Consider the following 131,954-nt stretch of genomic DNA (forward strand, 5'->3'; position numbering starts at 1 on the left):
GCGACGGGGCCCGGGGGCGCACGGCGGGGCCGGCTCCGCCGGGGCGGCGGCCGCGGAGATGCTCCGGAAGGGCCCCGGGATGGCCCCGGTGGTCTCCGGCTCGGAGATGCTCTGCAGCGGTCCTGTCCCGGAATGTTCTGCACCGGTCCGAGGATGCTCCGGAATGCTCTGTAGCACCTCGAGGATGGTCGGTACCGGTCTGAGGATGCTCTGTAGCACCTCGAGGATGATCGGTACCGGTCTGAGGATGCTCCGGGATGCTCTGTACCGTCTCGGGGATGCTCCACACCAACACGGGGATGTTCGGCGCCGGCTCGAGGATGTTCCGGGATGCTCTGTAGCGGCTCGGGGATGCTGCACGCCGTGAGGGCTCCGCCCCGGGGTTGCTCCGCTCCCCGCCGCCCCGGTGATGCCTCCCCGCTTAAGTCGGCAGATGCTTCGGTCGGGAACAGTGTAGGGTGGTTGCGGCGGGTCCAGGTGCGGGTCGGGGGTGCGCGGGGGCGGTGCGGGCAGCCCGGGAGCCGCACGCCCCCCGGTGCCGCTCTTATAGACACGGCCGCCCCGCCCCCGCCGCCCCCGGTAAACACCGCCGCGCCGGGTCTGTCAATGGAGGGCCCCGCCCCCCGCCGCCCATTGGCCGCGAGGCGGGGGGGCAGATCCCGCTCAGCCAATGGGCGCCCGCCGAGAGGGGTTGCTGGAGAGAATGGCAGCGCGGCACGCCCCGGTACCCCCGGTACCGCCCGGCTACCCGGCACGCCCCGGTACCCCGGTACTCCCCCGCTAGACACGGCACGCCCCGCTACCCCCTGGTAACCCGGCACACCGATCCCCCGATACCGCCCCCACTGCAACCCGGCAGCCCCCCGTACCCCGACCGAGCAGCACAGAACCCCCGGTGACACCCGGTACCTTCAGACAAGCATCCCGGTACGCCGGTACCTCTCTGTGCCCTCAGGCACCCACCCGAGGATGCTCCAGCTCCTGCCAGTAGCCCGCTGCTCCCCCGGTCTAGGTACCCCGATGTCCCCGGTGACCCTGACATCCGCACCCTCGGGAGCACCCACACCCCTCGCGGTTCGCCGGGAGCCTGTGCGCGGGTGTGGCCGGCCGGAACACCGAGTATCACCCCGGAATGCTGTGCTTGAACCCTGCTATGCTGGCCCACCGGCCTCCCGGGACACCCACTGCTCCCGGTCGTCCGGGCAGAACCTCGGCCCGGAACAGTCCCCGGGCCGCTCGCTAGGGCTTGCACCGCTCGGCGCCACGCGTTGTGGGAACACCGACGCCTTCGTGAACACGTCCCCGCCGCCCATTCCAGCGGTGTCTCCCCGTGGGTCGGCCCCCGGCGGTGACGGGAGCGCCGGGTGGGGAACGCGCAGCGCACGAGGCGGACACGCGGCTCCCCGGTGCCGCGGGTGGGGCCACGCCCCTCCCGGTCAGGTCCCGCCCCCTCCGCTGGGCGGCACCAATGGGGCAGCGGCGGCGGCGCTGTTGCCCCGGAGACCGCGGGCTGCCCGCCGGGGGCCGCGCCCATTGGCTGTCACTGCCGCGCGCGGGCCCGCCGGGGGCCGCGCCCATTGGCTGCGCCGCCGCCGCCAGTTGCTGTGGTGACAGGGGAGCGCGCGGGGCCGCGCCCGACCCGCCCGGGCACCGCCACTGACCGGGCACCGCCACTGACCCGGCACTGCCACTGACAGGGCACCGTCACTCACCGGGCACCACCCCTCACCGGGCACCGCCACTGACCGGGCACCGTCACTCACCGGGCACCGCCGCTCACCGGGCACTGCCGCTCACCGGGCACTGCCACTGACAGGGCACCGCCGCTCACCGGGCACCGCGAGCTATCCCCGTCCTGCGGTCTGAGCGGGCACTGTGGCCTGTCCCTACCCTGCCGGCTGCCCCGACATTGCGGCCAGCCGGGACACCGGGGCCTGCCCTCCCGCCGGCCCGGCCCGTAGCCCCGGGCTCTGCCCACGCCGTCCCGGAGCCGCGCTGCGCGGGGAGCACCGCGCAGTTCTCCACCGCGGCTTTGCGGACGGCGGACCCGCTCGCTGTAGCCGGAGGTCCTGCCCGGCACGGGTCATCCGCACGGCCCTGGCCCGGGGCACCTGCTCGGCCGCTCCCACACACCTCCGGTCCTCCTGCCACCGCGCCGGCAGGAGCGGCTGGGTGCGCATTGGCACGGAACGCCCGTGCCGTCGAGCACGTCGTGCCGTCTGCGGGGCCGGAGGCGGCTGCCCATCCCCGTTGGTCCCGTGCACCGGGCCCGCCTCTACCCGGGCTTCCCGTTCCTCTGCTCCCTCCCGGCCCCGGCCGCCCTTCAGGCAATCCGGGGCCAGTCCCATCGGGCTGCTCGGGCTGCCGCAGCCGCTTCCAGTCCCGGACAAGCCGACCCCGCCCGGTGGATCCCGTGCCGGTGATCCTGTCCCGGTGCGGTGCCGGGGCGGAGCCGGCAGGGGGCGTCCCTTCCGCCCGTTCCCGTGAGCCCGGCCCCGCCCGGCCCCGGCCCAGCCGCTGTGGCTCCGGTAACGGGGATACGGGGCATCCCCAGAGGCCTCAGCGAAGCGGCGTTCCCGGAGGGCGATGGGGCCCGGGTGTCCCCGGGGGGCAGAGGGTGGTGAGGATCACTGGGATGTAGGGGTGTCCCAGCAGGCACAGCAGCTGCCAAATGGACAAAAGAGCGAGCCCGGTCAGGTTCCCCATAGACCAGCAGCGTTGTCACCCCTGCAACAGCCTACTAAATCCATTCCTCCATACTGTCCCTGGCTCCAGCTGGCTGCTGGAGCACCACTCTGCTTTGCAGAGCCATTCCTGTGTGGAGTGGCACCAGGCACGGTGACAGATTCCTCCGTGCTGCCAGTGCAAGCAGCAGTGCCTGAGGGTGAGGTCAGGCTTGGTGCAAGGGGACATTTCCCAGCTCTAAGGAATCAGCAGTGACTGTATTTCTCCCTGTGCAGAGGATGAAGGCAGTGGTGCAGACCTGCTGTCAGAACCGGCTGGACACAGTGAGGGCAGAAGTCCAGGAAATAGCAAAAACAATGGAAAATAATCTGGGAAGCTAGTTGCTCACATCACTGTGAAATGAGTCTATAGTCATGTTACCTTTGCTTTCCATCCTCGGCTAAAGACACTGTGTTGATCTTATAAATGTCAAACAATTCCATTTCTGAAAATGAATCCCATTTGCTCTGTGGGGATGATCTTCCCACCAGCCTGCCAGGAGGCAGAGAGCCCTGTGACACATGGCAACCTGTGCTCAGGGGGGGTCTGCTCATGGGATCATTCCTTCCTGGTGTATCCCAGCTCCTGCTCCCCGGTGCACACAGGTTTATTTTTCATGAAAATCTCACCCTGTTGGGTAGACATTTACCCCGCAGATCAGCAGTGGTATGGTGTCAAGGGGGGCTGGATCTCCTGCACCAGGGTCTGGGTTTTAGCTAGAAGACAGGTATGGCTGTAGCTATGGAGGCTGAAGCTGAAGGAGGAGAAAAGCCTGGAACATGTCAGGAGAGAGGAGGCGAGTGGCTGCGTGATAGATTAGTGGAACTTCATTTTTTTTCTGTTTAAAAAAAAAGAAAATGATAAAAAGGGGAATTAATTAGCCTCAGCAGCTGGTGGGGCTGGGGTTACTGAGGGTGGATGGGAGAAAAGTTAAAAATAGCAGGAAGGCCCAAGTGGAAAGTTTCTGTAACATCACAAGTCAGGCATTTGGTGCTTACCCGCCCTGACAGGCGGGAGCCTGTGCCAGAGCCCTCTCCACCATCCTCAGCCCTTTCCCACTGACCTCCCTGCAACTTTTCACACGACATCACCAGCCCTTCGTTTTGCTAATTAACCCTTTGCTTCCAGACACTGGACTTGCATCTTGAAGGAGCAAATTCAGCCACAAGTTGCTCATCCTGGGAATGTGAGGGTGCAGAGGAGCACAGTGATTGTGCTGGCCCTCCTTAGGTCCCTGCATGTCGCTGGCAGCGTGTGGAGCCCAGAAGAGCTGTAACCCCCTTGTATCCATTCCCATCTGCATTTCAGCTTCCCCTCCTTAAAAATCCTCCTGTTTCCAGAGGCCCTGGGTGGATTTTGCCAGTAGGTCTGAGCCCTACGCTGGGACACTCTGGATGCACAGTTTGTCCTCAGCTGAGACGGAGATGGATGAGGCAGCTCTGAGCAAGCCCAGCTTGCTGCACTTGTCCCCGCTGCGAGAAAGCAGATGTACCTGGCTGCTCCAACAGGCTTTCTCTGCTTCTGTTTGTCTTTCAGGATTGACAATAAGAGCAGCTGAATTCATTCCTTCTCCCTCTCAGAGGCCCAGGAGCTGTATCTGGCTCTGCTGCTCTGGGAAGGCTGGCAAGAGCTGAACCTGCCATACAGAGAGTGGTCTGAGGGTGGTGGAGCAGGGCTTGGGCTGGAACTGATTTTGGTGGTTGGCAGAGTGGTCAGTGACTGTGGCAGACCATGAGGTGTGAGAAAATACTGTGGGATTGACTGGGGGTCAGGTTTGGCTCTGGTTTACACTGAACAGGAGTTGGGCACTACCCTCACCTTGTTTAAAAGGGTTCCCCTCTTCCCCTAGGTGCTTGCATGGTCCTGGGTCCCAGAACAAGCATCTGGGCTGACCCCACTGAAAGCCAGTGCAGGACCTGGGGACATGGTGAGGGTGGCACAGCTGACACAAGGCAGGCTTTCCTCCAGCCACATTGTGGCCCCTGATGACAGGACTGCCATGCAGGGAACGGGAACCTCTGAGCACAGTCCATCACCCTGCTCCTGCTTCTGCTCCTCCTCATACCCAAACAGCCAAAGCAGTGGCTTATTCCCCTCTGTGCTTTGCCCCTCCTAACTCTCCTCTCGCTCAGGTTATTGCTGGGTACCGAGGTGGTCCTCAGCACTCCCACCAAGGAGGGACACTCCTCTGATGTCAGCCCAGTGCCTGGAGCAGCCAGGCTTGGATGAGGTGCCAAGTTGACTCCATTGCCTTCAGCCCTTCTTCCTCCCAGTCCTGCTCAGGACCTTGGGCATTTGCAGATGTGGTCTGATGGCACAATAAAGGTGTTCCTGTCATTCCTGCCCTCCCCACCGCTGTGCTCTGATCATGAGGGATGTCCTGGGACCAGCCCTGGTGCCATGAGGCTCTGCCAGCATATCCCAGTGTGGGTGGACTGGTGACCCAGTGTAGGGTCAGAACAGTGCCTGCACTGGGACACTTTGGGACAGTGCTGCCAGTGTCTGGGATCTACAGACAGGTTCAAATAAAAACAGCTCTTGCTACTGCCCGTGCCAGGAGACCCCCAGCCATCATTGCATCTTGGAGACAGAGCTGCAGAGCTGGGGGCTTCTAGGTCCTGAGAAATCTAGGCTTCTATATTTTTCTAGGTCCTGAAAAATCTTCCCCTGGGCAGGGCACGACCGGACCGGGCTCGGCTCGCTCCCTCCTTGGCGGAACTGAGCCCGGGGTGGCGAGACCAGGGCCGGGAACCGGGTTGCCGCAGCTCCGCACAGGACCGGAGCGTGGTGGAGCCCTCCCCGCGGAGGCGCATCCCGCAGCATCCCGCTGTAACCCTTGCTCGCCATGACCGAGGCACGGGTCCCGGGGGAATTCGCCGTTCCCCGGCACCGCAAGCCCCGAGGGGACCTCGGGGACCGGGACAGGGCGGCTGGGCCGGACCGAGGCCAGCGCGGGCGGGGGTGTGTCCGGCGGGGGAGGGATCGGAGCGGCGAGGGGCTCCACCTCCCGGGGTTTAAAGCCCGGGGCGGACGGCGGTGCGGGTGTCCCGGGAAAGTTGTGTCCGTGTTGCCATCGGCTGGGAGCGGCTCCAGGAGCGGCAGCGGCGCGGTCGGGGGCTGCCGGGTGCGGGTGCCCCTGGGGGCGACACCCACTCCCCCGCCCACCCCCGGCCCCCTGCCCTCGGCGCTGGTGATGACCCTGAACACGCAGCCCGGCAGCAGGAGCCCGCTGCGGCGGAGGGCCAGCACGCCGCTCCCGCGGCCGGGTGGCTCTGGGGCCACTTCGCGGAGCGAGCCCTATCACCCCCAGCTCGGCCACACCGCCTCCGAGCCGGGCGGCAGAGCCCCCCGCGGCAGCTGGTGCCCCGACTCCTCGGGCTCCCCAAGGCTCAGGGAGCCCCGGTACCGAGTGGTGCTGCTGGGTGACCCCGGCGTGGGGAAGACCAGCCTGGTCAACCTCTTCGCCGGCGTCCCGGAGAGGGATCTGCTGGACCAGCACGGAGGTGGGTGTCTGGTGGGGGGATCTGCTGCAGGGTCACCTGCGGGGCATCCCGTGTCCCCGTGATGGGACGAACCCATGTGCGAGGCGGAGAGGAGCCCGGCACCCTGCTGGGAAGTGCGGCACTGACCGAGCTCTCCCGGTGTCCCGCAGGGGCCGCGTACGAGCGCAGGCTGACCGTGGATGGCGAGGAGACCACGCTGCTGGTGCTGGACACCTGGGAGTCAGAGCAGCGGGTACGGCAGGCTGGGTGCTGGAGACGGCTGGGTGAGCCGGGATGTGCCCGGGGGACACTGTGTGGGCACAAGTGCTGTCTTGGGGCCTCTGAGTGCTTTGAAGGGCACCCTGGGATCCCCCTGTCCATGCCTGGGACTCACCACCTTGGAGCACAGGATACACACTAGGCAAGACAGGCTGGGGTCACATCCCTGCACAGCTCTGTGCCCACTCTCCTGGGGTATGGGGGGCTGCCCCCCGTGTTCTCACCGGTGTGGGTTCTTATATGATAACCCATTTCAAAATGCTTGGAAATGTTTTGGGAATGGGGCTGAGGGATCCAACTGGGTAAATCCATGAGTTGGTATTGCCAGCCAGAACACTTTAACGGACAGAACGGTGCTCCCAAGAGCCTGGCACAGGGCATTCCTCATGCCCAGAACATGAGGTATCTCCTGGGCAGAAATACCAGTGCTGCTGTCACTGCCTCCCTCCAAACGCCTCCCTCCTTCCCTTCCTGCCAGGGCCCTGCATTCCTGTAGGTGCCACCAGGCAGTGAGTCCCGGGAGCAGGGACAGAGTCAGTGCCCAAGCTGTGCACAGGGGTGCAGCACCCACACGGACTGAGCTGTGTTTGGCACTTACCTGCAGTGCCCGGAGGTGCCCCAGCACTGTGACATCCCGACAATGGCCCGCTTTTTTCCCACTATGGCTTGTTCCCACACTGCCCAGCAGTGCCAGGATCATGCAGGGTGAAGCACCCACCACACTGTCCCAGGGCATTCCCAGGGGATTCAGCCTCACCTCTCCCTACCAAGCTGAGCCCACGGCCTCAGTTTGTTGTTGATAGAGAGAAAACTCCCAAACACTCCCCGCAAAACCAAGAGCTTTTAATCTGCATTTAATTAACAGGGTAACACCTGTTCACCACAGTGTGGGGGCTGGTGGGGTGCGCTGACAGGTCCCATCAGTGCCAGGGTGCTCTGCTGTCCCCTGGAAGTGGTCATGGCCACAGATTGGTGACATCTTGTTCCCCACGTGGTGCCAGGGTGAGGAGAGCCAGTGCCGTAGCCACTGCCTGCAGATAGGGAATGCCTACATCATCGTTTACTCTGTCACTGACCGGGACAGCTTCGAGAGCGCCTCAGAGCTGCGCATCCAGCTGCGCCGCGCGCGCCAGGCCGAGGACATCCCCATCATCCTGGTGGGGAACAAAACCGACCTGGTGCGGTGCCGTGAGGTGTCCGAGGAAGGTGAGTGTGGGGTGAAGGTTCTGGCTGGCGGAGAACCCTGAGGGGGCTCCGTGCCCAGCTGCTTCCCCCACATCTGTCCCCTTGTCCCTGGATGTGTGGCTGCTGTTGTGCATGTGGCAGTGCCCGTCCCACAGCACCTGAGGTGCCAGCAGGGCCATGCCCTCTCCCTGCCCTTCCCTTGCAGAGGGCCAGGCGTGCGCTGCTGTCTTCGACTGCAAGTTCATTGAGACGTCGGCGGCTCTGCAGCACAACGTGGCCGAGCTCTTCGAGGGGGTGGTGCGGCAGATCCGCCTGCGCCAAGGGGGCAAAAAGCCCCACCTGCACCCCCCGCCTGGCCAGAAGCACAAGGAGAGCCTCGCCAGCAGAGCACGGCACTTCCTCGACAGGCTGGTGGCCAGGAACAGCAGCAAAGTGGCCCTCAAAGTCCGCTCCAAGTCCTGCCATGACCTGTCTGTGCTCTGAGAGCCACGGTCCTGTCCCTCCGCACACGCCAGCTGGGACTCTGCTCTCCTCCAGCAGTGTGGCCAGTGGCTCTGTGAAGAGCTCAGATGGGGCTGGAGTGATGCTGAGGATGTGGAGCTGTTTTCACTGGTGCTGAGGGATGCAAAGGTGCTCTGGATCCGGCCACTCCCCGCCAGGAGAGGGGATAAGTGGGATCAGGTCCATGGAGTGGAGGACGGGATGGGTACCTGCACTTGGAGTGGTGAGATTTTGGATCACAGCTGCTCCTGCAGAGCTGGAGGTGAGGGGTGGCTGTGCCCCAGAGCAGGGCTGGAGGCTATCAGCAGTGTGGCAGGTCCCACTTGCAGTGCTGTCCTTCGCATGGCAGCAGGGACTGGCCGGGGCACCGTGGCATTGTCCTCCTTGGACAGCCTGGAGCCTGGCTGGGAAAAGGGGACAGGGGAGCACCAGCGGCACCACCTGGCACCCTGACCCTGCTGTGCCAGGGCTTTGTGCCATGTCTCACTGGCACCAGTGTTTCTGTGCTCTCTCTGTACTGGTGTGTTGGGGAAACCCTTGATCTGCAAAATAAACCACATCAGGGAGGTGCTGTTCTCTGCTGGGTCCCTGCCCTGGGGAGCCACATCCCAGAGCCACGGGGTCAGATTGAAGCTCTGTCCTTTGCCTGTGCCAGGGCTGAGGATCTGCTTCCTGCTCTGGCCAGGCCTTGGCTGGCTCCTCCATTAGCTGGAGCATCTTGGGACAGGGAGAGCCTCTGTCCAGGGTTTCCTTTGGCCACCCTTGGTGGAGATCCCAGTTCTTCACCCAGTGATCCAGCATCATCCCCTGTGAAGCCCCCTGCATCTACTGGCTCTGGAAAAGCCTGTGGGAAGGGCTGAGCTCTGCTGAGCTGCAGGTTTAAAGCCCCTGAGCACCGTGGGAGCCACAGCCTGGGCAGGGAGCTGGGTGCTTGGTGGCTCCTGGTGCCCCAGGAAGGGTCAGGGAGCTGGAGCCGAGCAGAATGGCACAGCCAGGAAGGGACGTGCTTGGCTGCAGCAAGCAGGGAATGACCCTGGGCACCCAGGGAGACCATGCCAGAGCTGTGTGGGCTTTGCCTGTTGTTTTTAGGCTGTGCTGCCATCCAGCAGCTGGGATACCATGGGGGAACCTGCTCAGCATCCCGGGCCCGATGCCAGGGAGGATCAGCAGTGCCCTCCTCCTCCTCGGGTCGGGAGTTTCCGCTCGCTCTGTGGCCAGACTGTGGGGAACCACTGGCTGTGGCTGGCAAAATGGGACACTGGGATGGGCCAGCACCCTGTCCCTGTGGGAAACTAGTCTCTCCAGAGGTGCAAATCCCAAGTTTTGCCCTCAGAAATGGGGAGGTGGGTGCTTATATTTTTTTCCCGTGCTGCTTAGCCCATGGCATTGCTGCTGCTCTGCCCTGGAGCTCCCGGCTCCGCGGTTCCCGGTCCTGCTGGAGGCGATGCTGCGGTTCACACAGCGTCAGCCACGCCGGGGTTGGGGGCTGCACCCGAGGGACAGGGGCTCCTGGCTGCTGCCGGCCCCTCCCGCAGCTGCAGCTGGTGTTTCCCTGTGGCAGCAGGCGGGGGAGGGGGCCACGGCATGGAAAGTTGGCAGCCAGCAGAGAGGGGAGTGGAAAGAATGAGCTCAAACCCAGAAAAATGCGGCCGTGCTGGAGGATGGGAGGAGTGGGAGGAGAGGCCAAGGGGGGCCACGGTGAGGCGCTGGGAAACGGAGAGAGGGTGGAAGGAGGGAGGATGGAAGGAGGAGGTGCTGGCAGGGGCCCAGGGACTGCCTGTGGCCCCCATCTGGGCCTGTCCTGGGGAAGGTGGTGCCGGGTCTCGGTGGTACCAGCTGCTCCAGCGAGTGCTCTCGGGGCTATCCCAGTGCCATCAGCCTCTGGGTGGCCCCTGGCTCCAGCGCTATCCCCGGGTGCCATTGCTCCCAATGCCATCCATCCCTGGGTGGCCACCAGCCCCAGTAGAGTCTCCCCCATCCCACGGCCATCAGGGGACAGCAGCCCCCGACTCCCCCATCCCGCTCTGCACAGCGACGCTGCCCTTTGAGAGGATTCCCAGGCCAGGCTGGGATTCAGAAAGGGGCAGTGCCGTGCCAGGGTGGGATGCAGGGGGTGCGGGCACTGCCCTGCGCTGCCCATCCCGCTCCGCTCTGGGAACAGCGGCGGCAGGGAGAGGGCAGCACCGCGGGCAGGAGGCCAAGCCCGCAGAGAGGGGCTCCCAGGAGGCCTTCCCATCTGCCCTCCGCCTGAAACGCGGAGCTATGAATCACCCCGCGCCTGAAATAGATTGCTTTTATTTAAAATATAAAATTTAAAAGACATTTTAAAAAAATAAATTAAAAAAAAAGGCTTGTGTTTTAATCCCTGCTGTGCTCCCGTCTCCTGCCCGTGGCTCAGATCTAAACTGAGGGCAGCACCATTTCACTGCGCTCAAATCTTCACCAATTTCTGCTCCTCAGCAGACTTCCATCATGGTGAGGAGGAGGAGAAGGCTTGGTGGCACAGCCGAGCTGCCAGCGGCTTGGAGTATTTGTGAGGAAAACACACATTTCGGCCAATTTTCCAGCAGAGCCTGGCCCCGGCCCAGCGCGTGGGGAGAATCTGCTGCCATTTATAGGGCGTTTCACAGAAGGGCCGTTTGCTCACGGGCGGGCTGGGAGCGCTCAGGGGCATCCCCAAGAACAGGGGTGCAGATCCTTGGAAAACGCGAAGGGCAGGAAAACCCAGGGCAGCGCAGGAGCCCCGGACCCGCCTCGCTCGGGACACCCGAGCTGCCAGCTCGTGCTGCGGGGGGGCTGCGGGAAACCGGGAGCCTTTCCCTCCTCGGGCGCTGCCCTGCCCGTCCCACAGAGAGGGCCGAGCCCAGCCCAGACCGGGCCGGGGCGGCGGCGCGGGGCTCTGCCCTTCTCCTGGCACCGGGGCCGCCGGGGCGGGGCCGGCTTCAGCGCCGCTACGCGTGACGCACTTCCGGCCGGTAAGGGGACGTGTCGGTGCGGACCGCGGTGGGAGCAGCCGCCATGGAGGAGCCCGCGGCGCACAACGGCAGCGCCGCCGGGGCCGCGCCCGGGGCCGGGACCCCCGCCCGCCCGCCCGCCACCGCCGAGGGCATGGCGCTGGCCTACGGCAGCCTCGTCCTCATGGCGCTGCTGCCCATCTTCTTCGGGGCGCTGCGCTCCGTCAGCTGCGCCAAGAGCAAGGTACCCCCGCGGCTCGGGGCAGCCCGGCCTTCAGGCCTCGCTCCTCCCCAAGGGTCCCCTCCGGGCGCCCCGTTCACGGGAGGACCGGCAGCTGCATGGCCCCTCCCCGGTCCTGGGCCTGGAGGCGCAGGGAGCCCCGGGGAGAGAGTTGGCTTCCCCCGGGGCTTCTGCAGCCACTCCCCACCGCCCCGATAAATTCAAGTGCTGCAAAACACGAGCGTCCCTTGTCCCTCCTCAAGAGGAGCTGTGCTGGGGGACTGTGTGTGGCTGTGCCCCGCGGCACCGGGGCTGCTCCGGGCGTGCTCTCCTGCCTGCACACCCTGTTCTGTCCCGGTACTCCTCTCGCCGTTCTCTGCATTTCGTAGCAGGGACTTAAATCCCAACAGCTGGGCTGCTGCAGTTCGGGAGGAAGGACTGGCTTACACAGTCTGATCTATTACTATTTTAAAAATCTCCTTGTGTGCCCTTAAACCTCATATCAGGGGCTTCAGGTGATCTTGGGGGGCTGTGAGCAAAGCCCAGCCGTGGCTCAGGGTGGGGGTTCTCATCCCTCACTCTGCAGGGAGCAGCAGGAATTTGGGCACCTTTGCACTGCAGGGCACAGCATGACAACTGCCATGCCTGGGATAAGCTGCACGAGGGCTTTTGAGGTGCTCTCGATCCGTGCTGGCCGCAGGTGTTTGCCTGAGTGAGATTAGATCTCTGAGCAGCAGCCAGCTGGGCAGGGAGCAGGCAGAAAACAGGCAGAAAACAGCCCTCTGCCTCCTCTGAAAGCTGAAGGTCTCCTGTGGGAAATGGCTTGAAAGAGGCTGGTTGAGGTGGTGCAAAGATGTCTTGGAAGGGGTTTATGAATCTGGGGCTTCTGAGCACGAGAAGCGTCCCAAGAGCAAGGTGAGGGATGAGAAGGTGGCTGGAGAGACGCCTCGTGCGCGGGGTGGTCGCAGATGGTGGCACAGATGGGGCTGGCTGGGCGTGAGCGGTGAGGGAGCCCAGCTCCCCTCTGGGCAGGGGAGGACGGAACAATGCCAGCACAGGATTTTTTCCTTCTCCAGGAGGAGAAAAGCAGTAAAATTTGGCTGCCCCGGGAAGGACGAGTGCAAGGTTTGTGTTTTCCAGCTCAGGCTCTGCCTCTGACACAGCCTCACCTCTGGATATAGCAGGGGCCAGTTTTGTCCCTCCCAGAATTGCTCTGGAGCGTTGTGTGCTGTGTCTGTTCAGCCCCTGCTCAGGGGTGAAGCCAGGGCAGGGGCTGATCCATTCCTGTTGTGTCCTTCTGTCCCCAGAACTCCTCGGAGATGCCAGAGACCATTACCAGCCGAGACGCTGCTCGCTTTCCCATTGTTGCCAGTTGCACCCTCCTGGGGCTCTACCTCTTCTTTAAAGTAAGTGAGTGGCACTGGAGCTGGGGAGGACATCCTCCTGCCTGGCAGGAGCTCCCATAACGGGGTGGCTCTGTTTTGGCCCTTGGTGTTGGGACAGAAGGTGTGTAAGGCTGCGCGCTTCGGTGTCACCGTGCAGGAGGACGTCAGTTCTTGCCTGAATTGTCACAGCTTGGGGGAAATCAGAGCCTGTTTGTGCACAGGTTGTGTCTGGAGAGCTGCCGAGGAGCAAATAGCCCTGAGCTCTTCCTGCCTCCGTGGGCCAACCTGACAGGGCACAGGCTGGAGCCAGAAGGTGCCAGGGTCTCTGAGGGGCAAATGCTGTTGGCTCTGTGTTGTGTTCCACGCTGTGCTCCTGGAGCCATTTCAGCTGCGGGCCTGGGGGAGCCCCTGTGTGATCAGGTGAAGATTTTTAGACATTCAGAGCCCACAGGCAGAGTCAGATGACCTGAGAAATGGATGGGAGCTCTCAGCAGCTCGTGTTTTTGGTGGTGTGGAGAAGATGTCTTGGCCTCAAGCACCTTGAGGTGCCCATGCAGGTCTGGCACATGGCTGAGCACTCAGAGGGGTCTGGGGAGCTGCAGCACAGAGTGGTCCTGTGGGCATGGCAGCTTCCAAGCTGTGCTGTTTTGGGATCCCTGCAAGGTGCCAAGGTGCTCCTGGCTGGCCAGGAGGTGAGGGTTAAGGTGCAGAAGGTTAATGGTACAGTTCCAGGAGGGCACACAGGGCCCCAGGATCCTTCCACACTGGTTTGCAGGGGTGTGATTCAGTAGGGGAGCCTGTGACTTGGAGGGCAGGAGTTTTAATAATGCCCTGTTTAATTAGGGCATGGGATGCTGCTGCTCCCCTGGGCTTGGGCAGCCCCTGGGAGCAGTGCCTCTCTCCCTGCTCTGCAGGGGAAGCTCTGGCCTCCTTTCTGCAGCACTGGAGCTATTTTTTGACCTGAGCAGCTCACAGATGCACTACAGCTCACGGGCCCATTGTGCTTGTTCTTTGAGCACATGGCTATTTCCAACATATTCTCTCTCAGCATGCAGGAATTTGGGTTATTCTAACTATTCTTCTTATTTCCCTGGAGCACTGACACAGCAGCTGCCAACAGGAGCATGAGGATGGGGAGGATGCCGTGGTTACTAACCCCTCTGTGGTTTTGTCTTGCAGATATTCTCTCAAGAGTACATCAATCTTCTGCTTTCCATGTATTTCTTTGTGCTGGGGATCCTGGCCCTGTCCCACACTATCAGGTACAGCACAAGGATGGGTGTGACTGGGGCAGGGCCTAAAGCTTCAGTTCATTTTATTGGAAGATTTTTAGAGCACCACTGCCCTGCAGCAGAGCCAGGTCTTTAGGGTATTTGCCCAGCCTTTTAGGGAGTTGTCCCTTGGTGGTGGGAACCAAAGCCCAGGGGGTCCTGGGAAGCCATACACCAGTACTGGGACAAGGCCAGCTCACCCTAAGGAGCTTCTCTGGCTCAGAACCACAGAATCAGAATATCCTGAGTTGCAAGGGAACCACAAGAATTGAGTCCAAACTCTGACCTTCCACAGGGCAACTCCAAAAATCCCACCGTGTTCCTGAGAGTGTTTTCCAAACAGTTCCTGAAATCTGGCAGGCTCAGGGCCATGACCACTACCCTGGGGAGTCTGTAACAGTGCCCAGCCACCCTCTGGGTGAAGAGCCTTTTCTTTATATCCAGTTTAAACCCCTCTTGGCACAGTTCTTCCTGCCCTGCAGAGGGGAGAGCTCAGCAGCACCCTTGCTGGGATGGGTGACACAGGCAGCTGGAGCTCGTGGTAATGTCCCTCCTCTCGTGCCCATGCGTGGCACGAGGTGTTGAAAGCTCAGACTGTTTCAGTAACTGAAAAAGTTGAACTGGTTTCCTGTTTCGCGAGCTCTGCGGCGTTGGGGACCAGATGCTTTCCCTTGACTGCTGCTGGGCACGGGTTTGCTCTGCTCCTGGCTCTGCAGCACAGCCAGTCAGTGGTGGCCCAGCCACTGCTGGGTACCCACAGGGTTGCTGGGGGGCATAGGGCGTTTGCTGGGGTCTGGGTTGGGTCCTCTTCTCTTGTGGATGATGCTCTGTTTTCTTGCCCTGGAGTATCTGGGGGACTGTCGCTGTCAGATCAGATCTCTGTGCAGGATGAGTTGCTGTGGCTCCTGCCAGTTCCTGATGGAGCAGATGGCATTTCCTGCTCTTGGGAGGGGGTGTGGGGCCCCCTCAAACGCAGAGGTGCTGGGCAGCACATCCTGTGGGGTTTCTGTCCGACTGCCCTTCTCTACACCTCTCGTTTCAGCCCCATGATGAACGGATTCTTCCCTGCAAATTTCCCCAACAAACAGTACCAGCTCCTCTTCACCCAGGGCTCCGGGGAGAGCAAGGAGGGTACGTTGGCTTTCCTGTCTTTCAGGGGAGCCTGAATGTTTTCTGCATTTAGTGTTCCTTTTTTTTCCCTTTTTTGGTGTTACTACTCTCCCATTGAAACAACCTTCTCAAAGACTTGCCTCTTGCTCCCTGCTGAGCTTCCATAGCCCCTGTGAGCCCCATGTGTCCCTGCAGAGCTGGGCTGGCACTCTGCCTTTGTGCTGCCTCTGGCTGGCAGGGAGACCCCAGAAACACCTCCCAGAGTGCTGTGGGGATGGAGCTACGGCTGTTGTTAAATGCACAGCCTTTATTTAAGCCCCTTGGAAAGCATAGGCCTGGCTGGTTTGTGCTGCCTTATCGGGGCCAGGTCTTTGCACTGCAGAAAGATGCTTTGATAAGTATCCTGCCCTGTAGTAGCTTTCCTGGTAAGGGAGTATATCTGGTGATACCACCAGGAGTTAACTGGCACAGGAAGAGGGAGAAGATTTCTCTCTCCCTGCCTTAGGCAGTGCCTGAATCCAATTTCCTTATTGACAGCGGGACCATGGATGCTGTCCATGTGCAGAGTCTGGCTGAAGGAGAAGGTCTGAGCTTTGCAGAGCCCACTGCTCATTCCCAGGTGGTTTGCACGTGTGTACCACGGGTACAGTCCCCTCATTTGGGACATGGGCACTGAGCTCTGGGGCTCCCCAGCTGTGGAATCACTCATATCAGCCCTGTGTGGGAAGGGGAGCTGCCCGGCCTGCCCCAAGCCTGACTTCTCTGTTTTCTTGCAGAAATAGTGAATTATGAGTTTGACACCAAGGATCTCGTGTGCCTGGCCTTGAGCAGTGTTGTGGGGGTCTGGTACCTGCTGAGGAAGGTAAGTGAGGCACAGCTGGGGACTGGGCTGGATCAGACACGGACTCATTTCCATGCAGGGTGGGGGTTCTGTGTACAGCAGGACCCAGATCTCCTTTTCCTGTCCCTCTCAGCACTGGATTGCCAACAATCTCTTCGGGCTGGCATTCTCCCTCAACGGGGTGGAGCTGCTGCACCTGAACAACGTCAGCACTGGCTGCATCTTGCTTGGGGGCCTCTTCATCTATGATGTGTTCTGGGTAAGCAGGAGCATTCTGCAGGCCACTGGTGGAAGCGTGTGCCTGGCATTCTGCCTTTCTGGAGGCACCACACTGGCTGGACATACACTTGAAGTCAGAATTTTCGGTTTCTCAGCCCAGAGGGGTGTGGCAGGGTTGATGACAGAATCCACAGTGGCAGAATGTGGCTCATCAAGTGTGTTTTCTTTTATTCTCTCACTCAGAGAGCCCAGGGCTGGCAGGGGCCTCATCATAGCTATTGTGGGGTACTCAGTGTGTGTCATATCTGATCCTGTATTCCTCACTATGGTCTTCCCAAGGCCTGACAGCTGTTGGGTGGGCTGGAGGCTGCTCTGGGGCACACTGAGCCTGCTTGTATGAGCTGTGCCTTGGCTCTGTCATCTCCTGGTTTCGTTAGTGTCCTTCTGTTCTCTTGCACAGAGCACCAGACCCTGGAATGCATCCAGTCCCTTTTCCTCAGCCGGTGCTGCACCCTAACTTTTTCATTTTGAGGTTTTTCTTGTTTCTTTCAATGTTTGAGCTGCTTTTGTAGAGGAAAGGGGGGCGGGGAAGGCAGGAATGCAGTCGTGTGCTCTGCTCCATGCATGGAAGAATATTTCTGCTTGTAATGTCTGTATTCTCCAGTCCTTCCTGCTGCCTCCACCTTCTGAATCACCATGTTTCCAAATGTCTGAGAGCCTTGTATACATTGAGGTCTGTCCAGCAGCTCTGCAGCTGCCTGTGTAATCCCTCCATATTTACGCCTGGCTGCTGTGGGTTGTTTTGTACTTGGCCGGTGGTGCCCGTTTCCCAGGCTCGTTAACAGTCTGGGCTCTGTGGTTTTTTAGCCTGTGGGCCACTTCCTCTGCAGCTCTCATCTGGAGGGGACTCAGCCTTCTGCCTTAGCACACCTGGTGCCCCAGGCCCTGCTTAGTGTGCGAGTGTCTTCCAGTGCTTTGGGGACCCTGAGTGCACCCCTCTGCTCTGCATTTGCTGTCTGTCTCTCACCTTGGCTTCCCCATGGATCAGGGTGTTGCTGGAGACTTAGGGAAGGGCTGCCTTGAAGTGGAGGCTCTGGTACTGTGCCCCTCTGCAGGAACTGGTCACTTGGATCTTGGTGTGGATTCAGTCACAGTGAGATCCCAGGAGGGTTTCAAGGAGGAAGGAGATCTCAAGGGATTGATACTGTTACCCCTACATAGTTTTGGAAGGGCATGTGATACTTTTCCCTGTCCCAATGTCAAGTCCTGTCGCTCCATAGCAATGCTCAGAACTTGCTGCATCTTACAGGAGTTAATCTGATGCTTTAAGATTCCCCTTTAATCCAAAGCTCCAGGATCTTGCTCACCAGTGCTAACCAGCACCTGTTTTTTGTGCCTGCTGGACTGGAAGCTTAGAGATGGCAAGGTGCAGAGATCACAGTGGCTGCCCTCAGTGTTTACAGTCCACCCCCCAAACGCTGCCAGCATTTACAGCTGATAGGGCTGTGCAAGTAAATGACCTCAGAGCAAACTGCAGCTGATCTGACACTTGCCCCTGTCCCCGCTGGAAGCTCCTGCCCTCCAATTGGATGTAACATGGAGCTGACTGATTAAAGCTGAACTGAGGAGGTGGGCAGCAGCTCTGCCATGTGAGCTGTCCCCATGCTGCTCTGAGAGCAGGACAGCCGCGAAGCAGCCACCTGCCCCAGTGCCACCCTATGCCCTATGCCTCCTCCCCCAGTCAGTGGGCTTGCTTGCAGGGCTCCTGTGCCCACATTTTGGCAGGCCAATGGCTGTTTTTTGCCACTGAGGCCACTCCTGGCCCTTGGGTGGGGCTGTAGCTGAGCATTGTGTGTGTGTTCCAGTGCAGCTGTGTCTTCCCCCAGGCAGTGGGCTTGCTTGCAGGGCTCCTGTACCCACATTTTGGCAGGCCAATGGCTGTTTTTTGCCACTGAGGCCACTCCTGGCCCTTGGGTGGGGCTGTAGCTGAGCATTGTGTGTGTGTTCCAGTGCAGCTGTGGTCACCTTGGGCTCCTTCTGTTCTAGGTCTTTGGCACCAACGTGATGGTGACAGTTGCCAAATCGTTTGAGGCCCCAATAAAACGTGAGTAGATCTTCCCTGTGTGCTGGGGTGCCTTTTGCTGCAAGCCCTGCTCCGTGCACCCTCCACCTCTGGAGATGGTTCAGGCTGGGATGTGTGCAGGAACATTTCCCTCCTCCCTGTCACTGGCCAGCCTCAAGCCAAGGCAGGTCTCTGGAAAGGGATGGTTTGCAGTGCCCTGGTCTCTCTGGGTCATTCTGCACCTTTGGAGTGTGCAATTTCACCTGCTTATAAAAACAGTCCATATCAAATAAACACCACCAAAAAAAAAAACCAAAAACTACAGAGCCCCAAAACAACAGGAGGGCTGAACTGGTGCTGCTGTGGAGCATGCAGTAGTTTGGTCCCTGGTTTCTTGTTCTGGAATTGTCCCAGAAAGAACAGGGAAAGCTACAAGGAATGAGGGGGCTGAGAGCAGGGACAGGTCTCTTGCCCTGCTCTGGTCCCTGTTTGCCAAGCCCTGTGGGGCTGGGGTCTGCTCCGTGGGACACTCCCCCTCACTGTGCCTCGCTCTGCTCCTCGCAGTGGTTTTCCCTCAGGACCTGCTGGAGAAGGGGCTGGACGCCGACAACTTCGCCATGCTGGGACTGGGAGACATTGTCATTCCGGGTGAGGACAGAGGAGGGAGGACGGGACTGGGGCCTCCTTTGAGGGGGCTGCGGGGAGCTGAGCAGGTGCCTGGCTCTGCCCTTGGCCGGGCGCAGCCCCGCGCGGGTCTCCCGGTGGGTTGGGAGCCTCCCGCCGGTCCCGGTGCTGTCCCGGTGCCGCGTGCCACGAGAGGGCACTGTCCCCCCGAGCACGGCGCCGGAGCACCGCGGGTCCTGCCCTGCCTCTTGGAGCCTGCCCTGCCCCTCCAGCCCCTCGCTGTCCCTTCCCTGCTCCTCTGGCCCCTCGCTGTCCCTCCTCTGCCACTTCCAGCCCCTCATTGTTTCCTTCTCCCTGCAGGGATCTTCATTGCCTTGCTGCTGCGGTTTGATATCAGGTGAGCAGGCGGCAGGGAAGGGTCTCTGGCAGGTTGGATCTTGCAGCATATTTGAGCTGCTTTTGTAGAGGAAAAAAGGGAAGGGGGAGCCAGGAGTGCAGTGGTGTGCTCCCTTCTGGAGCTGGCTGTGGAGACACACTGGGGAGTGTAAGGAAAAGCTCTTGGAGAGGGGGCTGGCTCTGTGAGCACCTCCTGAGCACTGGGGGCGAGTGCTTGAGTTCAAGCATAGGTAGGGCAGGCAGCACAGGGATGGGCAGCAGCACATAGCAGCCACACAGAGCTTCACCAGCTCCCTGGAGCCAAGGAGTGGAGGGCAGCCCAAGGAGAGGAAGCAGTGACAGCGTGGGAAAGAGCCGGGGGTGCTGGCACCTGGGAAGTGCTCGCGTGGATGCAAATGGGTGCCTGGCAGTGCTGGCTGCCTCCAGGTTGCCACTGATGTTGGAGGAAGCAGCTCCTTCCCACGTAGGGAAGCTGCACCTACAGCTGGGCTGCAGCAGTTGCTCCACACTGAAAGGCTCTGGGGAACAGGGTGCTCTGTGACTGTGGTGGTGTGGCCCTGCTCCCACTGTTCTTGCACAGACCCTCTGGTCTGTGCCAGCTTTTCCAGGTGTTACCACCCACATCCTGCCTGCACCTGCTGGGAATCCCAGTTCCTGGCCTGTGATAAAATAGTAACTGCTGAGAGCCAGGGACAGGCTCCACTAACGCAATGGGACCTTCTCCCTGGGTCCTAGCCCTAATTCCTGCCTTCCCAGTTGCCATCCAGCAGCAGCAGCATCACTTGCCTTCTTCCCTTCTCCAGCCCCTCACCTGGGTATTACTGCCTTCAGTCCCACACTGCTCCCACAACACCAGGGGCTGCACAGGCAGAGCATCACTCTGCACACTCCATTGTGGTGGGAGATGCCCAGGAAAACCAGGCCAATTCCATTTTGGCCACTGGCATTCCAGACCAGAGGTCATTGAGCTCTTCCCTTTCCCTACAGCCTGAAGAAGAACACGCACACGTATTTCTACACCAGCTTTGTGGCCTACATCTTTGGGCTGGGCCTCACCATATTCATCATGCACATCTTCAAGCATGCCCAGGTGAGCTCCACCCTGCTGTCTCCTGTGGATGCACATCCAAGTGTGTCAGGCCAGCTTGGCCATGAAGTTCCTGCATCCTGCCAGGAAAAAGTAGATTTATTTCTTCTGGCTTTGATTTTCCAGTGCTTGTCTGTACCTTTCCCTTCCCAAAGCTCCTGTGCCCAGCTGGAGCAGAGGCCAGCTTGGGGCAAGGCTCCTTGTTTCCACCAGCAGCCCCTCAGCCAGGGGCCCTGTGTTTTTTGGCTCTTTAACCAAGCTGCCCTGAGCACCCACTGGCTGTGCTGCAGGGGGCTCTGGGAGCCCATACACTGTGGCCTGCACAGGGGCTCTCAGTGTGTTCATGGCCTACTGGGACCTCACAGCGAGGATTTTCTCAGAATCCCAGAATGGTTTGGGAAGGGACCTCTGAGACCATCTTGTTTCAACTCCCCTGCCATGGGCAGAGACACCAACCACTAGACCAGTCTGCTCCACGCCCTGTTCCAACCTGGCCTTGAACGCTTCCAGGGATTGAACATCCACAGCTTCTCTGGGCAGCTTGTGCCAGGATCTCACCACCCTCACAGGAAAGAATTTCCTCCTAATACCCAATCTAGCTTCATGCTGGTGCAGCTCTAACTGAGCTCTTGAAGCTGCTCTTTGGGGTATTTACTCCTGTGTAGCCATGTGACAGATACCATGGGTGCAGCGGGGACAAGGCCATGAGCTCACCTTGCACTCTTCCCTCGGGGTGATTTGTGGTTTGGTTTAACAGTTGTTTTCCTTCCCCGCAGCCTGCGCTGCTGTACCTGGTCCCTGCCTGCATCGGATTCCCGCTTCTGGTGGCCTTGGCAAAGGGAGAAGTAACCGAAATGTTCAGGTGAGCCTCAGCTGGCCGTGGAGCTGTTTTGCCGGCGGCGCTGGAGCGCACGGAGCGTGCAGATGTTCCCACGCCTGGGCACAGCTGGAGGGACGGGTTCACGTGGGCACGCTCTGGGTGTGCGCCGGCACGTGCGTGGGTGGAGGGAGCGGGGCTGTGTCCGTACATGCCGGGCCTGGCTCCCGCCGCCTCCCGGGAGCTGGGTGGGAGCCGTGCTGTGCTACCAGCAGGCAGCACCTGGTATTGCTTTACGCCCCAGTGACAGACTCTTCCCGTGCGCTGGCAGGCAGGGGAGGGTGGGACTGCACACCTGGTGTGGAGGTACTTGGTCATTGTGTCCCAGGGCTTGTGGGTGGGGAGAAATGGAGCCAGAGCCGGCTGTGAGAGCAGCCAAGGCTGGCTCGAGCACATCCCAGCCTCCCCACTTGGGCAGAGTCTCCTGGTTTGTAGTAGTCTCCCTGCCCCAGAGATTCTGTGTACAGAGGAAGGGGGACTGGGCTGTTGTGCTCAGCTGTTCTCTGAGCCTGTCCGGGCTGTCGGTGGGCAGCTCTGGCCTCCTGCGTGAGAGCTGTTTCTCTGTCGTGCTCGAGACCTGCTGGTGGCTCAGCGCAGTGATGAGGTTTGACGCAGAGGAGGGAAGGGAAGTGAACATCCTAAAATAGGGCAGTGTACCCTCCAGCCTCCCCAGTGCCCCAGCCCGGGGAGTGTTCCTGAGCTCCCAGCCTCCTCAGAGGGAAACCGGGCGCAACGGGAAGCCAGCTGTCCTCCCTCCTCCCTCCCCTCCCCTCCCCTCCCCTGGGAGATGCAGGTATGCATGTTCCCAGCGGCTCTCAGCTGGGCCATCCCCAGCCCTGCCGCACCTGCCCCTCCTTTGATGTTTGCTTCTGACAATCGCTGCTGCAGGCACTGAGTGTCCTGGGATCGTCCTTCCTGTGCACCTGGGATCCTGCAGCCGCTTTCCCCAGTGCTGTGACTCACCAGCTGACAGCAGCAGCAGCTCCTGCCAGGAAACTGGGGAGAGATGAGCTGTGAGGCTGGGCCCACTGGGCAGCAAGGAGCACAGGCAGCCTGGCAGCCAGGGGCTAGTGTGCTCCCAGGGCAGTAGCACCAAGAGCAGGATGCTGGAGGGTTGCAAACTTGATGGCCCCAGGGGCCTCCCAGGGCAGTAGCACAAGCAGCAAAATGTTGGCAGGGCAAGAGCAGGATGCTGGAGGGTTGCAAACTTGATGGCCCCAGGGGGCCAGACCTCCCTTGAAGTTGCAGGCAGAGGAAGTGGGATTCGGAGGGACCAATGCCTGGAGGGCAGTGGCTCCCACCGCAGGAATCCCACCAGGTGTAGGTCGCTCTGCTGTGGTGCTTTGGTGTACCCTGATCCTCCCTGGAACTGTCAGTAACTGTGGTCTCTGCCTGCACATGGTGTCTCACAGCAGTGAGGGTCTGCAGGCAGGGTGGGAGTGAGCAGATCTGTGCTGCAGGCCCAGGGACAGATCTGTGCTGGTGGAGCAGAGGTTGGTGACATTGGGATCAGCTCTGTGGCACTCAGCCTTGCCAGACCTCCCTAGGCTAGGCAGAAAGCTCCCTCAGCAATGGGAACCCATCCTGCTCCCCACATCTGCTGTGGGCACGCTGTCCTCAAGCGGCAGGCCAGGGTCTGCTGTGTCCCTCTGTCACCTGCCCAGCCCCTGGGCTGCTCCGCTGCCACCTCCCCACTGCCCAGGCTTGCTCTCCCTGGGTTCTGGCTGCCTGGCTCTGCTAATGCCAGTGGGAGCTGCCTCATCCCTGAGTTTCAGTGCTCACTTTTCCATGCTGCAGCCCTGTCCTGGAGTCTGCAGGCAAGGAGAGGCCAGCGGGTGCAAGCAGGTGAAGGGGGATGCCAGGCTTCCTGCACAGGGCGCTGCGTTCTCGGTGCTCTCACTCCAAAACTCTTCTGCTTTTTCTCTTCCTCCCCCCCCTCCTTTCTGTCCTTTTCTTTCCCTTCCTGCTTCCTCTCTCTCCTGCAGCTACGAATCCTCTGCTGAAATCTTGCCTCACACACCAAGACTTACCCACTTCCCCACGGTGTCTGGCTCGCCGGCCAGCCTGGCTGATTCCATGCAGCAGAAACTGTCCTGTCCCCGCCGACGCCGGCAGCAGAGCCCTAGTGCCATGTAGCCACTGCCACCGGGGGCCCTTGTCTGTCGCTCTGGCCAGGTAGGGGCAGGTCCTGGCTCTCCCTGGCCCAAGCTCTCCCTATTCCCAGCTCTCCTCACTCTGTGGGCAGAGGCTGCAGCTGTTGCTGTGCTGCTGTGGGCCGGCTTTCTCTCCCATTCTGAGAGAGAAGACTGGGAAGGGCAAGAAGATTTGACAACCTTGTCCTTTCTGCTTGGAGCAGCATTCCCATTTCCTTAGCCAGAGCCCTGGGGCCACTGCTGGAGGGGGTTTGCAGCCAGAGGAGTGAGACCCTGGGAGGGAACGCCGCTGTTGGTCTTGCTGCAGTTCCCCTGTTAACCGGCCCCACTGGCACCAGTGCTCAGCCAAGGAAAGCATGTGCTATCCAGGATATCCAATAGTGCTCTTGGGAACGAGGACAGATCCCCAGGCACAGAGCTGGCCCCTGGCTGGGTCCACCCTACCCTTGGAGATATCTGGGCATCCCTCATCTCCCTGCCTGGGCTCTGCCCCATGGGGCTTCCTGTGCTGGAGCCCACCTTGTCCTCAGCAGCAGCAGGGCAGAAGGCAAGGCCACAGGCTGGGCTGTCCCCACGTGGCACAGGGCTCTGTCGCCAGGGAGAAGCTGGCCCCACTCATGTCCTTCTTGTCCCCAGCTACGAGGAGAGCTCAACCCCCAAGGAGGCAGCAGGGGCTTCCAAAGAAGAGCCAACAGAGGCCTCCAAGAAGGAGAAGTGACCTTGCCCGTGGGCTGTGCCCGGCGCTGCTGGGCTGGGGCCCTTCAAGACCCTTTGCAAGTGACAGATGACGAAACAATTGTGCAAGAGCATCATGTTGTGTGTGTCGGAGCAGCCACCCAGGTGGGGTATCGATGTATGCCGGTTTTTAAATTTTGTATTGTGCATTTGCTTTCTCTCATATTAAACCATATTGAAGGAAGGAGTGCTGGTGTGGCCATGCCCCTGCTCAGCCGCCCAGCCAGAACCGGGATTGGCATCAGCTCACCTGCCTTCTCCCACTGGAGCTGGTGGCTATTGTCTGGCTGTTTCCAAGTGACCGTCCCCTTCCCCCTCCCACTCCTCTGGCACTGGGCCTTCCCCCAGCCTGGCCCCTGCTCTGTAGTACCCAGATTTAGGGCTGGAGTCACTGAGCCCTGTGTGGGTTTGAGCTGGGATCTTGCCCTAGAGAAGGGTGGCTGATCAGGGATTGGGATGCAGGAACCCCACAGGATGGGAATGTGCTCTGCCTCAGCTGCTGGGGTGCTCAGTGAGCTGAGGCTAACGCCCCATGGCCTAGGGAAGCAGGAATGGGAGGGGTAGGAGTGGGTAACCTCAAACCCAGCCCTGAAGCAGGGTGAGGACAGTATGGATTGTCCCCCTTCCTCGCAGGGAGCCGGGCACAATCCTGCACCCTTTAGGGCTGGGATGGGCAGAGAATGCTGGTGCAGGCATGGGGACTGGAGGGGCTGCAGGCAGGGGCAGCTCCAGCTTCCACGGCCACCGCAGCTTCCACTGGGACCAGCTGCCCTGTGTCCTGCAGCACTGGCAGTGTCCTCCCTACCCCTCCTGGAGGCCCACATGTGGAGGATCCTGCATCCCTTCGGCCATGCCCACTGCCAGAATAAATAGAAAGTGTTTGCTGGCTTGGCAGCTCCTCCACAAAAGCCGTATTGAACCATTATTCCCTGCGCCGGCTGCGAGCACTAAAAGTGGCGCCTCGCGTTCTGCCATCTAATGACCCTTCGCAGGCTCCTACAGATGTTTTCTATGACTTACAGCTCCTTTTCCAACAGCCCTGTCCGCAAAAACAAGAGGGGCCACTTTAATTCCAATTAAATACCTCCAGCTAAGCAAACAGTGTGCAGCAGGGTCTGGGTACAGCGCGGCCGCCAGGCCCAGCCCACCGAGTCACTGAGTCTAGACTCCAGATGTGATTTCACCAGCCTCCAGTGTTCCGTGGAGAAGGACTTCAGCTCTGCCGTGGGGTGCAGGACCCTACCCTGAGTCAGGACCCCACTCCCCAGCCTGGTGTATCCCTTGCTGTGGGGCTGGCACCGCATCCTGGGAAGCTCTGTATCCTCCCTGGCTTCGGGGGTAGGAGCTGCATCCCCACGCAGCCTCCAGCGGCCCAAGAGTGCAGGAGCAAGCTGGGGGCTGCACAGGGGGTACCCCCATGTCAGCATCACCCTCCTGCCTCCCTGCTGCCCTGCAGGGCTCCGAGCAGCTCCTGCCGGCTGTAGGTGTGGTGGAAGCGTGGCCGGGAGCTTTCCCAGGGCCGCAGGGAGCGGAAGGCCTGGGAAGGGGAGAGCAGGGTCACCCCTCACCCTGCCTGGCCGATAAGCCGGGGCCGGCCAGGAGGAAGGAAGTGTGCTGGGCCCTGCGAGGAGCCGCCAGTGGAGCCGGCGCTGCAGCGCTCCTCGGCTCGCTCGCCTGCTGCACCTGGGCCTGTGGCACCTCCGGTCCCGGCAGGGCCGAGGCCACACGGCTCCGCTGTGTCTGGGCCGCTGCTGGGCCACTTTCCCCTCTCCGCAGGGTCCCTCCGGCTCGGTGGGGGCTGCGGAAACATGGATGTGCCGACTCCGGCAGGAAACCTCTGTCCACTTAACTGCGCCCAGCGAGGGCAGGGGCCAAAGCTGCCTGTTCTGCTGCCGGCAGATGTGGGGTTTGGGATGATCCTCACCCACCCACTCACCCATGGCACCTCATGGCAGTGGTGTAGATGTCTGTTGACCAGGGGAGCTCAAGGGCACACGCTCCTTGTGCCAAGCTCCCACCAGGAATTGCAGTGGTGTGAGATGGGCTGAGCTGGTGGTGCACAGGGTGCAAACACCAGGCAAGAGGAGGGTGGTTTCGTGTTTGAGGAGTGCTGGTGTGAGGGGGGAAACACCAGGGTGGTGTGGGATGGGCTGAGCTGGTGGCGCACAGGGTGCAAACACCAGGCAAGAAGAGGGTGGTTTCATGTTTGAGTGCTGGTGTGAGGGGGGAAACACCAGGGCTGCTCATCTTTAGGGCCCTGTGGAGCCTCCTCAGCACAGCCGGGTTGCAGCTGGGTGATGATGGGTGATGGGTGCTGCAGTTGTACCTCATGCTCTACCACGCAGGGTGGGGGTGCTTTGCTGTGATGGTGGGTGCTGGTGATGAGCACTGGGGTCCCATGGAGTGCTGGGTGCTGGTGGTGGGAGCTGGGGTCCCGTGTGGTGATGGGTACTGACAGTGGCGCCCGGCCGGCGGCTGCGAGCAGGGAGAGGAAGCAGCCCAAGGCAGCCCCAGCCCCGGTCGGCCGGCGAGGAGGGGCAGGAAGCTGGAATAAATCCCAGGAAGGGCTGCCTGGCTCCAGCTGGTCTGGGCTGCAGCGGATGGAAGCTGGGAACGGGAAGGGAGAAGGCGGGAGGGGAATGCGCAGGGGCTTTCTCAGGCCTCGGCCCCGCTCCAGCTGTGCCGGCGGCCCCGGCACATCTGCAAGCCTGGCTCAGCAGTGTCGTGCGGACACAGGGGGGTGGAAGCTCTGTATGGCCTCAGGGGTGACCTGCGGATGGCACCGGGAGAGGGGATCTGGATGGAGCCCAACCCCAGCCAGTTTGGGGGTCCTGCTCACTGGTGGGGGCCCAGCCCGACCTGCGGTGTCCGTGCTGCCTTCCAGCCCTGCATGCCAGAGTGCAGAGCTGGGTGCTGCCGCTCCTGGGGTGCCGGCTGTACCCCACTCCCCCATCACAGGCAGCCCCTCTGCCTCTCGGCGGCCTGGCGCGGCCGTGCCCTGTGTGGTCCCGGCGGGGCGGGGGCGGCCGGGGGCTTTGATGTGCTCGGCTGCCGGGCAACCCCTGCTCCGCGCAAAGCAGCCGCCCCCCGGCTGCCCCCCCGGCCGGGCTGAGCCCCGCCAGCACCATATGGCCGAGGCTGCTGTTACCGCGCCGTGAGCCCCGTTCCCAGAATTGAGATGGAAATGAAGCTCTGTGTTCTGCCGGACAACACCGCTGCGCCGCCGGCTCGCCGTGCCAGGCCAGGACCCCGCGGCCAGCTGTGGCCAAGGCGGTGTCCCCGTGCCACGCTGGCAGCCCTGACCCCAGCACCCCATCCCCGGCACCCCAGCATGCAGAGGGGTGGGGTGAGGGTGTCCTGCTCTCGGGGGCATCCGGTGGGCTGGGGCAGCTGGAGCGGCTGTGCCAGGGCTGCCGTGCCTTGTGTGCCATGGCACGCACCACGGACACGACATCCATCCACGACATCCATCCACGACATCCGTCCACGTCCCCACGCGCCCGGGGTGGCCGGTGGCAGGGCTGGCAGGGCGCGGGGTCCGGCTCGTCCTGGCATTGTTGGCGGCGCAGCTGGCGGTGGCGGCGGCCGGCCGGCGGCCCTGAAAGACATTCCTGTGCACAATGTCCCCGGCCTCCCGCCGCGGCCCGGCCACTGCCGCCAGATGGGGGCTAATTAGCAGCTTTGAGAGCCGCGGTGGGAACCGGGCAGCACCGGGCCCTCCGCCGAGCCCTGAATGGAGGGGGCGACCCCAGCGCCGTGCCCACCCTGGGAACCGCCACCGCACCAGGCTGGGGACACAGGGAGGAGGGACAGAGGGAGGGACAGGGGGATCCAGCTCCCCCCAGCCAGGCTGGCAGGGTTGGAGTTCATGCATGCTCTCCAGGATTGCTGCCCTCCCCAGAAGAGGAAGAAGAGGGGAGGCCTTCAGCTCCCTGAATGCCTTGGGATGTGCGGCAGGGTCTGCCCCCCCAGCCCACCCCCATAAAAGGCTGGGAGAGCTGTGCTGGCATTTGTGCACACGTGTTGGTGTGCAAGGCAGGGTGTGTGTGCATGAGCATGTACACGTGTGTGTGCGTACCTGTATGCGCTCCATCCGTGTGTGCCTCTGTTGTGTGCGTGTCCTTGTGGCTGTGTTTGGTCTCCACAGGTTTGTGTGTGCGTGTGAATGCTCCTGTGCACATTTTTGGGTATGTGCCCCACACACTGTGTGTGCAAGCACGTCTGGGTGCACACGCACCCCGCCCTGCGTGTCTGTGTCTGTACACACTGCCGGGAGTGTCTGGGGCTGCAGCTTTCCCTGCCTCCCTCCCCTCTCACACCATTTCGTGCTGCTCGGGGTGTGCCGGGGTCTCGCTCGGGGGCCCTCCCCGCAGGTGCGGGGTAATTAGCAGTAACGCTAATTACAGCCCGGACCAGAAACCCTTCGGGGCAAGGACCGACTGCCTCGCACAGTGGCGGGACCTCCACGGGCTTCGCCCCCCGGCAGGACCGTGCTCGCAGCCCCCTCCCCGCGCCGCCCCACGCACCCAGCGCTCGACCCCTCTGCCCGTCCCTCGGGGGGACCCGAACCTGGCGCCCTCCGCCCCGGCCGCCGCCACCGAGCAGCTCTGCGGGGGTTTGGGCCCCGGGAGAGAAGGGGAACGGAGAACTCCGAACTGGGGGCGGGGGGCGCGGAGCTGTCCCCTGTGGGGATGCCCCTGGTCCTGTGCCACCGTGGGACCCCGGCGCCCCGTGTGAGTGCAGATGTTCCCCGGGGGTTCCTGTGATTCCTGGTTCCCGGTGGCCCCGTATCCACGAGAGGATGCCAGTGTCTCCGTGGGGTGTCCCGGTGGGGGTCGCGCTGTCTCCGTGGGGGTCCCGGTGCCCCCCGTAGGGGCTGCAGGTGTGTGTCCCCGCCCCGCCCCCGTCGCCATGGGCACCGCCCGCCCGGCGCCGCGCTGACAGCGCGCGGGGTTTTATGAATGGGTGACGTCACGACCCTGGCGTCTCACGGTCTGAGCCGCCGCGGAGACGGGGGGGGCGCGGGGAGTGCGGGGGGGCCCGAGCGCCCGGAGGGGCACCGGGGGCCTGGAGGGGACAAGGGGCGAGCGGGGCTGCGGGGAGCCCGACACCGGGAACCCGCGGGGCACGCACCCGCGTTAACTGCGGGCAGGGCGGGAGCTCCGCACCGCTGTAGCCTCCGCACCGCCGGCGTCCCTGCCCCGCAGCCCCAGCCCGTCACGGCGCTCTCTCCGCCATTGCCCCTTTAAGACGCTGCCCTTTGGGGCGCATGAATGGAGTGGGCGGGGCTGCTCCCTCTTTTTCTGCGCTGCCATTGGTCGAGGCTCCCCCGTGGCCCCGCCCACCCGTCGGCGGTGCTCTATAAGTGGCGCGGCGGGGCGCGGGCTCCTCGTCCGCCCGCCGCGCCCCGTTCCGCCCGCCGCGCTCGCAGCCTCTCGCCATGAAGGTCGCCGCTGTCGCTCCTTCGCCGCTGCCCGCGGGTGCCGGCGGCCCGCTGAAAGCCGTGCGGCCCGGGGAGGCCGCCCGCTGTGGTCCAGGCCCGGGGGTGTCCCCGGTGGCGGCGGAGCAGGCGGCCGCCGCGCTGCTGTACGATATGAAGGGCTGCTACTCGCGGCTACGGGCGCTGGTGCCGACGCTGCCGCGGCACCGGCGGGTCTCCAAGGTGGAGCTGCTGCAGCACGTTATCGACTACATCTGGGACCTGCAGCTGGAGCTGCAGTGCGGGCCCCCCCGCCCCGCCGCCGCTGGGGACTCCCCCGAGGTGAGTGCGGACCCACGGCACCGGCTCGGACCCGCAGCACCGGCGTTCGAACCTTGCAATCTCCTTCCCCCGATCCGCGCCCTCTCCTTCCCGGGGTGTCCCTTCCTCCTGCCCCCTTTCCGTCTCCGGCACCCTCTGGCAGGTACTGACCGGCCGCTTCGTGTCCCTTTCCCGCAGGCTCCGTGCATTCCCGCTGCCGATCGGATCCTCTGCCGCTGAGACCGCTCTGGACCTTCCACGGACATCATCCCCGGGATCCCGGTCCCACCACGGACATCGTTCCCGGGACCCCGTCCCCGAGCACCGCGGCTCACCTGCATCCCTGGCTCCCCGGCGGGGCTGCCCTGGGGGTGCCCCCGCAGCCTGGGCAGGGGTGCTGTGGGCCGGATCCTTCCTTCTCAGATTGCTGAGAGCATTCCCCGTATTGTATATTACAATGATGCTGGAGAATATTGTTCTACAATAGCTGGAGTTTTGTTATTAAACAAGCCCTGATGACCACACGTGCGTTTTCTTCCCGCTCCTCACACCCCCTCCCCTGGGTTTTGGGTGTATTTTGCTCCGGGGATTTGTGCCCCATTTAATGGGGAGCAACTTGTGCAGAGCGCTGTGGGCTGGGTGGGTGTGTTGGGGATACAGGGTCTGGCACCCTGTGGTGGTGCTGAGGAAGGGGTTTCTCACGGGCTGGTCCCAGTTCCCTGTGTCCCAGCATTGCCCCCACAAGCCTCTCCCAGTGGTTTCCGAGGGTTTTCACTCCCTGGGCTCAGACGTGGGGTGTTGAGGGTCAGACCCAGGAGGAAAGATTGCTCACACCGTGTCTTCCGTGGTGGGATAATGCAGCAGCACTGGGATGCATCTTCCCGTGATTAGGCACCTTGGTGGGATGGTGACACAGAGGGGACAGTGCTGTGAGCCAGCTGTGGGCTTCTGTGCCCGGATGGGAGTGTGGTTTCCCCTGCCCCTGGACAGTGGTGTGTGTTCACAGCCTGGAATTCCCTTCACTCTCCTGCCCAGCTGGACCACCTGCCCCCAGCAGCCTTTCCGAGGCTCCCACGGTTGTTGCTGTGTCAGGGCTGGGGGATTGCAGGGGTGATGATGCAGGGATTCTTCCCTGTGCAGGGGAGAGCAGATACAAATCCTGGGTGCTTCTCTCCGTGGCCCTGCCCCTGTGGTTCCTGCTCTTCCTGCTGCAACCCCTGCCTGTGGGGACAGACAACCACTCGGGACAAGGAAATTGCATCAGGGCTTGTGCAACCCCGAGGGCTGGGGGTGCCCCGGGCAGCTGCCCTTACCTGAGCTTCCCTGTGACTCACAAACACCCCAAGGATCTCTCAGCCGCCTGTTCCAGACCTGTTCAGACCTCCCTGTGGCCTGGCAGGGGACAATTGGGGTGTCTGGAGGGGCTCTTGCTGCTCTGGTGGGACCCTTTAGGCACCCCCCCCCTCCCCAGGGCCCTGCAGCCAGGGGATTTGGGGCTGGAAGGCCTTGAGCAGCAGTGTGTGCAGGTGTGAGGCTCTGCACAGCCTCTGTGTGTGTTTGTGTGCTCACAGCCGTGTGTCCACGTGCCCACTCGTGCTTCCCAGCCCAGCAGATCCCCCGGCAGGGCCTGGGCAGGGGACAGGTCACTTGGGCTGTCAGGATACTGCCTCGCCTGTCCACCCCTGTCCTGGTTGTGACACAGCAGCAGGGGACACGGAGGGGGGCCGGGGGCTCTGGGTCTCTGCGGATGACCTTGTCCACCCTCGATGTGTCCCCTCCATCACCCCCCAGGTCCCTCCATCGTCCCCACCGGTGTCTCCTCCACCGCCCGCCTCCCTCCCAGCCCCGAGCGCGGCGCGGACGGGGCGGTGGGTCCCTCTCCCGGTGTCCGCTCGCACTGCACGGCTCGGGCCGCCCTCCTGGAGTAGCCTGGAAGATCCCGGGACAGGGAGAACCGGGACTGGGGGCTCTGCTCGGGCCGGGGCCAGCGCGGGAGGCGCTGGGGCTCTTCCCCGGTGCCGTCCTTACCTGTTCACTCCCCTGGAGCGGGGGGACAGGGCTCCGTGTGTGTCCCTGTGTGTCCCCACGTCCCTGCCTGACCCCTGTCCAAGCCCTGTGTGCCCCACGACCGAGCCGTCGCGATGCAGCCCTGGCCTCACCCCCTCCCCAGGTGGCACCGCCGGGTACCTGGCGCAGGAGGGCTGGGAAGGGGCTGCGGGGCCAGCCCGGGCTTGCAGCGGGGCTGGCGGGGCTCGGCCGCCCGCACGTGTCGGGATGCCGGATGCGGCAGCTCCGGGATGCACCCGAGAGCCCGAGGCAGCGCCCAGCCCGCGGGCACCTGCGCCCCAACCGGTCCCTCGGTGTTTTCCTGGGACCTGATTCATCCCGGAAGGGATTAGGGACTGGGGAAATGGGTGACGCTGTGGTGTGACCAGGACCCGGGATGGACACTGGCGTCAGAGCTGGTCCCTGCTGTTCACTGCCACGTACAGTCCCCGGGACAGGGACACGGAGGAGCTGGGACCATGGCAGGACCTGCGGCCCCCGCGGTGTGGGGCACTGCACCCACCCGGCACGGTGAGCGCTGGTGCAGGGCAGGGGCACCCTGGGACAGAGGGGCTGTGCTGGGCATTGGGCTGGGGGTCAGGGTCAGCTCTGGCCTCTGGGGCACTGCTGGGGACACTGGCCACCCCTGCAGCCATGGCTGGTGGCACTGGGCATCCCAGGCCAGCGGGCAGCTGCTTTGAAGGCCTCCATCAAGTGCATTATGTGGGCTGTGTGCCTGTGGTGAGGCTGCCCGTGGGCTCTGTGTGCCCCTGTGGTGCTGAGATGAGGCCCTGGCCCTCCTAGAGGTACCTCTGGGTCTGCCAGGCTGGATCCAGGAGGGCAGCTGGACCCCTGTCATCCATAGCCCACGGCTCTGGAGGGGCTCACCCTGGCTGGGGGATGGTCCTGCTGATGGTGGCTCCTTCCCCACAGCTGGGTTTTTCAGAAGGGATTGCACAGTTCTGCTCTCGCTCTGACTGTCCCAGCTTTTCCATCACTTCCTTGGGGGCTGCTTCCCCAGCCCGAACACCCTGATCCCCACTGAAATGTACACAGGCTTCCCAGAGCCCTTCCCAAAGTGGGAACAGCCGCTGCCCCCCGGTGCAAATGGGTTGAGCCCTGTTTGCTCTGGTGCAGGCCCCTGCCCCAGGACCTGCTCACTGTGTCCCTGTCCCCACTCCCCAGGCAGAGCACAGCTGAGGCTCTTTGTGGCCTTGGCCAGCCGGGTCTCTGTGTGTCCCCACATGTCCTGTGTCCCTGTGGGGAGCCCCAGCTGGTGTCCCTGGCTGTGTGCACCCCCAGGGTGGGGGCTGGCAGGGCTGGTGTGGGACCCTGCATTGCCCTGCTCCCACGATGGGGTTTCCTCTTTGAGTCACGCGTTGGGCAAGGCTGGGCTTTCGGTGGCCGGAGCACTGTGGTGTCCCCATGTGTGCTGATGTCACCAGGGGCTCCCTGTCCCGATATAAGTCCTGGCTGTGCTGGTGCACAGGGAGGGGGTCTCTACACCTGCTGTCTGTCCCTAGACATGTCCTGTGCTCCAGCCCCCAGGTCCCAGCACCAGCCCCGAGGTACTGTATGGCTCTGCCTCTTGCTGCTGCTGCCCACCTGTGTCTCTGCCACCACCACCAATCCTGGCATCAAGGTCTGGCTGACCCAGAGGACACTGGAGTTCGGTGAGTCAGTGCTCCTGAGCAGGCAGGGGTGGGGGATGATGCCCAGACTGCTAAGGAGGGGGAATGAGGGGAACCAGGGGGTTCCCCCAGGAATGATGGCAAGTCTGCCGGGAATGGAGGATGGAAGCACCATCCTGGTCCTGGCTGCTCACTCTGCTGACACCCCAGGTACCCCAGCCCCTTCCTTGGTGTCACCCCAAATTCCCACTTTGCCCCAGGCCGGCGCTTTGGGCTGGAGCTGCTCCAGTCAATGCTGCAGAAGGAGCACGAGCTGAACCTGACGGGTTCCTACAACACCCCGCTCCTGGGAACTCTCACCTACGCTGTGCCACGGTAGGAGCCACCTGTGGGGTCCCCGTCCCCGTCCCTGTCCCCATCCCTGTCTGCACCACAGCCACAAGCACACTTGCCTGTGTTGTGCAGGATCCACATCCACGAACTGCAGATGAACGAATCCACGCTGGACTTTGCTGAGGACGTGGGGGTGAGGCTGACGGTGCAGCGCGCCCGAGTCCAGCTCAGCGCCGACTGGGCCGCCCAGCTGGGCGCCGTGTGAGTCCTCGTGGGGACGGGGACAGGACTCAGGGTGGCCCCATGTCCCCGCTGTCCCTGTGCTCACCGCTGTGTCCCCAGCCAGGACAGCGGCTCCGTGGAGCTCCGCATGCAGGACGTGGCCGTGGCCGCGGTGCTGGGGGTGAGCGAGGATGGCAGCGGCCACCCCACGGTTTGGAGCGCCGGCTGTGACACCCACGGCACCCACCTGCACATGGAGTTTCACCGTGGGTACAGGTGATGCCAAGCCCCCTGCTCTGTCCTGTCCCTGGCATGCAAGGACTGCTGGTGCCCCAGCCAGGGAGGTGGGCTGGGGAGGCTGGGTGGGTGCCATGAGGTGGTCTGAGCACCCCACTCTGCCCTGCAGCTGGCTCTACAACCTGCTGGCCCCTCTGCTCCAGAGAACCCTGCGGCAGCAGCTGAACAAGCAGGTGGGTGCTCGGCCCCTGTGCCCTGAGGTGTCGGTGTCCCCATCCCCCCCAGCTCAGTGAGAGGCTTGGAGACCCTGATCCCTGGGCTCACTGACACCCTGCTCTGCTTCCAGCTCTGCCTCGTGCTCCACAGGGGCATTGACAGGCTGGACGCTGCCCTAAAGCACATGAAAGGTGGGTGAGGGGACCCCAGGACTGGGGATGGGCAGGGTGGTCCGGGGGGGCTGTGGACAGGACTGGTGCCCAGCAGGGTCTGCAGGACCCCACTGTGGGGCTGGGTCCTGCCAGAACCAGGCTGTGGGAGGGGGCTGGTGGCCTGACTCCTCCCGTCCACCTCCATGTCCCTGCAGTGTCCACCCAGCTGGACACCATTGCTGCCATCGACCACTCCCTGCTGGGACCGCCAACCTTCACAGAGGAGTATGGGGACGTTGCCCTCAAGGTAATGTCATCCTGGGAATCCCTGGGCCAGATTTGGGAACAGGGAAGCCTGGCTGATCCTCACATCCATCTGTGTGTCTGTGCAGGGAGAGATCTTCAGGGTGGGCACGTACCAGCAGGGACCCTCAGCACCGCCTGTGGTGCTGCCTGTGGCACTACCCATGGCACTGCCTGTGGCTTTGCCCACGCCCCTGCCCACGACACCGCCCATGGCACACGAGCCCGTGCTGCTCTTGGCTGTCACCGAGTTCGTCGCCAGCTCGGCCGCCTTCACCTACTTCACGGCCGGGGCCCTGCGCAGGAACATCTCCAGTGACATGGTAGGGGTGCCTGGAGAGCAGAGCTGTCCCCGCTGGGGTGACCCCAGGCCCAGCCCTGCTCAGCCCCAGCACCCTGATCCTCCCTGCCTTCCAGCTCCCCCGGCGGTTCCCGCTCCAGCTGAGGACCAAGAGCATGGAGGTGTTCTCTCCTCAGGTGAGTGGGATGGGACACAGGGAGAAAGGGACACAGGTGGGACACGGAGTAGGACAGGATGCAGGTGGGATGGGGCATGGGACACAAGATGGGATTGCAGGAGGAACAGAAGATGTAATGGGATGCAGGAGGGATGGGAAAGGGATGGGACATGTGAGGGATGGAATGCAGGAGGAAAAGGTTGCAGGTGGGATGGAACATGGGATGACACAGAAGTCAGATGGGATGCACGAGGGACAGGACAGGGAATGGGGTGCAGTGGAAATGGGAGGGGTTGCAGGCAGTATGGGATGCAGAGAGAAGGGAGCACCCCAGGACAAGGACGTGGGCAGGACAGTGATGGGCACACGGGGCCTGGGCAGTGGTGGGGGCATGGCCAGCATGGCTCTGTGCCACCCCTGCCCTGTCCCTCCCAGCTGCAGGAGCGCTATCCAGACCAGCCCATGGAGCTGCACCTCTGGGCCCGCCAGCAGCCCCTGCTCTCCTGCCATCCTGATGCCCTGCACGGGACCCTCTTCAGCTCCGCCGAGGCCTTCGTGGTGCTGCCCAATGCCACCCGTGTCCCTGCCTTCCTGCTGAACATCGTGAGTGGCTGCTGCTGCCATGGCTCAGGGAGCCAGGGGACCCCAAAGGACCTGCCTGGGCCTGGTGTGCCTGTGCTCCTGGTTGGGGCCATGCAGAGTGGCACTGGGGGATACTGGGGCCAGCTGGGTGGTGCTGGGTTGCAGGCACTGCCCTGGTCTCTCCAGTGTCTCTTCCTGCTGCAGGATGCCAACGTGACGGGGAAGCCGACAATCAGCAGGAACAGGCTCGGGGGCACAGTGAGACTGACAGGGTTAGTGCCTGACCCTGAGCTGGGTCTGAGCTCCCCCAGGACATACCTGGAGGGCTCCTCCAGTCCCCACCTCTGTCCATTTACCTCCCTGAGTCCCGAATTGCCTGCTCAGACCCCATCCTGCCCCAGTTCATACCTGTGCCAGCTGCCCTGGCAGGAGGTGCTCAGCTGGACCCTCTCTGCTGGGGTCCTGGTCCCACCACGGAGCTCACCCTGTCCCTACCCTGGGATGGGACAGTTCCCATCCCTGTACCTGGCTCTGACCCTGATCTTGTCCTACAGGCTCCATATAACTCAAGTGGCATCAAACGTGGGCCCAGTGGAGGTGAGTGGCTGTGCCAGGGAATCCAAGGGGAGCCTCAGATTCCACATCACCTTGGGGGGAATCTGGGGTGCTGTGGACCCCACGCATGGCAAGCCTGGCTGAGCCCTGCCTGCAGCATGGACCCCTCTGCCTGTGCTGAGCCGGGCTCAGAGCCTGCCTGTCCCACAGGTGAAGCGTCTGGAGACCCTGCTGAAGTTCGGGCTGTGGCTTTTTGGGGTTCCCCGGGCAAACAGTAAGTGCTGTCCCCGTCCTGTTCCCATCCTCCCACAGCTGCACCAGGGCCATCCCCTGCTATGACTTTGTCTCCCCACAGAGTGGCTCCAGGCTGGCATCCCCCTGCCCCTCCCGCATGGCCTCAGCCTGCTCAGACCCCGGCTGTCACTGCAGCAGGTCGGTGCCACCACTGTCCCCTTACCCCGGGGTCCCCCATGTCCCCCATATCCCCCTCTCACTCTGACTCCCTCCAGGGCTTCGTGCTCATCGCCACGGACCTGCAGTACGAGCCATGAGAGCACCTGCCTCGTGGGAACCCGCAGCCCTGTCCCCATCACCATCCCGCTGCCACCGTGCCCCCGTGGCTGCCAAAGCGCCCAACCGCGGGAGCCACCCAGCCCATCCTCGGCAGGGATTAAAGGGGAGCGTAGCTCAGCCCGGTGTGCTCTGGGGTGTCTCGGGGAGCCCCCTCACCCTGTCTCCAGGCAGGGTTCCATTCCCGACTCCACGACGGGGCATGGCTGTGTCCTCTGCTGCGAGGGGCTCCGGCCGTGCCGTGGTGGGGTCCGTCCCCTCTGGGGGGCTCCGGGGGGCTGGGGACGGGGCTGGTGGCCCTCGGGGACTCTGGGGTTCCCTGCAATCCTCGCGGCTCTCTTGGTCATGGTGGTCCCCGTGCAGCTCCTCCCGCTGCCCACGGGATGGTGCTCGTGTCCGTGTCCGGGCTCCCGCCGCGTCCCGCCGGCCCACGGAGCCCGCCCGGGCCCCGCCGCTGCCCCGCTCCGGGGGTCCCCCGGAAAGGACAGGGGAGGGGGGCTGGGGAAGGCTGAGCTGGGCGAGTCCTACCGTGAGAGGGATGTGGGGTGGGTGGCTCGGCGTCCCCCATGCTTGTGACATCCCAGAAAAGGAGGAGTGTTTGTGTGGTCCAAACCGCGCCGGAATGAGCCCCGCACAAAGGGAAGGTGCTCCTTTGAAGGGTAGCCCCGGGAATGCGGGGGGCTGTGGGTCCCAGCGAGGTTGAGTCCCCTGCCCTCCTCCTCCCAACGTGACAACGGGTGCTGAGCCCATGTCCCCAAAACCATCACCCTCAGCCCAGCTGAGCCTGCCCTGGGCTCTCCCTGTCCCCACCATCCCTTAGAGCCACCCCACTCCACCACCATCCCTCTGGAACACAGCAAACTGCCCTTGGATCACCCCAACCCTTCCCTGGGCAAGGAGAGGACCTCATTCTTCCTCCTCCCAACGTGACAACGGATGCTGAGCCCATGTCCCCAAAACCAGCACTCTCAGCCCAGCTGAGCATGCCCTGGGCTCTCCTGTCCCCATCACCCCTTAGAGCCACCCCACCCCACCACCATCCCTCTGGACCACAGCAAACTGCCCTTGGATCACCCCAACCCTTCCCTGGGCAAGGAGAGGACCTCATTCCCATCCATCCATCCATCCATCCATCCCTCCCACTGAAGCCAACTCCTTTGGGCCCAAAGTCTCCCAAATTCCCAACGATTGCAAAGACCACAGCACCAGCAGCAGCTCGAATGACAAATTTATTTGTGGATTCACCTCCACCTGCAAACCGAAGCGTTCAATGGGCTAATGCTAATCCTCGTGCTCCCCATGCGGGACCTGAGTGGCTCCGACACGAGGAGCGCGAGTCCGTGCTCAGTGGCCAAGTGAGTTCCCCTGGAACCTCTGGTTCTCCCCTCACCTCCATCCCAGCTTGGCCTCTGCAGGGAGCACGGTCCCACACATAAATACGGACAGACAAGATAACAAAAATAGCATTAATAGTATTCACAAATGAATTAAAAACTACTCGTATATGTACAGCAGAGCGCGGGCAGTATGTACACGGACAAGCTGAGCCAGCTGTGTCTGCCCGCGGTGGGCTCCGAAGGATGAGGGCTTTATTCTGGAAGCTAATTTCAGCTCAAAGGCCAGAGGTTCCCTGCTCCAGCAGCAGAAGGAGCAGCGTGGGAATGAGGGGGAGGGAAGCCAGACACCTCAGTCACTGCATGCAGCCATCACAGCCACGCTTGGGCACAGGGATCTGCCTGCACTACGGGACTGGGAACATGGGGAACAGCAGTGGAGAGGCCAACAGCTCCTATTGTCCCCAAAGAGGCTCCCCAGAGGTGGAGATGGCTTTCAGCCAGTGTCAGCCCTCACTTCCATCTCCCCTGGGCTTGCTTCCCTGCTCATCTCATGAATCAGCTGCTCCCTGGGCTTTGCCACCCCTGTGAAGGTGCTTCCCCCGACCCTTCCAATCCCCTGCTCTGGATTCCTGGACACCACAGCCCCAGCTCTCTGCAAAGCCCTTTGTGCCAGGGACAAGCACTTTCACCCCTCTCCTGTCTCCTTCTTTTACCAGCCCAGAGGAACAGGCTGGGAAGGGATGAGCACTGTCCCACAGCCATCTACATTTGGAGTGAGGAGGAGGAAGAGGACAAAGAATCCCTCAAACCATGCACAGCCCTGGGCCTGGCACACCGTCCTCATGTGGGACAGGCCGCAGCTCCCAGCAACTGAGTATGTGGGGAGAAAGGAATTCTGACCAAGGGCAGAGCCCCCCACCTCTGGCCTCTGCCTCCTCCTCTTGCTCCCCCTGCCACAGGGATGAGCTCTGACTGGAGAAGCAAGGACAGGACAGGGATGCTGCAGGGAAGCTCCATCCTGCTGGGTAGCCTGCCTCCTCCTGGTGCTTGAGCGTGCCAGAGATGGGGGCACGGAGCCTGACCCTTGCTCTGGCTGGGGAACTTTATATTAGTGACACATCTACACACACGCACGCACTCACACATGCAAAAATAAGTCTGTTTATTCTCTTCCAAATTATTTGGAGAACCCTGCAGGGCTGGGACACCTTCTAGCCTGTGCCCCCCCCCAGCTGCCTGGATCTCCCCAGCGCTGGGAGCTGGTGGCTGAAGTGCTGCATTGGCCTCAGCGCCTTTAAAACACAACGGAACAGTAAATAAGACAGGCTACAATAAAAGGAGCTGGCGGCACGAGGGAGAAAACTCCCCGGAGCAGGTGCTCGGCCGGGATGGAGGGGCTGGCCCGGTGCCGGTGCTCGGGAGCGGAGTGTAGTGGATGTGGCGGTGAAGGCGCAGCCGTCCTGGCCATGGCGGCTCACTTGCGGCTCAGCAGGGATCCCAGCAGAAGCACTCCGGCCACCGTCGCCCCGGTCAGGAGCCATTTGTTGAAGGTCTCCTGTCCTTTTCTCACCTCGGCAGCAGCATCGTTCCCATAGAGGTCCACAAAGCGCTCCTGTGGAAAGAGGAGAGCGGTGAGCACGGGGGTGTGAGGGGAGCAGAGGGAAGGGCTGGCAGGAAAGCGGTGGTGGGGACCGAGCAGATGACAGATGCCTTGTGCTTCCTCGCTCTGAATCATGCACACAGGGCAAGGGGAGAAGCACAGTCATGAGAGAAGAGGACGCCAGAAAGGATTTGTGAGGAGAACACCACGCGGGCAGGGCAGGGGATGCATCACATGCTCTTGGCTCTCTAAAATTAGCATCCAAGTGTGATAGAAATCATTGCAGTGGGAACCCGCTGGGCTCCGTTCCCTGGCCGAGGCCCGTGGAAGCAGCAGCAGGGCTGGTGCCCACGGCTGCGGGAGCCCACACCGTGCATCCCCCCAGTGATTTTGTGTCCACAGTGGAGCCTCTCACCTCCCACTCCCACATCCTGGCCCTCGCAGGTTACTCCACAACACGAGCTGGATTTCACGAATCCCTACAGCGAAGGCAGACATCGGGTCGCCAAGCTACTGCCTTCCCACGGCTTCAGGAGAGCAGGCCAAGCACGAGGCTTGGCCAGGAATGCAGTCACTCCGGCCTGGCTCGTCCGAGCTGGCTGCCTCCAGCAGCAGCAGGAGCTGGGGGGACCTCAGCCCATGGCAAGGAGAGCTGTTGGGGTCCCTGAGCCACACACAGCAGGGCAGGAGGGGTCCCTGGGCAGGCAGCAGGGAAACACGTGGCCCAGGATCTCTCAGGTTTATCAGGGCTGAGCAGGAGGCTCAGAGCTGGACGGAGAGGAAGCTGTGAGCTCCAGGCTCAGGGATCACCAGAAGCTCAGCGTCAGCAGGGGCTCGATGCTGTCGCACCTTGAGCCCATCTTCCCAGCAAGATCCCCTGTTTCCTGGTAAGTGAGTGCAGTTCCAGTAACCAGCTGCTCTGGGAAAGCAGAGATAAGCCCGGCTGACGCTGTCACGCCTCGCCGGCCTCTGCGCAGGCAGGGGGAGCATTCCTGCCTGCCGGCTCTGCCAGCACTCTGCCTCCCACGCTGCCCACAGCAGCACTGCGGGGCTTTGGTGCCCAGCTCATGGCTGCCATCCAGGTGCCTCTCTTCCATGGAACATGGTGCCAAGTCTCCCAGCTCACACCAAACAGCCCCAGGATGGTCACAGCTTGTGGGGTATCTCCTCACCTTGCCACATACCTATGACCAAGCTCAGACACAGTTTTTCAAAGCAGGGTGTGCAGCAGACCTGCCTGCTTACTCCCAGGGAGCTGGGCTGTGTCCCTCTCCACGGCCACAGGGCTCCCCACCACAGGGGACCAGGTCCTTCATAAGCTGTGCACCTCAGTGCCTCTGCCACCAAAGCTCTTCTCCATCTTCCACCAAACACCTCTCCCAGCTGCCTTCCACACCCCATGAACATGAGGAGGTACTCACAAACCCAAATGCAGAGCATCGGGACACAGGGCCTTTGCTAACTCACCCTGGAGCATGTCACTGCTGCCACCTCACTCAGGAGTCCTCTTCAGGGATATGACAGTCATCCCCATGACTCCCACCACCTACACAGAGTGGCAGAATGCAGCTCACTTCCCACCATGCCTGCCAGCTGTCATGGGATCTGTGGAGGCGTTGTACCGTGTCCTGGCCCTGCAGGAATGGGCAGCATGGAGCTCACAGGCAGATGCTGTCCCAGGAAAAAGGTGAGGGCTGCTGGCTGCTGTCAGTCCACTCATCTAGGGAACAGCGAGTGATGTGCTGAAGGACAGGCACAGGAGCAGAGCCCAAACCCAAGAAGGAGATATTTTAAATTCTGGCACAGGAAATCCCTCTGCTGATAGGTGGTGATGAGTATGGAGCTGTGACAGGGCATGGCAGTGGCAGCAAACTGAGAGCAGGCTGGCAGGGATGGAGGGCACAGGGAACTGAGGTAGAAGGCACCTGTCCAAAAAACACCACCCCTACAACATTTGTATCTGGGGAGATTTAGGTTGGATGTTAGAAAAAGGTTCTTCACCAGGAGGCTGTTGGGCTGGTTGGAACCAGCTCCCCAGGGCAGTGGTCATGGCACTAAGCCTGAACCAGAGTTCAAGGAGTGTTTGGACCACACTCTCAGGAACATGGTGGGCTTGCTGGGCTGTCCTGTGCAGGGCCAGGAGTTGGACTTGATGATTCTTGTGGGTCCCTTCCAACTCAGCATATGTTTTGATCTCTCAGTGCCAGGGCCCTCGCTCCAGGGATGGTCCTTCCCTTGGACACACATCCCAGCCACTTGCTCACAGCACCCGAGGCTGCAGCACGCTCAGCTGCAGGAAGGCAGCTGCATCCTTGTGAGTATTCCCCAGAAGATCTGCTTTCCTCAGGGACTCAGCAGGACCTGCCCCACTGAGAGTCCCACACACCTCCACAGGCTCCTCCTGACCCACGGCAGGGATGTCCCCACTGTGCTTCAGTGCTGGACAGGGCCACACATCCACCCAGCCTCCCCGTGGGGCAGGCACCAGGAGAGGCCCCCCCAGCAGGGCAGGGAGCCAAGGAGGGCTGGCAGCCGGTTCTCCATGCTGCTTTTTCCATGGCATGTGCTGCCTTTGGGGAAAGGCAGTTCCAAGAAGCCCTTGCTTCCAAGAAAAGGAAGTGTTTGCTGAAGGAGAGATAAATGGCGCACAGTGAACGCAGAGCTATCGGGTGCTACAGGCAGAGAGGAGCACAGCCAGAGCCTGGCACAGGCAGGGAGAGGACCTGAGCCCCTCTCCTTCCCTTGGGAAGGGAGCAGCAACTGCTGGAGCCACAGCTGGGGGCCGTAGGGGACCCGAGGAGAGTGCCTTGCCCTTCCCCGGGGAAACCACCCTAGGAGCTGTGATAGCTTAGCCTCTGCACAACTTTGATCCCAGATGTGTCCCCTGGGAACCAGATCCCAGACCAGAGGGAGTGGGAAAACAGGCAGGAACGTCCTCCCTGCCCATGCTGGGGGCGGGTTGAAGGTTAGGGAAAGGCAGCTTGCTCTGTTCCCACACCATCCCGGGCCTCGGCCGCTCTGCACCTGAAGCCCAGCACTCCCAGGACTGATCCTGACCTCTCTGGCCTGGTGTTTGGATCTCAGGCTTGCCCAGACACGTCCAGATATTTCTGGCCTCCCCCAGTCACCTTTATCTGAGAGGAAATATTTGGAATTCCTGAGCTGATCACAAGGACTGTGGTAGCAACAGCACGTCAGTGTTTCAATGTCTCAATCCGTGGGCCTCTTCCAGAGAGGACACACTGTTCCATCAGAACGCCCGTCACATCCCCTTCCCCACCCCACATCCGAGAGGAGGATGCTCCAGAGCAGGCAATGAGGAAGCAGAGACCTTATTCCTCTGCAAGAGGCAATCCCCTACCTTTGCCTCTCCTCCCCAGAGCTGGGGAAGGAATCCACATTTTCTTGTTGGAGCCTAAAACATCACTTGCTGGAGGAGTTGTGGCAGGGCATGCTTCCCTCCTGCTGCACATGCTGCTTGCAGGAGGTAGAGACCCTGGAGTCAGGCCCCACCACCCCCCAGAGCTGGGGCAGGGAGGTTCTGCAGTGCCAAAAGTTCTCTGGACACTCACAGAGCCCCAAACTGCAACCCAGCACTGTGGGGGATGCAGCAACCATTTAAACACTGCCCAGTGCACACACACAACCCTGTGGCAAAAAGGCAAGAGGAGCAGGTCTGACCTGAAGTGCTCTGTCTCAGGGGAAGAGCAGACTAAAGAAACACGACTTCTGGCTGAGACACTACTCACATCCTAGCCTGGAAAGGGGAACACCTCAAGTTTGAGGCTCTCATTTGTTCGGTTGGTTTCATTCACCAGTGCTGCTCGCGCGGGAGGGAGAACAGTTGCTGGATCCCATTCAGGGTGAGCAGAGCAGAGCAGGTTCCTCTTTCAAGATAAGCCCCAGCACTTGGGGAAAGAGGATTCGGTGACACTGAGCCAAGAGGGCAGGTGAAGGAAGCAGATGTGGGCAATAAACTCCCATCTGGCCTCTGGTGAGGCAGGAGAGCGGAGGTCTCTAGCAGTTTGGGGCTCAAAGCTTGCCCTGCACAAGGGGGTGAGGGGCATGGAGGTCACTGAGATACCAGGACAAAGCTCTGAAAACCAGCAGAGAAGAGCCAGGCTCTACTTGGGAGTATCCAGGTGAACTTGGTCAAACTTTGACACGGAGACTTGGACTCCAGCAGGAGCTTTGCAGCTTCCCCACGGCTCCGATACCCAGCCAGCCCAGGGAGACAGAGACCCCCAGCACCCACCTCAGCATGCACAACAGCCTTTCCAACCCCCAGGACCCTGATGTGATATACCAAAAATGATCTGGTTCCCCAGAAGCTCCTGTGGGATAAGCCAGCATTGTTCCCAGATGGATCAGCAGAGCTATGGGGAGGTTAAGTGCCTTTCCCAGAGCTGTGAGCGAGCCAGCAGCATGAGCCACAGCTCTGACTCCCAACCCAGGCATTCTCATCACGAGGCAATGTTTCCCTTGAAAACAAGGCTGTTTCTGTTTTACCTTCACCGTAAGTACAGCTGTGTTCCTGCTCACAGGTCTAACAGCAACCACCGGCCGGGAGCAGAGTCATCTGGATGACCAGACATTTGTTAATGAGATGCTGGGAACAGTTTTGTGCTGAGCAGCAAGACAAGGAGGGAAAAAGAAAGGCAGCAGCTCAGCACAGACCACAACAAAGCCCTGCATCGACAGCAACCTGCTCCCAGAGCCCCTTTGGGCTGCCAGCTCACCACATGGGGCTGGCATATGCGAACCTGGAGGTGAAACACAGGGGAGAAAAGGCAGCTGAGAGCTTTAAGAATAAAAGAAAACATAAGTATTCCCAAAGGCTGCCACGGGGATCCTGTAAACACGGCTCTGTGGGTCCCTTTGTGATATGAATGGAAGAGACATCCTAGAGGTTCTCCCTCTGCCCTGCTCCCCCTGATGCTGCATCCACATGTGGCCCCCACCACTCCCAGCCCTGAAAGGAGGGCAGAAGGGACAGAGTGTGACTGCAGAGGTCGCAGGACTGCCTGCAGTGCTGGGCAGTGGAGGTCAAGGTGAGCATCTGACTCAGGAGCATGGCAAGGGAACCTGCCATCCAAGGCAGGTCTGACCTTCCCCAAAGAAACACAGATCCTAGAATGGTTAGAAGGGACCTTAAAGATCATCTAATTCCAATCCCCCTTCCATGGGTACAGAAGATCTGCAGCTTCACCCCACTGGTCCCCACCAGCAACCCCAGGCAGGCTCAAAATGGGGTGAGGAAGGGGATCTGGCACACAGAGAGAGGAAGGGGCTCTGGGGACAGCAACTGCAGGTGCAAATACTCCAGAGACTCAGCTCTAACTGTTATGCAAATGGTGACCTCCAGGGAAGCAGCTGCTGATCTCCATGACAATGGCAGGGAATGCCACCCACCCACTGCCCCTCCTGCCTTTCCTGCCCTTGGAGCTGGTGCTGGGGTGTTGTGGACCCTGGGGTGCTGGCCCTCCCCAAATCCCAGGGCATTCATTGAAACCTGCGACTGGGAAGGAGGCATCCATAAATTCAAAAGAGTCAATTAAATAAGAACACCCCCTCTTCTTTCTCTTCTCACTCGGGCTTTGCTGTGGGACTGTAGCTTGGGGGTCCGGCAGGGAAGCTGTCCCTTGGGCCAAAGCCCAACAGACCTGCAGGGCTCCAGCCTAGCCCAGGCCAGAGCCAGCTCTTTTCTAACCAGAAACAAACCCTCACTAGCACATTCCAGCCCTAATCCTTGCCGCTGCAGCCTTCTGTCAAACTGGTTTCATCACCGGCTCCAGGGAACCTGCAATAACCCCACACCATTCAGCACAATTTCAGCGTTTTCCAAATACATGAAAGAGGCTACGGTGACAGCTGTAACCCTCGTCCCTGCCCCGGGAGACTGCTGTGCACAGCACGAGATGGAGAGCAGGGAATTGCGCTCTCCGTTCCAGAAATCTGCTGAAACATTCATGTGTATTAAAGCCGGAGACGATGTGAATGACTAATCCATTTGCATCCATCTTTCATCAGTGTTCCTCCCAGAGCTAACCAGGCTGAGGGCTCCCGAAGGTGCCACAGCCCTGGCCAGCACCGGGCTGCTCGGCAGAGCCGGCGAGGATGGCAGGAGACGCGGCTCTGCTACAAAGGCACAGCGAAGAACACATTGGCTGAGCCGGATCCACTCAAGAGATTAGCACCTGCTGGGAATGGGATTGTTTTCCAAAGGGCATTAAGTGGAATAGTCCGAGGAAAGACGGTCTCTCTGATGCTTCTCCCCACCGGACAGATGGTGTCTGAGCCCCGCAGCAGAGCAGCCTTTGTGCGAGGGGCACGCTCGGGGGGCAGGGAAGGCTCCTGCTCTCATGTCCCGGTTATCTGGGGCCGGGGAGCAGAGGGCCGTGGCCAGCTCGCTGTGCCGGACAGCACCTCAGCAGGGTCGCTGGCACCCAGGGAACAGAGCTCAATTTTCACCTTGTCATTGCTCTTCCTGGACGTCAGAGCTCCTGTGCAATCGTGCCCTTGTGTAACCGTGGGGAAACCTGTGCCGGGGAGATGTGCCATGCTCACGTGTGCCCGGCTGCCGAGCCACGTTCCCTCCTGCCAGGGGAGGAGTGGGCGATGCTGACGGCTCTTTCTGGTCCTCACCCGCACCGTGAGCCTCACCAAACCCACCCCACAGGGAATGGTGGTGTTACCAGGGCTCAAGGGAGCCAGGCTGAGTGCAGGGACGGTTCCCAGAACAGAGAGTTCCGGGGGAAGAGCTGCCAGGTTCTCCTGCCTCAGCCACTCACCCACCAGCATCCTGGAGGAGAGACAGCCAAGCTTTACCACTTCCCACTTCAGCCCCGGCACCTCACGAGGCTGCTGTAATTCTTACATGCCACTTGAATGAAAAAGGGGAAAGGGTGGAGGTGCAGGAAGAGGAGGAAGATGTGCTCATTCTGTTTTCACTTCCTGTTAGTTCCATGAAATCTCAAATTATTCAAGCCACAAAGTCCCTTTTAGCAAAATCCTTGCTGACTTGAGGGCAGGAAGCACAGTAGGCAGCTGATGCAGCAAACGCGAGAGAGAGCAGTGCAGCATGAGAAGGAGACTTTGTGCTCTGCCCTGGGCTCCTCCATGCATGTTGTTGCATGAAATAATCACTGGCTGGTGCACTGGAAGCTTCTAAATGAGGTCAGTTGCTCTATTAAAATACATTAGCTCTCCAGCAAGTTTAATACACTGGTGAGCCACACAAGTATAGAATGAAGGCACTTGAAACACTCCATGATGGCTGATTTACAGGTAGCAACACCTCATTTTCTCCATAGGTAAGTCATATGTCACCCAGGCACTACCACACACACACCCAGCACCCACATCCCAGCCCAAATCCTGAGCCAGCTCACCACAAGTCACACACAGAGAGTAATGCCACGTACTGCCACCAGACGTGCTCCCTGAACAACACAGGCAGTGTCCCCAGTCTTCCACAGCTTCCATGGTGGCACAAACCAGAGAGATGGGCAAATGGGACTGGAACTGTTCAGAGAAGCAATGCAGCCAGCTGTCCTGCTCCACCTGATCATGGCACCAGCTGCATTCAAACCAAACCAGCTCCATGCTAGCCTAAACCTCTTCTGTGAGCTTCACAAAGAGCCTTCATCCTCCAGCAGAGATGAAAACCCTTCCATGCTCCTTCAGGAGGCAGCCAGTTCCAGCAGCTCCCTTTCAAATCCTCCCCCAGGAGCCAGGTCACTGCATGGCTCTGCCCATAGGCCCCTTGCACAGTCCCGGGGTGAACAGCTCCAGCTCCTGCTCCAAGCCCTGCCTGCTGCCAGCTTGTCACGTTTTGGAGTATTTGATTTCACTCTTCAGAGCACCTGTCTGGCAGCGGTACAGGCAGGGAGAACCTGCCTGCTCTTTGTTCTTGGCCAGGCAGAGCACGGAGCAGGACACCTGCCTCGGTTTCCCTCTGAGCTCAGGTGCAGGGCTGCGAGCTGGGGGACTCTGGGTCCATCCTAGATCAGGAACAGGGGGCTGAAAGGCTGAGCCCAGGCCTGCTCCCACCGGAGGCTCCTCATCTCCAGGGCTCATCTCCCCAAGCAGGATACTGATGCCAGCAGCCAGCTACTAATTGGATCTACTTAAATCAGCAGCTACGTCTGCAGACACAGCTGAAACACAAGCTTGAGCAGGAAGGAGGATAATGCAATAAATTCAAACAGCTCTCCCCAAGGGAATCACACAACCCCCTGAAACTTCCCTCTTTGCAGATACAGCCCATTACCCTTCCCTGGGCCTGCTGTGCCAGTGCAGAGGCAAGCAGCAGTCGAAAAAGTAACCAGCCCAAAGCCCCCTGAAACACCAAGCTCCCCCAGCTTCCTGCTCCCAGCAGCAGAGGGAAGGCAGACCAGTTACAGCACAACATTCAAACAGTCCCTGCGGCCACGGGAGCCTCTCTGGTTAACGCTCCGAATCCCGCTCCTCCCTCCCTCCCTCGGCACCCCGGAGGCAGGCAGCAGCGCTGAGTGCACTGGGTTTCCCATTAAAGAGATCCTGGGAGACAGCACTGGGCTGGTACACGTGAGCACGTGTCCGAGAGAAGACACGGGCGGCTGGAGAGATGCTGGCTGCACGGAGCTGCAGCGGGCGTTCCCGCCTGCAGGCAGTCCTTCCCAGCACTGCTCAGCCCTCCGATTCTTTTTTTTGCTAACTAAATTAAAGATGAGGATAAAATAAGCAAAATACCTAAAAATAAAAAATAAACCGAGCATTTCTACAGCACAACTAGGTCACAGCTCCCCAGCATGCGAGTTGTGGCAGCCACGGCTCAGCCCCTTGAGCCTCCTGGGTTCAAAACTGACATCTCTCTTAAAAGGCTGCTCCCGAAACCCACACCTGCTCCCCGGTGAGCCCAGCTGGAGCCATCTGCTAACGGCTCTGCCTCCCAGCAGCCCTCGGCACCCTCGTTCTGCTGGGCTGTTCTGCCGTGGCAGAGAGTAACCCTTCTCCCCGCCTGACCACGATGGGTACCAGCCCATGCCCTGAGCCTGCCCCCCTCCAGGGGTGCACCGTGGGAGAAGCTCTCCCACGCCTCTGGAATGCATGTTCCCTAACTTGAGCTCTTGGCATCTCAAGAATGATTAGGAGTAGGACTTCAGAGAGATCTTGCACCAAGAACCCCTCCTGCACATCCTTCCAGGTGAGGAGCAGGGAGGAGGATGTCTCCCTGTCCAAGGTCAGGGCAATAAAGCAAGGAATGCCCTGGCACTGAGGGACTCTGCTTCCCTTTCATGTCTCCACTCTATGCGTTAATCTTTAGTGGCTCAGAACAATAGTGTTTAAGGGCAACATCCCTCCCTTGCGGGAGGGTGGAGCAGGAGAGCAGAGGGTGGAGGACAGTGGCTGCTCTCCTGCCACTGCAAGGCAGAGCCACCCTCAGTGAATACCTTCGCTCTGAATCAGCAGGTAGGTCAACATCCCGGCTGCTCTGGGGTCCCCAGAGGGGACACAGCAGCTGCCCCCAGCCCCCTTTTGCTCCCACAGCCACCATTAATCCCTCGCCTCTCAGTTCAGCAGGTCTGCAACACTTCTACAACTGATATCCATCCCTTCCCTTCCCCCAGCTCCTCCTGGGAATACTCTGGCTTTACAGCTAGTGGGGAAAGAGCTGCTAGAGAAATACTCCTTGTAATGTCAAGATGGGACTGTGCTTCCAGCCATCAGCTTCTTGGTAAAAACCAGAGGAAACCAAACCTTCTCAGCTTCAGCGAAGGTCTCAGAGCACCACACCACCATTCAGCTGCACCCAGTGTGTGCTGCAGGCGTGTTGCTGCTCCTGGGGGGAAACCACGTACACAAACCATACCAGAGCTCCATGGAAATCAGGCACAGCAGCCCAGACACACACAGAAAGCTGCAGCTTCCACTGGGGAAAAGAGAGCTCCCACCCACCCTTTCTGCTGTGCTGGGACACCCCACTGCTGCTGAAGCAGAGAGAGACCCCGGGCAGCGCTCCAGGGACACGGCTCCAGCGTCAGAGAGGAGCAGGATGAGCAGGCGGAATGACATTACTGAGAGCAGCTGTGAACACAGAGCAGCAAGAAACAGTTTGTTAATTATTTCACAGGTCTTTTTTTAAATGACACTCAGCTCTTCGGATTAAAGAGCCTCGGAGTGCTTTACGAATCAGAGTTGCCAGTGGCTCCCCTGGGAGTGAAGGAAATGCTATCCCCTTCGCTCAAAGACCCCGGGGTTAAGTGGGCTGCTCTGAGCCACAGCCAGCCACGGGCAGGAGTTTGGCTTTCCAGGCGCCTGCTGTAATCACAGATCTAAGGAACGTAATCAAACTGCACCACACACCGAGAGGCAGCAAGGAAAACAGGCAGGGCCCCAAAGAAGGAGAACCAGTAAAGGGGGTAAAGAGCAAAGCTCTGAAATCAGCCTCTGCATTGCTCTTGGTCTAGCGGCAGGAATGCTGCTGTGGGCCGGGCAGGAAGCTGCAGTGGAAGTCATTCCAATGGCATTTCCTGGAGAGCACTGCAGAAAAGCCTCCCAGGTCGAAGGCTGGCTGAGGAGCTGCCAGCAGGGATCTGCACACTGAGCCCACATCTCCAGCTGTCAGTGGGGATACAGCTACCTGGGCTGCTTGGTCCAGGCAGGACAGCCTGAGTCAGGACACTGCTGGCACCTCCCACAGCCAGGGAGGAATACCCAGGACTGTGAAGGGACCTGGGGAACCACACTGGCAGGAGGACAGTAATTTTTTCACCCCATGCAGGTGATGACAATGGGGCCATCGTCTCAGCTGCAAGGGATCAAGGCTGTAAAATAATTACCGAGGACAAAGTGCAAAGCAACAGTACAGCTGAGCACCACAGACCAGGCTGCTCAAAGCCCCATCCAACCTTACTGTGAACACTTCCAGAGATGGGGCAGCCACAGCTTCTCTGGGCAACCTGTGCCAGTGTCTCATAAACCTCACAGGGCAGAGAACCTTCCTAATAGCCAATCTAACTCTGCCTTCCCTCAGTGGGGAGGAATTCCCCCTTGTCCTATCGCTCCATGCCCTTGTCCAAAGTCCCCCTCCACCTCTGCTGGAGCCTCTTTAAGCACTAGCAGGGATCCCGCTCTTCTCCCGGCTGAACAACCCAAATTCTCTCAGACTCAGATGAAGCCACAGGATTCATCTTCAAGACAGCAAAGCACAGCCTTGGCTATGCTCAGTCATTTCCAGTGAGTCAGTTCTCCTGCACGTTGACCACCACGTGGAACGAATGGCTGTGACCTCAAACAGGATTAGAAATGCCAGGGTATCCCCAAAACCCAACCTGTAACACTCAGAAGGGCAGAACTCTGGCAAACCACACACTCCCAGGAAATGTGGTAGTGGCAGGGACAGCTTGTGCAGCATACCTGGGACACAAGGCCAAAAAGCATTTTCAAAGAGCAGAGAATCAAAGTCTAACTCTCGACCTGAAACCACTGAGGAGCCTGGAGCCAGAGCACAGGACGAAATCCCAGCTGTGCGCTGTCATATGACACAGGCTGAGTCACTTCCTATCATTCAGAAAAAAAAATTTAAAAGATAAAAATGAGCTTGCTATATTGACATGTTCAAAGGGTTTTCCCCAAAGAGAATCACAAGCTTTTAGCCCTCTGCAGGGTGACACAACACATGTCCTAGCACACCAAGTCCTGTGTAGCAGGGTCAAGTGAGAACCCAGGAAGCACTGAGCCATTGCAGGAAGTAGTTCATTCTCCATCAGCCTAGTACAGTTTGTTGGGATTCACATATCACTGACTGGTACTGAAGATGCTACTTGTTTCAGTTCTAGCCTGATGCAGCCCCTTTATGTGGGTCCTGACCATATGCCCCACAAACCTCCCGACTCTATATCCACAGATCTAACTCCAAGCTCATCCAGAAAACCCTCCTTAAATCCCATTCTGAATGTGGATTTAGCCTTGAAGGAAAAGCTGTCATGCACTGGAGGGTCACAGCCAGGCAGGAACTACTGCTCACTTTCCTTTCTCAAACAGATTAGGCACGGTCAGTACACCTCTGCCTGCCAGGCTCTCTCCCGTTCACCCTGCACTTCCCCCTCCTTCCTTCCCACTCACCAGATTTCTCCCTCCACACTCCCAATCCCTGCTGGCACCACCATTTCAACTTCACAGCGAGTCGGAGATGGTCCTGGTCAAAGCAACTGGCCCAGGAAAGCCTCTTTTTTGGATGGGATGGCTTGCCAAGGCAGCAGCTCTCTTCTGGCTGGTTATTAAATGTTCCCCTTGGGTTGCTCTTGTTTGCTTGTTTTCCCAGTGCCAGATTGCAGAGCAGAGGGCAAACCAAGGCAGAGCCAGTAAATGTGACAAAACACTTCTATGTTAACGTTATGGAGCAAGATTTACTATTTCCCCTTGCCTCAAAACTTGATTTCTCAAGAGAACTGCTACAGCCCAGCACACAGCAGCCTCCAATGGCACCTGCACCCCGTGGCCCTCCTCTGCTGCCTTTGTTCCACTGGTGGGGAATGGAACAGAGCTTCCTACACAAACGGGCTGTGCAGCTCTTGTTATGGAGCCATGCTCCTTCCCTCTTTTAGAGGGGCTTTCCAGGAAGAGAAGTGCTGCAGTGCTCCAAAACACAAACCACCTGGGCCCTGCCAAGCAGGCCTGCCAGAACTTGCATCTCTCTCACCAGGACCTGCCTGCTGCACCTCTCGGGAGTGCTTTGTTTGAATGGGACATGCTCTAACAGCTCCAATGCAACAAACAGACTCCCTGTGCAAACAGGGCGGCAGGAGAGGGATGGCTCCATCACAGCCAGGGCAGGGTGGCACTCCCCTTGCAGGGAGAGCTGGCAGAAGGCCAGAGGCTTTCTCCCCGCAGCTGGAATCGCGAGAGCGAAGGAAAGCAAAGCATCCCCCACACGTGAGGCACTCAGGAGCTCTTATGGCCTCTGTCCCTTGGTGTGGAGTGGCATGGCTTCCTACAGGAAGGAACATGATGAAAGCTGAGAGTGGAAGAAAGCTACAGCCAAGATGTCAAATGAGCACTCAGGGTTTGCAACAGGCTGGCAGCAGCAACACTGCCCAGCGCTGGTTTTTTGGTGGCTGGTGGTGTGGACTCCCCACACTCTGGCCTTCACCACCCTGCCTGGCTTCCATTCAGCTCCCAGCACAGCCCAGGCAGCGGCACAGCCCGGGCAGGGAAGTTAAAAGCCTGGTTCAAGGTTAGAACAAGAGAGCAAGGCGGTCCCCTGAGTGGGAAACGGCGTTTTTCAAAGAGAGAGCTGGTGGGCGGGTCAGATAGAGAGGAGTCCTGACCCTTCCGCAATCTGTTGAACAAATATTTGTTCCAAACAATTAATTTAGAGACAGACACAAAAAAATTGAAGAGGCTGAATCGTGATGGTTGGGGGTGGGGAACAGAGGGAGGAGGTGTTTGATTCCCCACAAGCAGGGACCAGTGATTTTCCACCAGTGATTTAATCTAAATCCCCCAGAGAGTTCATTTACAAAAAATCAGATTGCATTATCGCCTAGGTCTCCAGGATACAGCCCAATCCGTCACTAACAGCAACAGCCACACTAGCTTGGAAACCTCAGTTTGATCACTTAATTCCAAAACTAATCTGTGGCTCTAAAAGCCAAAAGCATAGGGAGGGGGAAGGAACTCTGTATTTGGCCAGGGTTATCTGCAGGATGAGAGAGCTAATGGGCCACATAGAGCCAGATGAAATGGCCAGCAGATCCCAGGCCATTAATCGAAACCAAGCTCCTCTCCTTGCCTGAGCAGCCCCACCCAGGCAGTGCCCCAGGGCGGTCACATTCCTGGAATTCTTTCACCCTTCCTGAACCAGCTCCCTCCCCTTGGGTGCACCAGCTCCCCTTCTTCTCCAGGGTCCCCAGCATTGCTGGCCAGGCACGGGGAGCTGGGGAGAACCTCTTCTCTGCAAGGAGGGTGCAGAGCACAACGTTGGGCTCAAAGGCTCCTGTCCCCTTCCCAAAATGCTGGGCTCTGTCAATGGACCGCGAGCTGAAGGGGGCTGAGAGGCCTCAGCTCCCAGCAAGGAGGCAACTCCCCGCTGTTTAGATGCCAATGCCTGACAGCATGAACTCTTTCCAGTGGGAACCGGTAAAGGTTACACCAGCAGGGAATCACTAAGATGCAGAAGCCAAATGAAAACTCAGACATCTGTAGGTCATATACCTCCCGCCGGCAGTCCCAGGCTGCACCGCACAGCCGGACCCGGCATTTCAAGAATGCTTCCTGAAGAAATGCTTATTCATGTTAATACCTCACCACTGAGAGCTCCCAGGGTTTGCTGCTGGGGCAGCTGGGAGCACTGCTCCCTGCCAAGGGAAAAGCAGCTGCGGGCTTAGCAGCTCCCCAGCAGAGAGACTGCCTCCACCTCAGCTCTGGCTCCCACCACACCAGCTCAGACAGTCCCAGAAGCCCACCCACCCACCAGGATCTGCTGTGGGATTCACTTCACCACGAGCAAGGCAAAAGCTGTTTCCAGAATGAAGAAGTAGCTGCTACCTCGGCAAACCACCAGCCAGCCCACCACAACACCGCCTTGGAGAGGAGGAAGCTCCACTCCCTGCTATTAATGACACCGGGAACATGCCCCAGAGCCAGGGCTCTGCTGGAAGAACAAGCTTGGATGACATTAGATTTCCAAAGGCTCTTAGAAAAACAGGTCTTTTACATAACATCCAGGGAGAAAAAACAGGGATGGAGAAAGACATATCTGAGCACAAACTGTGTCAACACGGTGGGCTGCCCTCTTGGGACAGTGTTAAGAGCACAGAAGGCAAGACCACACAGCCCTTTATCCTCCCTGCAAGGGGTAGGACAAGCTCCAGCACAAACACTGCAGGGAGCTGTGCTCTGGTTTGACCGGCCCCACTGCCAGCCTGGAGCGAGGGAGGGCACGGGCAGCCGCCCCCAGCACAGACGCGTTCTTACCCATCCGCCATTCTCCTGGATCCAGGGATCTAAGTGGTCGGTCAAGTACGTGGTCATCCAAGACACGATGCGTTTCACCAATACCCGCATCTCCTTAACAACGCTCTCCACGCACAGGGCTCCTCCGAAGGAGAAGAAAGCCACGATGCGGCCCCAGTTCACTCCATCGCGGAACAGTTCGTTCACTACCTGCTCAAAGCTCTGATACGCTGTGCTGGGAGTGATGTGGAGCTGGGAAGTGAGGTCGCTGAACGCCCGCCGGTACCTCAGCTCAAACTCATCCCCCGCCTCTCTCAGCGCCTGCCTCACGTCGGCTGCTCGACGGATCTCGTGGGCTTCGAGGCTGCTCTGGTGCACGGTGGCTCCGTTCACTATGTGGCTGGTGGCCGCGTGCCAGGAGGGGCTCCCGTTCAGGACCCCGTCCATCTCGTCCTCCTCCCCTGCAAAGTCAGTCCTGTTCTCATCCTCCTCCTCCAGCTGACTCCAGCTGTAGCCTTTCTGTGAGAGCTTGTAGGAAACAAAGTCAATCACTAACTCCCGGTTACTGCTGTACATTTTCACACCTGGGACGCCCTCAATGAGTCCATGGTCCGGAGCACAAGCAGATCAGCACTTAGCAGGTCCCGACTCTGCTCCTCTTCCTCGCCACCGATGGAAGCATCTGACCTTAGCACAGAGGAGGAGAGAGGCACCGAAACGGTTAATGCCACAGCTCTTAGATGCACCCGCGCCATTACCACCGATAGCTTATCGTTATACTGAGATCACCCCGCAGCTCGATGCCGAGGCTCAGGGCCACCAGATTGAAGCTGCACGGAAAACCGACCACAACACCCCCTCCCCCGGAAAGCAGCCTCGAGCCGCGGGGACCCCCAGGCTCGCTCCGAGCAGACCCCAGATCTCACCGGCTGCGGGTCGCGCCTGGCAGGCCGGCTGCGGGCCGGGGCGGAGGCGGTTCTTGTTCTGCTGGAGCTTCGGGTCGGCCCGGAACGCGACAGCACCGCCCCCGCCTCGCCCCGCCCGTTAAAGGGCCCGGCGCCCCCGCCCCCTCCGCCGGCGTTACCCAACGGCAGCGGCGGGCGGGCAGCGCTACCCAAGGATCACGGCAGCCCCGGGGGGGCCCGCTTTGACGGTAACCGTAGCCCCCGCCGCACCGAAGCCCCTCGCTCCCCGCGGGCGGAGAGGATAAACCGCTGAAACCGGCGAGCGCTCGTCACCGCGGGAGCCGCCGCACGGCCCTGCGTCCTTACGGGAGCGATTCCAGTCACGGTTAGCGGCGCGCTGCCGCTGGGGCCGGGACGGTGACACGCCGGGCAGCGGCAGGCGGGAGCGCCGCAGGGGGTAGCCGGTCCTCCCGGCCACCGGACTGCCCCCGCACCACCGGACGGCTTCCCCCAGACCCCCGAGCCACCCCCCCGTCACCGGATCGCCCCCCCCAGGTCCCCGGACGGCCCCACCGGTCGCCGTACCTGGGGGGCGGGGCCGCGCACGAGGGTCGACACGGCGCCCGCGCAGCCGGACTGCCAGCCAATCAGCGGCCAGGAGGGGCGGGGCCCGGCTGCGGCCTCTCCCTTTGGCTGAGTCGCGCGTCACTCAAGGTTCACCCTACCCCGCCCCTCACCTCAGCGCCCGACTGAGGGTCCGCGTCCTTCCCGGCTCTGCCGCGCGGGCCCGGCTGGCAGCGACGCCGGAGGTCACCGGGAGCCCCGCCGGGCCTCGGCCCGCTCAGCAGTCCCGGGATTCCTTCCACATCGCCCGCCGAGCGGCCGGGGGGGTGCGGTAGAGTGGGAGGGGGCAGCAAGGGGGCGGTGCGCATGCGCACGGCGCCTCGAGGCTGGGCGAGGAGCGTCGGTTGGACCGCGCGGGGGCACGGTGCGCACGCGCAGTGCCGGCTGGGTCGGTGCGCAGGCGCGAAGGTGCCGGGCGGAGCGCGGCGCTCTGGCGCCCCCTGCCGGCCGCGGCGGGGTCAGCTCGGGCCTCCGCTCTCACCGCGCCCTGCGGGCATACCCTGCCGCTGACACGGCCGCAAACCCCTCACAGCCGTCCGGGACTAACGTGGGGTGGTTTGTGTCTCCACAATGCTCAGGGAGCCGTGGCGGAGCTGTGAGGGGAGATTTATGCGCGTAGTGCCGTAACAGTGAAAGCGACTGTGGCAGCCGGGGCCTGCCCCGCCGTTAACAACTGGCTACCCATCCCTCTGCAAGGCTGCGGGGAAGATTATGCAGCACTTGGAGTCGATAACGCCGCTAAGCAAAGGGCACTTTCTCCTCACAGCATCGAGAAACCTAGCCGGTCTTACCAGGCGGTGGAAGCCGCCTTCCCCGGGCCAAGCAGTCAGAAGGGCTGAATTGAGGAGCAGCCGCTGGAAGCCGGGCAGCGGACACTGATACAGCCACAGTACCGCAGCCGGCTCCGGTAGGCTCCTGCCCGGCCGCACCGGCTGACACTGACTCCGGGGACCCGCCCACCAGCCGCTGATAGGCCGCCCAGAATGACACTCAAAGCACTGCCTTTTCTGATTGGTCTATTGTGTCCCGCTGTGCTTATGGGAGTTGTGGTTCGCTTCTCTCCCGGGCATTGTGGCGCTGTGCGAGCACGTACTACATTTCCCGTCAGGCTATGCCGTGAGAGCGCAACTGCGCTGCTCGGGGTCTGCTTATCCGGGTCCTCAAGAAGTCCAGCCAATCAGCGCGCCTCAAAGGGCGTGTGCCAGGCGCTGATTGGTGGGTTCGGACTGCCGAGCCCTGTTTGAAATCCGTTAACGGCGGTGGCAGAGGCGCCGCGCGGAGTGGCGGCGGCGCTGCTGAGGTGAGTGCGGGGTCCCGGCCGGACACCCCCGGCCTCGCCTTCCTTTCCCCGACCCGCAACCCTTCCCCGTATCTGGTTGTTCGCTCCGGCCCTGGCGACGCGGCTGTTCCCTGGGCCTACTCCGAGCCCAGGTATTGGTAACGGGGCCGAGGGCTCGGCCGGGGAGCGGAGGCGGAAGGCGGCTCCGGCCGCTCAGCCCGTGGTCGGAGCCGCTATCGCGGCGCCTGGCGGGCGGGCTCGAAACGGAGCCCCGGGGCTTGAGTGCGAACCCCTCGTTCCCCGGGGAAGCCGGACCGGAGCCCCCGGCCGGCCGCGGAGGAGCCGCCGTGGCGGGGGGGGTCCCGCTCCCCGGGGGGATCGCGGTACCGGAGCGCCTTACGGTGGGGTGGGTGCCTCGGCAGTGAAATAAAGTTCTAAGTCTTTAAACAATCACGAAATCCGATGAAACAGTGTATATCACGACAGGAAGCTCTGAAACTTCTTCTCGGTCCAAATCCCGCTTCCCAGGAAAAGGAGGGAAGCAAACCAGGCAAAACCTGGCCCAAGTAACAGAAAAAACATTGGGGGCTATTTTTATGCGGGGCTTTTTTTAAGCTAGAGGACCTTCAACTTAATGTAACAATTAGTTGAGGCTCTGCTAGCTAAAAATAATTTTATTTTCCTTGAACATCTATTCTTAGAATGTCCCATCTTCATGTCTTCTAAAACCTGTGGGATCTTTTTTAGGGAGCCGGAGATGTCAGGGCTGTTTATTTTTGGGATGGGGGCGGGTCTGGGCCGTTAGCTGAGCGAAGGCTGTGCCAGCACTTTGCCCCTGCTTTGCTGCCGCTCGGGGTGGTCTGCGGAGCTTTCTGCAGGCTCAGCTCTCACCTGGGGACAGTTAAAGGCTTTGTGTCCCAGTCTGGGCATTAAATGGTGGAACAGCGGCGTTTTGGGGGATGGTGGATCCGTTGTTGATTCTGTGCTGCAGAAAAGCCCGATGAACTCTGAGTCAGGGGAATGAGAGAGGAGGGAGAAGCTGTAGATCCAGAGTGTGTTGGAAGTGTTCACTGGACCCTGCTCAGGGAAAAGCAAGGATGAAGGGTGACTTTCTGAGGCTGTCAGTGTCATGCAGAGGGAGTTCAGGTGATGGCTTTGTGGTGGGATGGTTCTCACCAGGCTGTTGTGACAGGACTGTAGCTTCAGAGATGCTCTAACTTACGTGTTAACCCTTTTCTAATGCTCCAACTTACATGTTAACCCCTGAAAAGCATCCAGGACCTTTGGATTATTATCCCACTAAAAAGAACCGAAGCTGCCAGGGTGAATTAAAGCTGCCTGGTTACTGCAGCATCCTATGTTTAAGTGGCAGCTGGTGTTGAAGCCCAGCATCAGGCCCTGGAATTGCTGGAGCACATTCCCATGCAGCTGCCTCAGCCTTGGGGAAGCTTCTCTTGCTTGTTCCTTGTTGCCTGTCTTGGGTTCCTGAGGCATGTGGATCAGCTGGCTTTGTGTTTATCTGCTGGTGTAACTCAGAATAGCCTCTTGTGTGTCTGTTGTTGTTTACTTTGCTTTCTGATCCTGGTAGGATTTGCCATTTGCACATTTGTAACTTGTGAAGCACCAGTGGTGTGTTGTGATAAGGCATCATCTCCAGTTCACCAGGGCCTTATCCACATTGCAAGGTGGCAAGAAAGAGCAGATGTCTCTGCCTTCCTCAGGATCCAGACTGGTTTGGGTTGGAAGGGACCTTAAAGCTCATCTTGTTCCAACTCCCCATCACCCTTCTGGGCAGAGACACCTTCCACTGGACCAGCCCTGTCCAACCTGGCCTTCAACACTTCCAGGGACTGGGCAGCCACAGCTTCTCTGGGCAGCCCTTGCCAGAGCCTTACCACCCTTACAGGGAAGATTTTCTGCCTAATATCCAATCGAAATCTCTCCTCTTTTAGTTTGAAGCCATTCCCACTTGTCCTATCACAACCTTTCTTTGTCCCTATCCTGTCATTGCTACTCTCCCACACTGCTCCATTCTCTCTCCCTCTGGCCTTGATTTCTCATCTTGGAATGCTGCATTCTACCTCCAACACCATGGCCTGAATGGCTGGAAGCTTCTTTGTCCAGGCAAATTGTGCTGTTGGCACAAAATTCCCAACTACATTAAGACAAAGACACTGAACACATCTGTGATGGAATTGTGTCAGTATTTTAAAGCTAATTTGGATTAGAGCGAGGTGTGAAGTTATTCCAAAATACCTATTGCACTTGCTGTTGGATCAGTCTTATTCTGGGATAGGAATGCTTGTTCCAATTTAGTGTAATCCTTTTTCAAAGCTAACTAATCTAAACCATGCCAAGGCACTCTTCTGGAACGTGCCAAAGTGTAGTTACCCAAAAGAAGCCTGATGTCCAGAGGAGCCCACTGCCTCTTCCTCCCTGTGCGCACGGCTGTGCTGCTCTGGAGGCACGTTTAGGTCAGCGGGAGAGCAGACCCAGAAAGCAAATAAAGGTTTTAATTAAGTAGTCACTTTCTAGAAGGAATTTGGGGTCTTTTTACAGAAGATCAGGTCCTCCTTTCCTGCCTCGGCAGCTCTGCAGAGCAGGTGAAAGCTGATCCTGCAGCACAGGGGTGAGGGTTCCCCGGCTGGCTCGCTGCAGACACCCGTGTCGACACAGGAGGTGATGGATGTGGGGGAGAGCAGGGGCATGCTTGAAATCCACGCCGAGCTGTGTAGGATTACAGCGTGCCTGTAATCACGCCTGGGAAATGCACACAGCGCCTGCTAATTAGGGAACGTCCCTATTAATGAGGAAAAATTTCTACGCCTCCCATCCAGTGGATGAATGCTGCGGTGGAGAGAAAGAATTTTGGATTGAGATAAATGTGGCCGTGCTGTCGGAATCACGACCGGGTGTTTTAAAATGCCTGCGGGGGGTGGGCAGCGGGTGTTGGGCTGTGCTTGGCAGAGCCTGTTGGGATTGCAGGTGCCTCTTGGTGGGCACAGGGGTGATAAATCACCAGAGCATTCCTGGCTGATCCCTGTCCCAGCCCGAGTGGGTGGGCGGAGGAGCAGGGTGCCTCTCAGTGAGCTGCTTCACCATCAGTCCTGTTCCAGGCAGGACTTGGAGGATATGTAGGGATTTGAGAAGCAGATGCCATGAGTTCATCTGACTGAAATGGACTTTCTGGAGTTCAGTCACAATAACTTCTATCTTCCTGTTGTCTCTTTCATGAAACTGAGGCAGTGATACAATCCTTTCCTTTTCCTGACTATTCTCTTCTGCCTGGGATAGAGGGGGGAGAAGGGGTCGATGATAAGGGGGTGACACTATGGAATATGGGCTCTACTCAGTAAAAAGCTGCGAACTGCAGCAACGTAGCAGTGGGCACAAGTAGCTGTGAAACATGATGCCCAGAGCTCTGACTCTGGCTGGAGAGGGTGAGGGGAGAATGCAGATGACGCATTTGATTTTTAAAAAAGTCTAAAGTGTTGACAGAAATTCTATCTTGATTAAGGGCAGTAGGAAAGCATTTGATTCCAGCCGTGTCTCGAGCTCAGTTACAGTTGGTTTTGGCTCTAATTCTTCTGTTTGCCTTCTTTGGGCCATACCTTGACATCTTCCCAGCCATGTAGCTGGTGCTTCTCTAATGACATTCTTGCCTTTAACTATCACAGCTCTGCTCTGGGGAGCTGGAGGCTTCTCAGTGCACCCATCCTCGGGGGCCAGTGCTTGTGACCAGCATGGTACCCCCTAAACGCTGCTTTGCTTTACTCTTGACCATTTTCTTATTTATTGAGGAACATCATCTGGGTTTTGAACCATGTGTGGTCTGCCTAGACAGATGGTTTAGGGCTGAGGCTCTGTGGGTTAGGAATATACTGCTTTGGAATTGCTTGGATTCATAAAAGCAAAGTTCAGGTGATTTCCTTGGGGAGTGTTTTATAACATCCTCGTGGGCTTTGCCTCACATCTGTTCAAGGCATCACAAAAGCACCTTTGCAAGAAGGTTTTGTATAATTTCAGGGTTTATAACTTTGTCACTGGCTTTATTCCTGTTCTGTTGAGTTTAATATCACCTGTTGACACAGGGACTCCTCTTGCTGTCAGTGCTTCATTAATTAACTGCAGGGACTGTTTGACATGGGTCACAGTGCTCAGTTTGTTTTTAGCCTGGCGAGCCTTGGGCTAGTGCTAAGGAATGCAAGAGGGCCTGACACTGCCCTCCTTCTGACTGTTTGCCCAGTTACAGTGTTCTACAGAACCCCTTCCTGCTTTGAAAATCAATTATGTAGAAGAGCACCTTTGTGTCACTAGTTCTTTTTTGTAGCCCTTCAGGGAAAGAGGCTGTGCATTGCAGTGCTCTGGAGTGAATCTCATCAGATTTGTGAATCTTGTGAGGGTAAGAACTCTTCTTTGTGTGTGGTGAGGGAAGGAAGTGGAAATCAGTCACTCTCTGGAAAAGCTTTATACTTTACTCCTTAAAAAATACAATTCTGGCACCTGCAAGTACAAAAAAAAATCCCATCAAAACTTGATCTTTCAGATAGTTTTGAACCTGCAAATGTCAACAGTGGTGAAATATCCTTAGCTTTGCAGATCAGCAGTAGAATAAAACTCTGCATTGCTCATGAGGAGTTCTGCCCCAAGAGGGGATGTTCCAAAGGCTGTCCCAGTGCCTGTCCCTAGAAACTCTGCAGAGGAAGAGAGGTGGGGGATGGTTCCACTGATTCCCTGTTGTTGTCTAAAGGGCTGTAGCAGTGCAGACAGAGGACTCTTGGGGACAGTGTGACTGTGAAGATGTCTAAGCCAGAATCCCGTTATTCTTTTGATGTCCCAAACATCTGCATCGATTTTGCAACTCTGAATGAGGATGATGTGCACAATGCAGACTCCTGGTTTGGTAAGTTGCTTCCAACTCCTTGAGGTGTTTCCTTGTTGGATGACACCTTGGTGTGATCCTTGTTTTGGGCCTGGCTTCTGTGCCTATTAATCATGGTGTTAACTGCATAATTCGTCATGCATGAGGTTTCTTGTGTTGTTTTTTTGTATTTAAATGTTGTCTTCTGTAACTTGCCTTTCTTAACCTCATAATGATATTCTGGGGTATTGTTAACAATTCCTGACAATGTGTATAGTGAAAATCTTTCTCTCCTTACAGATGAAAAAGCCAATCTGGAGAATATCCCTCCTGCAGAAAATCTGGCAAACGTCTCACACTGCAGCCCTGGTTCTTCAAAGCCTGATGTTCTTCTGCCTTCTGTCCCTTCACAAGAAGTAGCAATGAGTAAGCTGGCATGGTGTGGCAGGGAGGGAATAAATTTTACCTGCTTTTCACTGACAAAATAGAAAGGCCTCTGTCTGGCTTTTGTGGGGCCATCTTCATAAACTCTTATCTGCAAGGTCTTTTTTTAAAATGTGTTTTTACTTGTTGTTCTGTATATGTGTGTACAGATGAGCTGACCCTTGCCCCTTTCTCAGGTGAAAGCAATGGTGAGGCAGAATGTGCCCAGGACAACACGGTCCCTCAGAATATCGTTGGGTCCCTGGCAACCTGGAGAGCTGCTGCCCCTGCAGAGGCCCCTCAGAGGTGAAATTTTGTGTTCAGTTTGTGCAATGATTGATGATGGTGTAACTAAGCAGGTCCTTGCTCTCAGGATCTGCAGTTCTAAGCTGTTCTTGGGGCATCCTGTGGGGCTGGAGTTCTCCAACATGGAGATGGTGCACTGGGACATCTGATCTGCTGGCTGGGCTGGAGGGGCAGTCTCTAGGGTGGAAATGTAATGCAGTGTCTCACATACTTGTCAAATGAGACTCGGCAGCACCAGGAGCTTCTGGAATGTGAGGATATCTGAAACTGAGGTGGCTTATAGAGTTTCTTTGTTTATATCTGCCTGACTTGGGCAGAACTCATTCTTGATATGAATGCAAGCTCTGCATGCTCATAAATAGCAAAGAATATTTAGTTTATGCATTGTTAAATTTTAATCAATCACGCTGTTGTTTGGGTTGTTGTGTTAAACACAATTTGTGTGGTAGAGTTAGGGGATGCACTGGCATAAATGTGTTATCCAGGTCAGGTGTGTCCTCAGATCTATGGGAAAACTGACTTCTGCTTTCTGTTCTACTCTAGACCAGGCAGGAGACTTGCTACAAAGCAGGGGAAGACCCAGCAGCGCAAGCAGCCAGGCAGAATCAAAGCAGAGAGAATTGCTAATGCCCTGGATAATAAGGAAGATGTTCCACCCTTGAAGAAAATGAGACTGTATGTCATCCAAGTCCTTCTGTTTAGGGCTGGGAAAAGGGACACAACTACTTCTTTGGAAAGGGCTTCTGCCTGTCTGAGACAGTTCTTACAGGAAGGTTAGGGGGTAGTGACTGGAACTGGTTGCTGATACTGGTTTCATGAACAAGAAATGGCTGTAAATGCTGAAGGAATTGCTCTGTTTGCAGGTGAAGATGTGAATTAAGTAAGCATGGGCTTCTTCACCTTCTTACTCAGTGTCTGTCAGCTTTAAATTTGTCTGAACTTATCCATCCAGAAATCATCAGGCAATCATTAGCTATGAAAGAGTCACAGCTAAAATATTTCTCAAATTAACTTAACCACTAAAGTATCATATGGTGATAAGCTTGAGGTCAGGAAATTGAAGTATGATCTTTGAAACACTGCTGTATCTCAGTGATCTACAGTGTACCTCCCTTCTCCAGAAAAGTTCCAAAAACTCAGTAATTCATCTTCCCTTCTGCAGCCTTAGAGTACCAGAGAAAGCTGGATGGTCTGTACCTGGGCCTGGGGTGAGGTAAGGCCAGCCTGGCATACCTTAGACCTCACCAGGTGTTGGGATGTTATGCATGGTGGTGAGAGCTGCAGGTGGTAATTTATTTAGAACACAGTTCTAAATAAACAACTAACAACTTTTTCTCCTAGTTCTGGTAGCAGAGAGAAGGCAACAGAAGTATCCACAAAGAAAGAGCCCCTGCAGGATCCTGACCTCTCTCCAGGGAGAGGGAAAAGCAAACAGACCATGCCCTCCACGCCAACAATGTTGAAGTACGTGGCTTTCTTGTGACTTGTGTGCTAATCACAGTTGATTTAGGTGACAGTCCTGGCTGAGTGTTTTCAGCTTCAACTTAGCATGTGATGGTATCACATTTAGTAAACACTGGGTCAAGGCAACAATATTAGGATGAAATGTACTTCACCAGCTGAACCTCTGCACAGGAAAGCTTTTGCTTTTCTTTTGAGGAAAAAGTTGTTCTTCCTAATGGATCAAGAATTCACACAGCAAATGGGTCTGCAGAATATAGCAGCTAGCTGTGAGATTTCTTGAACAAACAAAACCCAAGCAGATCTCTTCTAAAGATGTTTTTATAACTGGTGATGCTCCTGCAGTGAGGCTGGAGATAAGCCACAAACATCATGCTAATAACCAGGGAAGCAGAAAGGTATATCTTAGTTTTTAATGTGCTTATGCAGGAGGACCAAACCTTCTAGCAAGCCAAAGAGTACAGAGGAGCAGGAGCTGGAAAAGATGCAGCAGTTGCAGCAGGAGGTTATGGAGCTGCGGAAGAAGAACGAGGAGTCTCTGAAAACAGCTATTGCTGGAGCAGGTGGGCTCTGCCTGAACTGCTGAGTGAAGCTGCATTGGGCTCAGCTGGAGAGTGCTGCACAGAGCTGTGCAAGCACCTTTGAAAACAAGCATTTCATACTTTGCAATAAATATTAGGAGCCATTTAATGTAGATCAGCCCCTAAACTGCCTGGAAACAGGTGGGTTTGGGTTATGTCATGTTTTGAAATGTTAAAGACGAGTTCTCTAAAAATTTACCTAGTTGTTAGAAATTAAATGTTTTGGTTTTTTTTTTTATTTCCACAAATCGTACCCCACAGCAAAAGTCTTCCAGTCCTTACATGTCTGTTTTCTCTAGGACAACCCACAAAGAAACCTGCTGGTCAAGTAACAAAGCCAATTAATTTCCACTTCTGCACGAAGGATAGGATTAAACAGAATGCAGAAAGCCAGCCTGGGAACGAGTACAAGGAGCTGGATTTTGCAGCAGTCCTGAGGAAGCATCCTCCTTCTCCGGTGAGAGCCAGAGTGTTGCCAGCACTCAGCTCACTGATTCTTGCCATCACCTCCCTGCTGCTTGTGCAATGCTTGGGCTGATACCCACAGAGAGGTTACCACAGGAGGCAGGTGCTGTGCAGATGTGACTGCAGACTTCCTGTGTGTCTGTGTTGCCACAAGACTCCAAAGAAACCTTGTGGAAAAAGCCCTTTAATGTCAGATCGTCCAGTCGTTCCACTTTGTGCTTTAATCTGCTCGATAGTTTCCCAATATAACTTGTGCATTTTCAGACAGTTAACACTTGTGCTTAATGTGAGGTGTTATCTTCTTTGCAGTGAGAGGAAGGGACAGATACTGTGTGTCAGTGGGGAAGGGAAATGTCATCAAAACCTCCTGGCCATACTGACTGTGGTTTTCTGTCTCCAGGTGCGAATGCCAAAGGGACACACTGTCCCCAAACCTTTCAGTCTGTCCCAGGGAAACAAAAGAAAACTTGAAGAAGCCACAACAGGATATGTGTCCTTTGCTGAGCAGGTAGAAGCATTCCAAAAACGCACACCCCCTCGTTACCATTTGAGGAGCAGGAAATCTGAGGAAGGTGAGTTGTCCTGGCCGTGTCCACAGACATTGCTGGTAGAGCAAGAGATGCTTTGACAACTCTGAGCAAATGGCCTGTGTCTGTTGCCTTGCCATTAACTGCTGGTCTCTGTGACTTGAAATTGTAGGCTCAGTTTCAAGAAAGCCGGTGAAGGCTCGGCCCACAAACCCCAAAACACCAGTGCTGAGAACAAAGCAGCGCTTGAGACCTGTCACCTGCAAAACTGCTGCAGAGTTAGAAGCAGAGGAAGTAGAGAAAATTCAACAGTAAGTAAGGGCTTACTCTAGTCCTCCAGGGGATGATTGTACCACTCTGGAAGTATTTTTCAGGTACCAAAATGTCACTTTTCTGGAATATCCTTTTTGTGTGAAAGAATGAGTAGCATACACCATTGAGATTCCTTTAGGTTGTTCATAATTCTTTAGCTCTGATTGTAGGGGAGTGAAATATAAACAATTAATTTTGAAGAATGTGCTCTTAGGAGAGCTGATCTTGGGTTGAGTACAGCTTATGATGAGTAAAGCAAACCCAATATAGCAATGCAGCCTGCACACACTTCCAAACTTGCCTGTAGGCAAAGGTTTGGATTTCTAGGAAAACAATCCATAAGACTTTCCTTATTAATCTTGCTGTTTTGAAGGCAAAGGAAGAATTGCTAACTAGAGCTGCACACTAACATACAATGTACAACTGGTGACTGTCTCCATTATTCCTGCATAGGTACAAATTCAAAGCACGAGAAGTCAATCACAAAATCTTTGAGGGTGGGCCACTCCTGCCCAAGAAGCCCCCTCTGAAGAAGCTCACTCAACCCATTGGCTTTCAGCTGGAAATAGAAAAAAGGATTCAGGAGCGTGAGAGTAAGAAGCAGCAGGAGGAAGAGCGCTTCGAATTCCATTCCAGGCCATGTCCCACAAAAATCCTGGAGGATGTTGTGGTAAGAAGTTTAATGTCACCCAGGCTTAGGAATTGGTTGCAATGAGCTTCAAAATGTTTGTAGCTATGTTGCATTATGTGTTTAATGATCTCAGTAAACAGTGTCTGTCATTAGGTAAGAACCTCAGTAGGTACATCCTGTGCTGTCAGGTTGTTTCTCTGAGGCGTTTTCTTGGCACTTGGCCTTGGGTAACTCCTTACTGGCTTTTCTGAACAGGGTGTTCCAGAGAAGAAAGCACTTCCTGTTACAGTCCCCAAGTCTCCAGCCTTCACCTTGAGAAGCAGGACCCGTGTGTCTGGCAGAGAGGAGGAAAAGGTAACAGTTGTGACAAGGCTGGAGCCAGGCCCAGTTCTCACTGTGGTGCCTGCTGTGCCACTGGATGTGGGTGGGATGCTCTGGGGCTGGAAGCTCCTTCCTTCCCTCCTGTGAGCAGTTCCTCCAGTGGTTATCTTTGTCTGTGCTCTTCACTTGAAACAATCTGGTTATTGCTACTCATTTTACAGAAACTGAATTCTCATTAAAAATGAAATAATTTCAATGCTAGGGCACTGATGAGGGTTTCTGAGGTGTTGCTGCTATAAATGAGGAAGGTGAACTGCTTGTATTTCTCATTTTTTCCTATTCTGTCACTAAGGCAGATATTACACATGACCTTTCTTCTCTCTGAGGTGGGGAGCACGATTCTGAAAGCTTCACATACTTCTTCCTTTCCTCCTTGTCAGGAGGATCTTAATTACACTCTGATTTATTCAAATCATTCGAGTACTAGAATTGACAGTGGTTTCAAAAAAAGGAAGAATTGGGCCTGTGGTTCAGGATGCCAGTAAATTGGTGCTTCTTGGATTCCTAATTTTTGCAGTGTCCACTGTTTGTATGACCCTGCTGTGCCCCTTATCAAAGGAGCTCAATCAGAGCTCTTTGTGGCTTTGCTTGGCAGGATTTGCAGCCTATACAAAAGTAAAAAATCAGCTCCTAATGCTAATATCCTTTTAGGAAAAAGAGGAGGTGGCTGTGATCAAAGCTAATCCTATGCCACATTATGGAGTGCCCTTCAAACCCAAAATGCCAGAGCAGAGGCACGTGGAAGTTTGCCCCTTCTCTTTCGATGCCCGGGACAGAGAGCGACAAATACAAAAAGAGAAAAAAATAGAAGAACTACAGAAGGAAGAGGTAAGAATTAAAAGCTACCTCGGATTCCACTCCTTCAGTAAAAAGAGTGTGATAGGATTTGCTGTTGTCTATTAAACTTCCAGGGAAAGGACAAGAAATATTTTGAGTTGTTTATTTCAGGTGCCAAAGTTCAAAGCGCTGCCTCTGCCTTACTTTGATGAAGTTAAACTGCCAGAGAAGAAGGTCAAAACCCCAACTCAGCCTGAACCATTCCATCTGCAGGTGGATGAACGGGGAGCTGCCAAGCTCCAGAGCTGGAAACAGCAGGTAGGATGAAAAGGGTAATGGGAATGACCAGACTTAAATCAGCTGGTGGAGTTGTGGTTGACTAGAGAAACTGTCCTCCTTGAAGTGAATCAGTAGCTGAGTTGGAGCAAGGAATTTTTCTGTACTTGGCATGAGACTTATGCTATTGGGTTAAGGATTGGTCAATGGTTTGTTTTTATTTTTCTCACGTAATGGTAAATTATGGGATTTACCACAATTGTATGAACAGCTGTGGGGCATTTTCTAAGCAGCAGCTCTGTGCAGCTGAATCTCTTTGCTGGCTATTGACAAAAAAAATAATACACTGCTTTTCTCATGTGAAGTCTGCAGTGGACACCTGAAACTTTCTTCAGGCTATTTTTTGGCAAAGCAACTATCGTGCAACAAGTGACACCAATTTTTTGCTTTAATATAGTTTTCTATGGAAATTATTTGACTGAGTCAGCATGGGTTTTCCAGCATAGGGAGTGCTGGAGTCTGGGTCAGGGGGGAGATGGTCTCTTTCTGCCTGGCACTTGACATGCTCTCTTCTCTTGCAGCTTGAAGAAGACTTGAAAAGGCAGAAAGAGGCAGCATGTTTTAAAGCTCGCCCCAACACAGTGATGTACCAGGAGCCTTTTGTGCCCAAAAAGGAACATAGGATACTCTCAGGTAGAGTTGCAAGTACTGCTACATGGGCTTGGCTGATAGTTCAGAACTGAGGCAATTAAGTGATGTTTTTCTGGCTGTTGCCTCTTCTTCATCAGCACAGCCAATAGAGCCTTGCATTTAATCAACTAATTGCCTAACAGCTTGTGTCCCCTGGGAGCAGGGGGATTTCCTCTCCACCCCCTTGCTCTGCTCCAGCATGGCAGCTGTATTTAGAAGCTCTGCTGCAATTGGCAGATGATTGATGTGTGCCAGCTCAGGATAAGGGTACTGAGAATGTGAGGAGCTCCCTGCAGAGACAGCTGGCATTTCTGCAGTGCTGTCACTCTTTCCCTCCCGTTTCTAGTGAGATGAAGGCATTTGCTGCTTGGGTAGGCTGAGATTTGTAGAGCATAAAACCAGCCAAAAGCTTGTTTGTACTAACAATTGTGTGCTTGCTCCCTCCCATGAGAACACCCATGACGGGGTGACGTCTGCATTAACACTGCTCACGTCTGGGAGTAAAGTTTTCTCTTTTCCTGAAGCCTGGAGGTATCTCCTAACCACCCTTGCCAAGGGGAAGCTCTCCAAAGGGAGGCTTCCGTTGACTTTAGTGCTGCTCTTCTTTACCTGACTGTCTTTGAACCAATGTTATCTCCTCTATTTCTAAACTTAGAGAGCCTTTCTGGTTCTGTAGTTCCTGAAAGCTTTGAGCTGGCAACAGAAAGAAGAGCAAAAGAACGGCAAGAATTTGAAAAGCGATTGGCAGACGCAGAAGCCTTAAGGGAGAGGTATGAGGAGAAGATCAGGCAGGAACAAGAGGAGCGTGAAAAGGAAGAAGTTGCTAAGCTAAGACAAGAAATGGTAAGTGAGCTGTTTCTGAGCAAGGGCTATAAAGTAACCCAAAGGAATGTGGGATTATCCTTATGGAGCTAATGTCACAGTTGAGCTGTGCTTAAACTGCCTTTTCAAGGTTCCCTTTTGCAAATTGATGACTCACTAACTTCACAACTGCTTTTAAAAAACCAAACCTACAAAACCATGCAAACAAAGAAGGCAGCTGTGCTGAGATGGCTGAGTTTTGGAGCTGCACATGTGTAGTTATCAAAGCAGAATGATCTTAGTAAAACTCACAACCCTAACGTGTGCTGTGCATTTTCCCACTATCTTGCTCCAGTGCCCAGGGTAGAGTGTGGTGGTCTCAGGCAGACGCCTGCCTTCACCTCATCTACAGCTCACCTGCAAATTTCAGCTTCATCATAACTGCAACCATTTGCTTTGTTTTGCCCTTGCTTGTATTTATTTTTCCACAGGTTCACAAGGCAAACCCAATACGCAAATACCGCAGCCTAGAGGTGCAGTCCAGTCACCAACCACTGACTGTGCCAAAGTCTCCCAACTTCTCAGACAGATTCCGATGCTGATGAGCATCCACGTGACAACTGCTGGGAGATCCCATCCCTCTCCATTCCCTTGGCAGGAGAGAGGGAGCAATTGTTTTTCCATGACTGCTCAGTTTGAACTCCTATGCTTGGTTTCATTGTTGTACTGAGTAGTTAAACTCCACCTGAGCCCATGGCATTTCAGCAGTGCCTCCTGGCCTTGCTGTGTATCCAGACCCTATCTTCTCTAGAGACTAAACCAAGTTTTGATCTTGCATACAGATATTGTGTACTTAACTAAATAAAAATTCCTAATCTGCTCGCTGTCTCTGGCTAGTGGGCTGAAGCCCTTTCCTGCAGAAGAGTTTTTGATAAAGACTGGCCACACAGATGTGTGCATCTGGCAGAGCTGTCTTGTGTTTTTACACTAAGTGCTATTTTCAAGTGTCTATTTTTTAGCATTTTGGTCTACATTTAGCTTGAATTGTGTTAAGTGAGGTTCCTTCAAGCCAGTGTAGCGCGGGTCTGGCCTTCCTTGTTGATGTTTAGATGACCACAAATATAAATCTTGCCCACGCTTAAAAGTAGTTCTTTGTGTATATTAGAGTATTAAACCGTCTTGATGTTTTATACCTGAAGTCCTGTTTGGGGAACCATTTATCTGGCAAGTGGCTTGCTGTGAGCTGCTGCCCCAGCTGCTGCCAGTGTAGGTCTCTTGGCTACAGAGCCATCAGCATCTCTGGCTAGTTTGGGCAGCAAGCAGAGCTAAACATAGCTCGAGTGCTCAAATGTGCTGGAGGACAAAACTGCTGGCATTATGAAGAGTGGACACATCTAGATTAAAGTTTTAACAATTATTTCTTACTTAATAGTGTGCTCTGATTTCTTACCTTTATATTTTGCTGAAATACCTGCTCACATCCATGAGCAGGGCTACTTGTGTTACTTAGTAGAGAGGGGGGAAAAGGGAAATTTAGAATTAATTTGTCCTAACTGGACAAACTTTCTTGTTTGTTGGTTATGGAAAACATTTGCTTTCATTTCTTCTGAACTGGGATGCTGTTGAAGTATTTCCAGCCTGTGTAGCTTTTGTTCAGGTTTTTGGGTGAAAAAGAGAGTTCAAACTAGATGTTAGATTCCACCTAAGGGGGTGCTTAGAGATGCTGTCTCATTCTTGCCAAAGTGCATCAAGCAATTGCTATTTTACTCCTAGACTGAAAGAAGTAACAGAGGAAGAAAGTCCTTAGAAACCTAAATTCCAAGATGAACGTTTATTAGACCCAAGGGATGATGTTTCTGCAGGAATTCTCCTAAAAAGTGTGATGCTCAAGAGATGTCATTGCAGAACAGCTGGAGTCTCTATGGGAGTGTTTCCAAGAGCACCAGCCTCAAACTTCAGTGCTGGGATTAAAAGAGGAAAAGCCACCCACACTGAAATACAAAGAATCTTCAAAAAAATTAATGGTTTTATGCAGTTAGTAAGTGAGGAGCTGGAGAATGAGAGGCTTGGGGGAAGTAGGTTGGTACTGGAGGATGAATGACCCAGTGGCAGTGTGGGTTCTTGGCAATGGTGAGCTCAGACATGGCTCCATTTTGCTCAAGTTTCAGCTTGTCCTTCCCTTCTCTTGAGGATCTTTGTGTAGCTGTGGCAGAGGTTGACCCAAAAGCTTGATCTCATCACCCAGTCTGCCTTCAGCCACGTTTTTCTGACTTTGCTGATAACCCCGTGTCACTAAGCTGAGTTACAGGACAGCCAGAAAAAAACTGCTGTCACTGCTGCTGTGACAGCAGCAAATGTGGCTGGAGCACAAGGAACATTCAGCATCCTCTTCTTGAAAATGAAAAGCCATGAGGATCTGACCTGTCTGCCTTAACCCCATTTCTGTCATGGTGGGGTTGTTCCCTGTGATCTGCTGCTGGCTGGGGACATCACGGAACCTCAGATGTTTTTCCCTCGAGTGCCAGCTCTGGAGAAGGCAGCTTGTGGGCAGCAGAAGCAGCAAATACTTATGATGAGTCAGGGGAAGCTGGAATGATGATGAGCTGCTGAAGAATGTGAAGGCAAGCAGGATCATGAGGCCGTGGAACTGGAGCAGCCACTGATCCCTGAAGGATGAAGCAGCTGGATTTCCCTGATGGCCCTACATGGCCTCTTCTGCCTTGAGGAAGGGGTTGTGTGCCTGAAAGCTTGGCAGTATTTTTTCCCCAATGGTATCATTTGGGTCTAAGAAAAGACATTACATCTTCCCCCAGACATGGCCTCTTGTATTCCCCATGCACTGCAAACAGGGGCTGGAGCCTCAGGCAGCTGTGCCTCCAAGGGTCTGGGGTGTTTGGATGAGCTTGGAGTCACCCACCAGGTTCTCACGGGCTGGGGTGTGGGACCTGTCCTCTTAGTTAGGAGGGAAGTGCTGACATGGTGGGAAAACTGCTCTAGTGTACAAAGTATAAAAATTATGTCCTGAAGGAGCTGGATGATGGAGAGGATGGGATTTGGCCAAGGCTTCAGCAGGAAAAGGGTGGCAGGTGATTTTTCTGCTGGGGAGAACAAATGTATAGGATGGGATCAACAGACTGGAATTTAACTAAGTGCTGTTGCAGCACCTCCCTTTAGAGTCAGGGTAGGTTAAGAAACTGATGTAAAATCTATATTCTCTGTGTGTATTTTACAAACACAAATTTTGTATTCCAGTACTCAAAGTTCATCACCCTTACGTGCATGCCTTGAGAGCGAGGATTGGCAGGAGGAGAGTGGAGATCTGGGCACAAAATCTTCCTCTGCTCTTCTAGTTGGGCTGTACTCAATTTGTCATCAAAATAGTTTGCTGAACACAGACTAGGGCTGGAACTTAAAGGCAGCCAATGTTTTCCTGGACTTTCATGTTGATTGCAAGATCAAATTATCTGGTGAATAAATTCTTAAGAAAAGGCTTGATGATGCTTCTCCCTTCTGCCTCCACTGGGAAGCCTTTGCAGCTGCTTGTGTGACCTGGCATGAACCTGGCAAGAACTCCTGGATCTGGGCAGGTCCTGCTGCTGCTGCTGATGGCCACGTCCCTCTGGATGCTCTTTTGATGAGGTTGGGATTTTTCCTTGTTTTTTTCCCCATCACCTTGCTGACGCCTGTCTTGACACCATGGCAGCTCGTGGTGGAAGCCCTGGTTCTGATGGAAGCAGTTAAGCCAGACAGCCCGGCTGGTTTGTGTTTCAGCAGCATGGCTGGGATTCAGGTGGGGATGTTGTTCAGCCTTCCCTGCTGCTCGATTTAGCTGGGGTGTAGGGTTTCCCGGGAATGGGCCGGCTTTGGCCCCGCGGAGCCTCCCTTCCCAGGGTGAACGTAAAGGTTAAAGTGTGCTGCCGCAGTTGTGACAACGGCGTCGCCAGGGAACGGCGTGCTTGAGGCGCTGCCAGATAGCCCCAGGACAGGCTGTTTCCCAGCTGCAGCCAATGTAGGCTCTGGTTTAAGTTCCTGAATGGGAAGGGAGGAAAAAAAAAGCCCAAGCCCAGGCTGAGAAACCTGGGTGGCGGCTGGTTTGCAGAGCCCCAGGGCACTGTGCTGCTCCTTGGGCGTGTGGTTTTGGACCAAGGCATCTGAAATCCTGGAGTGGAACAGATACTGCCCTTCAATTCCACAATTCCTTCTTCCCAAAGGTCTGATTTCAGCCTATTCTCTCTGCCCACAAATGAATTTTATATGTGCTAGTGCCAAGCCATGGTCCCCCACTGCCTGTGGAAGCCACGGCTCCCCAGTATCCGCACCCAGGGCTTTGCTTCCTCGCCTTGTGCCAGGGTTTGTGCCCAGACCAACCTTGCTCCCAGGGAGCGTGAAAGATTGCAAGCATCCTGGGAAGGCAGGCTGGTGTCCAGCTGCTTGCTCCTGCTCTCCTTGGAGAATTTTATCCCAGTGTCCATCACACCAAGAGCTCCAAGGGGGCTGTGGGGCACGGCTCTGGCTCATGGGCTCCTGCCTCATGCTTGGGCATGGATGTGCTCCTTCCACCTCGGGTTTGCCAGGAGGGTGCAGAGCCAAAGGCTGGCGGAGTGGTGGCAGTATGTGCCTGAAGTGACACTGGTGGCCTCCAGGTGCCTGGCAGCCCTCAGCTGGAGGAGAGAGGCAATTCCAAACTGTATGTTGGCGATGACAGTCGATGGGCAGAGGCCCCGCTGGCCAGGCACAGCATCTGGCCAGTTATTGCTGGCTGTGGCCCTGCAGAAGCCAAGGTGGGGGACTCCCACTCATCACAGGAGTGGTGGCTGTGCCAGGGCTGGGCAGAGTGTGCGTGCGTGTCATTGTCACCAAGAACTGCTGGTGATGCTCCAACCTCTGCTTGTACCCAACTGCATCAACACATCAGTGAGCTGGAGCTGTGTGCCTGCTCCTGCATTTTCCCTGCTCGTGCTCATCACATTCTAAGCCCTGCCATGGATTTCAGGAAAGGAGCTGGCCTGGTTGAAGCCACAAATTCCAGCTGTGAAGGCTGGAGCAGGACAGCTCCATATCTGCTCAGGAGGCTCCAGCTGTGTCCCACTGAGCAAGTGTTGCTCTTGCATTGAGGTGTTGATGGTGGGTGCCTCAGGCCAGGGCAGGGACAGGTGGGACAGCAGCACCTCAAGGACAGAGGAACAGCTGTGCTCCCATCCTGGCTTTTCTCAGTTTCAATGCCACACGTGAACCACTGGCAAAGTCTGACCCCAGGCCATGGCACACAGATGCTGGTGGCTCACGGGGAGCTGGGATTTGCCAATGAGCAAAGAACAGCAGCCCTGCCTGAGCAGTGCTGGTCCTCCTGAGAGGTGCTGCAGGCAAAGTGAGCACTGCTCTTGGAGGTCAGCTGCTGCTTGTTGGTTGACTCAGCTCCATCATGGATGGCACTGGCCAGGGCAGCCTCCCCACCTCCTTTGCTGCTGTAGCCTCCAGCCCTGCCACAGGTAAGGTTTAAACTAAGGAGAAAGCAAAGCGAGGTTTAAGCAGCCAGGTTTGGTGTCTGGCAGGACCTGAGCTTGGTGTGGCTGTGGGAGGCAGGACCAGGCTGGCAGCTGGCAGGGGCTGAGGCTGGAGGAGCTCAGGGTAACCTCAGCCTCCCTGGGGGCACCTGGCCAGCCTGGGCCTGGGGAGAGTCACACTCCTCCAGCAAATGCCAGGATTCAGCCTCACACAGTGCCTGAGGTGCAGCACCCCAGAAAGAGCTGGCAATGCCTGTGCAGCACCCATACACAGCACAACCCCTCTGGAGCCTCCAGCTCCTCTGTTTTTCTCCCTGATTCTCAAAACACTTGATTTTGCAGAAAGTCTTTCAGCTGGTTCCCAGGGAAGGCTGCAGCCACCGGCCAGTGCCCAGTTCCCAGCTGCTGTCACCTTCATCAAGGCCCAGTGTCAGTGCCCCGAGGTGCCACATTATACCCACAGAGCACAGGGTCCTTTGGAGCTGCCCTCCCAAAGGGCCAGTGCCAGTGGGCAGAGCTGGCCAAGCTCACCAGCCCAGGGACCAGCACCATCACCAGCTGCTCCTGGCCACCATCCCCATGGGTTGGCCAGTGGCCACCTTGTGTCACCTGTGGGCGCCTTGGAGGGCCTTAGCCTTAGCCTGTACCCTGTCCAGCTCACCCAGGCCACCCCCAAGGGACGGTTTTGGGGTGCCACTGTGTCCAGTGCCAGCCCTCCCTGTGGTGCTGTGCTGGAGCAGGAGGCAAGTCTGTCCCTGCCCCTTGTCTGCGTGTCCCCAGCCCACGGGGGACAGGCCGGAGTGGCGTGTCCTTTGAACGGGCTCCAGCAGTAACAGGTGCTGGGAAAGGCGAAGTGGGCCGGCTCCCGCTGCTGTAAAGGATCCTCCTCTGCCCGGCTAATCCGGCTCCGTTACAGCCGCGGTAAAGAGGCTGCTCCCCGCGGCGCCGCCACAGTGCGGATGCTGCCCCCCTGACCACCCGCTGCACAGGACCCAGGTAACGGGGCCGGGGGGTCTCCACGGCTGCTGACTTGGGGCGTGGTGGTTGGGGTTCCTGCGGACAGTGGAGCCCCCAGCCCCGGCAGGCACACCTCCATGCCCACGGGCTCCCTGCGCTGAGCTGTGGGATGTGGGAATGCTCTCCAGGGACTGCTCTGCTACACCTCTTGTTCCAGCAGACCAGCAAGCAACTTCCCTGTTACTGGGATGGTCGCTGCTGGGTTTATTCTGGGGCTGGGCTGTCCCGGGCTCTGTCCCTGGTTGCACAGGGTGTTTTGGGACAGGGTGAGGAAAGACGACCGAGCACAGGAGGGCAATGGAGCCCAGGGCAGAACAGCGCAGGGGATTTGGGGATCAGGTGCTGGGCTGGAGGCCAATGCAGGTACAGGCACCAACAGGTCCCCTTGGTGGAGCTGGTTACCCCTGGGCAGGGGGCGAGCAGCACTGGCGGCTGCTGGGTGAGGGGGTCAGGGTGCCCCTGAGCAGACGGGGTTTGCCAGCATGGCTGGAGCTCCTGTGTGCTTCAGGGACAGCAATGGTGGGGCCGTGCCGGCAATGCTCACCTCTCCTGATCCCCACTGCCAGCCCGGGGCCAGAGCCGCTGTCTCCTGCCCTGCCACGGTGGGACGTGGCCTTAAATTGTCGCCCCGGCCGCGCCGCGCTGTTTGCACGCCGGGGGTCCCGGTGACAGGTGCGGGGTCAGGCCATCGATCAGTCACCGGGGGGGAGATATCGGGGCACAATGGGACGGTGCCGGCGCTGCTGGCCACGAGGGGTCCCTGGCTCGGTGCCACCAGCCCGGGAGCCGCCGGCTGGGGCACAGCTCCCGGCTGCATGGCAGCAGCACAGCTCATCCCGGCAGCAGCAGAGCCGCTGCCCGGGTCCTGCCGTCCCCTCGTGTCCGGCGAGCCCTCAGCTGCCGCTTTCTCTCCCGCAGGAGCCCCGCCGAACCGGGAGCACCGCAGGGCAGCCGCCTCTGCCGGGAGTGTCCCATGGAGCAGGGGGGAGGCGCGGGTGGTGCCGACACCGGGGGGACCGGAGGCACGGCCCCCCCCGAAACCGAGGGCAGCGCAGCACCAGCAGCCCCCCAGGCTGCCCAGCCCCAGGGGGGGACAGCGCCAGCCGCCACCGTGGCACAGGACACAGGCACGGATGAGCCTGGGCAGGAGAAGGCTGGAGGAGGAACGACAGAGCCGGGGCAGCAGACAGCCCTGGCTGCTCCAGAGCTCCAGGATGGACGGGAAGCAGCTCCAGGAGAGGAGGCTTCGGCTGTGCAGCGTGATGGAGGACTGGCAGCATCTGATGGAGGGCAGACAGCATCCCCTGAGGAGAAGGTGACACCTGCCACTGAGGCCCAGGGTGTAGGGAAGGATGAGAAAGAGAGGCCTGGGAAGAAGAAAGATCCAGCTGCAGGGGAGGTCAAAGGAGGAAAGGCTTCGGATACTGCAAAGGCTGAGGATGGAGGGAAGGATGAGCCTGTGGAGGGGAATGGCCTGGCTGTAACTGAGGCACAGGATGGAGGAAAGGACAAGCCCAAGAAGGAGGAAGCACCTGGTGGGTCACAGGCTGAGAGTGGTGGAAAAGCAGAGTCCACTGAGGAGAAGGCTCTGGCTGCAGCAAACTCTGAAGGAAGGAAGGCAAAACCTGTGGAGGAGACAGCCTTGGCTGCAGGTCAGGCTCAGGATGGAGGCAAAGGAGAGCCTGCAAAGGAGAAAATCACAGTGGCTGCAAAACAGGAGGTCCCAGCCACTGCTAAAGCTCTGGATGAAGGGAAGCAAGATGCAAAGGCAGAGCAAGCCCCAGCTGATACCAAGCCTGCAAAGGAGAAAACCACGGCTGCTGCAAAGGAGAAGGCCCCAAATGCTGCAAAGGCTCAGAATGGGAAGAATAAGGTGGTAAAGGCAGAAAAAGCCCCAGCAGTTAAAAAGGCTCCAGATGGAGGCAAAGAGGAGCCCACAAAGGAGAAGCCTCCAGCTGTAGTGAAGGAGAAAGCCATAATTCCTGCAAAGGAGAAAGCCCCAGATACTGCTAAGGCTCAGGATGGAGAGAAGGCAGCAGCAAAGGCAGAGAAAACAACAACTGAAAAAATGGCTCAAGGTGGAGGAAAAAAAGAGCCTGAAAAGGAGAAGTCCCCAGCAGCTGTGAAGGTGCAGGATGGAGGGAAGAAAACTGCAAAGGTGGAAAACTCCACAGTTGCTTCAAAGGCTGGGGATGAAGGGAAAGAGTCTAAAAAGGAGAAGATTCCGGCTACTGCAAAGGCTCAGGATGGTGGGAAGAAAGCTGCAGAGGTGGAGCCTCCCACACCTGGAACAGAGGCTGGGGACGGGGCTGTGGAGCCCACGGAGGCAGCGGCCATGGCTGCTGTGAATGCTCAGGGTGAAGGGGAGGAAGTGTCCAAGGGGACAGAGGGACAGCCACCGACGATCCCCGAGCCCCCGCGCCCGGCTCTGCTGCAGAGCCTGAGCTGCCCGGCTGCCTGCCACAGGTACCCACACCCTGCTGGGCTGGGGGGATCCCCCTCGCTGCTCCAGGGAGCCCTGGGTCTCTGGGTGCTGGGCTCGGGAGCTGCTGCCTGCGCTCTGCTCACCTCCCACTCCTGCTTCCAGGGAGGAGCAGCCCTGGGCAGAGGTGGCAGAGATGGAGACAATAGAAGAGGAGACCACGATGGTGGAGCCAAAAGAGGGTCTGACAGAGCCTGGCTCTGGCCCACCAGCCTTGGGGGACCTGCAGCCCCTGGAGCCCCCCGGCACCCCTCTGGAGAGGACATTGCCCAGTGCCACAGGGCAGCCCCCGGATCCTGCTGGGGTGGCAGAGCAGCCTGGACCTGGGGTGCAACCATCTTTGACAGAGGCAAAGCCACCCCCCAGCCCCTACCTCACCCCCGATTTTGGGAAGGAAGACCCTTTTGAGATTTTGGGTAAGGCCATGAGGTACCTGCCTTTTCCTTTTCCCCCGGACGCTCTGTGGAGTGACAGCCTGGGAACCCCTGGCCCTGCCTGCTGCCCACACTGCCCTCCATGCTGCCAGCTCCTGTCCTTGGCTTGTCACCTGCCTGGTGGCCTCCGAGCTCCCCTTTCACTGTAAACAGGGCTAAATACGTCGCATCCCCTCCTGGCCTGCTCTGGCCACACTGACTGTGAGGAAGAGGAGCCTGGAGAGTGACAGTGACTGCCTGGCAGGGGACAGCATGTCCTCATATCCTGCACTACTGTCCTTGTGGGGCTTGGGGGCAGCGAGTGCTTGTGGGGATCCCTGTGAGGCTGGGTCCTGCTCTGGCCTGGGAAAGGCTGGCTCAGGAATATGTGCACAGGGTGCCCTGTGAGCGGGATCTGTCCTGGGATTGTGAGCAGGAGGTGGTGGCATGGAGGGGGATTGGCATGGAGAGGGTGACAGACAATGACACGGCCTGGAAAGGGTGAATGTGACATGTGGGTTGGTGGGGGTGGCTGTCATCCAGTAAGGTGGGTGCTGTGGAACTGTGTGCCATGGAGGGGAGTGGGTGCCATGGAGCAGGGTTGGTGCCATGCAGCAGGGTTGGTGCCATGCAGCAGGGCATTGCTGCGGGCAGTAGCGAGGGACCCTTCAGGGGTTGCTGCATTATCCAGTGCATCCCCAGCACACAGCCCAGCACTTGGTACCTGGCCACATCCCGCACCCACAGCCTTGGCTGGGTGCCTGTCTTCACACCAGGGCAGCTCGGGGTACCCAGAGTGGGGTCCCCTGGAAAGCAGATTCCCTTCTCACCTCACCCTTTGTCTTTGGCAGACGATGTCCCTCCGCCGCCAGCGCCCTTCGCTCACCGCACCGTCACCCTGCGCTCCGCCAGCGTCAGCCCCCAGTTCAGCCTCAGCTCCAAGGACATCCTGGGGGGGTAAGGAGGGGGCCCAGTGCTTCTCCTGGCACTGTCCCAAGCTGCCCTCCAGCCTTGGGCAGTGGCCTTGCATTGGTGGGACTCCTCTGGTCATGATGGGTGGGTGTCTTGGGCAGTGCAGAGCAGCAGCACAGTGCGGTGTGAGGGTCCTCAGCAGCCTGGGTGGATGATGGTGAGGGCACTTCTCCCTCTCTCCCTTCCTCCTTCCTTCCACAGGGGCAAGTTTGGTGAAGTTCACACGTGCACAGAGAAGGAGACGGGGCTCAAGCTGGCAGCCAAAGTGATCCGGAAGCAGGGAGCAAAGGACAAGGTCTGAACGACGCCGGGCAGGTGGTGGCAGTGTTACACTCCGTGTGCCCCTGGTGTGGGGACACAGCCTGTCCCAGCGGCACAGCCAGGGCTGACACCCCATCTGGGGCTCCTTCTGCAGGAGATGGTGCTGCTGGAGATCGATGTGATGAACCAGCTGAACCACCACAATCTCATCCAGCTCTACGATGCCATCGAAACGCCGCGGGAGATCATCCTCTTCATGGAATTGTGAGTGCCTGTGCCTACCTTGGGGCTGTCCAACCCCAAAATGCTACATCCCACTCTGGCTCTGCTCAGCACCCCTGGAGCTGGGCCAGAGCCCTCAAGAGGGCAAGGAGCTCTACAGGAGGACAGCTTGGGGCAGGGAGTCCCCCCAAAGTGACCCCATGTCCATCCCCATGCAGCGTGGAGGGTGGTGAGCTCTTTGAGCGGATCATCGACGACGACTACCACCTGACAGAGGTGGACTGCATGGTGTTTGTCCGGCAGATCTGCGAGGGCATCCGCTTCATGCACCACATGGGCGTGCTCCACCTCGACCTCAAGGTGCGTGGCTGGGGGTGACAGTGGCAGGGGTGACAGGAGGACACTGGCCAGCTGTGGCAGGGATGCCTGTGGGTCAGCATTGCTCTGCTGTGGGTCAGCTGCAGGACCCACGGGCTGCTGGATCTGTGCAGTGGGGATGTCCTGTCTTGGTGGTGGGGCAATGGTCACCCTGTCCCCACAGCCTGAGAACATCCTCTGTGTCTCTGCCACCGGGCATATGGTGAAGATCATCGACTTTGGGCTGGCTCGAAGGTGAGGTTTTCTTTCAGCTGTCTCTCCTGCCTGTTCCCCTTCCACCCTTCATCTCCATGAGCCTTTGGGTACCAGGACCTGCTCTAGGCCATTATTTTGGCCATGGCACTCCCTGGCTAGCTGGCATCTGCTGAGAGAGGGGCAGTGGTTTGGGGGAGCAGCCTGTCCCCCTTCTGCTGACTTGCACCCCTCCTCGGCTGCAGGTACAATCCCAATGAGAAGCTGAAAGTGAACTTTGGCACCCCTGAATTCCTCTCCCCTGAGGTGGTCAACTACGAGCAGGTCTCCTACACCACAGACATGTGGAGCATGGGTGTCATCACCTACATGCTGTAAGTCAGGGCTGGGCAGGGGCTGCCCGTGCCATCTGGGGAGCTGTGGTGCTGGGGCACAGCTCCCGTGGGTGCAGAGCTGTCCCCAGGCACCTGGCTGCTCGGTGGCAGGTGGGGGGTCCTGGATGGGGAGATGGCTGTGTGGGGCTGGGGGCAGGAGAAGCTCAGTGTGGCTGCAGGCAGGACGGTGGCAGCACATCCCTGGAACATCCCTGGCCACACTGGTTCTGTTCCAGGGGGTGTGGGAGGTGCTGAAGCCTGAGAGCACCTGACTCCTCACCTCTCTGCACCCCCAGGCTCAGCGGCCTCTCCCCCTTCTTGGGTGACGATGACACCGAGACACTCAACAACGTCCTGGCTGCCAACTGGTACTTCGATGAGGAGACCTTTGAGAGTGTCTCCAATGAGGCCAAGGACTTCGTCTCCAACCTCATCATCAAGGATAAGAGGTGTGAGGCTGGCAGTGGCCGTGGGCTCCTGGGATGGGCATCCCCAGAGCTGGCCCAGGTACCACATGCTGCCTCTTCACCAGGGCCAGCAGCATCCCCTGGGTCCAGGACTGAATTAACCCCATGGGGTTCTGCCCCACTCTGATTGTCCCCAACAGAACCCTGTACCCCTGCAGGGACACCTGTCACAAGCAGGATGTGCTGGACCTCTCAGAGTCCTGCCCAGTCCCTGGGCACATCCTCCCATCTGGTTCTTCCATGCAGGGTTATGGGGTTTTGGGGCTCTGGAGTGGCTGCAGAGGGGGGTGGTTGGGGGTGAGGGGCTTGGCAGGGTTGACGTGGGCTCGTCTTTCCCCCAGTGCCCGGATGAGTGCTGACAAGTGCCTGCAGCATCCCTGGCTCAATAACCTGGCAGAAAAGGCCAAACGCTCCAACCGGCGCCTCAAGTCCCAAGTGCTGCTCAAGAAATACGTCATGAGGCGGCGCTGGAAGGTGCGGGGTCCAGCAAGGGCGTGAGGGTCACAGCTTCTGAGGGGGCTGGGAGGGGGCTGCCAGGCTCTGCCTGTCCTGGTGGATGGCATCTGGAGCAAGGAGAATGGCTCCATCTCACTGTGCTGCTGGCAGCTGGGACACAGGGCTGGGGACCCTTGAGCGTGGACGCCCCTGAGGTAACACCCCCATCAAGCACAGGTCCCTTTGTCATGGTTACTCCTGAGCCGATCCCAAGTGCAGGTTTTAGGGGCAGGAGCAGTGTCAGACCCCAGAGCGGGGTCTGGTTCAACCTTCAGTGGCACAGCCTTGCCAGAGGATGAGAACCTTTCCTCTTCCCTTTTACAGAAAAATTTCATCGGAGTGTGCGCTGCCAACCGCTTCAGGAAGATCACCAGCTCAGGGTCCCTGACAGCGCTGGGCATCTGAGCTGGGCTCCCAGGGGAGCTGAGGCCAGAAAGGAACCACTTGAGAGGGACCCCCACCCGTCTGGAGCAGCTGTGTCGAGCTGGTCCCACTGTGCCCAGGACCACATCACTGCTCAGTCTCAGACCGTGAGGCTGCTCCGGGGTGAAGGTTTCTGATCTCAGCTCTGGCCCTGCCCTGGCTGCGTGATGCCCGACCTGCAGCATCGCTGCTCTGCTCACGCTTCCTTCTCGTGCCCTCGGGGGAGGAGCAAGGCCATTCCGGGGTGATCCCGCTGCCTCGGCCACCTGGTGCTTGCTGCTTTTGGACTCAAATGTGCCCTCTCTGCCTGTAAATGCCGCAGCCCTGCCTGCCTTCACTGCCGCTGGCCCCTGCACTGCCCGACCTCCCTTCCCAGCTCTGTGGCTCGGCGATGATGCTGGAGGGCACCGCGGACCCTCACCCCCGTGCTTTGGCACCGGAGCCGGGGCTCAAGCACCTCCTCCTGGCCAGCTGGGCATGTGGGAGCGGAGCTGGCCCCGAGCTGCTGCTCGCACAGGAAGGGAGGAAGCAGCAAGCGCGCTTCCAGCGGCCTCCCCAGCTGGGAGCCAACGAGGAAAGAAGGAGGCTTTGTGTTCTTCCTGCCCTCCCTGCCCTTCGGTTCTGCCAGCGGGGGGAAAAACACAACCTCTGCTTCACCCGTCGCGGCAGATCGCGGTGAGCGAGGCGGGCTAATGCAGAGCAGCTGGTGCTCGCTCCCCGCTCCGGCCGGCACCGCTCACCCGACCACCAAGGCAGCGGAACTGCTCCCCCGCGCCGTGCGGGGGCTCCGCGGGACCGGCCGGGATCGGGGACCGGGGCGCTGCCCCAGCTCCCGCGCCTTGTCCCCATCCCCGTCCTCTCTGCCTGCACGCCTTGGGCCTCCCCGCTGCTGCCAGAGGATGGGCATCCCCTGGGGTTTGCAGCATCCAGCCTTGCAGGAGGGGATGGGAGTTGGCAAGCAGTCCCCCAGCTTTGGCTTTTGCCATGGCTAAGCTCCCCCAAGCCAAGGCTGTGTGTTTGCTCTGGAGCTGCCTCTGCCCTCTGTGCCTGCTGGAAAAACATTGGAGAGAGACATGGGGAATCATTGCTGCTCACCCCACACTGGCTGCAGCAGGGGAGGGGGCTTCAGGCTTGTCCCCATGGGGCAGCAGCCACAGCTGGTGGAACCCTGCCTCAGATTGGAGCCCTCCACAGTGCTCACCTTCTTGTAAATAAATGTACAGGTCTGCCACAGCCCACACCTGCCACGCTGGGGCTGGGGAGGCCTTATTCCCACCTGTGGGGCCTGACAGTCGCAGGATGAGTGAGATGAGGATGGGAGGCAGAATCTCATCTCTGGTAGAGGGAATGGGTCCAGGCTGTGCCGTGGACAGGGACCACCTGGTACGTCCTGGGCAGGGCTGTGCAGGCATAGTGCCAAGATTTCTGGTCTACACACCCAACAGCTCTGAGCACCCCAGGGGATGGGGGAAGGGAAAATGACTGGATGGATGGGTGGATGGATCAGCTGTCAGTCAGATGTGTCCTCACATCTTCAGCATCTGCCCCTGTCGGGTGGGATGCCCAGGCAAGGGCGGGAGGGAACTGGTGCTCCTTTGCCCAGGGGAGCTGTGGCTGGCCCTGAAGTGGTTAAGGCTGCCAGAGCCCGGACTCCGGCCGCAGGCGTCCCTCCCAGCCGCTTCCTGCCGGCAGCCTTTGACCGGTTCCTGTCGGTGACCACCCCGCAGGCCTGGACGCCAGCGCAGCCCCATCTGGTTTGAGTTACGCTCCACGGCGGTGACGTCTCCTTCCTGCCTGGCCCCAGGAGCCGCGCGTCGCCCGCTCCCGGCCCTGGCCCCGGACGGCCACAGGGCCCTGCTGTGGGGTGGCCACGGGGCTTCCAGATGGACCGTCAGCCCTGGATATTCCTGGCACCCTGAGCTGCTGTAGGGGATCAGCTCCTGAGCACTGCCCTGTGCCTGCCTGTCTGCAGCAGGGGGATGCACAGACACCAGCACATCCCAGGGTGTGGGACCCCTACTCCACAGCCCAGTTTGGTTTCTCCAGTCCTCTCCTTCCTACCCTGGGACCCTACAGAGACACACACTGGGGCTGGGTGAATGGGGCCACAGGGCTGACACCCATGGAAGTAGCTGTGATCCCATCCTGTGCTCCCAGCTGACAGCTCATGAGTCCCTGAAGCTGCTTGGAGTGGTCAGGTCCCACTGGGGCCGAATGCTCCTGGTCCAGCCCAGGCCACGACAGCCAGGTCTATCAATTATGTGTGGGGTCCTCACCACCCCACAGGTGCAGGCTGGATGTGCACACGTGTGTGCTCAGCATCCATCCCCGGAGCCTGGAGCAGCACATTCCCCATGCACCCTGTCCCTGCGGCACCCACCCTGCGTGCACAAACAAGGATCCCCGCAGGCGGTGCAGGGAGGCAAGGGGAGCGGGCAGACCTCCGGCGCTGGCAGCACCGCCGGCAGCGGCAGCAGGTTCGCCCCTGACCGGGTGCAGCAAATCCCGGCCACGGCACGGCCCAGGATGGGAGCGGGCGGGGGATCAGGCCACCCACAGCGAGCCGGGAGCGAGCCAGGGAGGAGGCAGAGCTGGGAGAACAGCGGCTCCATGACCGGCAGCCGGGGCGAGAGCGGGAAAGGGGAGCACGGGGAGAGCGCATGGCTCCGATCTGCGCTCCCGGGCAGTGCAGGACAGCAGTGCCCATCCCTGCTGCAGCTTGGGGAACAGCGGGATGCTCCCAGCACAGGGACCCCATCTCGGGCACAGCATGGGGCCGGGGCCCTGCGTTCCCAGCCGCGGCGGGCGATGGGCCCGGCCACGCTGCGTGGGAACCAGACGGCCCCGGGCACGGCTGCGGCGCTCGCTTCCTCCCGCGCCCCCGGGGACCGTGCGAAGGAGGGGGCTGAGGTCAGCCGCGCTCGCCGCCGGCCGCTCCGGAGACGCCAGCATGATGTAGGCGCTCAAATATTGTTTTCCACTGGGTAGGGGAAAAAAAAGGGAGTAAAGAGAGGCCCAGCAGGGCTGAGTGGCGGTCCCCGATGATGAAGGGCGGCCCCCCTGCTCTGCCCGGGGCTGGGACACAGCCATGGCCCAGCAGCAGCCGTCTGGGGGCTGATAAGGGAGCTGGCGTGGCCGCGGTGCTCCCGGTCCCCGAGTGACGGCAGTGTTCCTCCGTGCCCGCACGGCCCCCGCAGAGACCCCCGAGACTGGCCAAACTGGAGTCCCCCTGGCCTTGGGGAGCTGGGGGGACTTTGACACAAATTTGGTTCTCACATCAGCACAGAGAGCCCCTGCCAGCCCTGTGTCTATCCTGGGGCTGGCTGTGCCATGGGATCTGGATGTTGCTGCTCCTGGGGAGCTCCCTCGCCCAGCCTGGGGTTGGCAGGATGGGGGGTGCAAGCACAGCCCCCACTTTTCCAGCATCACTCTGGACCCATTCCAGTGCTCAGAGGTGCTGACTCAGGTGTCCCAGTGCTGTGTGGGAAGGAGCCAGTGGCCAGGTCCCATCCTGGGGCTGTGTGGGACCCTGCCCACTCCAGTGTCCCTCAGTTGGGCCAGTTGGGGCACATCCCTGTGCCCAGCCCAGTGTGAACAGCGGTGACTCAGCTGGTGCCTCTTCACTGGCAGCCACCCTGCGTGATTCAGGTCGGAGGAATCCACTTTCCTGGCTGTTCCCATCAGAGCTGCAGCCCCTGGCACAGCCCATCTTTGGGGCTGCCCTGGTCTCAGAGTCTGCAGGGACTAGTTGGAATTCCAGCCAAGCACTGACACAGCTACAAGCAAGGACAGAGAGGGGAGGGAGCCCTGTCCCCCCACAGTAGAGCCTCCACACTGTGCCACAACCTCTGGGTCTCTCTGGGGCAACATGGGTCCATTTACAGGGCCACACACTGAGGCTGGCGCCACCTGTGCCACATGTGACATCCTGTGAAAAAACAGGAACCTGGGAGGGGTCCCAGGCCCAGGGAGGTGACAGTGGGGCTCCGCTGGGGGATAACTTCTGCTGCAGCACATCCCCCTGACCCCCAGGGGCAAAGTTCCCCCTTCCCATGAGATGGCACTTCAGGGACTCCTGGCCCCACACTGTGGCCAGACCTTGTCCCCAGCATCTCCCTGGGACGCAGGACCTGGGTGTAGGTGCCCTGACCCAGGCCATGCCCCATCCCCACGTGCCCTCACCATCCAGTCAGTGATCACTGACGGAGGGACTGGTGGGGATGGTGGCTGTGCCAGGTGGCCTTGGGCACATGTGTCCCCCAGCCAGCACCTTGGGCTGAGGGTCCCCAGCTTGCCCCTGCCCACTGCCCACCTCGAATGGGGCACAGAGACCACAGAGGCAGCGTTGGGGAATGTGCTTTATTAGGCGCTGGGTTGTCCCGGGGTGGGGAGTCCCTCACTCGAAGAAGAACATGCCGGGTGTCCGGTAGAGGCAGGGGGGCAGCCCCAGGGGGTACCCGTTACCCCCCTGCAGTGGGATCGTGGTCCCCGGCCCCCACGGCTCCTTCTGCTCACCTGCCCGTGGCCCCATGGCCCCGAAGGCTGGCTGGCGGGGGGCGCTGGGGGCCTGGGGGGCTGCAGCCAGGAGATGCTCCAGCGCTGTGCCGCAGGGCCGCTCCTTCACGCAGAAGCTCAGCGCCTGCACCCGGCACTGATAGCTGCTGCCCAGCGCCTCGGGGCCCGGCCGGCTGAAGGAGCCGAACACGGGCAGGTGGGGCTGCGTGTAGCCCTCTCCCTCCAGGAAGCAGGATGGGGAGGGCTTGCCCGTGCCCAGGAGGTTGCCAGGGAATGCCGGTGCCACCTGCCCGAACGGCTGACACGGCCCCAACCCAGGGGCAGCCAGCTCCTTGCCCTCCAGCTGCTCTGGGGGGGTGTCTGGGGTGGCCGGCGAGTCTTGCGGGGGGTCCCTGTGCTGGGTGGGCAGCAGGGCGGGCAGCAGGGCAGGGTGCTGGTGCTGGGCCGGGCGCTCGCTGGGCAGTGGGTACTGACCTGGCCGGGGCAGCTGCAGCGCCGCCGGGAGCCCCCCGAAGGCAGTCTCCTTGGGCGGGCGACTCTCGGGGGGCGTGAGGAACGGCCCCTTGGGCTGTGCCACGTCCGGCAGGTACAGGCAGGGCTGCCTGGCCTTGGGCGGCTGACGCCGGGCCCAGGGCTCAGCACACCCCGGCACGCCGGCACCGTCGGAGAGAGCGGCAGGGCTCGGCAGGCGTCCGGTGGCCGACGGCGAGCTGTAGCCCCCCTCTGCCTTCCCCTCCTCCGGCAGCGGGGCGGCGGGCAGCCCTTGTGCCTGCTGTCGGGGGGTCTTCCTGAGCCCCTCGTCCCCCTCAGTGCCTGGTGCATCCCGGACACCCTTCTTCCTGGTGAAGCGCCGGCGGCGCCGCAAGAAGCTGCCGTTCTCAAACATGTTGTAGCAGTCGGGGTCGAGGGTCCAGTAGTTGCCCTTTCCCGGCTTCTTGTCGTCACGGGGCACCTTGACGAAGCACTCGTTGAGGGAGAGGTTGTGGCGGATGCTGTTCTGCCAGCCCTGCTTGTTCTCCCGGTAGAAGGTGAAGCGGCCCATGATGTAGCGGTAGATGCCGCTGAGGGTGATGCGCTGCTCGGGCGCGCTCTGGATGGCCATGGTGATGAGGGCGATGTAGCTGTAGGGTGGCTTGGTGGCCTCAGCGCTGGGGAAGGCTCCGCCGGCCGGCTCAGGGGCCGGTGGGCTGCGCAGCGCCGCGTCGCCGACGGGGAGGTCCGGCTGCATCCTCCCTGCCGGCCCCGCCGCTCCAGCTCTGCCGCTGATCCCGCTCCGCTCTGCCGCTCGGCCCCGGCACGGCCCGTTAAAACCCGCCGGCCGGCGAGGGGGCGGCGGGCCCCTCCTCTGAGGGGCCGCCCAGGGCGGAGCAGGACTCTGCCGTCCAGCACTGGTCCCTGTGGACAGACAGATGGATGCGCCGCCAAGACCTGCGGCCAGCAGCCAGTGGCCCCGGGGTTGGCACGGCTGCGGCCTCCCCAGGGCAGAGGCGGGCACAGCCCCCCGCTCCCCCAGCCCTCTTTCCCACGGAAGGTTCCCATGACCTGGTTCTCATCCTGCCCTGCTCACGGTGAGCAGCCGGGCTCTGGCTGGGGCTGGAGCAAGGCTGAGTGAGGGATGATGGCAGGGCTGAGGTGCTGCCTGCCCTCAGATCTGCCCATCTGCCCCCTGCCCACCCCAGTGCCTCAGCCCCTGCCCCCAGCCTGGCCTTGTGCTGGATCCTGTGCCAGGTCTCTCCATTGTGCCAGGTCCCTGCATTGTTCCCAAAACTCTGGGCGCAGCACAGGCCCCGGGAGCTCCATCACCTTGTTCATGAGTGTAAACTGAGACGCAGGTAGTGACTGCCTTTGGGACAGCCTTCTGTGTTGCCAGGTCATTAGAGCAGCTAACAGGCACCTTGCTGCTGCCTTCATCCCTGCCAAGGGGCTGGGACAAGGGGCAGGACAGGTCTGGAGCCAGTGCTGGGACAGAGGGTTGTCCCACACTGTGGCTGGGGCTGAGCTAGCTTTGCTCACATGAGGCTGTGTCTGGACTCAGCTTCCCCAGCCACCCGTGCTCCACTCAGACCAGCACCAGCCCCTCACCCCAGAGCCAGCCCCCAGCACCCATAGGAAAACACAACCTTTATTTTGAAGGTTTGCAACAGCGAGTCCTGGCAGCACAAGGTGCAAGGACAGAGCCAGGTCTGCCCTGGCTTGCTGAATAGGCACGCAACAAACCCCACCTGGGGGACTCCTGGGGAATAAATACAGCAATCACAGGGGCAGCAGCACCTGCCCACCCAGCTAACATCTGTCCTTGTCTGGTCCCCACACTGAGCACTCTGCCTCAGGAAATGCAGCTGGAATGGAGCCACAGGGCTCAGAGCCTCCCACTCTGAGACTTTACGGCAACTGGGCTCTCCTCTCCCACCCAGTTCAGGGCTGGCAGAGCTGTTTGAGGACATGGAGAACGTGGCTGGAGGTGCCAGGGGCACAGGGCTGGGGCAAATTGCAGAGCAGCGTCGGCCTCAAGCGCTGGGCATGATGGAAGAGCTCCCGAGCGAACACCGGCTCCACCTGCGGAGGCACAGAACGACAGAGGATGGGCACAGGTCCACGTCCCCACCCTGGTCCCTGTGCCTGGCTCAGGGGTCACCAGCCCCAGTGGGACTCACGTGAGCCATGATGAGCTTCTGGAAGGGGTGCCCAGCTCTGGTGGGGTATTCCTCCCCGAAGCACAGGTAGATCTGGTACTGAGGCAGGAGCTGCCCGTTGCTCAGGTACTCCCGCACCTCTGCAAGACAGCAGCGCTGTCAGGGGACACAGGGTCCTCACAGCCCCCGTCAGCCACACCAGGGCAGGACCTGCCCCTCTCCCTCAGGAGAGCAGAGTCCCGCAGGGACTTACGCTGTATGTACTGCTGTGTGTCCAGCAGCTTGTAAGTCCTCTCCCTCTCCAGCTTGTTGGGCCAGTTCTTGTGCGGGGCCAGTGGCCCGTTCCAGTACACCCTGCCCTGGCACTGGCGCTTCATGAAGACCCCCTCAGGTGCTACCCACAGCAGCACCCCGCGCTCCAGGTGGGGCAAGAGGCGCTCCAGCACGTTGGCCATGCAGGCCACGCGGCCGTGGCTGCTGAGCACCTGCGGTGGGGGGAATCTTATCTGCTCCATGCACGAGGGGCCGTAGAGGCGCTCGCTGTCGGCCGGCACGGCGCTGGTGGTGATGCGGCAGCCCTCGGCCGTGCGGGTGGTCACCTCCTTCACCAGCACGTCGCAGTAGTACAGGCGGATGTGGAGCCAGCAGTCTGGGGCAAAGGGAGGGTCAGTTCATGGGCAGTCTGGGCTGGTGGGGCCACCCAGGGCATTGCCTGCAGCATGACTCCTACCTGAATTGTTGATATCCTCCACAGGGAGGTAGGACTGGGGTCCGGGAAGAAGTTGGCCTTGGGTTGGGTTCCAGCCATAGAAGACTCCCCTCACAAGGCACCCTGGAGCAGGCAGAGATGAGGTGGTAAAAGGACATTCCCAAGGGCTCCCAGGCACTCTCCTGGCCCAAGCCCCTGGGCCCACACTTCCCACTGTGTTTGCTCATTGTTGGGCCTCATCATATCCCCTAAGTGTATGGCTTTGCTGGGGTAGCGTGGGAGTCCTCAGCCCCTACCTCAATCCCCACAGGTGTTGCGTGCATGAGCGACAGGAGAGCAGGATCCTGGCAGAAGTGTGCACGCCCTGCCCCCAGCCCCATCCCACCGAGAGGGACCCTCCTCACCTCGCTCAGTTGGGTGGCCAGAGATCCGGGGCTGTGGAGACACTTGGGCACTCTCCAGCACGTCCTTCTGGCTTTCCTCCTTCTTCGGACTCCTTGCAGTGCTGCCCTGGGGGTAGGAGCAGCTTTGGTGAGGGCTGAGCTGGCAGTGGGGGATCCTGAGCCAGCTCCTTCCTCTACCATGGACCCCATAAGCCAGCAGATCCCCTGCCTGGGTCTGGCAGTGCGGGGCACAGGGGACCCTCTCTGAAGCCCCGTGGGACAAATGCAGGCAGTGTGCAAGCGGGGGAGCAGCTGATGGGTGAGGGGGGGATTTGAGGGTCCCACCTTCTCCCCTGCCTGGATGGCACAGGGCAGGCTCACCTGCTGGTCCTCACTGCCAGGGGACTGTGTGTCACTGTTCTCTGCAGAGAACAAGAAAGAACCGGTGAACCCCTGGCAAACGGCAGGAACAGCCCCAGGGAAGACAGTTGGCTGTCCGGGACACCCAGAGAGGAAAAGGAGCAGGGAGGAAGGGTAATGTCTGTGGGGCACGGGGCTTGTACAGGCATGGTTCAAGTACCAACCCCACATCTGGCACAGGAGGAGGGACGGCAGGGACGTACCTGCATCACAGGCTCTGTCAGTCACGATCTGGTACACCTTGTAAGGCTCGGAGATGTCCAGCTGGCTCCTCTCGGGCACCTCCTGGAAGTCGGTGCTCTTGTTGAGGGCGCAGCGCAGCCGCGTCTTCCAGGTGGAGGGGTCGGCCTTGTCCGTCCCTTCGTGGTACTTCCCCTTGTAGATGGCCCAAGCCTGAGGGACAGAGGGTGCCCTCTGCTGTGGGGGGTGCCACAACCCGACCCCCGGCTGGGCTGTCCAAGGGGGTCCACCAGGGTGTGAGTCCACCGGGGTGGGCGGGCAGTGGGGAGCCGGGGCTGTGTCCTGGGGGACTGCGGGGAGCCGGGTGCTGCGGGGTGCAGGGGAGCACACCGGCAGCCCCGGCAGCGTGCACGGAGCTGGGCGGTGTGTGCCAGGGGTGTGCATGGAGCCAAATCCTAGCGCTGCGCACAGTCAGGTAATGGAGAGCCCTGGAGGTGCGCATGGAGCCCGGCTGCACAGAGCTGGGTGAGCGGTGCCGGGGTGCGCACGGGGCTGGGCAGTGCGGAGCCCCGAGCAACGGGGAGCCCCGGCAATGGGGAGCCCCGGGAGTGCACACGGAGCCCGGGGGCCATTCCCAGGGCCGGGTGGGGACCGCGGGGAGCCCGGGGTACCTTGAAGAGCGCAGCATCCTCCTGCTGCCGGTAATCCTGCTTGGCCGCGTGCTTCCAGGGGATGCGGAAGAGCGTTCGCTGCCGGTTCTCCCAGCGCAGCCCCGGGTACCGGCCGCTGTCGATCTGCGCGATCAGCCACTCCTTCAGCCGCATGGGCGCCCCCGGCTCCGCCATCACGGCCCGGCGGCGAAACCGAAAGCAGCTCCGGCTTTCACTTTCCCTTTCCTGGCGCACGCTGCAGGTTCTGGCTGCCCCAAGGCAGGGGGGGACGGTTCTTAAATGTTTTACTCTGCTCCACTTTTCCCCGCGCAGCAGCGTCAGACATCCGTGTTCAGGAAAAAATGATGTCGTAATTGACGGTTGCAGCAATGGGAAGAGCTGGAGCTGGTGCCTCCGGGAGGGACCCCCAAAAAAGGCATCCCCGAAGTTTCAGATCCTCACAATGTGTGCACCCATGTACACCAGTGGTGATTTTAGCCTCTTCCCGTTGTTCACTGGATCCTGCGGAGGCTCTGGGTGATTGACCCCCACCCCGGGAAGTGCCCTTTGTTAGGCAAAGGGTGAGCGCCCATTCCCGGCTCTTGCCTGGGGCTGCAGCCTTTTCCTGCCGTTCGGAACACTATGTGCAGCTCGCACTGCTGATTTACATACCGACCTGCACTAAGTGTATTTCTCAACACACGCACCCTGCACTCGCGGGAGAGGGGCAGGCACATTGCATCCACGGGAGAGAGGACAAGGCACCAGAAGGCACATGGAACTCTCCTGCACCCCTCCCAAATGCTTCCCCTAAAACTGTCAGGTCTCCCACATGCTCCCCAAAGGGGACAAAGGACTCTACTCCCTTTACTTCTTGCGTTGGGGATCCAGCTGGACACGTCCCAGCTCCAGGGACTGCGTCCTCCCATGGGACCGGCTGCTCACTCCATGGGTGTGGAGAGCTGCAGGGAGCTGTGGGAACAGCACGGGGTTTCCAGGGTGGTGTGAACAGTCACTTGTCCCTATCTCTCAAATCTCTCCTCTGCTCTAATGCTCACGTCTGCCTTGTGGAGCTCTGGATGCTGAGTCGAACGGGAAAGGGTGGGAAGGATGGATGAGCTGTGCCAAGGGCTGCCGGGACCGGGGTGGGACACATCCTGCACCAGCTCCCCATTGGCCCCCAGCGGGGCACGGGCTGAGTCACTGGCCACCCTGAGGTGACACTGGTGTTGGTTCCTCTATCACTGCTGCAGAGTTTCACGTCGCTGTGCAGGGAAACCCTGCTCCTCTGCCCGGCTGCTGGCCCCCAAGTCTCCTTTTGCAGTCACCCAGGTCTCCTTTCCTGCTCTGAGTCACCTCTGGCCGAGAGGAGAAGCAAAGTTCCTGAGAGCTACTGGGGCTGCAAAGTCTCCAAATGAATAATCAGTGGCAGAGAGCCCAGTTCTGGGCTTTCCCAGAGGATGTGAGGACAGGGCACAGCCACGTGGCACAGAGGGCACATGGGGCCACACGGGGTGTACGAGCGAGCCCCACTGGCAGGGGTTTTCTCTCTTTATTGAGCCTGACCGCGATCCCTTTGTTGCAAAGTGAAGCCCAGGCATCACCTGTGCCCTCCATTTGAGAGAGCTGTGGGGCCACGTTTTGGGAAAACGGCCTGGGAACTGACGGACAGAGAATCCACATCTCCCCTCTCTGCCTTGGGAAGCAGTGCTGTGGCAGGGAGTCACTGCACAGCCTCCCGGTGGCTTCACTGATTACATCCAAGGCCGGGAGATAATCGCAGCCGCCGGCTCGTTTGTCAGCCCAGCCCGCCGGGATGAGTTTTATCGGCCGGCCGGGGATTTCATGTGGTGTGGCAGCCGCCTGCTGACGCAGGACCCGGGGGATCTAATTACCCGGGCATCAGCGAGGACGCTCAGGAGCCACATTCCCCACTGTATTCCTCACCGAGCTTCTCCCTTCCTGGGGAAGGCGAAACTGCTTAACCCTTAAACTTTTCATGCTGAAATGAGCTTCAAAAGGCAGTCAAACATTAACTCGTAGCTAACCCTGCCCTTGCCCGGGTTTTTCCAAGCTGTGTAAACCACATCTGCCAAAATAAACAAATTCTGCTGTGCTGTGAGCTGAGCTGGAGAGCCCTGTGGGGTTTACAGTGGGAACAGGGGAATCTCTGGGTGCAAACACCTTGGCATAAGGTGTCCCAGTGTGAGAGGGTGCAGGTAGTGCACACATCCATCCCAGATGTGTGATCCTGGGCTGCAGGGCTTCCACCCTGCTGGGTGCTGAGGAGGCCAAAGGGTGCTGGAGAGCCTGGCCTGGGGCTGAGGGGGTGGGTAGAGGAGCCTGGAAGGAACTGGAAGGAGAGTGGGATCCCATGGTGCAGGAGCAGTGAAGGATGATGCAGCCCTGGTTATTCAGTTTGGTCAGTATCTGCCCAGAGAGGATGGAACTCCCAGTCTGCCTGGGTCACCCCAAGGCAGCACCCAGCTCAGCAGGCAGATGCTGGCAGCAGGAAGGAACCTTGGTCTTGAAGCTTTGTCTCCTGGGGGATCCCTTCTCCCTAGAAGAGGGGGGCAGGGATGAGGGGGACCCCAGAAACATGCTCTGAGTCCCAACAGGGACAATGCTGATTACCCAGCTGGGCATCCTCAGAATTTTTCCCACCTGGGACTCTGCTCCAGGAAAAGGTGTAAATGGGACAGGTCTGGGGCTTGTGATACACAGCTGGTGCCAGGCTCCCAGTACTCCCAGCAGCTGGAGGAGCCTGAAGACTCCTGGACCTTGTGCTCCTGGATCCAGTGAGTGGAGAGGCTACAGTGAAACAGGCTCCAGGTGAGCTCCCACCTGCTGCTCCTGGAGCAGAGCTTGTCCCCAGAGAGCCCTGCCCTGGCACTCACATTTCTGGCCTCCATTGTCACCTTCCCACAAGGCAGCAGGGTGAGCCCTGTCCTGGCATGCCAGTGTCCCCAGCTCACTACAGAGAGTGGCCAGCAGCAGCTCCAGACTGCTCCCATGCTGGGACCTTCCCCCTTGGCATCCCTGTTTCAACCTGGCCATCACAGGAGAGTCAGACCACAGAGAAGGGTATTTATTACTGGGGAACATATAAAGTCTTTAAGCAAAATGGCTTAAGGCTCTGCTCTAGTGAGGTCTGGCCAGGTTAAATGCTTGGTTCCCACCTGTTACAGATTGTGCCCTGGGGTAGGTGGGAATGGGGTGCAATGGATTTCTAAAGCTACAGTGCTTGCTCAGGGCTTGTGCTTGGCCAGTCTGGAGCTGGACCCTTGCCTGGAAGCCTGTGTGGTGGCATTACCTGCTGGCACACTAGTGTGTCCCTGATCTGCAGCCACCTGGATGCTGGGAGCTTGTGCTGCTGGTGGGAAAACTGCTCTGAGGGGAGCACCAGCTCTCCTGTGCACCCTGAGGCCATGCAGTGGGTACCCAAGTGCTAAAGCTGCTGCTGGCAACACCTGGGTACTGGCCTGTGGCAGAAGAGACCCCCTGTGTTCTGCCCCAAGCAGGAGCCTGCAGTGACCCAGGGACAGAGATCTGTGTCCCCAGCACAGATCGGATGTGAAGAAGATGAGCCCAGCATGTGCTGCAAAGCCCAACAGCGTCCATGAAACCTGCCCAGAGAGAAGGTGGCACATTCCCACCCCAGAAGAGAAGAAGGAGCTGGGCTTTGTGCAGTCCTGCCCAGTGCTCCCTGTCCCACTGTACTGAATCTCCTTCATCTCTCCCAGGCTGTTGGGTGATGCTCTCTGCTCTCCCTTGGCTTGGGTCACTTCAGACAAGCCGGGATGCAGGAGAACGTCCTCTTCACCCGCAGCAGGAAGGGACTTGTGCTCCTCATGTCTCTGGCTCTTGGGACCAGTCCTTGCACAGCTCCCTCTGTCCTGGATGTTCCTTCTCTCCCTACTGGCAGCAAGGCCTTTATTTCTTCCTCGTCATTGAAAGGGGACATCCCATACTTCTGCTTCAGATGCCTGCGGACCTGCAGAAGGAGCGAGAAGTAAAATATAGTGCTGGTTTACCAGGGCAGGTACCAGCCTGCCAGCAAGGGGAGCAGGGAAAAAACCGAGTCCCCTCAGGACTTGTCCTTGCTCTGAGGCCCACGGCAGGCTCAGCCATGGAGCAGGTCATAGGTGGCAGAGGTGTGTCCCACCTTGCGGGCTGCGCTGCCGCTGAACTCAGACAGCTGCTGCCTGAAGCCGGGGTTGGGGTTGGCCACGGGCCGGATGGTCCGGATGGCATCCAGCACCTCCTGGCAGCTCAGCTCCGTGACAACCATGACATAGGCAACGACCACGGTGGTACTGCGGGAGATGCCAGCGAGGCTGGCAAGGGAAAGTGCAGAAGGGTGTTAGTGACAAATCCTGACCCCATGCTTGCCTCTTCCTCCACCCCTGTGCCTCAGATATTTCAGTCCTTCTTCTCCAAGGACTTGCTCTCCCGGAGGCCTGAGACCTTCCAAGGTCCTGGCCATCAGTGCCTATAAATACCCACTCCTCTACAGGGAATGGGAGCAGCAGCCACTGCCTGGCTGCCTGCCCCAAACCCTGCTCATCCCGCGCACTCAGCTGCAGCAAAAAGCTGCCCTGGCTCCAGGACTGCCTGGATCCCGCTGGGTTTGAGTCACAAGCCACAGCCAAGGGTGGATCCTGGGTGGGTCCATTGGCACAGAGCCCTCTGGCACAGGCTGGCTTTGATCAGGGGTTGCAGCTGAAGTGAGGGGCTGGGGGCTGTATCTGCTCAGCTGGGGGGACGCAGCAGCAGGCACAGGGGAAGCAGCATTACCAGTGGACGAGGCAGTTCCCTCCATGCAGGCGACACTGATGGATAAAACTGATGCATTCCTTGAAGTGCCTCTTGCTAGCAGGAAAAATAAACCAGACAGAATAAGAACTTCAGGGGTGGAACAGCATTTTTAGCTGCAGGCAGAACAGCCCTGTATGACTTGTTTTAGGGGATCTGCCAGCCACTGCTGAGACCTGAACATCTCAGTGCTGTTTATTCCCAAGGAAACGTGGATTTGCCAGCTCATTCTGTGCTGAGGACACAGAAGGGGACACTGTGCTGGGGATGCACGGGGCTGCCCTGTGACTTGTGTGACTCATGCTGGGGCAATGGGACGCTGGCTGCTCGAATCTCCAGCCATGACTGTGCCCTTGGCTGGCTCCATACCCTTTGTGTGCTCTCCCCTCTCCAGATACTTCCTGGGAGGATGCTTGCTGCCTCTCTCCATGGATGCTGTCGAGTGGCTGCCCCTCACCTCACCCCACGGTTCATGCCCTCACAGCAGTCACTGAAGTGGAATGCTGTTGGGGTCCAGGGGTGGTCCCCTGCACCATGGCATCACATCTCCAGCCTGTGGGTCATGGTGCTTGAGGAGCTGGAGCACATGGAGGGCTTGAGAAGCTGTGAGCCCTCACGTCTGGTCACCCTCCCACCTCTCAGCACGTCCCCACCATGCCCAGAGTACTCACATGTTGGCTTCAGGGGTGTCGGGCAGGGGAATGCGGAGGTAGGTAATGTCCTGGAAGAGAGAACAGGAAGAGGAGAAGCTCAGGCACTGCAGCCAGGGTGTCATACATGGTCAGAGCAGGGCCGACAGCGCCTTTGCTCCTCACCCACAGCTCCCTACAGGGTTTTGCTTCCCCCACACAGCATCCCCCCTGCATGGGGATGGGGCCACAGTCTCCCTGGGGTGAAGGGCAGAGCAAGGGAACACCAGCAGCTCGTGGGAGAGGATGGGAAAAAAGAGAAGTCTGGAGAGCTGGAAATTGTTTCCCGTCAGTGTTCAAGGTCGGGTTATAGTCACAAGACAGCCAATTTCCCATGCCGGGGGGCCGCCCAGCCCCTCTGGGATCAGTGACCAGGAGAGGTGCCATGGGATTCTCAGAGGGGGAAGGAAGATGCAGCATGGAAGGAGCTACAGGAATCTACAGGGTGACATCTGGTGCAGGACCCTACCTTCAGCAAGGGCTGGGGGGATTCATGGATTGAAACAATGTGGGTGATCTTGTTTCTGCTTAGCTGCTCCAGGTCTTTGGCATCTAAAGGATAAAACCAGACATCAAAACGTATTCATTTCTTATCCTTCTCTTCCCACAGTGCTCCCACCCTGCTTCTACAGCCAGCCAGCACAGAGCCTTGCTCCAGCAGATCAACTGCATCCCACCCACACATGCAGCAGTGCAGACATGGGCAAACATGGAAACCTGGAATGCCAATCCCATGATCCCAAACCAGAGGCCTCTCCCTGATCCCTTCTCCTTGCTGCTCATGCTGTTGAACCATTCACACTTGCACAGAAACACTCTGGGTCAGCAGGCAGTGTCCCTCCTGCCTGTACTTGTCCCCACTTCGGGAGGAGACGTGCCCTGCGCACACCTCCTTGAGCAGATACACACACACAGCACTGGGACTTGCTGCAGCCTGAGAGAACTGCTTTATCTTGTGAATATGGAAGTGGAGCTGCAGCAATTTATATCAACTCTGATTTTCTGTAGAAACACCTGAGCAGTGACTTGCTGCTCTCTGGTCTGTTCTCTCTGCAGCTGCATGGACAGAAATGAGGTGTCCTTGGCTGTTGGGGGCAATACCCTGCCTCTCACCAATGTTTCAGCATTCTGGATGTGATCCTGGCCTCTAGTCCAGCACAGCAGTTGCTGCACAGGGAGGGGAGCGTGCTTGTCTTGCTGAGCAGCTTCCAAGTGTCTCCCTTTCATGCCACAACCAGCAGATGCAGCAAGCGCGGCCAGAGAGGAGGGGAAGCATTTCCCCATCTCATTCTTTTGGGTTTCTAAACTTTCACGTGCTGTAAAACCTTGGCTCAGGGATCCAGCCCAGGAAATGCTAATGGCATGATGTGAATTTTAATAAGAGCGAGTCTCAAGGGAGATGCTCTCAAGGGCAGGGAAGCTGCTCTCTGTGTGGAGAGGGAGATATGGACTCCCACACCTGCCACCTTCCCATCCGCCTCAGCAGGCAGTGACAGCAACTGGTGACACTGGAAGCAAGGGTCTGGAAAAGCTTCCAGTTGGAGGAGATGCCTCTGTGAGCTTAATGTTGCAGGCCTAGAATCTTGTCACCCTGGATTGCTTGGCAGAGTGATGAGGAGTGCTTGGATGGCATCAGGCCTAGGCCCCACAGCAGAGGATGCTCACAGGAACCCCCCTGATGAACCTGGCAGCTGGGTGCCCTTGTCCCTCTGTTCCCAGCAAGCCACAGCCCCCCCAGCCCAACCCAAAGTGCTCCATGGGGCAAAGGCAGAACAGGGCTGCCACTCCAGTGACATTTCCTTAGCAATTCACACCAGTGGTTTTAAGCTTGTGCAGCACTTGCTGCAGGAATCAAGCTGGCAAAGGAGCCATCAGGGAGGCAGGAGTACAGGCTCGTTTGTCATGGCAGATGCCAACACTTGGTCATTAACTTGTCCCCTGACAATGAAAATTCCTTAAAATAGTGACTTGGTGTGAGAAGGGGTGATTCAGACTCTGGGAAATTCCCTCCTGAGGATGGGCAGCCCCCTCTGACCTCTTCTACAGCAGCAAAACTGGGGAGCATTACCCTGAAGTGCCCCTGTCCTGCTCCCTTGCACCCGTGTGGCACCACCAGCTCCTCTGTTCCTGGCACAGGATCCATATTTCCTCCTTGGCTCCTTTCCCCCATGCATCCCAAGAACTCATGGCAGCTGTTAAATAATGAAACCATGCAAAGGCAGGGGTCTCTGCCTTGCCTTTCCCACAGTGTCTTCACTCCCACTACTGCCAATCCAAACGGGGTGACAGCAGATAGAGCAGTGGGCACAGGCAGGGTGGTGGGTACAGGCAGGATGTCAGGCAGCATTTGCAGGCAGGGAGGCACCAGCTCAAGCAAGCCCCAGTCCCCAGCTGGAGAACATCTCTGCAGCAGTGGGGTTCCACTCACCAACGAAGTTCCCAAGGTAGAGGCCAGGAAGGATCTGTGGGACACAAGGGGAAGTGGCAGTGTGAGCAGTGACCTTGTGCTGTGGACCCACGCTGGGAAGCACTGACCTTGGTTGGAGGGGCCAAAGTTCTGGCACTGGCATGACCATTGCCAGCCCCAGGGCAGGAATGGTGCTGGGGCAGCTGGACCTGTGCATTCCCAGGGCTGTCACTGCCCTGGCACCCAGCATGTGGGGATGGATGTAGTCCTGGCACCTTCAACCACCTGGCACTGCCCTCTCATGGGTGCTGGGAGCCAGACACAGCTTTTTTATTGTTCCTGTTGTTTATCATCAATTAGTCCTCCTTTGGGGTTTATTACCTGAGCTCAGCAAGTTGCACACACCTTTGTACAGCCTTGGACTATACCCATGACCTCTGGAAGCCCTGCTGCTCCAGGGATGGGAAAGCAACAGGCACAGAGAAGCTTTAGGGGATGTAGCTGTCCCACTCCCAGCCCTGAGTTCTGCTCCCCTTACTCTGCACTGCAGGAAGCCCATTTCTCACAGCTCAGGCACAGATTGCTCTGGACACCATGCTTTCAGCTCATTTCCCCTGGGAAATTCCACTTCTCATGATGAAAAGATAATTACTTGACAAGGCCTCTGTTAACAGCACTGCAGATGCAGAAGCAGGACACCTTGCAAACCTTGTCAGCTAGAGCTATTTTACATTCCCCCTCACTCCCAGCCTGGTCAGTGAGTTCAATCCTGTATCCAGGCAGTTCTCTGCCAGTTTCTCCCTGCAGCAATATTTGGTGCTCAGGGCAGGTGGAGGTGATTTTCACCAGCACAGCTGGACTTACACTTGTCTCACTGCTCACATTTGGAAACGTTTCTCTCAATTGAACAGCTTAAAGAAGGGGTTTTTTGTGTGTGTGATTCCTGTGATTTTAGATCAATTTCCTATCGACAGGGTGCCTTTAACTCACAGCTGCAGCACTGAGAGGAGCGGGTGGGAGAGCGCCAGTTAGCAAGGGCAGCTCCCAAGGGCAGGACACTGAACCATGAATAAACAGCATGTGCCTGTCCCCAGCACCCTGCTGACCCGCTCCTCAGAGGAGAAAACGGGGCAGCACATAAATAAAATAGCGCCCATCCCCTCTGCCCCGTGATGCCGAGCCCCACGCACAGCCCAGCCCCGCTGAGCAGGGGGTGTGGGACCACCAGGCTGGGAGTCATACAGGGCTCACAGCGTGTGCTTGATGCTGGTTCCTTAGGATTAAAGGTGCTGGGAAAAGTTCCCCCCTTCCTTGAAGGAACTCGCTGTGACCCCTTCCCTCCACCCCCCGGGCAGCTGTCAGCTGTCCCAGCGCAGTGTCCCTGCTTGTTTCACCTCCGGCGTTGCTCTGCCGGCAGATAAACAAACAAACAAAGAGCCGAAGCCGGTGCCGGCAGCTGAAACGCCGCTAGGCACGGCAGGGGCAGCCGCCAGGTAAGGGTGTCCCACCTCCGGCACCGGACGAGCCGCCCGGGCATGGCCGAACCGCAGAGCAGCCGCCCCAGCGCTCCCCGTTACCTGGCTCATGCCGTTCCCCATGGCCGACGGCGGGCGCCGGGGGTGGGGACGGGGCGCGGGTGTCCTTGTCCCCAATGCTGCCGTCCTCCCCGTCGCCGGGCGCAGCTGCCGTCCCCGCTGCCTGGTCGGGTTTCCGTCATGAAGAGCTTGGCTCCCCCGGGATCGCTGCTCGTTCCCAGCGCGGCGAGGCCGGGCCGGTGGCTGTGCCGGGGCAGAGGGGGCCGCGGCCGCCGTCCTCCGCGGCTCCTGCCGAGGCCGTTCCCCGGCTGCTCCGGCGCTGCCGCGCACCGGCTGCTGCCTGGCCGGGAGCAGACAAAGGAGGAGAAACTCCCCCCCTGCGCCGTGGCGTGGGAGCACGGGGCCGCGCTGGCTGCTGCCTGTCGCCGCTGCCCGCGGCCGCACAAGGCTGCACTGTTGGGAGAAGAACAAAACCTTTGTCCTGCTCCATCAAGGAAGGTCTGTGCGGCCACGCGGCCAAGCGCCCGGCAGGATGCCCACCCCTGCCCACGCCATGCCCACCGCTGCATGCACCATACCTATCCCTGCCCTGCCCGCAGCGTGCCCACCCCTGCCTGCACCACACCCCTCCGTGCCCTGCCCGCGCCAAGCCCACCCCTGCCCGTGCCCACCTGCAGCCGGGTGCCGCAGGATTCCTGCCCTGCCCGGGGGGCTGCAGGAGTCTCCTGGGGACTTCGCAGGGCCGCGGGATGGACAGTGCCAGCGAGGAGCAGGGCTGAGGGGCTCCCCAGCACGGCCTGTGGCCGGCAGCCCGCAGGGAGGGTCAGGCCGGGGGTCGCGGGGCCGGGCCGGGCCGGGGGATCGGGCCGGGGCCGCGGCGGCCGTGTGGGGGGGCGGGTGCCGAGAGCGCCCCCTGGCGCGCAGCCGCGCGGTTGCCATGGGGACGGGCGCGGCCTCCGGCGCCCTCAGGGCCGGGCGGGGGTCGGGGGTCGCGGCCCGGCTCGGAGCGGGGCCCGGAGCGTTCCCGGTGGGCTCCTGGCGGGTTCCCGGCTCTGTATCCCAACTCCTGCACATCCCCGGGGCAGCATGTTAAACCCCATATGCTCTGTGTGCAAGTGAGGGCAAGGATAGCCCCGCCATCCCCAAGCCTCCCACCGCGTATGGGGAGTATGGCTGGAATCTGTGGGCAGGTTTGGATGCTACAGGCATAATAGAATTAATTAGGTTGGAAAACACTTCTGAGACCATGGAGTCCAACCTAGGACTGAACACCATCTTGTCAAGCAGACCAGGGTGCTGGGTGCCACTCCAGTCTTTCCTTAAACACCTCCAGGGATGGTGATTCCAGCACCTCCCTGGGCAGTTTGTACCTTCCAATGTATAAACACCACAGCCCTGTCCTCTCCCGGGCACTGTCCCCTGCAGCACAGTGGCTGAGCAGGATGTGATCCCGCCAAGGAGCCTTAGCCCCCACCAGGGGTGGCATTTGACAGCCTGCTCTAGTGGAAGATGCACCTGCCCGTGGAAATGGGGTGGAATGGGATGAGCTTTTAAGGTCCCTCCCAACCCAAACCAGTCTGTGACTATCTGGAGGGAGGTTGAGGGTGGTTTGTAGCACTGGGTTGACCAGCAGTGCTTCAGGAGGGCTGTGGCTGAGCTGCTGCAGGGTCACTGTGGGCAGCTGCCTTCCCTGGAGAGGGGGATGCTGGCTGCACAGGAAAGATACAGCAGGAATGGTGGAGCATGCACTGTAAGGCTTGCTCTGTCCTAGCCCCCAGCGTTCATGCCAAGAGACAGAAAATTGAAATTTATCCTCTTCCTCCACAAAGAAAAAGCAGCTCTCAGTGGCATTCATACTTGTTTATTTTTCCTCTCAGAATATGTAGTGCAGTTGATCCCCAGAAGCTTCTCAAGGGCAATTAAAGCAAGTCATATTGTGGGAGCATTTGTTATGCTGAATCTTGTATTTCTCTTTCTACCCAGCTGAGTCAGAACAGCTGCTTAGCAAAGGATCTGAAGAGGTTTCAGAAACAGTTAGAAAGGGAAGCAGGAAAGCCTGAGGCAAGAAAATGTGCCTTTATTCTGAAGACCCTCAAAATGCCTTCAGAGTACTACTTGTTTGTGGAAGAATTTTGCAAGAACCCTGGCATCACTTGGGTTATGAAACTGGTAAGTGTGTGCTCTCCCAAGGAAAGTGAGAGATGAATGGATGCCTTCGTTCTTCAGAGGGAGAGGAAAATATGCAGGAAACCCGCAGGAAGAATTGGGCAGAGCAAGGTAACATGGAGCAGCAGTGCTCCTGGCCAGGTTTCTGATCAACATGTAGCACCAAAACACTGCTTCTTGTGTAAGAGTTTATTTCAGCAGCCAAAAGTCAGCTCAGTTTATTTGTAGAACCAAAGTTAACTCGGTGGTGAAGGTATAAAGTGCAGAGCTCTGTGTGGAGGAACAGACTGTGCTCCCAGGGGTACTGACTGTGGGGTTCTGGCTGAGTTCATGCTCTGAAATCTTTCAGTTCAGCTGCAGGTGTGCAAGAAGGTGGAGGTGTGTGCAGGACAGGTGGCTAATTGAGCTTCTGGTTAACGAGCATTATGGCAGTCCCCCCAAAGATGGAGCAGTGAAAACATCTGTGGATTTAGGGAAATCCCATTGTGTTAGATGTCAAGTCTGGTGTAAACTTACTGTATGGAATTCCATCCTGAGACTGAAGAGACTACAGGAGGCTCCTTTATCACAGAAGCCCAGAATTATTTGGTTTGGGTTGGAGGAGATCTTAAAGTTCATGTCCTTCTCTCCCGCTGCCATGGGCAGAGACAACTTCCACTGGACCAGGTTGCTCAAAGTCCAGCCCAGTCTGGCCTTGAACACTTCCAGGAAGGGATATCCATTTCCAGTCTGGAGCACAAGCTGGGGTGGATTTGGTTGGCTCTGCCCTGCAGGTAGAGAAAGGCAGCCTTATGCTCTGAGTCATGTTTGTCCCCCCAAACCTGGAGCTGTGCTGAACACTGCAGCTTCCACTTCAGCCAGTGATCTGGGGATTAAGGAAAAATTGCATTTCCCTTAGAAATTCTGACAATATAATGTGGCACAGAGAAATGCCTTGCCTGTGCCAGAGGATTCAAGCCATTTAACATCCTAAGTGTTGTGTGGTGCATAATGAAAAACACACCCCTGCGAGTGAGCAGTCCCTCTGTTTTGTGCAGCAGGTCTGGTGAGGAGGCTGGGACAGGAGGATTTGTCTTACCCTTGTGAGAAGTGACTGGGAGGTAATTATGCAAACTAACTCGTGAATTACAACCAGGAGGATAGCAGCTAGTGATTATCTAACTCTACAAATGGGAAGTGCTAATTGGCAACAAAACCCTTCTATTAAGCTGATTTTCTGCCCCACAACCTCAATTAACACGGTAAATAACCAGAACACAGTAAATAAGGATATATGAAAAGCCTGTGATTACTGAAATTATACCAACAACTTAAATAGATTGTGGCTGACCTCAAAACTTGCAGGCAAGTAAAAATAAACTCCATGTTACTCCTTGTGTTGGTCTGTGCTCTGGAGCAGCCCCGTGTTGTGATGTCCTGGGTTGCCCACTCCCACACTCCAGAGGCAGCAGTAGGTCATGTCCAGTGCCACATCCTGGGGCTGGAGGAAGCTGGACCTGGGCAGCAGTGTGGGAGCTGTGCTCCTTGGGTGCCTTATCTGGGCCTCCCCTCACCCTCTTCTATGCAATGTGCAGCCTAGGCTGTCTTCAGGATTTTTCTGCTCATTTGCCATAGTTCCCCACCACCTTTTTTGTCTTTCCTGTTTAATTAAGTGCTTCTGTAACATACACAAATTTAAAATGGGACTTAAAATTCCCAACAACATATGTTGCGTTACGTATATTTCTGGAAGCGTGTGACAGAGTTTGTTTATTTGGTGCTGTGGGAGTTCCCCATAGGCTGCCTGCTCTGCCTTTCCTCCAGAAATCCTCCAAACACAAACATGAGGGGGTTTTTGTTGAATCTCCCTGCCCCCATAACCTTAAATAAACATGCTTGCACACGAGCAGCTGATGAATCAGGTTATGCAGGTTTTCTGCAGTGAAGTTCTGGAAAACTGCAGGAAATGCTAACGTTAAAGCCACTAAGTCTGCTCTCCCATCTGTAGGTTGGCAAGTCACAAGGTGGGGGAATGTTCCTGAAAACGATAATTTATTGAAGAAGGTGAGATTGACTGTCTTTTCTTTGGGAATATCCAACAGGCATTTTGTTCTTTTGCTCTTTTTTTCATCCTCTCCTTCTGCCAGGGCTTGGTCTGTTCTCCCATGTCGCCCTCCTGCCATATTCCTTCACTATTCTCCAGGGTAACAATAAAGGTTTTGACAATTGATTTTCCCAAATGGATGGATACTTCCTTTGGGATCTGATTTTTTACACTTTGTGTGTATATTTATATATAAACATCCAATCTCAGGTACATCTAACATTAGACAGCGAATGGATTTTATTATCATATATATATATATATATATATATATAATGTATACATGATTTATAATGTATTTATACATACATCGCGCATATTTATTTATAAACTTCAAATCTCAGGTACATCTAACATTAGGCAGCAACTGGATTTTATTATCATATATAATATATATATAAAATATATATATAATATATATATATATATATAATGTATACATGATTTATAATGTATTTATACATACATTCTTTGGGTGATCCTGCACAGGGCCAGGAGCTGGACTTAGATCCTTGTAGGTCTCTTTCAACTCAGGATTTTCTAAGATTCCAGCAAGGTAAGAAAAGGACTGTGCAGTTCTACTGCTTGGTATTAGATGCATCAGATGAACCTTGTCACTTCCAGCTCCTGCAAACACCTGGAGGACTCGGCTGCCCTGTCACTGCTGCTGTCTCCCTGTCTCTCTCCAGTCCTTTTTCATTGGAAAACTGGTGTCATCAGATCACTGGAAATGTCAGTTTGACAAATCAGCTCAGAACAAAGCTGAAATGTCACTCCTGATAAACTTCAAATCTCAGGTACATCTAACATTAGGCAGCAACTGGATTTTATTATCATATATAATATATATATAAAATATATATATAATATATACATGACTTATAATGTATTTATACTATACATTCTTTGGGTGATCCTGCACAGGGCCAGGAGCTGGACTTAGATCCTTGTAGGTCTCTTTCAACTCAGGATTTTCTAAGATTCCAGCAAGGTAAGAAAAGGACTGTGCAGTTCTACTGCTTGGTATTAGATGCATCAGATGAACCTTGTCACTTCCAGCTCCTGCAAACACCTGGAGGACTCGGCTGCCCTGTCACTGCTGCTGTCTCCCTGTCTCTCTCCAGTCCTTTTTCATTGGAAAACTGGTGTCATCAGATCACTGGAAATGTCAGTTTGACAAATCAGCTCAGAACAAAGCTGAAATGTCACTCCTGGTTTTACTGTTAGTGGTTGAATTTTGGCAGCCTTTCTTCTTCCTTGGGTTCGCAGAATGCAAGAACAGGGTGATTCACGGGAGAGAACTATTTGATTTTCAACGTGTCACACTTGCTGCTGTATTGAGTTTGATAGCTTTCATTTGATTAACACATCTTCCCAAAAGTTATGCCACTTCAATTTGATGGTTTAGGAGACAGAAAAATCCATCAGTTCTCTTTGTGAAAGTTCAACAGAGTTCACACTCACTCTAAATGATCAAAAGCCTTTCCAGACTGGGTGCAGAGAACCCTACCCTTGGGGGAGGGTGTGCCAAGGTTTGGAGACATGGTGGCATGGAGATCTTGTTCCAAGCCCCCTGCCATGGGCAGGGACGTCTTCCACTAGAGCAGGTTGCTCCAAACCCCATCCAACCAGGCCCTGAGCACTTCCAAGGATTGGTGTTACCACTCACCTTTGAATGGTAACCGAGGTTCTTGTAAATAGATCCCTTGGGGTGAATGAGGGTGAAACAACACTGAATGACCAGTGTGCATATATGAGGCAGGTTTGTTTTAAAACAACTGAAAAGAAAAGGAAGCATACAGCTGTTTTGTTTTACTTTTATATTTTTATAGAAAATAATCAATGTGAGGAAAAATATCACCACCCATGTATCCAGTGATGAGATTTCGTGAAAACATAAGAGAAAGAAAAAAAAAAAGAACAATACAAGATAGGGGAGAGGAAAAATATCACCACCCATGTATCCAGTGATGAGATTTGATCATTGCAGTTTCAATGTCTGGACTGCATGATGGTCAGAGTCTTCATCCATTAGGAGCCCACACAACAAAGACTTCCATGGGTTATATCCATTCGGTTTTAGGGGAAAGGCCTCGGTACCTCCCTTGGGGGGAGTTTACACTGTCACATGAAGCTGTGCCTCATAGGGAGGGAGGAAATTGGCATGACAAAAAACATTAGCACACCTCTGCAGGATCTGCTTCTTATCTGCCTTTTCCCTTATCTGATGCAATAACACTTTGTTGAAGTGTGTTATCTGGGAAACAGTAGACTGCAGGACACAACCAATTTATCTAAGCAAACATTGTTTTTTCACAAGGAGTTGTTCACAGCTTCTCTGGGCAACTTGTGCCAGTGACTCACCTTAAAGTACAGCACTAGCTCAGGGCAGTTGTTCTTTCCTTTTCCATTACTTTGTTGATTACTTCTGATTTTTACTATTTTTGGTCAGATAGCATCATGCAGTGTTGGATTTCAGCTCAGGTGGCTGAAAACTGGAAAAATAGTTAGGGACAGACAGGGAAAATAATTGTCTCTGGGGCACAGAGGACTGTCAGAGTGAGAATTGCATATTTGCTTGTTCAGTGTCTGTCTTGGATCTTTATCTCTATTTCAGCCCAGATGTTCCTCTCACAAACGTGGCAGCACAAAAGCCTGCACCTGACTGCTCCTGGCCAGGGAGGGGGACGTGCTGCCTGCAGGTTATTCCCTGCTGCTTGCTGTGGGATCTCTGGCAGGTGCCCGTGAGCTGACCTCAGCCTGGCAGCTGCCACGTGTGCTGCAGCCACTTCACTGTGCTGCCTCTTCTCCTGACACACAGCCAGGTGATTTCCTTGGTAGCAGCTTTAGGCATGAGGCTGGGCCAGGCTTCTGCTTTCATGTCACTTTGTGCATCTATAATGTGGATCTTTTTTACTTTAAACTCAATAATGTTCTGGTTAGTGCACTCCTGAGAGGCAGATGTAGCTGAGCCCTTGGCTTCTGAGACCTCAGAGGGACAGCAATGCTGGCATTGCTGCACACAGCTGTCTCTGTTAAACTGCCTCTCTCAAGAGGTGTCAGCTGAGGGAGAGAGAGAGGGAGGATGGATGGAAGGAAAAAAATAGGTTGTTAGATTCCTCATGAATCTGAGAATGGTGTTTGAGCATAATAGAGGATGGTGCTGAACATCCCATTTTATGGGCTGCTGCCTTCTATAAATCTCTCTTCTCAGTAGGGAAAGGAGAGTTTTTGCAGTCCCCTGATAGTAGAGAGGATGTTAATTGCTGCTGGGGAACTTCTGATGGAGACCTGGGGACTGTTTTCTCCTGTAGGTGCATATCAGTTAACCCTGGAGAATTTAACTGCTGAGTGTGGCTGGTGGCCCCAACCTTCTGGTGTCTGGCCTTTCACTCAGAATTCTTGCTGGGCTGTGGAGATTATGATTGGAAACAAATCACAGGGACTAAATGTGTGCTCATCTGTTGGGAATGACTTTGTGTAGTTGTTTGGACATCTCAGAGCTGCAGGCAGGTGATCAAACTTGGTGCTCCACTCCCAAGTGTGGGGCAGGGCCAGTGGAGGTTCTCGTTGTGGATATGGACAAGCACTTTCATCCAGTGTTCAGAAGGGGATTAGCAGTGACAAATGCTACTTTGAGCTCCTGGGCTGTGACACCCCAAGCCATCAGGATCTGAAACCCTCAATGTGTTCTTGAGCAGACAAGGGATTCCAGTGTCAGGTCACCCCTGTACAGGGGTGCCTCGTGATGCTTTCACACCTTGCAGGAAGGGGTTTGCAGGCTGACTGAGCTGGTGGGGTGCAGCAAGTGAGATGTACAGCTGTGTGAACTGGTTACATGAAGGAAGATGCCACCTGGAAGGATGTAGCTGCTTTCAATCAGAGTATCAGCCTTCAGCTGGGTGCAGCACCCTATAACTGTCGGATCTCTAGCCCTGTTGTGAAACCCTGCCAACTTGGCTATTTCTGGAAGATGTTCCCCTCCAAGTACCAGCAAATCACAAGTATCAGAGCACTTGCCAGAGATGGAGGGTTATGATCATCTCTCCTGCTTATGTGTCCCACAGCAGTGCCCCATTAGCACGGATAAGCTGCCCCCCAGAGTGGTTTTGCTGCCAGAAATGATCACCAGGTCCACGGTGCACTGACTGAGATGCAGGCCAGGAACAGAGGGTACTTAACAACAAAAAGTCTCTTTAAAACAGAATTTTACCCCGTTGGTTTTGTTTGTTTTTTAACACAGGTTTTCTCCCTAGTTAAGTGAAAAATATTTATCATGAAATTCAGCTGAAATTCTCCGAAATTTATCTGCCACATTCGCAACCCAAGTATTGCAACAGCAGGAACCTGAGAACGCAACTGATTTGTCATTACAAGAGCTGAGAGAAACAGAGATGGCAAATAGCACTACAAAGATGACAAGCAAAAATACCATTATTGTTCTTTCAGTCTTAGTCACATAAAGAGCAAGCAGAAGCATAGGTAAGGTAATTTCCCTTAGATGTGACTTATGTTGATGGTGCTCTCCTATGAAATGTCTCTAATTTAACTCTTCCTTCTAACAAGATGTGGTCACTGCTATTACTTGTTACAGCACTGTGTCCTGTCAGCTTCAGCCCCGTATTTCACATGGTGCCACTGGGGACAGTTTTATTTCAAATGAACAAATAAATTAGCTCATTTCTTGTCTGGGATAGCTCTAATGTGCACAATCTACTATGTTCACAGCCTCAAACAAAATTACTGCTAAGGCAGCCTGCAGGTAAAGGGTCCAAGTAACTTCAGTTAGTCAGGAAATAAATTAATTGGAATGAAAGTCCTTGATGTCATCACAGTGCTGCTGGGCTCTCAGAGAGATATCTGAACACTGCTGGGAACCTGTTCCCTGCAGACACCCACATCTGTAATTAAAAAGGGTTAATGCTCATTCTGTGAATCTTCCTCAGCACTTACTGCTTCAACATGACTTTTTTTTTTTTCACTTTTCTTTCTGGAAGCCAGAGGGATTTTTTTTTTTTTCTTTAGTATCATCAAGAACAGGAATAGAAACTTTGCAACAAGCTCAGAATGTTCTTTGGCTCGGCACATGGGAAAGAGATTTAGGGTTGGATTTCCTATTGCTTCACACTCACTCCTGCCTGCTAGCAGGGTAATGATTTTGTGGGCAGGCATTTTTCTTAATGAGCCATTGGCAAAACTGCCTGTTTCTCCCTAATTTACTGTTATATCTCCTCAGCTGGGTTCTGGAGGTAAACACTTCACCTTCCTGCACTGCCAGCTGCCAGCGAGACTCTGAACTCGAGTTCATCTTCTGAAAGGCTCACTTTGCCTTGTGAACAGGGAGAGCAGGGGGGTGAAGATGTTTATCACTTTCTGAGGGGTTTTATTACACTGTTTGGGATGGATGGTCTGGTTTCATGATTTGCTTGGCAACTGATCATAATCCTCTAACCTTCATTGTGATTAAATGACAAATATCCAGAAGCAGAGCAAAGTAAGGAAGCAAGTTGCCCCTTCAGAGTGGGAAAACAAGGCAGCATGGAGCTGCCAAGGGACTGGAGCCCTTGTTGGAGCCAGGACTTGCACAAGAGCTCTCTGTCAGAGGTCCTTGTGCACTGTGCCTCCCACTCGTGCTGCTGCTGGAGCACTCTGTTCCCAGCAGCTGGTCTTGCAGCATTTTGTCATTGACTACACAACCCCAGATATTAATAGCAGAGAGATGTCCCCTGCTTTCAGCTGTTCAGCTGTGTCCCTGGTTGTCTGGGAGTTGATTCCTGCATGCAGCTGGGCTATTGTCATTGCTCAGGTACTTCAGTGCATGAGGTTGATGCTGTAGGCTGACAGGGAAGGAGCAGCATGGTGGAGGCTATGACCTGGTCTGGAATGACAGGCCTGTCAGCAGAGGGGCAGATCTGGCTGTTCTGTGAATGAGAACATCGTGGCAAGCACACATTTAGGTGCAGAATTCATCCTGTGCTGGCAGGTGTCCTGCTGGTCCTGAAGCTGCTGGCACAGGAGGGGAATGCACATCTTCACCGGGGGACAAGAATGGGTGTGTGAGCTCTTATGGAATTAGGAGACCAAAAAGACCAAATGTTTTCCTAAGATGACTCTCTGCAGTCACTGTGGTGACTGTTTATTGGGCACTTTCCTGAAGCTAGTTGTGTATTTTACTGATGGGAAGCAGTACTTGGATTCTCCACACTTGGAGAAGCTGACACACTTTGTACCTTTTGCCATGCACAGCTCAGTGTGTCCAGCACCATCTCTGGCTGTGGAGTCTAACTAGCAGCACATGAGTAGAACCTCACCTGAAAGATCACCTTGCCTCTACAGGCAGGAAGAGGAAGGTGCTGTGTAACTTGCCTGTTAATGCTTTCAATGTGGCTGCTGTCCTAGGAAGAAAGAAATGAAGCATCTTTTCAGGAATCTGGCTGCACAGCAGAGTGTGGTGCTGATCCCAAGCTTGGGGTGGGAGACACCCTCATGGATGAAGTTCACTCTCCCCTCGTGTCAGGCAGCAGCAGCTCCCTCTTCTCTCTGGACACCACTGGCCCAGCACAAGGCACTGGCTCCTTTGCTTCTCAGAGTTTCCCAGTTTGGAAGCTGCAGTGGGCTGGAATGAGGTATTTTAGCTGACACAGGGATGCTTGCTGCTCAGCTGGCCCTCTGCACTGCAGAGCTTAGTTCTGTTCCATGTAAGAAAACAAAGGGGCTAAACACATTCTGCACAGCAAAACAAAGCTTTTAGGGCAGGCAAGCACCTGATCCTCCTCCTGCTACTACTATGGAAACATGTCAGAGCAGAAAACCTGTTGCCATGAGACTGTAAAAATAACCCTGCCATCACATTATGGAGACACGGACTGGCTGCAGCACATGGCTTATGTAAGAGCAGCTCCAGCACTGGGATGTGGCACTGTGAGCTGCCTCCTGCTCCCAGGAGACAGGCAGCCTTCTGAAAAAGCTGCAGGCAAGACAGTTCGGGTGGTAAGTCTGTTATTTTTAGTCTGTGTGTCTGAAATATAAGCCTGAAGTGGACACAGACACTTTTAGAGGTATCTTCATCAGCAGGAGAATTTTAAAAGCAGGACCAAGCAATGGCAGCTGGGTTTTTTGTTTTAAAGAAATCACACCTTGGTTTTAAGGGGTCAGATACAGGATATTTTTTTGAACTCTGTGTCATTTGAAGCATGTTTAGAACTGGCCAGGGCAGGAGAAGGCCTTGCTAAGTTGGAAGGTGGTCAGGGAAATGGTGGTGCTGTGTTTGATGTTGTCATGGCTGGGAAAAAGGAATGAGAGCAAGGGACCAGGTCCAGGAGCCAGGCCCAGCTCTGTTGCTCATGCAAGATTTGGCAGAAGAGGTGAGCAACCTCAGGGCTGGAGAAAGGACAACAGCCATGTTTACAGTTCTGAAACTCTGCCCAGAAATATCTCTACAGAAGTTCAAAAAATCAAGGGCTTGGCTGGACCCAGACACTTCCCTGTATGCAGGAAAAAAAAAAAAAATCAAACTCACTGTAGTCACGTACTAATTATCACTATTTTTTTTGATCTTATGCTCTTGCTAAGTTAAGCACTTGGGGGAGCACATTCAGAGGGGGGAGTGCAGAAAACAGCAAATTTTAAAACCTTTGCAGAAACTACTACTGGTTACATCAATTGTCCTTTTACTACAAGACAAACTCAGTGACTGTTCCTGCTCAGCCCTCCTCAGGCTGCTTTTTAAAACATACCCAAGTTTTTTATCCCTTCATCCAGTCCTGAAAGCCTCATTTCTGCCATCTCCTGCCTTCCAACAGTGGAACATGTTTTCCCAGTGAGCCAGAAAGATGCTGCCTCCTCCTGCTCCTCCCTACACATCCTCAGAGATTCCTGACGTGCCTCAGATGTACAGCTTTGCTTTGTTTGAATGCACAACTCCTCTTCTGTGCCTCAGGCATGTGGAGGATTCCCAATCCCTCCTACTCCTGTTCCCAGCGTGACAAAGGAGCAGCTCTGAAGCCAAACCCCAGAAGTGTTCACATAAACCCCCAACAAGGAACATACACATGGAGCCAGGAATGTCCCACTGCTCTGATTTTAATGATCCCACGTCCACCCCAGCGCTGTGTCCAGCACAGCTCTGCCACCCGAGGTCCAGCGCAGGGCAGGAAAGGGTTTGTGGTCCAAAGAAACTGCAGAGTTGTAGCTGAGGAGCCAATCAATTCCCACCTCACCTGGGTGGGCTCTGGACACACCAACATCCTGCAAATCCCAAGGACTGTGGGATGAAACATGCCCACAGTGACAGCAAACACACTGTGACAATGGCACGGCCACCTCAGCCCTCCAGGATGCGGTTGATGAGCTTCATTTCCTCAGCAGACATGGGATTCAGGTTAAACCCCTTCAGCTCAGGTTTACCTGAGAAAAACACATGGAAAACGTCAGGATTTTGTCACCAAAGAAGTAAAGCAGCTCATGGTAAACTCGAGAGGGGCTGTGGGGAGGGCAGGGGCAGCCCTGGAAGCTGAAGTGGGGTCACCCCAGCACAGGGTCACAGCGGGTTTAGGGTGCTGGGGGCTCCACACAGAGACAGACGAGGCTGCTGGGGCAGGGAGGGAACTGCAAAACCAGTGGAAAACAGGCTGCAGGAACACATGGAACTGAGGAATCTCCTGATACACGAGTCTGCTGCCAGGCACTGAGCAGGTTCCAGTGGGAGAGTTTACCCTGAGCCTCATAGAGCCGGTTGACCTTCACCCGCAGCTCTTTCCGGAGCTTGTTTATCTCCTCGTCCAGCTCCTCCTGGTCTGGGATAAGAGGCACGAGTGAGGAGGACTGCGGTGGGCTCTGGGATGAAGGCTCTATTCCCCATCATCTTCCCACCCCATCCTGCCTCCCCCACCCCTGGGGCCGAGCAGCTTCCACGTGTGCTTCCCAGGGCACAGCAGGGGCCAGAATCAGCCTCTCGAGAGGCTCTGGGCACCTCAAAGCCCATCCCGACAGAAGCCCGTTAATTGAGCCAACATCTTGTTAATTATGGTGCTTATTAAAACACTTAGAGCTACACGGAGCCCTCGGGTGTCCTCACCCTGCCGCAGCATCTCCCGGGTCTTCAACTTCGGCAGCTCGATGAACATGCCCCCGAAGCAGACCATGGCCTTCTCTGGAGAGGGAAGGGAAGGGAAGGGAAGGGAAGGGAAGGGAAGGGAAGGGGCTGTCAGCGGAGCCCCGCGACCCGCGGCCACGAGGTCACGGGGGGCGCAGCCAGCCCGGCCTCACCGTCGGGCTCCGGGTCCTTCTGCAGCGCCCGCAGGGCCTCGCGGTTGCGGTTCCGCTTCACGTCCAGGTCCACGATCTGCAACGGGAGCGAGAGAGGCGGGAGCGGCCGGGGCTCGGGGCTACCGGCGGCGGGACAGAGCGGGGCGGGGGGGCCCCGCCAGAGCTGGGTCGTACCTGCTGCCGTGCCGCCAGCACGTCCTCGGCCAGCTCCTCCACCTCGGCCAGGTAGCGCAGCACGAAGGCCGGGTCCCGCGCCATGGCGGGGCCGCTCCGGGTCCGCCGCCGTTCGGCTCCGGGCCGCAGCCGCAGCCGCGCGGGCTGGTTCCGCGGCGGGAGGGGCCGGGCTCAGCGCGCCCTCTCGCGGCCGCCGCCGGGAGCGCCTCCCGGTTTGGGCACCCCGGGCTGCGGGGACCGACCGGGGCTGCGGGGATTGACCGGGGCTGTGGGGACTGATCGGGGCTGCGGGGATTGACCGGAGCTGCGGGGACCGACCGGGGCTGTGGGGACTGATCGGGGCTGCGGGGACCTACCGTCAGTACTTTGAAGGGCGAGAGCACCAGACCTGCCTGAAGCAGTGAACAGGGCCGGGGAGAGGAGCAGCCCCAGCACTTGGGGATCCTGGCACATGCACTTCATGAAACTCATTTGACAAGGAGCTCCCCAAAGGTGGTGACCCCAGTGCTGCAGCTCCTCTGGCCACCAGAGATGAGGACCACAGGGGAGGGACAGGGATGGAGGGAGCGAGGCAGCAGCTGGCTGGTGGTCACCACGCTTCTGTGGGCAAATAATCCCTTAAGGGAGATTACCCAGATCGGAAGATTACTGCCCTAATCCCATAAGGTCATTTGTTTCAGTTATCTGAGATCTCTCTCTGTGGCAGCATGGAATGAAGTACTGCAGCTTCAGGGAGCAGTGGGAGCCAGTGCTGGGGCACACACAGGCACTCCAGGCTGGGAAGGATCCACACTAGGGTTAGATTCCTTCCTGACATCAACCAGAAAATGTACTGGGATTGGGGCTGGATGCCAGTGCTGGGAAATGCTCATTTGTCAGTGGGAGCAGCTGGCTGGAGATCTGAAAAAGCAGGAAGGAGGGAGGGAGGGCTGTCAGATTCTGGGCAGGAGGATTGGGGATGGGGATGGGGATGGGGATGGGGATGGGGATGGGATGAGATGTGGTATGGGAACAGGGAAGGGAGTAGGCTGCCTGTCCTGGCAGTAATGGAAGGAAGCAGTGACTCTGAGGTTGCCAATGACAGTGCAATGAAGGCAGGGTTTTGCCAGGAATGTTGGGCTGCATGGAAGGGTGGGGGCTGCTCTCCCTGGGAAGGAGGGGCCCAGCTCAGCACAGGCATGGGGGAAGCACTGCTGAGGGATCTCCAAGCCATGGGCATCTGGAAAACATTGTCAGGGCAGTGAGAAGTGGCTGGTGCTGCACTCTGTGGCCTGTCCCCAGCCAAGCTCTGAGCCAGCCACAAATCATCATGGATTTCTCTTCCTGGAGCCAGCGCCAGGGGCAGACATTCTGCTTGGAAGCTGGACTCAGACTGGAACCAGAGGTCCATTTGGACTGGTTCCCCTGGGAACTGGGCAGTCAGAGGAAGCGGCCACCCGCCCGCTGCCGGGAGCTGCTTTGCTTTGCTGTGTGTTTTGTGGAAAGAGCAGGTTTGGTTTCATCATGTTCCTTTTTCTTCCTTGCAGCCCTTTTCTGTATGCAGCCAGAAACCCTCCCTGCCTGCTGGCAGCTGCACAGGAAGCTTCAGGGATGTTTATAAGGTTTTTTTCTCTCTTCTCCTTTCATGTGGCTGCTGGGGCCTGTTGTTAAGATAAATCAGACTTCAAACCACGGTCTCCGTGTTCTCAGGCTGTGGATCTTTAACTGCTGCTTCAGAGGGGGTGTTTCAGGGTCAGGGGAGAAAGGTGGGTCTGTCTCTCCCTGATTTCCAAGTCCCTTCTCTCTGGCACTGTGCCCACTGTCATGGCAATGTTGTCTGTGCTCCATCACCCAGCCAAGACAGAGAGACCCCAGGGACCAAGCCCAAAGAGGTCTGGAGTGGCCAAATATTGATGGGGCTCTGGCCAGTGGACCCCATCCTTGGAATGGGCCCTGCCCTGCCTGGTTGTTGATGAAAGGCTGCTTTCTTCAGGCTTTGGGATGCTGGGAGCATCCCCTCCCCCAGGCAGGCATTCGTGGAGGGGATCTGTCAGAGCATCTCAAGGTGAAGTGTTTCATTATCGATGCTAATACATGCAGCACGGGGAGAGCCTTGCCTTGCCGGCCACTCCCTTGTGCTGAGTAACATCTTCACCCCCTGGATCTCCTCCCAGGAATCCAGGCTTACCCCATCCCGGGGTTGTGCTGATCCCTCTGGCCACCCTGCAAGGCACGATTTGGAAGTTAGCTGTGTTTCCCGGGATCAAACACGCTCCCCCTCTCAATGTGCCGCGGGTGTGCTGAGCACGGGCCAGGCTCCAGCCGGGTTCCTCCGCTGGCAGACGCAGCAGGCTGAGCCTCGGGGGCTGAGCCGCAGAGCCAGAGCCCGGCCCCGTGCGCTGGGGGCTGGGGCTGCCTGCAGGAGCAGCTGCCCGTGTGCAGTCACCCTCCCTGGAGACCCGCCACAAAGGAGAGAAAGCCCTTTCTCCCGCAGCCCTTTCCCTCGCAGCAGTGCCGGGGATGCCGGCACAGCGCTGCTCCTCGGGTGAGGACATGTCCCGGGTGCGGCCCCTGGCTCTGCCACACACATTGTGTCCAAACTCCCGCGGGCAGCAGGCTCAGGGGAGGTGGAGCGGCAGAGCATCAGGGCTCTGGAGCGCCCAGACTCCAGCGGCCTTGGTACTTCACTTCCAGGGACATTCCCAAAGCTGGGGGATAACATCGGTAACTCTTTCACGAGTTTCATTTCGGGAACAACAGAAGTCTCCTACCAAACCCCATTATTGGTCTTCTCAAAGAGGATACAACTTCTTTGAGCAGCCTTGTCTAGTGGAAGATGTCCCTGCCCTTGGCAAGGGGTTGGCACAAATTGATCTTCGAGGTCCCTTCTAACCCAACCATCCTATGCTGATTCCATGCCTCTCCCTCCAAAGCAGGGCTCGGGTCCAGCCCAGCCGGTCCCTGCTGGGACCCTCCCTGTCTGCATCGGGCAGGGTTCTGGTGGTCTCAGCCCAAGGGGAGAAGAGGCACCCACACCTCCACCCACGCGGATCTCGGCCCAAGCCTGGACTCATGGGCAGGGTCTTGCCCGGACTGAGCCTCGGGGCTGGGTGGCCGCGGGGCTCCCAGGAGCTTCCCGGGCAGCTGCAGTACTCGGCGGGCTGGGAGGGGGTGGTCGGACAGCGCGGACCCCGCGGCTCCGCCGGGACGGGGTGGGGTGCGCCGTGCGGGGCTCGGCGGCTCCGGCCGGTCCTTGCCGGCGGGGCCGGGGGTGGGGGCCGCGCTCCCTCCTTTCTCCTCCTTTCCCCCGACAACATGGCCGCGAAGTCGGACGGCGGCGGCGGCGGCCCGGCCGTGCTGCTGGAGAGCCCCGAGGGCGGCGGCGGGCGGCGGGAGGCGGGCGCGGAGCCCCCGGCGCGGCGGTACCGGCTGCGGGACGGCTGCTGGGTGTTCTGCGCGCTCCTCGTCTGCTTCGCGGACGGTGCCTCGGACCTGTGGCTGGCGGCCCATTACTACGTGCGGGGGCAGCGCTGGTGGTTCGGGCTGACGCTGCTGTTCGTGCTGCTGCCCTCGCTCGTGGTGCAGATGCTCAGCCTCAGGTGGTTCGTCTACGACTTCGCCGCCAGCACCAAGGACAGCGGCGGCGGCACCAAGGACAGCGGCCCCCGCGGCTGCTGCCGCCTCTGCGTCTGGCTGCTGCAGGGCCTGATCCACCTGCTGCAGCTGGGGCAGGTCTGGAGGTGCGAGGGTACCTGGGGGTGACAGGGCCTGATTCAGCTGCTGCAGCTGGGGCAGGTCTGGCTGTATGGGAGGTATGGGAGTACAGGGGGCGTGGGGGTATCGGGGTGATGGGGTGCTGAGGGGATGGGGATGCTTCTGGACTTGACACACCTGCTGCAGCTGGGGCAGGTCTGGAGGTGCGAGGGTACCTGGGGGTGAGGGTACAGGGGGCTGGGATGGGGCTGCTGCAGGGCTGGATCTGTCTGCTAAAGCTCAGGCAGGCTGGAGGTACAGGGGGAGGGCGGCACGTGGGGGTCATGGACCCAGGCGGGGCCTGGAGGGAGCGGCACAGTGCAGCAGGGACATGGGTGGGGATAACAGCATGGAGACTTCAGGAGGGGTTGGCAAGGCATGGGGAAAAGGGTGGGGATGGAGAGGTGAAAGCAGGGGCCCAGGCAGCTGGAGGAGGCACAGGGATCAATGTCTCTGCAGCCCCAGAAAGATGGGTGGTGGAGAAGAGCTCCCAGCCATGGGCACAGGGGGGTGTGGGTAGGAGCTGTGGGTGTGGGTAGGAGCTGAGGGTGTGGGTGAGGAGCCACAGCCCAGCTCAGTGACACAGCCCTGCCATCCCTGCTGCCAGGTGCTGCTGGGCCTGCTGGGGACTTGCCTGGCCATGGCAGTGTGGTTCTGGGGGTGTGAAGTGATTATGCTGGGCCCTGAACACCTCGAGGCTCCTGTCCTGATCTCACTGTATATATGGGGTGGTGAGCAAGGAGGTGCTGGTGGTTCCCAGCCTGTCCAGGCTCTGCTGCTGCCCCATCCCAGTCCTGGGGACAGGCTGGTGGCGTGGGCAGGGCGAGCAGCAGACAGGCTGGGGGAGCTCAAGGCCCTCCATCCTCCTCCCTGCAGCCCAGGCTCTGCTGCTGCCCCATTCCAGTCCTGGGGACAGGCTGGTGGTGTGGGCAGGGCGAGCAGCAGACAGACAGGCTGGGGGAGCTCAAGGCCCTCCATCCTCCTCCCTGCAGACCCCCCAGCTGCACAAGGTGATGTTTTCTTGGCACCTTCCTCCGCTGTGCCGCGGACCCAGCCCCACGCCCTCCCAGCTCCAGCCCCACGCGCTGGGGAGGAGCCGGGCGCTGGCACCGAGCGCCTCTCGAGGAGCCGGTGCCGGGAGGGCAGACAAAGGCAGTGCCCGGAACAATGCCTGGAGCCAGCAGCACTCCCTACTCGGGTTTCCATCCTGTTTCCCCTCCCGGGTGCTGTAGTAGAGGCTCTTTGCTCGTTCCCTGTTGGTGTCTGCATGTTCATTCCTCTGCTGCTCCTTCTGGGATGCTCCGGGTGTTTAACTTTGTTTGACAGTGCAGCATGTGCCGTGCTCAGCACACCTGCCAGCACACCTACCCTCCCCTTCCCCCTGACAACGGGACCACTCTCAGGGTACTCTGGCTGTAGGGTGGGTGCAAACCTGCTTCGTGCGCGAGGGGAGCTGGTGAGGGAAAGGACAGGAGCTCTCTGGCCCTGCCTGCAGCTGGCGTGATCCTGACACACCTGATCCCAGCCCAGGCTGGAGCTGAGCTGCAGCCGGGGGCTTTGCTCCTGGGGGTGTCAGTCCTGCTCTTGGCTCGGCTGTGCCATGGAGACTCCTAAGCCAATTAAAGCGGTAACTCTCAGCACTCACCCTCCAGGACATGCTGGTCTCAAGCAGCAGCTGAGGCTCTTTCTAATCTCTGGATTTGGGATTAGTTGGGGTGACCAGTTAAATGCAGTTTGTTAAACCCATTAGTGGGGTTGGATCCGGTGCAGGAGGATGAGGTAGTTAAAGAAATGTTGGATAAATGCTGCAGGTGAAAGAAAGAATTTTCCCTGGTCAGAGCACTGTGTCCCTTGCCAAACATCTCCCCCTTCCTGATTTGCCTGCCTCCTCCCTCACCTCTGCAGATGTCACCTCTACCAACCTCACTGCACAGTCCCGAGCCCCACCTGTGATAAAGACCCCCAACCCCCAAAAAGAAAGCTGCTTCCCACTGCAAAAGCAGCTCTGAGCACTGGCTCTGTGGTTATCCCTAATTAAATCTGTTGAAGTTATCTGTCATTGGTATGTTCATGGTGCACATGCACAAGCTCCATCACAGGTGGTCTCCGGAGATGCTGCCGGTGGCATGGCCATGTGCTCGTGTAAGCAGCAGCAGCAAGGGCCTGTCCCCAGCTGGTCCCACACCACCACTGTGCTTGTGGGCCATGCTTGGATGGTTTTGCAGCTCAGGAATTGTTATCCACTCACAAAGTCCCCAGTTCTTCACCAAAGCAGCTCTGCAGGGCAGGGATGCTGCTCATGCCAGTGTGCCTCCTGCCCAGAAGTGTGTCAGGGTCCCCTGCCACCTGCATGGGCTGGCAGCTGGCCAGGGTGTGCTGCAGGTCCCACTGGGCTGGGGACAGCCCTATCAGTGCCTGTGTCTGTGTTAGCCCAGGGTCACACATGGTTTGGCTGCCTGGGGTCACTGGGGCCAAACCAACCATTCCCTCTCTTCCTGAAAGCCCCCATCAGCCTGTGTACCCCCATCCTCTGCTGGCCTGGGGACCCAGTGCCACCCCTTGGTCCTGGTGCCAGTCTGGTAGCAGTCCAGGAGGGCAAGGTCATCCTGGGTGGGCTCATGAGGGGTGGCAGAGCTGTGATCTGCAGGTTTTCCCACCACTCTGCTCCCCAGATCATTGCTCTGTCTGTGTGGGGGCAGGAGCCCTCCCAGCCCTGGGAGCACCCAGCTTTGGGATCAGCTTGTCCTGCTGCAGGACCCAGTGCTGGCAGTGCCCACCTGGCCCTGCTGCAAAGGACAAAGGGGTTTTAGGGCCAGACAGAGCCTTTCCCTGAGCACAAGTGCCCTCAGGTCCTCCCATCTGCCCCGAGCAGCCAGGGCATCTTGGGGTGTGGGGCTGGAGGGACACAGTGAGTGCGGTGACATGGGCACATGTGCAGCTCTCCCTGATGACCTGACTTGGTAGGATGTGTAAGGGATTAAAACGGCTGTAACAGAGAAGCAATTTTCTCCTTGTTTAAATACAGGATTAAGGGATGAGATCCCAAATTATCTTCTAGGAAAATCACACTTCCTATTGCTCACTCTGGGACCAGAGGGTCCCTCATCCTTTTCCATCTGAGGATGATGATTAGGAGATTTGTTTGTAACCAGAGCTGGGCTTTTCTCCTCATTCATTTTTTCCAACATTTGAGAGCTGGTCTCAGTAGTTGGGAGTTGGGGGCAAAGAGTGACACTGGTGACAAATCCAGCTGTAGTGGGGCTCTGACAAAACCAGTGCCCAACCAAGCCACCACCTTCCTGCTGCAGGGTTTTTGTTGGATCACTCTTTGCAATACAAAGGAGGGAGCAATTAGCCCTGAGAGCTCTCGCTGTCGGTTTCTGCCTCATCATCAGTTTTTTTGAAAATTAAATGATTTTTTTTTCAAGTGATTGATTCTGTGTTTCCCGTGCAGCTGCCGTGGCGCAGGGCTGGGGAGCGCCCGCCGTGCTGGCAGCGCCGGGATCGCTCGCTGGGCTGAAACACCACGGGATGATCAAATGCAGAACAAATAAGAATCAACATTTCATTCGGGCGAGTTGATGGGAGATGAAATCTCATTTTAATGAGACCTATGGAGCTGGCAGACAGAGGGATAATTGTGCCCTTGCTGAAAGCTGGGGAGGCCACGGGTCACTTGTTGAACAGTGCAGGACCCAGGGCTGGGGCTCTGTCGTGTGTGTGTAGGGGCTGCTCTGTGCCATGGACTGTGGGATCACTGATGAGCCCAATTATCAAGACTAATTTCAGGGACAGGATGAGGTCACCAGCTCCCAAGCCTGGTTCGTGCATGGGCACCCTGGGACAGCAGTGATGCCCTACAGCAGCCAGGGCTTTATGTTGCTTCCCCTGTTGTTTCCCGCTATGCTGTGCTTCCCACCCCTGGGCTGCCCACTGGTTTGCTCCCCACCAGAGAGGAGGGTCCTTCCCCAGGCCCCTCTGAGGGGCCGTGGCCCTGCTGGTGCCACAATGGCAGCGCTGGCCTGGTTGTAGTGAGCAGGTGGCACTGGGATGCAGATCTGCGCCAGGAGCCAGGAGCCAGGAGCCAGGAGCCAGGTGGCCACAGCCTCTCCCCACCCCAAGCAGTGAGGGGCAGGCTGCAGCAAAGGCTAAAATTAGGTGCTGCCCCGGAGGTGGAGGTTAACACGTCACTTTGACACCAGCACAGAGAAGCCGGTGGGGGCTGGGAGTGGGGTTGGCAGGGCAGAGCAGAGAGCAGCAGGGTGTCCTGAGGGCCCGGGTCCCCAGCTGATGGCCCTCACTGTGCTCTCAGGGCTGTGCAGCCCCAGGGGTGGGAGCACTCTGCTGTCCCTGCAGCGGGAGCAGGGCTGGCTCCTGCCTCTCGCTGCTGACGGATGAGCTGAAAGTGCTGTGATCAGGCTTTCTCCCATGCTCTGGGCTGATGGAGCTGTCTGGCAGCACATTCTGGAGCTGATGGAGAAGCCGTTGCTCTGCCAGAGGATTTTATTCTCTGGGAGGAATTTGTGGCCCGATGTCCTCCTGCTGCACCTGTTTTCCTCCTCACCCTGTTCCCTTCTCCTCCTCGCCAGCAGAGCCCTGGCCGTGGCGCAGGCAGGGCTGCCCGGGGAAGCCCTGCCTGGCCAGCCCTGCGTCCCCTCCCGTGGTGCCAGATCTGGCCCGGTGCCGTGGGGAGGGTCCCTGGTGGCGGTGACTCAGCCGGGCGTGCGTCGGTGCCACGCACACTCCACTGACCCCCAGCCGACGAGCAGATGGCCGGGGCCAGCGTGTGGCTGCACCCTCAGCCCTGCCAAGAGCCCAGGCAACACCGGCATGAGCGCCAGGAGCTTCCTGTGGGCAGCACGGCACAACCAGCTGGTTCCTCCATCCTGGCCGGGGCAGGAGGAAGCAGGGTGGGCTCTGCGCCAGCTGGGACCAAAATATCCCTTTTGAGAAGCAGCCGGATGTGGTGCTGGGTTGGGGTAGCCTGAATCCATAGGTGGCTGGAAATTAAGCTGTGGATGGGATCCCTGGCTGGGGGAAGCCAGACCCTGCATGGGTGGTTAAGGATTAGGGTGATGGGTGGGTAGGCACTCTATGGCTCGGTGGACAGTGTGGTGATGGCCCAGGGCTCTGGGGTGCTGAGCTGGCTTTGCACAAGCTGCCCCTTCCCAAACTGGAGCCCTGACCTGGGACAAGGATGTGTTGATCATTGCTGCTGCCCTGCAGCTCCTGGCACCCCTGGCCTAGGGGGCTTTCCACGGTCCCAAATGAGCAGGAACAGGTTGGCAGTGGTCACAGGGCATTCCTGGTGTGGACAGAGTGGGGTGAGCTCACCTGGCAGTGTGGGCTCACCTCACCCTTCGCCCGCCTCGCACAGGTACCTCCGCACGCTGTACCTGGGGCTGCAGAGCCGGTGGCAGGCCGAGCACCGCCGCCGCCACTTCTACTGGCGGATGATGTTTGAGAGCGCGGACATCAGCATGCTGCGGCTGCTGGAGGCCTTCCTCAAGAGCGCGCCCCAGCTCGTGCTGCAGCTCAGCATCATGGTGCAGCAGAACTACATCGAGCCGCTGCAGGGTAAGGGACAGCGCTTGCAGGGGAAAGGGTGCGGGGAGGGAGGTCCCTGGTTTCCGTGGGCTCTCATGGCCGCTCCCCGCAGGACTCTCAGCCTCGGCCTCGCTGGTCTCGCTGGCCTGGATGATCGCGTCCTACCAGAAGGTGCTGCGGGACTCGCGGGAGGACAAGATGCCCATGTCCTACAAGGGCGCCGTGGTGCAGATCCTCTGGCACCTCTTCACCATCGCCGCTCGTGCCATCGCCTTCGCCCTCTTCGCCTCCGTGTTCCAGCTCTACTTCGGCATCTTCATCGTCACCCACTGGTGCATCATGACCTTCTGGATCATCCAGGGCGAGACGGACTTCTGCATGTCCAAGTGGGAGGAGATCATCTACAATATGGTGGTGGGCATCATCTACATCTTCTGCTGGTTCAACGTCAAGGAGGGTCGGAGCCGCTACCGCATGTGCATCTACTACGTCATCACGCTGTCAGAGAACGCCGCCCTCACCATCCTCTGGTTCCTGTACTACGACCGCAAGGTCACCTCCGACTTCAACGCCTTAATCCTCGTCTGCGTGGTTAGCTCCAGCTTCGCCCTCGGCATCTTCTTCATGTTCATCTACTACTGCCTCTTGCACCCCAACGGCCCCATCTTCAGCCACCGCTCCGTGGGCTGCATCTTCCGGCAGGAGCCGCCCCCGGTGCCGGGGTCGCCCGTGGAAGCCGTCACCAGCCCCCCGCGCTCGCTGCCGCGGACTACAGGGGGGGAGCGGGACGGGGCGCCGGGGGAGCGGGACAGCTGCGTGCCCGTCTTCCAGGTGAGACCCCGTGCCCCGCCGGCGCCGGCCGCCCGCGCCCCGCGGACAGAGGGGCCCGTCATCCGCATTGACCTGCCCAGGAAGAAGTACCCGGCCTGGGATGCCCACTTCATCGACCGGCGCCTGCGGAAGACCATCCTGGCGCTGGAGTACGCGTCGCCCACCACCCCCCGGCTGCAGTACCGCACCCCCGGCGCCCCGCAGGAGGTGCTGGAGTACGAGACCACCGTGTAGGTTGCGGGGCGTGAGGCTGCGGCGGGAGCGCCGGTGCCACCCAGGCCACCCTGTGTCTCCACAGCTGTTTGCCTTCCTTTGGTTTGCCGGCGCTGCCGTGTCGCCGCGCCAAGCATCTGGTGGGCGGTGGCCGGGGAGGTCTCTTGGTGCTATCCCCTCCCCGCGCTGCCTTCCCGCAGCCCAGACCCGTCCCACCCGACGGCGGCCGCCCCCACGCCCTCCAGGGCTCGTCCTTGCCAAAATACCTCACCGGTGCCTGAGCCCAGGCGGTGGGTGCTATGGCCCGTATCAGGGGTGCAGGATGGGGACCGGGAGCACCCTGAGATGGGGCTGGCAGCTGCCGGGGGCACGGTGGGGTGCAGCGGGCAGCACACAGGAACACAGGTGCCTGTGCCACGGCAGAGCCATGGGGATGGAACATGGCTGCACTGGGGTGTGCATGGGGCTTGTGACCCCCAGGGAGCGGGGCAGGGACAGCTGGGGTCCATCCAGTCCCCCCCCATGTCTCCCACTTCCCCCACACTCTGCCACACCAACCTGAAATGAGCCCCTTCATATCCATCCTCAGTCCCCCTGGCTCAGGGTTGAGCCATGTCCCCAACTCTATGGGGTCTCCAATATCCTGTGGAACGTAGGCCCTGGCCTGGGGGGGCCCTTCGTGGGTGGGCACGAACCTTGCACCCCTGGTTTGGAGCTGGGTCCCCAGCTGTGGCCAGGATGGCTGCACCCCATCCTCCCCCCATCCCCACAGGAACTGCTTCATCTCATTGGGTTTGTTTTCACCTGAATGGTGACATTTTGTGTGACATTTTCTACCTCCGCTGGGGCCGGGGGTGGCAGGGCCTGGCTGGCACCACTGAGGGGTTTGTGCGGGGCCGCCGGCGTTCCCCGGATTCCCCAAAGTGGGATTCACCCCCAGCCGTTCTCCTCTCCTGGGCTGGCATCCCTTCCCACCCGGGAGAATTTCCATTCTCTCCTTCATCAGCATCACCCCCTCCAGCTCCGCAGTATAAACCTGAGCTGGGACCCTCCCTCACCCTGTGTGCCCCCTGCCTGTCCCCTGCCTGTCCCCAGTCCCTGCCCCGCCTGCCCCTGTCTGCTCCTGCCTCTCCGGAGGAGTGGGGCTGCTCGGGCTCTGGGTTTGAATGTGTCCCTGGTCCTGCCCAGATCCACCGGCCCCCACCGAGGGGCTGTGCTGAATGTACCCTGTGCCCCCCGGGGGGGACTGTCCCGGGGGGCTGTGTGTGTGTGTGTGTGTGTGTGTGTGTTTGTGCACGGGCTGGCAGGGGTTTGCAGGGCAGGGGAGCTGTTGGACCCCCCAGCCTTGTGCTACCCCCCTTGCCCCACACGCCCATGGCCCCTGTGCCTTCCCTGCATCCCCTGTGCCCCTGCCATGGCTCTAGAGGGTTCCAGCCTCTGGCTGCCCCGAGCCACAGTGCCAAGCCCTGCCCGGGCCGGAGAGCATGGGCAGCACCGAGAGCCCCTCTGTGCCATGGGGCACCGTGTGAGGCACTAGGGATGGGAGGAGTGGGATGGGAGAGCTGCACCTGGGAACGGCTGGGACGTGGGGTCCCAGAGGGCCAGTGTGGGTGCCCAGCCCAGTGACACGGCTGGGGTCTGGGGGTGTGAGGTGGCAGTGGAGGTGGCATCACGTTGCTTTTGTTTCCCATTTCTTGCCAGCTGGGGTGACAGCAGGCTGGGCGGGCCATTGCTGGGTTCACTGGTGCTAACTGGTGCTAACTGGAAGCCTCGGAAACCCTTTAGGAGGAGGGTGCAGAGCATGGCTGGGGCTGGGCAGTGGGCTGGGCCCCTGCCACCTGCACGGCTCCTCCACTGCCGCCGCGGCAGCCCCGGTGGTGTGTGCTGGTCGTGCTGGGGCAGCCCCGGTGGTGTGTGCTGGTCGTGCTGGGGCAGCCCCGGCGTGGGGCGGCTCTGGGGTGGGGTCTCTTTTCCTCAGGGAAGGTGGGGGCAGCAGCCAGGGGTGCCGGGCTCTCCGGGGGCTCACCGCTGCAGGCATCAAGCAGTGTCACCGCAGCCCCCGAGCGGTGCCCAGGTGGTGGCAGCTCCTCCCTGGGTCCGGTGTGCCAGCACGGGGCGGCTCCTCTGGGCTCCCCGTGCCCCTGCCCCTGTCCACCCCAGGGCAGAGACGCCATTTGGGCATGCCCTTCACGCCGGGGTTTGTGTGGGGACCCCAGGGCCACGCTGGTGGGTCAGAGGGACACTTTTCTATGCACTCAAGCCACGGTACCCTCAGCCCTGGGCTGCTCTGGGCACAGGAGTCTGGCCACGTGTGGGGTTCGGGGGGACCCCTCAGTCTCACTCCTGCCCCAGGCCACCCCCCTGCCCCACCCAGCCTGTGCCACAGCGGCAGCCAAACCCAGCGCCGGGTCCCCGTGACAGGGGACACGACCGGGGGCCAGGATGGGCACAGCTCCAGGGGTGCTCGAGCTCCCACTGGGGATGGCGGGGTTCTGGTCCCTGGAGGTGTCACCCAGGGGTGGCAGCAGGGCTGCTCCAGCTTCAGGGAGTGAGAGAAGTTCGTTCTGGCAGGGGCTGCCGCGGGGTCTCAGCCACATCCCCGAACCCCCCGGCGCTGGGACCCGGCGGCTGCTGTCACGTACTGTAAATACTCTGTGTGCCACCTTCTTCTCTGGGACCCTCGGCGCGGGCGGGGGCGAGCGGGAGGCCGGGGTCCGTCCCGAGACTTTTTTGTATACCACAAACTTTTTGTATATTTTTAATTTTGCTGCAACATGAGATATTAAATTCATTTCAATAAGCCCTGCCTGTGGGATCCTGTCCTTGTCGGCACCTCCAGCTCACAGCTGGGGCTCCAAAGCGGGGCAGGATGGCTCCTCTCTGTCCCGGACTGCTCGAGGACATCATTAGCAGAGCAGGATGGCTGTAGCAGCGCTGCCTGCCTGGTGTCGGTGGCCCTGGCCGGTGCCAGTGTCCCTGGCGTGGTGGCCGGCAGGGAAGGGGTGCACAGGCAGGATGCAGCATCTCGGGGAGGAAGCTGCCGGACACGGCCACTGCCGGGCCAGCCTCCTCCCTGTCCCTGCCGGAGGCCCCGATCCCCCGGCCAGCCCCCAGACTCACGGTGGGTTTAGACCCCATGGGAAGCTGTGGGGACGGAGTTCTGGATCAGCTGTGTGGGCTCCTGCCAGTGCTGCTCCCAGTGCCAGGGCCGTTCCCAGTGCGAGGACCCCGTGTGAGCAGGACAGGATGTGGGCAGCGAGGGCTGGGAGCCCCCAGGGCTGCCCCATGAGGACGGGGTTGATGTGGGGTCATAGGGAAGCAGGATGAGCCCCAGACCCAGGAAAGAGCCCCGCAGTGAGGGGCAGGAGGGGCTGCTCCATAGCAGAGTCCCAGAGGCACTATCAGCACCTGCTTTGGTCCCAGCACCTGCTGCAGTCTCATCTCAGCCCACTTCAGCCCCAGTCTGCCCAAATCCCAGCCGCAGCCTCGGTATAAGTGTGAACCCCAGCCCCAGTCCCAGCACCAGCACCAGTCCAAGTCCCTGCTCCAGTTCCATCTCAGCCAATTTCAGCCCCTGCTTCTGCCCAGGTAAAAGCTCAGCCCCTATCCCAGTCCTGTCCCAGTCCCAGTCCTGTCCCAGTCCCAGTGCCAGCCCTGGCCAGCCCAGCCCAGCCCAGTCCAGTCCCAGCACCCCCCAGGAGAGGCAGGAACTCACATCCCAGCTATCCTGGTGGAGTTTCCGACACAGGAAAGCGCCGCGGCGCCGAGCGGGGCAGAGGGGGCGGCCGCAGCACCGCGTTCTGCCATGGACAGCGAGGCCAAGAAGGGGAAGAAGGTGCGTGGGGCTGGGGCCGGGGTCCGGGGGGGTGCCAGGAGGGTGGGAGCGGGTGACATGCACAGGTTTGAGAGGCCCCGCACCCCTCCCACAGCACAGCGGGGCGAAGTGGAGCCACGCAATTAGTGCGAAGAGCCAGCAGAGAGGCGCTCAGCTGTCGCCTCCCCTCGCCTCAGGTGCTGGGTGCCACGGACCCCGTGTGCGGGGGGCCAGGGTTGGGTGCCCGGTGCTGACCCGTCCCCGTGCCCGTTCCCCTGCCAGGGTTTCGTGTCGCCCATCAAGCGGCTGGTTTTCCCGAAGGCTGCGCGGAGGGCAGCGCTCCGCAGCAGCGTCTATCGGCGCCCGCTGCACTCCGTGCCCCTCTACCCCCCCGACTACCTGATCGACCCCCAGATCCTGCTGCACGACTACGTGGAGAAGGAAGTGAAGGTAAAGGGATCGCCAAAAGTGCCCGGGGTCACTGCTTGCTTGGGTGGGGCTGAGAGCCGTACACAGAGCGGCCAGAAGGGTCCAGGTCCCCTCCCTGCCCAGGCAAACACCCAGGGAGGAGGAGGGTGCGCGGCGGTACGGGGAGGACCCCCTAAGTGCAGGGTCTCCCTGAACCCCAGGTAGATGTGCCCTGACCTTGGGGCCATGGGTAGGGGGGAGGGTGCATGCCCCGACCTCCCCAAGCTACCCTGGGCTTTCGCCCCCCGCAGTTTTTAGGTCATCTGACATGGGTGACATCGTCCCTGAACCCCTCCAGCCGGGATGAGGTGCTGCAGCTGCTGGACACGGCCAGGGTAAGAGGGGTCCCCACTCCCCAGAGGGTGGGCGCCGGGTACCCCCCACTCCCGGGTGCCCCACTCGCCCCCTGCACTCTGTCCGTGCAGCAGCTGAAGGAGCTGCCGCTGCAGACGACGCCAGAGCAGGACAGCATCCTCAGCCTCTCGGCGCGCTGCCTGCTGCTCACCTGGCGCGACAACGAGGAGCTGATCCTGCGGATCCCCACACACGAGATCGCGGCGGCCTCCTACCTGCGCGACGATGCCCTGCACCTCCTCATCCTCAAAACCGGTGCGGGGTCCGGCCGGGTGCCACCAGCCGAGGCACAGCCGGCCCCGAGTGGCTGTGAGGGGCTGGAGCACAGCGGGTGATGGGTGTCAGAGTCTAGCAGGGCGGCAAAATCCCGCGTTGTCCCTGTCTTGGTGTGTCACATCCTCTCTTACACAGAGTCCCGGGGGGGTCTCCCCACCCACTGGGGGCTCCCACATCCCCATCCCACATCCCCATCCCACACCTCCAACCCTCTGCACACCTCTGGGCTGGTGGGACAGGGAAGCCAGGGGAGGAGCTGGGGACCAGGCAGGGTGGGCAGCGCAGCCCCCCGCCCTGACGCCCTGCCTGTCCCCGCTCCCCCAGGCCTGGGAGTGGACCCGGTCCCCGCCGGGGCGCACCCCGAGGCGGCCCCGGCCGGCTTGCCGGAGGCGTTTCCCGCAGAGAAGCGAGCGGGGGGCTCGTGGCCGGAGGGGCGGCTCGGGGGCCCGATGGAGCGGCGGCACACGATCTGCAGCCTGGACTGGCGGGCGGCGCGGGGCGGGCAGGAGGGCCGGCAGGGCGGCAGCCTGGAGCGGCGGCGGGGCGGCAGCTGGGAGCGGTGGCAG

The 131,954-nt window shown here is 58.4% G+C and overlaps 12 protein-coding genes across 23 annotated transcripts in view; 8 read left to right on the top strand and 4 right to left on the bottom strand.

Moving 5' to 3' along the window:
• The first annotated feature begins 5,718 nt into the window (after positions 1-5,718).
• Positions 5,719-8,735, top strand: REM1 (RRAD and GEM like GTPase 1). The gene is made up of 4 exons (XM_041396119.1): positions 5,719-6,227; positions 6,377-6,459; positions 7,487-7,691; positions 7,876-8,735. The coding sequence occupies exons 1-4, from the start codon at positions 5,918-5,920 to the stop codon at positions 8,151-8,153; spliced, it is 876 nt and encodes a 291-aa protein (XP_041252053.1). The 5' UTR covers positions 5,719-5,917; the 3' UTR covers positions 8,154-8,735.
• Positions 8,736-11,138: 2,403 nt separating this feature from the next.
• HM13 (histocompatibility minor 13) lies at positions 11,139-24,293 on the top strand. Of its 3 annotated transcripts, none has more exons than XM_041396156.1 (13): positions 11,142-11,369; positions 12,653-12,751; positions 13,910-13,992; positions 15,044-15,132; positions 15,888-15,973; positions 16,086-16,211; positions 18,218-18,275; positions 18,798-18,881; positions 19,218-19,254; positions 20,241-20,343; positions 21,117-21,202; positions 23,203-23,392; positions 24,007-24,293. In XM_041396156.1, the coding sequence occupies exons 1-12, from the start codon at positions 11,190-11,192 to the stop codon at positions 23,351-23,353; spliced, it is 1,182 nt and encodes a 393-aa protein (XP_041252090.1). In that variant the 5' UTR covers positions 11,142-11,189; the 3' UTR covers positions 23,354-23,392; positions 24,007-24,293. The 3 variants fall into 3 exon arrangements, with proteins under 3 accessions (XP_041252091.1, XP_041252090.1, XP_041252092.1); XM_041396158.1 differs by lacking the exon at positions 11,142-11,369 and adding an exon at positions 12,414-12,470; XM_041396157.1 differs by lacking the exon at positions 23,203-23,392 and having other exon boundaries at positions 11,139-11,369.
• Positions 24,294-29,116: 4,823 nt separating this feature from the next.
• On the top strand, positions 29,117-30,367 carry ID1 (inhibitor of DNA binding 1, HLH protein). The gene is made up of 2 exons (XM_041396227.1): positions 29,117-29,866; positions 30,044-30,367. The coding sequence occupies exons 1-2, from the start codon at positions 29,546-29,548 to the stop codon at positions 30,083-30,085; spliced, it is 363 nt and encodes a 120-aa protein (XP_041252161.1). The 5' UTR covers positions 29,117-29,545; the 3' UTR covers positions 30,086-30,367.
• Positions 30,368-33,416: 3,049 nt separating this feature from the next.
• Positions 33,417-37,359, top strand: LOC121331595 (bactericidal permeability-increasing protein-like). Its single transcript, XM_041396174.1, has 15 exons — positions 33,417-33,564; positions 33,783-33,897; positions 33,988-34,116; positions 34,198-34,353; positions 34,484-34,547; positions 34,661-34,721; positions 34,898-34,989; positions 35,075-35,308; positions 35,403-35,462; positions 35,879-36,046; positions 36,230-36,297; positions 36,580-36,622; positions 36,791-36,854; positions 36,936-37,012; positions 37,090-37,359. Exons 1-15 carry the CDS (start codon positions 33,417-33,419, stop codon positions 37,129-37,131), a joined length of 1,521 nt encoding a protein of 506 aa, XP_041252108.1. The 3' UTR covers positions 37,132-37,359.
• A 1,007-nt stretch (positions 37,360-38,366) lies between these two features.
• Positions 38,367-56,904, bottom strand: BCL2L1 (BCL2 like 1). 5 transcript variants are annotated; one of them, XM_041396141.1, is made up of 3 exons: positions 56,670-56,904; positions 55,049-55,714; positions 38,367-40,099 (listed from the first exon to the last, which is right to left on the bottom strand). In XM_041396141.1, the coding sequence occupies exons 2-3, from the start codon at positions 55,601-55,603 to the stop codon at positions 39,962-39,964; spliced, it is 693 nt and encodes a 230-aa protein (XP_041252075.1). In that variant the 5' UTR covers positions 55,604-55,714; positions 56,670-56,904; the 3' UTR covers positions 38,367-39,961. The 5 variants fall into 5 exon arrangements, with proteins under 5 accessions (XP_041252075.1, XP_041252077.1, XP_041252076.1 ...); XM_041396143.1 differs by having other exon boundaries at positions 55,049-55,709; positions 56,670-56,804; XM_041396142.1 differs by lacking the exon at positions 56,670-56,904 and adding an exon at positions 56,518-56,544.
• Positions 56,905-57,347: 443 nt separating this feature from the next.
• On the top strand, positions 57,348-71,206 carry TPX2 (TPX2 microtubule nucleation factor). 6 transcript variants are annotated; one of them, XM_041396132.1, is made up of 18 exons: positions 57,348-57,856; positions 62,586-62,738; positions 62,997-63,122; positions 63,317-63,425; positions 63,969-64,100; positions 64,588-64,638; positions 64,767-64,889; positions 65,316-65,449; positions 65,767-65,924; positions 66,333-66,504; positions 66,632-66,770; positions 67,225-67,441; positions 67,658-67,756; positions 68,435-68,611; positions 68,732-68,878; positions 69,418-69,529; positions 70,182-70,369; positions 70,819-71,206. In XM_041396132.1, the coding sequence occupies exons 2-18, from the start codon at positions 62,636-62,638 to the stop codon at positions 70,927-70,929; spliced, it is 2,298 nt and encodes a 765-aa protein (XP_041252066.1). In that variant the 5' UTR covers positions 57,348-57,856; positions 62,586-62,635; the 3' UTR covers positions 70,930-71,206. The 6 variants fall into 6 exon arrangements, with proteins under 6 accessions (XP_041252066.1, XP_041252068.1, XP_041252069.1 ...); XM_041396134.1 differs by having other exon boundaries at positions 70,203-70,369; XM_041396133.1 differs by lacking the exon at positions 57,348-57,856 and adding an exon at positions 61,087-62,237.
• Positions 71,207-76,749: 5,543 nt separating this feature from the next.
• Positions 76,750-85,906, top strand: MYLK2 (myosin light chain kinase 2). The gene is made up of 12 exons (XM_041396225.1): positions 76,750-76,827; positions 77,767-79,314; positions 79,436-79,746; positions 80,595-80,700; positions 80,917-81,010; positions 81,131-81,240; positions 81,417-81,558; positions 81,740-81,810; positions 82,014-82,142; positions 82,439-82,591; positions 82,951-83,083; positions 83,429-85,906. Exons 2-12 carry the CDS (start codon positions 77,822-77,824, stop codon positions 83,507-83,509), a joined length of 2,823 nt encoding a protein of 940 aa, XP_041252159.1. The 5' UTR covers positions 76,750-76,827; positions 77,767-77,821; the 3' UTR covers positions 83,510-85,906.
• A 1,602-nt stretch (positions 85,907-87,508) lies between these two features.
• FOXS1 (forkhead box S1) lies at positions 87,509-89,543 on the bottom strand. Its single transcript, XM_041396198.1, has one exon. It carries the CDS (start codon positions 89,268-89,270, stop codon positions 87,924-87,926), a length of 1,347 nt encoding a protein of 448 aa, XP_041252132.1. The 5' UTR covers positions 89,271-89,543; the 3' UTR covers positions 87,509-87,923.
• A 685-nt stretch (positions 89,544-90,228) lies between these two features.
• Positions 90,229-103,382, bottom strand: DUSP15 (dual specificity phosphatase 15). Its single transcript, XM_041396108.1, has 16 exons — positions 103,135-103,382; positions 102,506-102,916; positions 100,950-100,983; positions 98,991-99,073; positions 98,504-98,553; positions 97,815-97,889; positions 97,183-97,354; positions 96,814-97,011; positions 93,039-93,467; positions 92,391-92,580; positions 92,113-92,189; positions 91,789-91,894; positions 91,406-91,507; positions 90,929-91,324; positions 90,697-90,815; positions 90,229-90,598 (listed from the first exon to the last, which is right to left on the bottom strand). The coding sequence occupies exons 2-16, from the start codon at positions 102,524-102,526 to the stop codon at positions 90,458-90,460; spliced, it is 2,193 nt and encodes a 730-aa protein (XP_041252042.1). The 5' UTR covers positions 102,527-102,916; positions 103,135-103,382; the 3' UTR covers positions 90,229-90,457.
• Positions 103,383-114,776: 11,394 nt separating this feature from the next.
• PDRG1 (p53 and DNA damage regulated 1) lies at positions 114,777-116,289 on the bottom strand. The gene is made up of 5 exons (XM_041396200.1): positions 116,154-116,289; positions 115,980-116,055; positions 115,789-115,863; positions 115,427-115,507; positions 114,777-115,118 (listed from the first exon to the last, which is right to left on the bottom strand). The coding sequence occupies exons 1-5, from the start codon at positions 116,235-116,237 to the stop codon at positions 115,036-115,038; spliced, it is 399 nt and encodes a 132-aa protein (XP_041252134.1). The 5' UTR covers positions 116,238-116,289; the 3' UTR covers positions 114,777-115,035.
• Positions 116,290-119,447: 3,158 nt separating this feature from the next.
• On the top strand, positions 119,448-126,691 carry XKR7 (XK related 7). The gene is made up of 3 exons (XM_041396194.1): positions 119,448-119,872; positions 125,263-125,462; positions 125,545-126,691. The coding sequence occupies exons 1-3, from the start codon at positions 119,448-119,450 to the stop codon at positions 126,495-126,497; spliced, it is 1,578 nt and encodes a 525-aa protein (XP_041252128.1). The 3' UTR covers positions 126,498-126,691.
• A 3,502-nt stretch (positions 126,692-130,193) lies between these two features.
• Positions 130,194-131,954, top strand: part of CCM2L (CCM2 like scaffold protein) — a 3,751-nt gene continuing 1,990 nt past the window's right edge. The window contains 5 exon segments of the mRNA XM_041396192.1: positions 130,194-130,311; positions 130,573-130,740; positions 131,010-131,093; positions 131,184-131,367; positions 131,713-131,954. The exon segment at positions 131,713-131,954 is cut by the window's right edge and continues 17 nt beyond it. Of these exon segments, the coding sequence (XP_041252126.1) occupies positions 130,282-130,311; positions 130,573-130,740; positions 131,010-131,093; positions 131,184-131,367; positions 131,713-131,954 (708 nt within the window). The 5' untranslated portion in view covers positions 130,194-130,281.

The sequence above is a fragment of the Onychostruthus taczanowskii genome, unplaced genomic scaffold, assembly GCF_017590055.1.
Source record: "Onychostruthus taczanowskii isolate IOZ18803 unplaced genomic scaffold, ASM1759005v1 scaffold126, whole genome shotgun sequence".
NCBI lineage: Eukaryota > Metazoa > Chordata > Aves > Passeriformes > Passeridae > Onychostruthus > Onychostruthus taczanowskii.

What these genes read in the sequence shown, in the direction of transcription:
- LOC121331595 (XM_041396174.1), top strand. Translation starts at nt 33,417, where the DNA reads ATGTCCTGTGCTCCAGCCCCCAGGTCCCAGCACCAGCCCCGAGGTACT. An exon ending in GGCAGCAGCTGAACAAGCAG is followed by an intron (nt 34,548 to 34,660) that starts GTGGGTGCTCGG and finishes CTCTGCTTCCAG; the next exon opens with CTCTGCCTCGTGCTCCACAG. An exon ending in CTGCCTTCCTGCTGAACATC is followed by an intron (nt 36,047 to 36,229) that starts GTGAGTGGCTGC and finishes TTCCTGCTGCAG; the next exon opens with GATGCCAACGTGACGGGGAA.
- HM13 (XM_041396156.1), top strand. Translation starts at nt 11,190, where the DNA reads ATGGAGGAGCCCGCGGCGCACAACGGCAGCGCCGCCGGGGCCGCGCCC. An exon ending in TCTGGTACCTGCTGAGGAAG is followed by an intron (nt 15,974 to 16,085) that starts GTAAGTGAGGCA and finishes TGTCCCTCTCAG; the next exon opens with CACTGGATTGCCAACAATCT. An exon ending in CTGCTGCGGTTTGATATCAG is followed by an intron (nt 19,255 to 20,240) that starts GTGAGCAGGCGG and finishes CTTTCCCTACAG; the next exon opens with CCTGAAGAAGAACACGCACA.
- BCL2L1 (XM_041396141.1), bottom strand. Translation starts at nt 55,603, where the DNA reads ATGTACAGCAGTAACCGGGAGTTAGTGATTGACTTTGTTTCCTACAAG. An exon ending in TCCAGGAGAATGGCGGATGG is followed by an intron (nt 40,100 to 55,048) that starts GTAAGAACGCGT and finishes CTCTTTCCACAG; the next exon opens with GAGCGCTTTGTGGACCTCTA.
- MYLK2 (XM_041396225.1), top strand. Translation starts at nt 77,822, where the DNA reads ATGGAGCAGGGGGGAGGCGCGGGTGGTGCCGACACCGGGGGGACCGGA. An exon ending in GGTGTCATCACCTACATGCT is followed by an intron (nt 82,143 to 82,438) that starts GTAAGTCAGGGC and finishes CTGCACCCCCAG; the next exon opens with GCTCAGCGGCCTCTCCCCCT. An exon ending in TCATGAGGCGGCGCTGGAAG is followed by an intron (nt 83,084 to 83,428) that starts GTGCGGGGTCCA and finishes TCCCTTTTACAG; the next exon opens with AAAAATTTCATCGGAGTGTG.
- DUSP15 (XM_041396108.1), bottom strand. Translation starts at nt 102,526, where the DNA reads ATGGGGAACGGCATGAGCCAG. An exon ending in CTACCTTGGGAACTTCGTTG is followed by an intron (nt 99,074 to 100,949) that starts GTGAGTGGAACC and finishes TTTATCCTTTAG; the next exon opens with ATGCCAAAGACCTGGAGCAG. An exon ending in TGGCCACCCAACTGAGCGAG is followed by an intron (nt 91,508 to 91,788) that starts GTGAGGAGGGTC and finishes TGCCTGCTCCAG; the next exon opens with GGTGCCTTGTGAGGGGAGTC.
- ID1 (XM_041396227.1), top strand. Translation starts at nt 29,546, where the DNA reads ATGAAGGTCGCCGCTGTCGCTCCTTCGCCGCTGCCCGCGGGTGCCGGC. An exon ending in CCGCTGGGGACTCCCCCGAG is followed by an intron (nt 29,867 to 30,043) that starts GTGAGTGCGGAC and finishes CCTTTCCCGCAG; the next exon opens with GCTCCGTGCATTCCCGCTGC.
- XKR7 (XM_041396194.1), top strand. Translation starts at nt 119,448, where the DNA reads ATGGCCGCGAAGTCGGACGGCGGCGGCGGCGGCCCGGCCGTGCTGCTG. An exon ending in CAGCTGGGGCAGGTCTGGAG is followed by an intron (nt 119,873 to 125,262) that starts GTGCGAGGGTAC and finishes CGCCTCGCACAG; the next exon opens with GTACCTCCGCACGCTGTACC. An exon ending in CTACATCGAGCCGCTGCAGG is followed by an intron (nt 125,463 to 125,544) that starts GTAAGGGACAGC and finishes CGCTCCCCGCAG; the next exon opens with GACTCTCAGCCTCGGCCTCG.
- PDRG1 (XM_041396200.1), bottom strand. Translation starts at nt 116,237, where the DNA reads ATGGCGCGGGACCCGGCCTTCGTGCTGCGCTACCTGGCCGAGGTGGAG. An exon ending in TGCTGGCGGCACGGCAGCAG is followed by an intron (nt 116,056 to 116,153) that starts GTACGACCCAGC and finishes CTCCCGTTGCAG; the next exon opens with ATCGTGGACCTGGACGTGAA. An exon ending in CCGGCTCTATGAGGCTCAGG is followed by an intron (nt 115,119 to 115,426) that starts GTAAACTCTCCC and finishes TGTTTTTCTCAG; the next exon opens with GTAAACCTGAGCTGAAGGGG.
- TPX2 (XM_041396132.1), top strand. Translation starts at nt 62,636, where the DNA reads ATGTCTAAGCCAGAATCCCGTTATTCTTTTGATGTCCCAAACATCTGC. An exon ending in CAATGCAGACTCCTGGTTTG is followed by an intron (nt 62,739 to 62,996) that starts GTAAGTTGCTTC and finishes CTCTCCTTACAG; the next exon opens with ATGAAAAAGCCAATCTGGAG. An exon ending in CCTGCAGAGGCCCCTCAGAG is followed by an intron (nt 63,426 to 63,968) that starts GTGAAATTTTGT and finishes GTTCTACTCTAG; the next exon opens with ACCAGGCAGGAGACTTGCTA.
- REM1 (XM_041396119.1), top strand. Translation starts at nt 5,918, where the DNA reads ATGACCCTGAACACGCAGCCCGGCAGCAGGAGCCCGCTGCGGCGGAGG. An exon ending in TCTGCTGGACCAGCACGGAG is followed by an intron (nt 6,228 to 6,376) that starts GTGGGTGTCTGG and finishes GGTGTCCCGCAG; the next exon opens with GGGCCGCGTACGAGCGCAGG. An exon ending in CCGTGAGGTGTCCGAGGAAG is followed by an intron (nt 7,692 to 7,875) that starts GTGAGTGTGGGG and finishes CTTCCCTTGCAG; the next exon opens with AGGGCCAGGCGTGCGCTGCT.
- FOXS1 (XM_041396198.1), bottom strand. Translation starts at nt 89,270, where the DNA reads ATGCAGCCGGACCTCCCCGTCGGCGACGCGGCGCTGCGCAGCCCACCG.